The sequence below is a fragment of the Brachyhypopomus gauderio genome, chromosome 14, assembly GCF_052324685.1.
Source record: "Brachyhypopomus gauderio isolate BG-103 chromosome 14, BGAUD_0.2, whole genome shotgun sequence".
Classification (NCBI taxonomy): Eukaryota; Metazoa; Chordata; class Actinopteri; order Gymnotiformes; family Hypopomidae; genus Brachyhypopomus; species Brachyhypopomus gauderio.
Genome location: NC_135224.1, coordinates 11,628,707 through 11,766,108, shown reverse-complemented (window position 1 = coordinate 11,766,108; position 137,402 = coordinate 11,628,707). Strand labels below are relative to the sequence as shown.

At 40.7% G+C, this 137,402-nt stretch overlaps 9 protein-coding genes and 1 long non-coding RNA gene across 15 annotated transcripts in view; 6 read left to right on the top strand and 4 right to left on the bottom strand.

Annotated features, from left to right (window-relative positions):
- Positions 1 to 7,061: 7,061 nt before the first annotated feature.
- Positions 7,062 to 9,809, top strand: LOC143475360 (uncharacterized). The gene is made up of 6 exons (XM_076973201.1): positions 7,062 to 7,141; positions 7,226 to 7,576; positions 7,771 to 8,121; positions 8,562 to 8,684; positions 8,855 to 8,901; positions 8,995 to 9,809. The coding sequence occupies exons 1-6, from the start codon at positions 7,099 to 7,101 to the stop codon at positions 9,139 to 9,141; spliced, it is 1,062 nt and encodes a 353-aa protein (XP_076829316.1). The 5' UTR covers positions 7,062 to 7,098; the 3' UTR covers positions 9,142 to 9,809.
- A 9,261-nt stretch (positions 9,810 to 19,070) lies between these two features.
- Positions 19,071 to 25,025, top strand: LOC143475359 (uncharacterized). The gene is made up of 6 exons (XM_076973200.1): positions 19,071 to 20,532; positions 20,642 to 20,983; positions 21,124 to 21,474; positions 21,942 to 22,049; positions 24,531 to 24,598; positions 24,705 to 25,025. The coding sequence occupies exons 1-6, from the start codon at positions 20,457 to 20,459 to the stop codon at positions 24,828 to 24,830; spliced, it is 1,071 nt and encodes a 356-aa protein (XP_076829315.1). The 5' UTR covers positions 19,071 to 20,456; the 3' UTR covers positions 24,831 to 25,025.
- Positions 25,026 to 39,051: 14,026 nt separating this feature from the next.
- Positions 39,052 to 47,551, top strand: LOC143475602 (uncharacterized). The gene is made up of 6 exons (XR_013121058.1): positions 39,052 to 39,153; positions 40,679 to 40,818; positions 42,575 to 42,712; positions 42,924 to 43,052; positions 43,170 to 43,228; positions 46,552 to 47,551. It is a non-coding gene; the product is annotated as an uncharacterized LOC143475602 (long non-coding RNA).
- Positions 47,552 to 52,183: 4,632 nt separating this feature from the next.
- Positions 52,184 to 54,393, top strand: nitr8 (novel immune-type receptor 8). Its single transcript, XM_076972711.1, has 6 exons — positions 52,184 to 52,274; positions 52,387 to 52,737; positions 52,870 to 53,226; positions 53,740 to 53,856; positions 53,953 to 53,987; positions 54,213 to 54,393. Exons 1-6 carry the CDS (start codon positions 52,229 to 52,231, stop codon positions 54,366 to 54,368), a joined length of 1,062 nt encoding a protein of 353 aa, XP_076828826.1. The 5' UTR covers positions 52,184 to 52,228; the 3' UTR covers positions 54,369 to 54,393.
- An 8,719-nt stretch (positions 54,394 to 63,112) lies between these two features.
- On the bottom strand, positions 63,113 to 67,271 carry LOC143475392 (uncharacterized). Of its 3 annotated transcripts, none has more exons than XM_076973249.1 (5): positions 67,077 to 67,271; positions 65,183 to 65,226; positions 64,131 to 64,481; positions 63,504 to 63,851; positions 63,113 to 63,305 (listed from the first exon to the last, which is right to left on the bottom strand). In XM_076973249.1, the coding sequence occupies exons 1-5, from the start codon at positions 67,151 to 67,153 to the stop codon at positions 63,196 to 63,198; spliced, it is 930 nt and encodes a 309-aa protein (XP_076829364.1). In that variant the 5' UTR covers positions 67,154 to 67,271; the 3' UTR covers positions 63,113 to 63,195. The 3 variants fall into 3 exon arrangements, with proteins under 3 accessions (XP_076829364.1, XP_076829366.1, XP_076829365.1); XM_076973251.1 differs by lacking the exon at positions 67,077 to 67,271 and adding an exon at positions 65,864 to 66,529; XM_076973250.1 differs by lacking the exon at positions 67,077 to 67,271 and having other exon boundaries at positions 65,030 to 65,763.
- A 419-nt stretch (positions 67,272 to 67,690) lies between these two features.
- Positions 67,691 to 68,959, bottom strand: LOC143475393 (uncharacterized). The gene is made up of 4 exons (XM_076973252.1): positions 68,839 to 68,959; positions 68,390 to 68,746; positions 67,924 to 68,277; positions 67,691 to 67,830 (listed from the first exon to the last, which is right to left on the bottom strand). Exons 1-4 carry the CDS (start codon positions 68,876 to 68,878, stop codon positions 67,691 to 67,693), a joined length of 891 nt encoding a protein of 296 aa, XP_076829367.1. The 5' UTR covers positions 68,879 to 68,959.
- Positions 68,960 to 92,157: 23,198 nt separating this feature from the next.
- Positions 92,158 to 97,061, top strand: LOC143475081 (signal-regulatory protein beta-2-like). The gene is made up of 6 exons (XM_076972809.1): positions 92,158 to 92,344; positions 92,435 to 92,791; positions 92,898 to 93,248; positions 93,336 to 93,446; positions 93,557 to 93,585; positions 96,155 to 97,061. The coding sequence occupies exons 1-6, from the start codon at positions 92,305 to 92,307 to the stop codon at positions 96,281 to 96,283; spliced, it is 1,017 nt and encodes a 338-aa protein (XP_076828924.1). The 5' UTR covers positions 92,158 to 92,304; the 3' UTR covers positions 96,284 to 97,061.
- A 5,167-nt stretch (positions 97,062 to 102,228) lies between these two features.
- LOC143475567 (uncharacterized) lies at positions 102,229 to 121,410 on the bottom strand. Of its 3 annotated transcripts, none has more exons than XM_076973439.1 (7): positions 121,298 to 121,410; positions 120,802 to 121,152; positions 120,369 to 120,719; positions 119,930 to 120,037; positions 119,794 to 119,828; positions 119,592 to 119,699; positions 102,229 to 102,281 (listed from the first exon to the last, which is right to left on the bottom strand). In XM_076973439.1, the coding sequence occupies exons 1-7, from the start codon at positions 121,338 to 121,340 to the stop codon at positions 102,246 to 102,248; spliced, it is 1,032 nt and encodes a 343-aa protein (XP_076829554.1). In that variant the 5' UTR covers positions 121,341 to 121,410; the 3' UTR covers positions 102,229 to 102,245. The 3 variants fall into 3 exon arrangements, with proteins under 3 accessions (XP_076829554.1, XP_076829556.1, XP_076829555.1); XM_076973441.1 differs by having other exon boundaries at positions 120,369 to 120,659; XM_076973440.1 differs by lacking the exon at positions 102,229 to 102,281 and adding an exon at positions 114,727 to 114,795.
- Positions 121,411 to 128,691: 7,281 nt separating this feature from the next.
- LOC143475569 (uncharacterized) lies at positions 128,692 to 133,913 on the bottom strand. Of its 2 annotated transcripts, XM_076973442.1 has the most exons (4): positions 133,851 to 133,896; positions 129,683 to 129,752; positions 129,144 to 129,494; positions 128,692 to 129,061 (listed from the first exon to the last, which is right to left on the bottom strand). In XM_076973442.1, exons 1-4 carry the CDS (start codon positions 133,857 to 133,859, stop codon positions 128,697 to 128,699), a joined length of 795 nt encoding a protein of 264 aa, XP_076829557.1. In that variant the 5' UTR covers positions 133,860 to 133,896; the 3' UTR covers positions 128,692 to 128,696. The 2 variants fall into 2 exon arrangements, with proteins under 2 accessions (XP_076829557.1, XP_076829558.1); XM_076973443.1 differs by lacking the exon at positions 129,683 to 129,752 and having other exon boundaries at positions 133,851 to 133,913.
- A 2,166-nt stretch (positions 133,914 to 136,079) lies between these two features.
- The window catches only part of LOC143475252 (uncharacterized), a 1,738-nt gene continuing 415 nt past the window's right edge, over positions 136,080 to 137,402 (top strand). Inside the window, exons 1-4 of the mRNA XM_076973035.1 lie at positions 136,080 to 136,154; positions 136,285 to 136,632; positions 136,770 to 137,111; positions 137,244 to 137,345. Coding sequence (XP_076829150.1) covers positions 136,115 to 136,154; positions 136,285 to 136,632; positions 136,770 to 137,111; positions 137,244 to 137,345 — 832 coding nt within the window. The 5' untranslated portion in view covers positions 136,080 to 136,114. The remainder of the gene's footprint in view (positions 136,155 to 136,284; positions 136,633 to 136,769; positions 137,112 to 137,243; positions 137,346 to 137,402) is intronic.

Below are 137,402 nucleotides of genomic sequence, written 5' to 3'. Positions count from 1 at the left end.
GGTCCAAGGTGTAACTGAGAGGTGCGCACCAGTGGCAGGACGGCACCTCCTCTCCACTGGGCAGAGGTCCTCCTCTGCAGCCTCCCTCTCAAATCAAATCAAATCTTTATTGTCACATCACTTTGTACAATTACACGGGCAGTGTTGTGAATAACGCGTTAAAAATAACGGCGTTAGGTAACGGCGTCATTTTGTCAGTCACGGGATAATATAATTAATTACTTTTCCTGTCGTTACAATGCCGTTGACGTTACTGGTCATTAAAAGCGGTGCGTTATTATATATTCATATATTAACAGTAATCTGAGCAGACCGCTGCCCAGGATAGTGAGGAGTAACAGATCTCGATAGGTTCTCGGTGTAACACCTGTTTAACTTAACAAGTCAATAAGCAATTGGCTAAGGCAGAGTTATGGTAGCCAATCAGAGCCAGTGTTTTTACATGCGCGCCGAAGCACACCAGTGACACAAGACACAAACGGAGAAGAGGCAGAAATGGCGAGTCAAGAGCAAGCCGAAGAAAAATTATCATTTTCAAGGCGGCGATATAAACATTATTTAAGAAAATACTTGAAGTTCCTGAATGTCTACCAGACTGGGTATTTGATTTATTTAAGAATAGAGGTTTTATTGTTACGTTGTCTCAGGATGAGAGAATTTAATTTAATTTGATAGATGTAAATGCACTTTATATAGTGTAACTTTACTTTTGCTTTTTTTATACAGAGATTTATCCTGCACTGGTCTGTTGATGTGCAATAAATATCAAAAGTTAAACACCTTTCTGATCTACTCATTTCAACTGACTGTGAAAACTGCTTTTTCAAAAAATCCTTATTCATTGGCATATAACTTTTTTTTTACTGTAATGCAAATAGTTACTTTCCCTGGTAACGAGTTACTTTTATTATAGAGTAATTCAGTTACTAACTCAGTTACTTTTTTGAACAAGTAGTGAGTAACTATAATTACTTTTTTAAAGTAACGTTCCCAACACTGTACACAGGTGAGTGAAAAGCTTTTGTGCGTAGTTCCCTGTTTGTGCAAATTTGTTATCTGACAGATTTACAACAGGAAGACATATAAATAGAAGAAAACAAGTCCAAAAGTCCGGATAGAATAATATAAATAATATAAATGTGACACTGAGTGTGCGTCAATGAACGAGGCGGCACAAAATGAAAATAACACTTTTAGATATTTTATTGTGTGAAGCGCAAACAGCGCATGTGAAACATCAACACAACCTACGTGTGAGACTCAAACAAAGACAAGCACAAGACGATACACACACTCTTTATACATTTCAACTAACAAGCACTGCGTGAAACACATTAGACTAATGACACGGGTGAACACACACACACACACACACACACACAACCACACCCCCACATGTACATATACGAACGCAGACTATGTAAACACACCCCCAAGGGGAGGGGTCTGGGGCTGTAGCGTGACAGAGCCCCCCACCAAGGGCACTACCTGTCCCGGGGTGCCAGCGAGGCTATAACGCCTCGAACCCACATCAATGGACGGGTCCGGAGTCGCCGGTGACGCGTCTGGGAGGGATCCGCCCCTAGTGGAGGATCTGCCACAAACAGCCTAGAACACCCTCACTGGGAAGACAGGGGAAAACACGTTAGACAAACGCAGACGGGCACATTTATCAACATGGGAACAAAAGGGAAAAGGGGATTAGGAAGAAACACCGGGACAGACACAATCACAGGCACAGGCAAACACTGAAATGGTAACAGGCTTCGCGTCTGTAGGAGCAAACCCTCCCTGGGCTGCAGGCCCTGCAGTGGCCGGTCTTCCCCAAGCCCTTGCCGCTGATCCTCCGCCACTTGCGGCGCTACTGGGTGCGCTACTCGCTGCGCTACTCGCTGCTGCCCCAGCAGTCCCTTCGGTGGGCGCACGAGTAGTCTTTCTGGTCGCCTTCAGGGGGTGTGCCTCAGGGTATCCCTGCTGCCTTTCACTCTCCTCTCTCTGAGGTGTGAAGGCAACCTCAGTACCCCTTGGCGGTTGCCCGGAGGATCTCTCAACCTCCATCTCCTCCTCTTCTGAGGCCTCTGGAGTGTGGCAACCGGAGTAGTCCATACTGCTCTCCTCGGGGGAGCTAGGAGGATCCTCCTCCTCCTGGTACTCCTTCCTTGACTTCACCATCACCTCTGAGCACTCCGACGGGGGAGGGTTGACTTCCTCGGTAGGGACCGAGTACAGAGATGGAGGAGGGCTGGTCTCTTCTTCACCCTCGCTATAGTACTCGGCGGGGGCCAACCACACCCCCACATGTACATATATGGACGCGTACTACGTAAACACACTCCCAAGGGGAGGGGTCCGGGGCTGTAGCGTGACAATAAAATTTTTCTGGATTTAAAGAAGAAGTACATATTTACAGACAGCTGGCACCGTTTAATTGAAGTGTTTAGCCAGTTGGCAGATAAATTATATTGTTGTGTGGGAAAGAGTGAATGAATGAATGAATGGAGTTGTTTATTACTATGTCGTCCTTGATGCCAGTGTGTTATGGGGGGGGGGGGGAAGTTGTGGATTTTGCTGTTTAGCATTCTGATGGCCTGAGGGTAGAAGCTGTCTCGGAACTGGCTGGTCCTGGGCTTGATGCTCCTAAATCTTTTCCCACTTTGCAGCTGCATGAACAGGCAGTGGCTTGGGTGGGTGAGGTCTTTAATGATGTTGGTAGTCCTCCTCAGACAACGGCTGGTGTACAGATCTTGAAGGTTTGGCAACTGAACCCCGGTGATCTTCTATGCTGTCCGTGTCACTCTTTGCAGGGCTTTACGCTCAAGGGCAGTACAGTTCCCGTACCAGGCGGTGATGCAGCCAGTCAGAACACTCTCCACGGTGCAGGTGTAGAATGTCCTGAGGATGCGGCCAAACTTCTTCAGTCACCTGAGGAAAAAGAGGCGCTGTTGTACCTTCTTCATTGTCCTTGTAGTGTGTTCTTTCCATGTTAGCTCCTCCGTGATGTGGACACAGAGGAACTTGAAGCTGCTGACCCTCTCTACCATGGCTCCGTCAATGGTGATGGGGGAGTGAACCTGCTTCTGCTTCCTGAAGTCCACTATCAGCTCCTTGGTCTTGCCAATGTTGAGGGAGAGGTTGTTTTCCTGACACCTGTTTGACAGGGTGGTGACTTGCTCTCTGTAGGCCACCTTGTTGTTGTTGGAGATCAGGCCTATGATGGTTGTGTTATCGGCAAATTTGATGACATTGGAGCTGTCTCTAGCTGTGCAGTCAAAGGTGTACAAGCAGTAGAGGAGAGGACTCAGAACGCAGCCTTGGGGAACTCCTGTGCCGAGTGTCACTGAGGATGAGGTGATGTTGCCCATCTTCACCGCCTGGCGTCATCCTGACAGGAAGTTGAGGATCCAGCTGCACAGATCATTGTTCAGTCCCAGGTCCCGGAGCTTAGTGTCTAGCCTGGACGGAACAATGGTGTTGAATGCTGAGCTATAGTCAACAAACAACAATCTCACATATGTGTCCCTTTTCTCCAGGTGGGAGAGAACAATGTGCAGTGTCAGGGCAATAGCGTCATCTGTGGATCGGTTTTTCCTGTACGCAAACTGCAGTGGATTAAGTGTTGTAGGTATTGAGGAGCAGATGAAGTCCCTCAATAGCCTCTCAAAGCATTTACTTATAATGGGCGTCAGAGCTACTGGACGCCAGTCATTTAAGCAGGATGCACTGGGGGTCTTGGGAATTGAGACAATAGTGGCCTGTTTAAAACATTCTGGCACAACTGAGAGGGAGAGTTAAAAAATGTCTGTGAACACTCCCGCGAGCTGATCAGCACAGACTTTGAGGACCCATTCAGGGATGCAGTCAGGTCCGGCTGCTTTCCTGCTGTTAATGCGCTTAAAGTATCTGTGCACATCAGCCATGGAGAGAGTGAGAGAGGTGGGTGCTGCAGTGGAAGGGGTGGTTTGGGGCGTTTCCTAGAGGCGCAGCGTTGTTTACCTCAAAACAGGCGTAGAACACGTTCAGCTCGTCTGGAAGTGCAGCGGGGATGTTTGTTGCACCGCAAGGTTTTGTTTTAAAGTCTGTGATAGTGTTTAACCCCTGCCACAAACTCCTTACACTGTTACTTTTAAACTGTGTCTCCATTTTGGCTCTGTAGTCGTGTTTCTCTGCTTTAACGGACTGGCGAAGAGCATAGCTTGCTTGTTTGTATTCCGCCGCATTTCCGGATTTAAACGCAGATGTGCACGCGTGAATAGTGGAGCGGACTTCACAGTTGAGCCAGGGTTTTTGGTTGGGGTAAACACGAATTGTTTTTGTCGGCAAACATCCTCTATACATTTCCTGATGAATCCAGTGACTGAATCTGTATATTCATTAATGTTGTTATTGGACGCTTCCCTAAACATCTCCCAGTCAACGTCATCAAAACAGTCCTGGAGTATAGATTCTGATTGGTCCGATCACAGATGTACCTCTCTGAAAGTGGGCGGTTCCCGTTTCAGTGTTGGCCTATAGGTGGGTAGGAGAAGGATGGAGGAGTGATCAGATTTGCCTGATGGGGCAGGGTGGGGGCGGGTTTTGTAGGTGTTCCGGAGGGGTGTGTAGCAGTGATCCAGCGTGTGTGTTTTCCGTGTGCTGCATGTGATGTGCTGAAAGAACTTAGGAGTAGAGGTCTGCACTCCCGCGGTAATCCCGCGGGTCCCGCGGGACCCGACAGAATATCTTGCGGCGCGGGACAGAATTTAATTGTTATTGGCGGGAGCGGGAGTTGAATTAGTCCAGGCGATGCGGGAGCGGGACCACATATACATGTAGAAAAATCCCGCAAATTAATAGTCTAGAAAATTATAATAATAACAACGCAATGATTTCCATGCATAAGGAACAGGACGAAAACAACTAATCATTCAGTAAGTAAGCAATAAACTAATTCAAAATATTGGCTAAGCAACTGATCACGTGAACATGAAGTGTGCGTCATTTTGTCATTTTGATACAGAAATGGCAGAGACTGTAGACCAGGGGTCGGGAACCTTTGAGACATGGAGTGCCAACTTTAACATGTCCAGTCAATGAGTGTGCCACTATGGCGGCGAGTTTAAATTGTTGACCGAGGAGGGGGGGAGGTGTAAATCGACACAAAAAGTATTATATCGCGATCGATCGCCAAGTTTAAACGCCTCCGCCGTTCGCGCGAGGTGTGCGTGCGGATTCGCGCGCTACGGTCACTCGCGAAAGTATAATCCATTAATATAATAATTTATATTAAAATATATATTTTTGCTGATGCTGGTCCAGCATGTCGTGTGCCAGTGACTATGCCTCGGTGTGCCAATGGTGGCACGCGTGCCTTAGGTTGCCGACCCCTGCTGTAGACGGTCAACCAGTTTCAGCTGTGGAAAATTCTATTAAAACAGGCGAATACACCACAATTAAGCCAACTACAGGAAAGTCTGATGTATGGAAGTCATATTCTATTGTAATTAATGGAGATGGAAATCAGCTTGTTGTGATACATGTCAGAAAGTGTTGGTGTACGTCACCTAACGGGATGTGTTTGGACTGTGATAAGAAATGGGACAGCGCGATCAATCGCTATATTGCTGTTTTAATAAATACATAAGAAAATTTCAAGTACTGAATCTAATTAATTCAATTCATATTAGGATTGCGGGCGGGGGGCGACAGAAATGTGTATGTGGTAGGCGGGTGCGGGATTAAAACAAGCGATTTTTTGGCCGGTGCGGGCGGGAGCGGGATTAAAACAAGCAGGTGCGGGCGGGAGCGGGATTAAAACAATCGATTTTTTGGCGGGAGCGGGCGGGAGCGGGTCTAAAACAAGCGGGAGTGGGCGGGAGCGGGATTAAAAATGCAGTCCCGCGCAGACCTCTACTTAGGAGCAACTTTACAAAGGTTTGCTTTGACAATAAACGCAGCCTCGGGGCGCATGGTCTCCTGCTTATTAACGGCTTCATGTAGTTTACCCAATGCCAGGTCCATGTCCGCTTGTGGGGGGATATAAACAGCGGTGAGAGTGACCCCCGAAAAATCTCTCTGCAGCCACACCAGTCTACATGAGATGATCAGGTATACCAGGACCGGGGAGCAGTAGGACTCAATAAAGTGTACATTTTTCTGATCACATCAAGCATTGTTGATAAAAAAAACATACAGCACCGCCTTTGCTTTTCCCAGAGAGGTCTTTCGTTGTGTCCGTACGGTGCATCGAGAACCCCGCAGGCTCGACGTCTCGGCCCAGAGTTTCAGGTGTTAGCCAGGTTTCTGTGAGGCAGATTACACTGCAGTCCCTTATTTCTCGCTGGAATGAAATCCGTGCGTGGGTGGACCGTGACAAGTGGTGCATTTGATTCCTCAACAGCGTAAAAATAAACCATAGACCATGATACTCAATCGTACAAGGCTTGTTTTTGTAACTACTCCACTGTAAGTACCCAGTCCCAACCCAGAGAGGGCACTTCTCAGCAACTCTTCAAACACATCACTTCTTCATTCCCAATCACCCACATTTTAAGAGAGCACACCTGTTACTAATTATTCACTGCCCTTTAAAACCTTGCAGGTTATGTCATCCAGTGCTGCACACTTGTCAGTCCTCGAGAAGAGCACTGTCTGAGTATACTGTTCATTTCAAAGGACTAAGTGACTGCTTTTTGTAGTGCGTACTACACTAACTTTGTACACTAACTTTCAGCGCCTTTGCGCTTTATTTCTTCATGCTTAGTGCTGCTCAATTTTGATTTGTACAATATAGCGAATAGACACCTGGCAGCTCTAACCCTGCCCCCTGATTGCTCTGTCACATCACATTTCCAAGTTTCATTAAATATGAACAAATTTTCAGGAGAATAAGCAAATAAAATAAAATAAAATCACAAACTAGTTCTAGTTTTAAAATAGTGGTAAAATATGTTGTAGTAAAATACATTGAAACAGAACTACACCATGAAAAAGAAATCACAGTGTTGACATGATTTCCTGTCTAGCCAACCAATAAGACACATACAGTATTGTCATCCACCCTTTAATTTCTTTGGCTGAGGGGGTCTTGCAGTCACAGCACTAAACCAGCTGGGAATTAAAATGACTGAATTCAGTGTAACATTCTTGGTTTATATCACATTATGTAAGTACAGTATATATAGTCCCTTTTAGATTTTTACTACATTGGTACTGTATAGTGTAATGATGATGTTCATATTTTCTTCAGATGCAGCTCTTGCTGAAAATGTTTTCCAAATGGAACGTTTGCTGATGGCTGAGATTGGCAGTGACATCAACCTCACATGTTTCTGTCCAAAAGACCAAATTACAAGTGTGATGTGGTTGAAACAAACAATAGGAGAGAAGCCCGTTGTCATAGCTACTGCATTTCATTATACTCAACCACCTGAGTTTTATAAGGATTTTTACAAGAGCCGCTTCAGACTGAGCAGAGATGCTAAAAGTTTTAATCTGAGCATTTCAGAAACACAGCTGTCAGACTCCGCAACATACTATTGTGTGGTGGTATTTCTAAATATGGTCACATTTGGAGAAGGCACTATATTAATAGTGAAAGGTGACATTTTAATTTCATTCTGATTTCACTACAAAATCTTTTGTCCTCACTGAGTTTTTATTTCATTCATGATTTCATTGATCGAGATGGTTTGAAACCCATTAATGATGCTGATATATTGCTGGCTACTATGAAAATTACTATGTAAATTGTTTTGTAAAATGTATGCATGCATGAATTGTCTCTGTTTGAAGGCAAGGACCTCCAGATTCATACTATTCAGCAGCAACATTCACTCATATTACATCGAACAGCGGAGAACATTACCCTGGAATGTAAAATCCTTAGCAATGTTTCCATGGGAGACCACAGTGTCTACTGGTTCAGACATGGCTCAGGAGAATCTCAGCCAGGAATCATTTACACTTATGGAAACAGCAGTGGTCAGTGTAAGAAGAGCTCTGAGACTGGCTCTCCTACACAGAGCTGTGTGTATGAACTCCCCAAGAAGATCCTCAGCTCCTCTGATTCTGGAACTTACTACTGTGCTGTGGCCGCATGTGGGCAGATTCTCTTTGGAAATGGGATAAAACTGGAAATTAGTGGTAAGTTTCTGGAATGAAATCTAATTTGTATAAAAAAATAAGGCATTTTTAACTGTATTTTGATTTACAACATAAATGAATCAATGGCAAATTTAAGCAAAAGAAATAGGAAAAAGAAAAATACAGTTATTCCTGTGTAAAATAAGTGATATTGCTGCTCTAGAGCCCAGGAACAGCCATGCTGAAGGGCCTTGCAAATGTGACTGCGTTACTGCTAAGCTCATTATTCCAACAAATGCAAAAATGTCCAGCCAGTACTGACCATGCAATCAGAAACTGACCATTGAGAACATTGAGAACATTAACTGTCAAAGCAAAAAAACAAAACAAAACAAAACAAAAAGTGCCATTGTAAAATGAAATCCAAATACCAAACCGTTCTTAAAATGCAGACTGTGCTTGTACATGATATTTTTACTGTTTCACTTCTACACCGCTAGATTATTCATCTGATCAAAGGACATGGATCCTTATCATCAGCATTTCAGTGTTTTTACTACTTAGCCTCATTTTCAACATCACTCTGTGGAGAAGAATACAAAGAGGGCAATGGAACTATGAAGGTAATATAGATACCTTCTATATAATAAAGATACATTTACCTACTCAATTAGGTATCGAGTATATTTACTAAAAAAGTATATTTCAAAATATAGGTATGCAATACATGAAAAAGCATTGCTGTAGTTCACTATTTATGACACACTTCACTGTATAGGTTTTTCTTTTCTAGGTAACAAACAAGAACCAATCAAGATCAGAAATAAAATATCAGAACAGGTTAGTTCTGACATTAAGGGCCATATACTATAATCTTAACAATATCAATTTGATTGAGAATTATCTGTAAACCTATGATCATCTTCTTTACAGGCCCATGGTGATAACAATCTGAATTATGCAACTGTAAAGTTCATGGACAAAAGAATGAAACCCAGGAGAAAATTTAACATAAAAACTGAAGATGAGACTTTAAGATCTGTAGTTTATTATGATGGTCTGCAGTCTGCTCAAATATAATATCCGCAAGTTTCACATTGAGTTATGATCTCATTGTACATGGAAGTAAATAAATTAAGACATGGTTAAGATCACCTGTATGCTATATTTTAGAATGTATAATTTTTCATTCTCATAGATGAAGACATATAACTAATGCGTATAGAAAATATCCAGACGATCCACCTGCATAATTTATAGAACCGCTCATTTATGTGAGAAGTCATGGAAACAAGACACAAAACAAGTCAAATAGTCAGTTTACTACCATACTGCAAAAAAGAGTAAAACAGCACATTATAAATTGCAAATTGGCTCGTCATGATATAAAATATTAAAATAGTCACACAGAGTGTAGATATCAGTACTGAGTTGGTCAGAATGGAGGAAGAATGGCAGTGTGTGAAGGTAAAATGTGCCCACTAGTGGTGGACAATGACAGTAACGTCATCTGTTCAAATGTATCATTTCTACTTTTGTTTTTGACCTATTTTGTATGCTTGTATAATTTATTCATTGTTTTAATTAAAATACTATATTATAATATAATAATAATAATATATTAAATACATGAGGAGTAAATGTTTTAGGGAGTTTTTCCTTGCCACTGTTGCCCTTGGCTTGCTCACTGGGGGCTTGGACTCGAACACTTGTAAAGCTGCTTTATGATAACAACTGTTGTAAAAAGTGTATAAAAATACATAAAAATACATTATCTTTTCATGTTTTTATTCAAAATCCATGAAAATTAGAATGTCTGTTTTATTTCTATTCTTAAACTCTAGTCGAGAGTATTATGCATGTCAGAGTGTAATGTATGTCGGTGTACATGTATATTAGAATGCACGTGTAGTGTACAGTATGTGTGAAACTCCTGTGCTGATTTTTACTTTAATGTCAAGGCTCCTGCAGCTCATAAGTGTATAGGCCTAATAATAAATGTGCTGGACATCTTTAGCTTTCGTTAAGCACCTATAATATAATTAAAGCTTTAGTTAAGCACCTATAAATTCAAAGTGGAATATCTCTCAAGTGATTTATCTTGGGAATATTAGCTTTAGGTCTTATGTTGTCTGACCCGGGAAGCCCTGCTTCAGCTGTCAAGACACAAAGGATAGCAAACCTAAAGTATGTACTCATATATAACTATAATTATATAAATACTTACATGATAGTACATCATGTACTTCTGCTTTCTGTATGACAGATGTGGGATCATACTGGTCATTCTGAAAAAGCATTAATATATGATGTGAATAGGTTGTTATGTAACAATGTTGAAAAATTGATACATTTTGATAAATATATTACATAAATAAAACTGGATTGTATATATAATCTGTATTATTGGATCAGAAATGAAAATATTCACACACCTATGTCCTGAATAAAAATAAAAGCTCTACATAAATACAGGTACAATGCAGTATCTATTTTTATACATGTACATTTTTAAAGAACTTTCCTGGCTGAGTGGCACTCTTACTGAAAGTGTGAAACTACCTTTGTCTTTGTTGATTTGTCAGTGTTGCTCAATGCATTATGCATGCTAGCCCAAGAAAACCACACTTCTTTCCACTCTGTCACACCATGTGGTTTGAGCACAGGATGTTTCTCAATCTGAAAGGCTAACCTGTTTTTTGTTTTGCGTGTATGGGGAAATTATATGACCATTTGCAAGAACTGAACCATACATTCTATTTGGGATCAACAGAGCAAAATAATCTCAAGACAAAATATGACATTTTTATTTCATATATAACGTTTTACAAATACCATAAGCACCCAACTGTAAAGCCACCACTCTGGAAAACCGCAAACTAGTACTATCTGGAATTGTACACACATATTTTAACGATTTATAAAATAGGTGCCTCTTTTGAAGTTGACAGTGACTTTAGTTGTAACTGTTTTGGACAAATTCATGAAAAAGCTAACTCAAAGAAATTCTTTAGTCAAAGATAGGATAGTACAGCCCCTATTTCTACCTCAGGCCCCAGATCTACTGCAATGTCTGAAGGTGCAGAGGGATGGAGTATCTGCTTCAGTTAGACTTCATGGGCCATCAGTATGAAAGTCTGAGAAGCAGCCTGACTTAACATCTGACTGAATTTGGCCAAGTACAAACAACACAGTCATTCTTGACCCCCTGGGTTCAGGATGCTTAAAGGGAACCTATTTGAGGCAATATCAGACCAACTCTTGCGGACAAGTGTGATTGAATCCAAAAATGTTGTCAGACAACAGGCCAAAGTCAAAACCAGAGCAGTGGGATTTCCAACCCAAAAAGGAACGGAAAGCAAAAAAAAAAAAAAAAAAAAAAAAAAAAAAACAGTCCAAATAGCAAACAAATCCATGTATGCGAGAGTCCAAAAAACAGATTCAAGGAATACAACATTAATACACATAAGGCAAAAATACACAAAGGAAATGCTTGGTATTGTAATGTTTGGGCACAGCCAAGGACGAGACAGGAATCCTCGGGTTATAGCACACGTCACGTTTATTATGTGAAACATATATTGCGCAATAGCGCACGAGAAAACACAAAGCACACAGAAATGTGTAAACTTTAGACAACGACGAGCACAGGACACTGCACGAGCGCACATTAAATAGACAAACCACATTAGCCCCACGTGATTACGAGACGAGACACAGGTGAGACGGATTATCACAAGACGCAACCACAACCATGAAGATCCACAGACGTAGACGATTACACGTGGACAACGTAAACACACGCCCAAAAGGGAGGGGCCGGGGTCCTCAACGTGACAGGTATGTTCTAGAAAACAAGGGTAATACTTCACAAAGACAGGGACGAATAATTCTAATGACTCCCTTAGTGAAATGCATAAGAGAGCCAAATCTTAATAACTTATTTTAGTCCAGCGTAATCTGACAGTCTTTCCATCTAAGACTTCTAGTGAGTTCCTGTAAACTGATGTTATGTGGCAGCTTGCCCATACGCAGACTGATCAGGATTAGTGATGCTATAAGGAACATGCTGACATTATAGTGATGTCCAACATTGCCATGGTTGCTCATTACTTATAAGCCTAGTTATTGGTGGTTATTATAATATCTTGCCTGTTTCTTTCTACTGTTCCTTCTTCCAGACCTTGAGGCTTTATAGGTCAGTAGATTATGGTGTCGTCAATTTTAGTTTATTTGTCCTCTATGAAAGAACATAAAACCATGTCAGTATTGTCTTATTTATGCCCAATGTTATAACAGTCTTTCCATCTAAGACTTCATGTGAGTTCCTGCAAGCTGATTCTACTTGGGAGCTTGCAGATACAGAGACTGATTAGGCCTAGTGATATCGTATACCTTATTAAGGATTAAACCTTGAAAATTGCATTGGAATTTTGAACCTGAGAGAGCCATTTCTGATCTCAAAGAGATTCACTACAGCCCCTCTCATCAAACATCAACAAGAAGTTTGTGGTGGAGGTTGATGCATCTAGAGATAGGGTTGCCTTTGTTTGCCTGGGACTACTCCTCCTGAAACTTTCTCCAACAGAAAGAAAGTATCAAAAATGGGAAGCTTCTGGATATCAAATTGGTTTTACAGGTTGGACTCTGAACTCTTGTGAAGCCAGATGGTTCAAACTTTCTTAGTGTTACAGTTCTTTGTCTTTTACTGTCCACGATCAAAGAATACTAACGCTGATGCCCTTTCTAGGATCAGGCAATGTCCAGAGGAACAGAGTTGACAGAGGAAACAATTCTACCTCTCATGTTGTTTGCTGCTTCTATAGTTTAGAACACAGATTAAACATCTCTGAAATGTCTCAAAGGCCAGCTGAATGCCCCACTGACCGGTCTTATTTTCCTAAACAAGATAATGGTTTTTCCATCAGCTTTCCAATATTTTCCACATACTCTCCAAAAATTACTATCCAGATTTAAGGATAGAAACCCAGGAATTGTTCAACTTCTGCATAGTGTGCCATGTTGGCTGCATAGTGTGCTGTAGCCATCTTGATGACCCAGATACCAAGCAGGTACAATTGTTCCTATGATTACTCCGCATAGACTCTGGTCACACTTTGTCATAAACTCCTCACATATCTACCTGAATCAGTAAGTTACACCATCTTGCTGGAGATACAGCTATGCGGGTTATGATGTTAGAAGGTTCTGAACTGACATCACAGCTATACCACAACATATCAGCCCAGTTTCCAAGTGTGGATTTGTATTCATGGTCTCCACCTTGATTTTCCCTGCTGGAATCTACCACCAGATTCACTAATCCTTTTAATATCAGTAACAAATCAGACTACTACTGATCCACAGGTAAAGTAGGTTCGGATGTAGGACTTGATGGCAAGTGAGAATGTATTACTCTCACCTGCTGTTATTCATAAGCACAAACTTTTAAAAAAGTATTTCGTTATACATCATTGGCACAACACAGCATTGTAACAAGTTACTGATTGCGATGGCCTGCCACCACCAGAGGTGAATCAGTGTTCATTAGTGTGGTCACCCACAAGTGTCCACTCTCTTATTTGAGAGCTTTACAAAGCCTGCAACATATGCAACCAGTTTGTCTGAAAAATGATTTCTGAGTGTTTACCATAAGGCGTGATTATTATATACTTTCATTTCCACTTGTCCCTTCCCACAGTATCTGGTTTTTACATTTTCCTTACATTTTTCTTACATTTTCTTTCTTACATGTTCTATCTAGCCGCGGTGTGACTGGCTCTGCTTGGAAATGGTTCCAGTCATATCTAGAAGACCGTTCCTATCAGGTTACATGGACAGGATCTACATCCAATCCATGTAAACTCTCCACTGGAGTCCCCCAAGGCTCAATCCTAGGCCTTCTCTTCTCTTTATATACTTTTTTCCTTGGTGAAATTATTTTGTCTCATGATTTCTCTTATTATTGCTATGCTGATGACACCCAGCTAATTCTTTCCTTCCCACATTCTGACAGCCAGGTTTCTGGGCATATCTCTGCATGCTTGGCAGATATTGCTTCATGGATGACTGCTCACCACTTGAAGCTCAATCCTAGCAAAACTGAGTTTCTGTACATTCCAGGAGCCCCAAACCCACACAACGACCTCACTGTTTCCTTTGAGAACACCTTGTTAACACCATCAGAAACTGCTCAAAGCCTGGGTATAACGTTGGACAACCAGTTGTCCTTCTCAACACGTGTTTCAAAGCTGACCACATCCTGCAGATTTTTCCTCTGCAACATACAGAGTATACGACCCTTCCTTTCACAGGAAGCTGCTCAAGTGCTTGTGCAGTCTCTAGTCATCTCAAAACTGGACTTTTGCAATTGCCTACTTGCAGGTCTTCCTCTACGGGTCATCAGACCTCTACAACTAATTCAGAATGCTGCAGCACGACTGAATTTCCATCTCCCCAAGTTCTCACATGTGACTTCTCTGCTACGCTCCCTTCACTGGCTTCCAGTAGCATCACACACCAGATATAAAACCTTGATGCTTGCTTACAAAGCCAAAAATGGACTAAATGAGCCTGTTTTAATCAGAACACTAGGTAATGACATTGATTCCTGTAGTTTAGTAGTAGTCTGACTAAAGGGTATCTTGAATTCTGGCCTATTTGTACTATTATCTAGGATGAATTCTGTGATCAGATGTAAAGCACTTTTCAAGCTTTCCAGAATGCTCCTTCTGGGGTGAGGCAGTCTGGATTGCACGTAATAAGGCCTAGATGCGCTCAGTAGAGGTGTGCCAAAAAATCGATTCACATATCAAAAATCGATTCTCATTTACTACGATTCAGAATCGATTTTAAGTGTCCCAAAATCGATTCTAAGTCGTGGTGAAGTCTCGCATTACGTAATTACAAAATTATGCGAGACTTTACGCAGCAGATTCTGGGACGGAAAAGTGCGGAAAAGTTTCAAAACAAATGGAGGAAAGAGATATTCAACCTGTCCCGTCTTAATTTAAGGCAAAAATATGGGTTCATTTTGGTTTTTACCGAATGCCAGGGAAGACCGAACTTGACACAATGTAGCTCGTGTGCAAGGCTTGTGTAACACGGTGAGCACGGGAATGTACACACCGCGTGAAATAATATAGAGAAGGGTGGACCCAAGTGAAATAAAATAGATAAGGGTGGACCCAAGTGAAATAATATAGAGAAGGGTGGACCCAAGTGCCGGCTCACAAGAGCAAGCCATTGTATTATGTATTAGCGAAAGGGAAATGCGCACAGCGACCCAGAATGAACAAACAAAACAACGCGGAAGACTCAACGCGCAAAAGAATAGAAACAAAAACCATGAGGGCACGGAGTAAATAGAAAATACAACGCATGGAAAATAACACTCAACCGCAGAGAGACGGGAGAAAGAAGCAAAATAACAACTAAAAAACAGTGCGGATAAATGCAACGCCAAGGACGCCAGCAGAAGTAACTGGCAAAAAATGCCACAGCAAAATAAAACCCTTCCCAAAAATAAAGGCAAAATGGATAGGAAGAAATACAGGACTGGGAAAACTTGAGATAAGTCAGGAAGCGACGCAGGAGGTAGACACTCGCATAAGTAAAGAGAAAGCATAACAGAGAGAGGTGGCGAGACACCATTAAACAAGAAGCAACCACAGAGAAAGCAGGGACCTGGCTGTATACGGTTACGCCGGTTTAGTCTGGGACTGACTCTGGTGCCCCTAGCAACGGTTGGGGGAACTGCATCCAAGCCAGCCCTGAGAGCTTGCAAAAGGAAGCTAAAGAACACAACAAAAAGCATTTTATTTTAACAAAGCACATTATTTTTGTTAATTAAAAGTGAAAGACACTTTCTGTATTTGTCATTCTGTCTTGCAAAGCAGATTGTAGTAGATCATGCAGATTTTATAGACTGAAGCAGAAATTTTTCTAAATCAAATTGTTATTTTAATTGAAAATCGTTTTGAATTGAAAATCAATTTTGAATCGAATCGTGGCCCCCAAAATGGGAGTTGAATCGAATCGTGAGATAGTAAACGATTCCCACCCCTAACGCTCAGTTCCATCAGCCATTGATTTGTGCTAGACAATCTTCTGGTGCTAGACAATGCTTGAACATGTGTGCGAACCAGAGACAGCAAATCCCCTAGCACTGTGGGTACATGGGATTCTCTATGGGATAGGCAGATTATCAATAATGTTTTTTATTTGGCTGCCTATTGCCAAAAGAACCCTGAAGAGTGGCAAAAGTATACCTGCCTTGATTGGCGAAGCAGGAATGAACAACCTGCAGTACTGGGAGAGGAGAGATTTCACAGGATGAACAGGCAGATTACCCAGAGCTTATCTCTCAGTGTGATCCCATGCACCAGAGCGAGCTCTCCATGCCCCATGCCAAAGAATTCAATAGTGGTAGGCGACACCAAGAGGGGAAAGTTTCTCTCTGTTCTACCAGGGTTCCCAAGATGCCTGTTGAGGTGACCATCCCACTGGCCACCCTGTCTACTCTGGTTCCTGTTCCTGTAGGGTGCACCTTCACCAGGCCCTGAATTCTCATGAGACCTTCCCTGGTGAAGTCAATGGGAGATCTAACATCCTCGAGGGGCCTGGCGAGTTATGGTTAAGTTATGGTTATTCAGTTTGTTTCAGAGACTCTCCAGTGTGTTTCAGCAACTGTGGTGCCTCCAGATGCAATTCCAGCGGCTTATTCCTGAGGCCCACCAGAGGCCTGTTCCAGAGGTCCACCTGGGGTCTGCTCCTAAGGCCTTTCATGTTCCAGAGGCAGCTGGATGGCAATTGATGAAGATGAAGGCAATTGGCACTTATATCTCACAATCCTTTCATTTATCCTTTCCCAGGCAAGTGATTCCTGCCTTGCTAGCTAATATGTACATGTAACTAGATGTAACCGTGCACATTGTCACATTTAAGCTCTGCCCCCACCTTTCAGTCGTTCCTTTTTGTTTCCTTGTTCCATGTTGTGTTTGTAACCACACCCCTTGTTATCATTGTCACCTGTTTCTACTTTAGTTTACTTGTTATCTCTTGTATTTAAGCCGTGTGAGGTGTTTTGTTGCAACTGGGGATGGCATTTTAAGGGACAAATATTCAGCACCATGGAGAGGGCTCAATTCTTGCATGAAAAGTTTCTAGAGAATGTGAACTCTGTCAGTCATGGAAACTTGGAGTACATTCTAAAATATTTAAATGCATCCCAGCTCAAACTCAAACGCTGTCTCTTTAAACGGCAAAGAGAGCCTATAAGTTTCAAGTGCATAATGACAGAGGTTCAGACTTCCCTAGGTTCAGCATGCAGCTCACAATGTTCAGTGCCGATGACTGGTACTTGTGGCATAAATACAGGAATTAAACAATAAAAGACAGGTGTTCTGTGTGATTTAATAAACTGGGGTGCGTTTCCCGATAACGAACAATCTTAGAAACATACAAACAACTTTAAGAACTACGTAACTTTAAGAACACCAAATTTACAAGTGTTTCCCAAAAGCCTTCTTAGTCTCCAAATTTACGAAGGAATTCTAAGTAGTTCTTTGTTGACTCCGCCTCTTCATCTGCACTGGAAAAGCTCCGCTAGTTGAAAACCAAACCACCGATTTACATAAATTTTTTTTCATTATTACGGTGCAAAAGTATCATTGGCAAAATGACAATCATAAAAACTAAAAAGTGTTGAAATTTCAAGTATAAGAAAAAAATGAGTAGTACTCATTATTACCTTTGCAATTTTGACCGATTGTATGCAATAAGGCGATCGTAAGGCAATAAATAGGGCACACAATTAACCTTTCACACGTTTTTCAAAACCATGACAAGCAAGCTGTGACGCTAGGGTCGTGGTGAAGGATGAGACACAGACTCCTTCGTAACAGACGGTCACTTTAAATTTTATGAGACGATTGCGCAATAGTGCACGATAAACACCCACACATATACACCGAAACGTGTAGACTTAGACAACGACGAGCACAGGACACTGCGCGAGCGCACATTAAATAGACAAACCACATTAGCCCCACGTGATCACGAGACGATTCACAGGTGAGACTTATTAATCACACGACATAACCCTAATTACGGATATCCACTGACGCAGACAAAGCATGTGGACAACGTTGACACACGCCCAAAAGGGAGGGGCCGGGGTCCTCAACATGACACAAGCAGAGAAAATTTAACTTTCTGTCAAGTGAACTGAGCCAAAAACAAAAGTATACTGTTTTCAAAAGCTCAAGGAAGTTACAAAAAAAAAACTAAATAAAAATGGGATGATATTTAAGTATATTAATGATGATATATAAGTAATTAAGAGATCAGGCATGGCATGTGGCATGACTTCTGTAGTCAAGCCAAAAATAAGAGGAGAGAACTCAGAAGAGAAAAGGGTTAAGACTGGTGGAGATCAAATGTCCTTGTGTGTGTCCACAAATGTCCACTTACTGTTGAGGAGGATAAAGAACTGGGGATACAGGAGTATATAGCTTCAGAGTGGATACCCACTGTCAGCTAGTACATGTCCACCCTCAAATGTACTGTCACTAGCCATTTGACACACTCCAGAATTGGCCCAGATGAAGGGGCTAAGGGCAAAATTCTGAGTTCAGGTGAACTACATGGCTTTGTGGATGATGTCATCTTCTTAAATTATGTCTTCTATTCAAAGCCAATACTCTTTGAAGAACTGCCATATTCATCACACAAGCACAATTGCTAGCCTTAATCCAAGTTACTTATATGTGGTATTGATTAATCAACCAATTTTATTGGTTAAGTTAAAAAAAGCTTAATAGGCCAACTTGTAGTAATTTCTTTGCAAAGAATACATTCATTGTCAAAGTCTGAAATGCTATTAACTGCACGATGATGAACGGAAAAGTTTTAATTAAATATTGGGAACATATTAGCTAATGCTAAATAATTCAAAGTAGTACATTAAATTTTGTTTGTTGACACTTAATGTGGTATATGTGATGTAATTACTTCAAAATAAATACTAGGCTAATTATACACATAAACGCAAATGTTGTAATGCCATGCTTAAAACCAGTGCGAGTGAAATTAGCAGCCTTTTTGAGGTGGAACTGCACGTGAGCTTCGAGTTAAAAAGTACTTAGTGAGTTACAAATGGGTCCGGAGTTACGAACGATTATAAGTACAACGTAAGTTACGAAGAGTTTCGGGAAACGCTTGTAAATTTAAGAATATTTGTAAGTATGAGGTTACGAAGTTAGAGTTACAAACATTAACTTAGAATTACAAATGTTTTGGGAAACACACCCCTGTTGATTGGGATGATGAGAGTGGTTTGAACTGTGTGGGTGTGTCTGAGGAGGGGCATGAGGAATGAGGAGTGCAAGCAGATAGAGTTCTGAGCTGCTGTGACCGGCTCAACGTGACTTATGACTTTATCAGTATTTCTGACAGCTTTGTGTGAGAGTATGTCCCTACCTCACTCTATTTCTCCAGTGTCCTCAAATGTATTTCATATAAAATGCAATCTGGACATATGATTTGACATTATCATCAATTATACCACAGTTAGTTCCGACCCTACAATGTGATTGGCTGAGAGGCGATCTAGGAGTGCCAATATTACACGTTATAGCACTGTAACCGAAGCTCTCCATGTATTACTCCGCCACATACAGGTAACCTAGCAACGAAGCAGCGTTTACAAGCCAAACAGCGCAACTACAAACAAGCAGCAACATTATCAAAATGAATTACAGGGAGTTCGTTAAATCTATTGGCTTCGAAAGCATTTGTTTAGATCTGAAACTGGAGGATGAAGCTATAAATGACCAGCCTGATTCCTCCAATGAGCCAAGGTTTGTCACGCTTACAAACATGAGCTGTAATGAGCTGAGCAATAATACACTCGAGGTTCGTGCTATAACGTGTAATATTGGCACTGCTGTGCTGATCTACGGCACTCGGCCATCCCTCTCTTGTATTATTGCGTAAGTATATAAATACATCTAAATTGTTCTTTGTCCAACTGCCTTTGAATTTGTTAATACACCGACTATGTGTGTCATTACCAATACTGCTATAACTCAAGCATAAACAATCACAAAAACATATATTAAACAAATCTATGTAATTTACTTACATTCACATTGTGTTAGAAATGAGGAATCTAACAATGGAAACTTGGAACCTATAGGAAAAATGTTATTCAAAGAACACTAAGAAAAGACTGTGTTACAGGATGACCATGGGCGTGCAATGGTTTCCTTTCAGGAAGCCAGTAGAATCAGGCAGTGTTGCTGAACCCTTAGAGGAGGCAGGAGTACAATACAGTATATAAACAAGTGTCAAGAGTGACACCAGGGCCATCAAGCAAAAGACATGCTGAACATATGCAGACACAAAAAGGGATCTGCCCCAAGATGTTGATTGTGCTTTATATGATATCTTTGGGCTTCTCTGAAGTATGTAAGTTCAGGTTCCTTTTGCACAATTTTCAGAAATTTAAATACTTATGCCTGGCTTCTGTCAGATGATGCACTTACATCTTTACTGTCTTGGCTATAATCTGTTTCAGCAGGAAAGATTTTGCAGCTGGATTCTGTTGTGACTGTTCAAGAAGGCGAAGATGTGAAACTGACTTGCTTTCATCCAAAAGAACAAATACACAAGGTTTTGTGGTACAAACAAGAAGTGGGACAGAAACCTTTATTGGTTACCTCTTCATATCACTTTAGCCTACCCTTTGATTTCCATAATGATTTTGACCAGTTGAAACGTTTTAATTTATCAAGGTCCGCTGGCAGCTCAAATTTAACAATAACAAAAGCTGTTCAATCTGATTCAGGAGTGTACTACTGTGCAGGGTCTTTCTCAAATATTGTCACCTTTGGTGCTGGCACAGTTTTGTTGCTCAAAGGTAAGCAGAGGATTATTTTGTGCAATTTTATTTAACATCTGATAATACATTAAAGTGTTTATATAAACCATTTATAGTTTATTGTCTACATAAACCTGTAAAATAGAATTCAGTTATTCAACTGTTAAATATTTTTATAGGTAAAGATTTGAATAAATATACTGTTGTACAAAACACCATACCACAGCTACTTCAGACTGGAGACTCTGTGACTCTACAATGCACAGTCCTCACTAAACACTGTGCAGGAGACCACAGTGTCTACTGGTTCAGACAAGGCTCAGGAGAATCTCATCCAGGAATCATTTACACTCATGGAGACAGCAGTGATCAGTGTAAGAACAGATCTGAGCATGGATTTCCTACACAGAGCTGTGTGTATGAACTCTCCAAGAGGAACCTTAGCTCCTCAGATTCTGGAACTTACCACTGTGCTGTGACTGCATGTGGAGAGATACTATTTGGAAATGGAACTAAACTGAACTTTGAAGGTAAGAATTAATTAAACATTACTTACAATACTGAATCAGTTTTTTTTACTTGGAAATAAAGTCCAAAAAGGATTCCAGGTGAGCAAATCTATACAGCTTCTGAATTTTGCTCCAGACCTCACCAATTATAACTCTACTATAAACGATACAATTCACTGTTGTTAAATTTAATTGTAGCTACTATTTGCAGTAGATAATTGTAATTAACTGAGTTGAGCAGTCAAATTTAGCCCTTGTTAAAACCTTTTCAATAGGTGGTAAACTGTACATCTGAAAATGTGTAATTGGTGGTAAATTGAACAAATCAACATATCCATGTCACTTAAAAAAACAATAACATGATAAGACACATTTAGATGTTTTTCAATATTTCTGAGATGTTTACCCTTTTCTCTGAGACAATTAATGTCTTTAAAATCCATTAAAATATGTACATAAAATATTATATTTTGCTTTTCATGTTTCAGGTGATAATGGCGAGAGCACATACATCTTCATAATAATTGGCCTGGCAGTGATATTATTTACAAACGTGACCATCAATGTTCTTTTATGTATAACATGCAAAAGAAAAGGTAGGCAATTTTTAAAAATGAACTTATATAGATAACAGGGGTGGGTTTCCCAAAATGTTCATAACTCTAAGTACTTTGTAACCTTGTACTTACGAATATTCTTAAATTTACGAGTGCTTCCCGAAACTCTTCGTAACTTACGTCGTACTTATAGTTATTCGTAAGTAAAGAATATCCAGACCCATTCGTAACTCACTAAGTACTTCTTAACTCGAAGCTCATGTGCAGTTCTACCTGAAAAAGGATAGAGGCGCTAATTTCACTCACGTTGGTTTTAAGCACGGCATTACAACATTTGCGTTTATGTATATAATTAGCCTAGTAGCCTATTTTCTTTTGAAGTAATTATATCGCATATACCACATTGTGTCAACAAAAATCAAGTGTACTACTTAATTTAATTAAATCTCTCCGTTTATCATTATGCAGTTGATAGCATTTCAGACTTTCACAATTAATGTATTCTTTGCAAAGAAATGGATACAAGTTGGCCTATTAAGCTTATTTTAACTTAACCAATAAAATTGATTGATTAATCGGTAGCAACTTGTAACTTGTAACTTGGATTAAGTCTAGCAAAGGTGTGATGATCATGGCAGCTCTTCAGAGTATTGGCTTTAAACAGAAGACATAATTTAAGAAGATGATGTAATCCACGAAGCCATGTAGTTCGCCTGAATGCAGAATTTTGCCCTTAGCTCCACGATACAGTTACTGACTGCCCTCCGATTTTATGCCACAGGTGGATTTCTGCAGACTGTTGGTGATGCCCACAGACTAAGCAAAACTGATGTATCTAAATGTGTACATACTGTTACTAAAGCATTGCTTCACCATGCAGTAATATATATATATATATATATATATATATATATATATATATATATATATATATATATATATATATATATATGGATAGCGTGATTGAAAAAAAATATATCATAAAAAATAAATAAATAAAAATTTTCAAAACAGCTCGCGGGCCAGAAATATTTCTGCCGCTATTTGAGTATGGGGGCTATATACTCTTGTTTCAAATCCCCTGGTATCATTTCAGTAGCTGTGGGCCCCAGTATCCCCAGTGCCTTCTCCTCCTCAACAGTAAGGGAACTTGTGGACATTTGACCTCCACCAGCCTTAACCCTTTTCCTTTCTGAGTTCTGTCCCCTTATTTTTTAATTGACTACAGTTTTTTGTTTACTTTTTTTCTGAATTTGAGGAATTTCCTCGAGCTATTGAAAACTGTAGGCTATACTTTGTTTTTGGCTCAGTTCACTCGACAGAAAATTTCATTTTCTCTGCTTGTTTGCCATGGCTTTGAATAACGTGTGAAAGGTTAATTGTGTGCCCTATTTATAGCCTTGATTAAAGCCTACAATTGGTCAGAATTGCAAAGGCAATAATTTATGTTCTACAAATTTTTTTCTTATACTTGAAATTTCAACACTTATTAGTTGTTAGTTTTTATGATTGTCATTTTGCCAATGATACTTTTACCCCGTAATAATGAAAAAATGTATGTAAATCGGTGGTTTGGTTTTCGACTAGCGGAGCTTTTCCAGTGCAGATGCAGAGGCAGAGTCAACTAAGAACTACTTAGAACTCATTCATAAATTTGGAGACTACGAAGGATTTTGGGAAACACTCGTAAATTTGGCGTTCTTAAAGTAACGTCGTTCTTAAAGTTGTTCGTAACTTTCTAAGATCGTTGGTTATTGAGAAACCCACCCCAGACCTGCTTGTGGTAATGTAAATGTAGCTTATGGACATTTTTATTGGGGGTATGCACATATATCTTATATATAATTAAAAGGTTCTCTATCTTATAAATATTTAAAACATTTTAATTTTCTTTAAAGATTTTTGGAGTTTACTCCAGACAGCTTTCTTTTCAAAGATTATGCTTCATAAACTTTTTGGGACATTGTTTTATGCAATTTTGTGAGAAGTATAATAATTATGTTGAAAGCTAAAATGCCTTGCTTTATTTCCAGAAGTGTCCTATTGGACATAGACAGTTAATATCAACAAAATTGCTAAATTATAGCTAAATTACTTCAATATTTATAACATTTTTTTTTTAGAATAATTTGTCAGTATATATTTGTCAGTGGGCCCCCATGATCATACACACTTTGTATCAACATTATATCAGCAAAATAAATGAATATTTATAAATGAACCTGAGAATAATCTTACCATGATGACACAAGGTTACATATTCAAACTCAAAATTTCTCCAAACAAATAAAGTAGACTCCATTAGGCAAAACAGATTTCTTTTTGAAGAAAAAATCTGCATGACCTGTTGGATTAGACTTTGTTTCAGATCTCTTTTTTTGTTTATCAAATCACTCAAAATATACAATAATTAATCAAATAAAATACTTCATTTTGTAAGGCTTATTATTCAGATTTACATTCACTCTGATGAAATTTATGTTCAATTATTGCTGGGGTTTTTTTTCTTCCATATTCCAGGCAGACAGCCCATCACAGACCACACATCACAGCCATTGAATTCTAATGACACAATGTCAGCAGTACAGGTTTGACATTTTAAAGTATCATACACTGTGTATACATTTATACATGTTTTTTATACATTTTATACATGTGTATTTTCATACTTTTAATGTTGAGTGTCTTTTACAGTACCATACAACTCATGAATTGAATTACGCTGCCTTAAAATTTACTACACAACGCACAAGAATGAAGAAAGAGAGACACCTTGAGGAGGTGCTGTACTCTGGGATGACATGTCAAAACCAGATATGATGCCCCTGACTGTTTTTGTTTCCTGCTTTTATTTGGCCACTGTTATAAATGTGATTATACCATATCTTGGTGCAACACCTGCATGAGAACAAAACTGTGAAACTAGTATAACTGTTCATATAATTTTAGATCCCAAATCCGCAAAATCACACTCTAATAATGAAATGATCATGCATGTAGATAAAATATTGCATTTTCCCAATATGTTGTAGTTTGGTGTTTTTAATAAGCTTTTTCTATACACTTTGACATTTTTTTTTAACAAAGTAGGTTAAGTTTCAAGACTTAATTTTCAAATTCACAGAGTCACTGTGATATCCAAGGCATATCCAGAAATGGAAAGACACTTACAGATGTAATAAAAGGGGCTTTAGTCAAACTCGTACAGTAGAACCCCAGGACTCGACGCTAATTCGTTCCGGAAGGAGCGTCGAGAAGCAATGCATTGGAATTCCCAATCAATTTCAATTTCAGAAATAACTGAAAATGGATTAATCCGTTCTCAGCCATCAAGCTGAATTCCAACGCTAAGTCCATCACATGAATGCCCTTTTCATACTTCTCTGTGATAAATTTTTTCAACTCTATTGTTGTTCTTATCTTTTTCCTCTTCTCCTTTTCTGCTATGACTCATGTTTTTTGTCTACAACAGTATAAAAACCACAAAAAACAACAAAAACTTGGAGCACAGCCTCAAAATGGTTTAAAACCCATTGAACAACAATACCAACTAAAGGCTATAACCTCGAGTTATACTTTCGCGAGTGACCATAGCACTAATAATGTGATAAAAAAGCTATATGTATAAATATGTAACCTAATTAAGTTTAAGGTGGAAAATATTGAAAATGGACATTGAATGTGAGGTGCATGACCGGAGCCACTGCGATTGCGTCATTTTTGCTGCGCAGACCCTCACGCCGGTCGCCACATGTTAAGTATAAACCTAGCTTAAACGCCAACTAGCAGCATGTGACCAAAGCACGAACTGCATTTTTTTATACAAAAGTCACACGAGTCAGGTCGGCTTTTTCTCTAAATTTTGCGTTGAAAAATGTTGAATACTAAGGCGGTCGAGTTCCGGGGTTCTACTGTAGTTGGAAATCGAACCATGCAAAGCTGTCAAAAATAGAGGGCAAAAACGTAGTCAAAAACAATCCTGTAATAACAAAAATGTAGGCAGCCAAAGCAGTAGGGTAATCTAAAAGCCAAAAAAGATAGACAAAAATAGGTCGAACCAGAGTCACTAATACAGAGATCAAAGGAGAAATGAGGACGGTTGCAACACCCCTGGGGGTCTCCTCCTGCAAACACCTCCACAGAGGGCGACACCCAGGACAAGGGGCAGGATGATCTGGCCGATGACGATGAAAGCGTGTTAGTTTATCTAGGAGTTGCAGAGTCATGTGTCATCCAAAAGGTCCTAAAATGACAGGCTTCAATAGAGAAACATGAAATGACTGTGAGGCCGAACAGGTAGAAATTACTTTATATTTCATCTAATTGTTGATGGATGGTACATCTGTCTGTGCTGCTGTCCAGTGTAGGGGTTTCACCTACTAGTCCTTTAAAGTAGATATAATTTGTTTTACCTTAATTATTAATCAGTCTCATTAATTTAGAATCAGTCTCATATTCTAATTATACCAGAACCTCAACATTTAGTTATCAACTAAAGGTAATTAATGGTTTGGTATCTGAAGGATTTAACTATGAATTCTTTGGAGGTGTTGGCAACAAACACTTTTGTATGACATCAACACAGACAATTTGGTGAAAATAAATGATACATTTATTTAAAACCAACTATTCTAAAACACAAACAGCATCAACAAGTATCAGTATATTTACAGTGAAGACTCAGCATCTAGTGTGTGTGTGTGTGTGTGTGTGTGTGTGTGTGTGTAGAAAGGGAAGGAGAGTAAAAGTGTGTTTGCGCAGTTGTGCAGGTGTGTGTGTCTGAGGAGGCAGGAGTTGTAGTCTCAATTCTCCTATGGAGAACGAAGCAACTAAAATGGCGCTGACTAAATAATAAATAATAATAACTAAAAAATTATGTGGTGTATCTGAGAATGGGGAAGACTCAGATAAAGAAGAGATGGTTGCACGCACAGCAAATATAACTATGCATGTACAAATCTTGAAGATTATCTAAACAAAGTTGAACACAAGAAGGTTTTACAGTTCAAATAACTATGCTCTTTATAAACTATGCCCAGCGCTTAGACTCTCACGTGTTGAAGATTTTTGAGTGGCTTCGTTGTACTCTCTGAATTCTCCTGGAATTAGGAGGGGATTTCCACCACAGGTTCCTCGTTGATAAAAAGTGACGTCGTCCAGGTGTGCTGGGAATCGTACTTCTGGATAAGGAGTACTGGAATGTCAGTCTTATGTACGGTTTAACAGGGAATTGATCGCCTTTGTTTCAGTCCGTGTGGCCACGTTAGCAAGTTTGATTGAAGTAATTCGGTGAATTCGGTTGTTAGAACACACCGTAACTCGGGCTCATTAATTAAGAAATACGACTTTCAGCTGTTTGCTATTAGTTGTACCAAAGTTCGCGTGCTCTTAAAAAAAACCGGAGAGAGAGAGAGAGAGAGAAAGATGGCGGAGTCTCTCTTTAATAGGTCTAACCTCAGTGTTGGTCAAACCAGAGAGAGATAGGTGGAGGACCGATCAGGGTATTTAAACACCTGGATGCCACATACTTTAGATACACCCTATCTTTCGTCCAAGCAAGCTTGTTCAACACTGGGGTGGCCCAACCTTTGCCAAAAGGTTTTTGCCTTTGGGCAACACGGTGGCTTGGTGGTTAGCACGTTTGCCTCTCAGCACTGGGGTCTTGGGTTCAAGTCCCTATCTGAGTGGAGTTTCCATGTTCTCCCTGTGTTTGCGTGGGTTTCCGCCGGGATCTCCGGTTTCCTCCCACAATCCAAAAACATGGAGGTTAGGTAAATTGGCAGTCCCTGACAAATTCTCCCTGAGTGTGTGTCTGTGTCTCTCTGTTCAATAAAAAGTGTCTGAGTGTGTGTGTGTGTGTGTGTGTGTGTGTTAGGGGTGGGTATCACCACTGATTTCCCATTTCGATTCGATTTCATTTCACAAGGTTCCAATTCGATTCGATTCAATATCGATCCTTGTAGGGACATTTCAGTTACAAAAAAAGTGTAGTTTGAATGTGAAATGTTGTAATGATACAAGGAACACTCAAACTTTATTAAAATGTATTAAGATATTGGTGTTTATACTGTGAACAACAGTTACATTCTTTTTTTAATATCAATTAATGCACACTTCCTCATAGTTCCTTTACCAGAAAAGGCATTGAAAGCGGTTTGAACAGCCTTTTAAAGTGCAAATTAATTTTTTTTACATGTAACAAAAACATTTATGAACATACTAGTTCTGAATATTGTAAACATAAAGGTCCAAAAACTAAAATTTAATCATGACTGCTTTTTGACATCTTGGAGATTGTCAAATTTGTCTGCAAGAAAAGGAGCTGATCAACATGTTGAGGAGTGAGACAGCTCCTTTGTGCAGTAACAATATTGCCAACTGTTGAGAAAACTTCACAGCTATATACTTGACGCGTCGCAACTGGCGTGAGGGTCCGCGTGCCAAAAGTGACGTAATCGCGGTGGCTCCGCTCGTGCGCTGTCACTTCACGAGCTCGTGCACCTCTCGATTTTTGTAACTTTTGTAACAAAGTCATGTTTGCAGGGTTCATACACCTTTATAAGGTGGAATTCAAGCACTTCGGTTATTTTTTTGGCACGGGGAGAACTTGTAGATTGTTTAATCACAAATGCTTTCTCTAGTGGAGTTTGTTTGGGTTCTGGCGTTTTTTGAATATCAGGATGGTGTCACGTTAAATGATTTCTCAGATTTGTGATATTCCCACAATATTTCACCACCATGTTGCACAGTTTACACATGGCTGTGCTTTTATCCAACTCTTCCCTACCATCATAGTTTCTGAATCCAAAATGTAACCATACATCTGCAGGGTTGCCAACTTTTCAAGATCGCTTGGAGTGAGATTTGAACCTGGAGGGGGTGGCGGTGTAAAATGGACACAAATTAATAGTATTATATAGTAATACTATTATATCGCGTAGTATTATATCGCGACCGATCGCTCGCCAGTGGTTGGCGCCAGAGCGAACTAGTAACTCATTGAATCATAGATGTGGATCAGAGGACCATTTTTTACTCTTGCTGCAGCCATGCTTAACTGATCACCCTACCCAAGTGGCGGTGCTCGATTAACAAAAAGGATGATATTGCGAGATAAAACGCGAGACGTTAAAACGTTACGCATATGCGGGGAAAATTGGCTAATTCTAAAGATCGATCTCAGGTTTCATAAATCGATATCGAATCATTCAAATGAAGATCGATTTGAATCGAAAGATCGATTTTTTAAACACACCCCTAGTGTGTGTGTGTGTGTGTGTGCTTGTATGCCCAGTGGTGGATGGTGCTCTGCCACTAGGGTCTGTCCTCTCTCCCCTTCCTCCACCCCATTCAGTCCCCCAGGGGGCTGTGGCTTCCGGTAGAGAGTACGCTGTGCGCAATTGGCTGCCGCTTCTCGCCGGTGTGTGTGTGATTGGTTGTCTGTGACTTGTACCTGTGTTAAATTGTAAAGCGCCTTGGGTATTCTGAAAGGCGCTATATAAATCGAACATTCATGCCCTCAATGTCTAAAATACAGTAAAAACTGAGGGGCAGACAGTGGTGAGGAGACGGGTGAGGCCATGACAGCAGGCCCACCTCGTCAACCTCTGGGTAACATGCCTGCGTGTGTGTGTTTGTATGTGTGGGGGGTGGAGGTGGGGTGGGAATAGGCAGGTCCAGAAGAAATGGTCCTCTGGAAGAGGTGCCTTACACAATCACCGACTACAACAGCCTAAAATGTGGTGTCCACCCACACACACGTATACACCCTCACACACATATACACCCACACACATTCCTCCCATATATTCACCCTCAAACACATACACCCACACACCATCATCCCATATGTGCAACACACTCATATATGTACCCACACATACACCTACACACATATATATACCCACATACAATCTCCCTCAATCTCCCCAAGGGGAGGCCAGGGTTTTTTCTACTCCATCTGAGTCAATGAATCCACATATTTCACACCATCACCCACTCCCCGTCTACCTATAAGTAGTTTTTTTACTTTCTCTGCGTAGTCATTCACATGTTCTTTTTAGTTTACATACCCATTTATCTGTTTATTTCCCTGTGTTTAGTCCGTTGTCTTCTTTATTTTATAAATTATTCTAAACCCTGCATATGTGTTAGACCCGGCCCCTTGAAACGTTACATGAGTGAATTTTGTGCTATCTCTGCCAAGTGCAAGTACCGTTCCCAATCAAGGGGGTTGTAGCAATATAGTAGTAAGAATTTACCCAATTCTTGGTTTTCCACTTCGCACCGCCCATTGGTCTGTAGACTTCTTGAGAGCTTCCCAAAATTATGGAACACATGATTGAACAGCATCTCTGCAGTTTGAAAGGCTGTTGGGAGACTCAGAAATGAGATAGATTGAACACCTTTTGAAAAGCAATTAATTATAGCGAGGAATGCAGTATTGCCCAACGATTTAGGAAGGTCTGAGACAAAACCTAAGGCTAGATGTGTCCAAGGAGGTTCTGGTATATGGAGTCAGTGGGGTTTAGACTCTTAAATAATAATAATAATACATTGGATTTATAACACACTTTCCATTATAGCAAATCCCGAAGTGCTAACAGAGTAAAACATACATTAAAAGATAATAGTCAGAGAAAACAACAAAAAAATAATAATACTAATAAAATATTATACTTATTGACCATAGGTCCTCCTAAAAAGATATGTCTTTAGTCCCTTTTTAAAAGAATCAGTTGTCTGAGGCTTCCTCAGTGTCACGGAACAGCTCCGGACCCCTCCCTGTGGGCGTGTGTCTACGTCGTCTGCGTCTTGCCGTCTGCGTCTGTGGCTCCTCGTGGGTGTGGTTGTGTCTGCGTGTGTTCATTCGTCCCACCTGTGGCCCGTCTCGTAATCACTCGGGGCTCATGTAGTTTGTCTATTTAATGTGCGTTCGCGCAGTGTCGTGTGCTTGTCGTTGTCTTTAGTTTGCACGTTACATGTGTGTGAGTTTTCAGTGTTTTCTGTGCGCGTATTGCGCAACCCCAAACGTTAATAAAGCAGTGACGTTGGCTGCGTATGCAAGGATCCGTGTCTCGTCCTTCACACTGCACCCCAGCGTTACAGAACGACAAGCCTCGTTGAGACACCAGGACAATGCCCGGCTATAAGCCCAAGTCCAAGAAGGGGAAGAAGAAACCCAGCAAGCGGCATCACCGCACTTCGCCCTCGTCTTCACGAGGAAGCTCGCCCATACGGGTCGGCGTCCTCGAGTGGCACGAGACGGGTACGCCACCAGAGGGTGACCGTGGAGTGGAGGAACACCAGCCCCCGCGGGACAAGAGCACGCCTACGCTGGCGCAGCTGGAGGGGGACCCGGTATGTGCGTCCCTGCTGCGTCATGCTCGGAAGCACCTGAACCCCGAGGCGGCGGAGGGGCTCCGCCAGGAGGCGGTGCGAATATGGAGGGTGTATCACCCCTCGTCCTCCAGGGAGCCCTCACCCCTGCGGGTCCACGCCGTTGAGCTCTGCGGGTTGATGAGGGACCCCGAGAGCGAGCTGGAGGAGGGGGACTCCTCGGGCGGGGAGTCGGAGCCGGACTACGGTGGAGGGGACTACCCTCCGTCGTTGGACGGTGTCTCCACCGTGGACTACGGTGGAGGGGACTACCCTCCGTCATTGGACGACGTCTCCACCGTGGACTACGGTGGAGAGGACTACCCTCCGTCATTAGACGACGTCTCCACCGTGGACTACGGTGGAGAGGACTATCCTCCGTCATTGGACGACGCCTCCACCGTGGACTACGATGGAGACTGCCCTCCGTCCGAGGGCTCCGGTAGCGGAGAGGACGAGGAGAGCCTCCCCCCCTCTGAACTTTCGGTCGAGACCACGAAGGGGAAGTGGACCCCCTCTTCCGACCGCTCCAGTTACAGCGAGATGGACTGTGCCCGGGGTGACAGCCCGGAGCGACCCATGGACTGGAGCCAAGGAGAAGAGGGGGAGGATATGGAGACCGAGGGGGACCGTCCGCACAGCCCGTTCGGCACGACCGCCAGCAGCGCTGCGTCCGACGCGTCCTTCAGCCGCGCAGCACCCGGCACGTCAGCCGGCCGCGCAGCACCCGGCACGTCAGCCGGCCGCGCAGCACCCGGCACGTCAGCCGGCCGCGCAGCACCCGGCACGTCAGCCGGCCGCGCAGCACCCGGCACGTCAGCCGGCCGCGCAGCACCCGGCACGTCAGCCGGCCGCGCAGCACCCGGCACGTCAGCCGGCCGCGCAGCACCCAGTGGAGGAGCTGCAGCTACGGCTGGAGGTGGAAAGGTGCCCGCAGCTCCCGATCTCTCGCTCCTCTGGGCTCTCGTCTTGGCGCGTAGTTGGGAGCCTGTTTCATGTTTGTGTGTGCCTGTGTTCGTAAGTCTTCCCGTATGTGTGCCCAATCCGTTATTCCCTTTCGTGCCTCTGTGTGTCAGTGTTCCAGTCTGTGTGTTGGTGAACGTCCCGTTGAGTGTGTCTAACGTGTTTTCCCCCGTCTTCCCAGGGAGGGTGTTTTAGGGGGTTCGTGGCGGTCCTGCCGTCGGGGGTGACGGCTCTCGGAGGCTCGTAGACCAGCGGCTCCGGACCTGCCCGTCGGTGTAGGTTCGGGGCATTCCTGCTGCGCCGGACGCTCCGGGAGTAGCGAGCCCCTGGTGGCGGGTTCTGTCACGTAACAGCTCCGGACCCCTCCCTGTGGGCGTGTGTCTACGTCGTCTGCGTCTTGCCGTCTGCGTCTGTGGCTCCTCGTGGGTGTGGTTGTGTCTGCGTGTGTTCATTCGTCCCACCTGTGGCCCGTCTCGTAATCACTCGGGGCTCATGTAGTTTGTCTATTTAATGTGCGTTCGCGCAGTGTCGTGTGCTTGTCGTTGTCTTTAGTTTGCACGTTACATGTGTGTGAGTTTTCAGTGTTTTCTGTGCGCGTATTGCGCAACCCCAAACGTTAATAAAGCAGTGACGTTGGCTGCGTATGCAAGGATCCGTGTCTCGTCCTTCACACTGCACCCCAGCGTTACACTCAGATGGTCAGGCAGGGCATTCCCAAGGCGTGGAGCTGCAGAACAAAAGGCACGGTCACCCATGGTACAAAGTTTTGTTCTGGTTGAAAGAAGACGGTGGAGATGCATAGAATGAAGGGCTCATAAATGTGTCTGTGGTACTAGCAGTTCTTTTAAATAAGAGGGAGCCTGGCCATGAACACTTTTGTGTGTGAGGAGAACCTTGTATTCAATCCTCTTAGTCACAGGGAGCCAGTGAAGAGACTGGAGAACAGGTGTGATGTGCTCATTTTTGCGTACCTTCATCAAGACCCTGGCTGCACTATTTTGAACATACTGTAATCTCTGAATACTCTTACTAGGAAGCCCCAAGAGAAGAGCATTACAGTAGTCCAGTCTTGAGGACACAAAAGCATGGACCAGTCTTTCAGCATCAGACAGACTGAGGATAGGACGCACCTTGGCAATATTTCTGAGATGGTAATAGGCAGTCTTACAAATATGTTTAATATGACTATCAAAAGTGAGCTGTGAATCCAGTTTAACACCCAGGTTGTTGACTGTAGAGGATAAGGAAATGTCTTGTCCAAAGAGTGTAATTCTGGAAACATGGGATAGCCGGATCTGTTGTTGAGTTCCAACCATAATTACCTCAGTTTTTTCACTGTTTAAAAAATTATGAGCCAAACCACACTTTTATTTCCTCCAAGCAGCCATGAAGTTTAGTGAGAGGGGTCGCTGACTGAGAAGTTGATGGCAGTAATGATGGTGAAGAGCCAACTTTCAGGTAAAGTTGTAGGTCATCAGCATAACAATGAAAAGATATTCCATAGCGTCTGATAACATTGTCCAGTGGTAATAAAAACAGAATAAAAAGGATAGGGCCAAGGACCGATCCCTGAGGAACTCCACAGGTCACTAAGTGAGTCTGAGATCTGGCTTTCCCAAGCTCAACAAATTCTGTTCTGTCCATTAGATATGATTTAAACCAGTCCAATGCAGTGTCTTTGATGCCAATGATGCAACAAAGCCTATTCAGAAGTATGCAATGGTCAACAGTGTCAAATGCTGCAGACAGATCCAGGAGGACAAGTAGTGAAGGGGAGCCAGTATCTGCTGCCATTAATAGGTCATTTGTAACTCTGATCAGGGCAGTTTCAGTGCTGTGGGCAGAGCGGAAACCTGATTGGAACTTCTCAAAAATATCATTTTGCCTGAGATAATCCAGAAGACAAGCTGCAACTGTTTTCTCCAAGACCTTTGAGAGGAAAGGAGATTTGAGATTGGCCTGTAATTTCCAATGACTTCAGTGCTGAGGGAGATTTTTTTTAGCTGTGGTTTAATTATAGCAGTTTTTAGAGCAATAGGAACTTGACCAGTTTGGAGAGAGTGATTTATTATGGTCATAATCAAAGGACTAATAATGGTGATTAGCTTTCACCATGGCTGTGGGAAAGGGATCCAGATTACAGGTGGAAGAGTTTGTGCCTCTGATTATGTCTTCAATCTCTCTCTGTGAGAGTACAGGGAAACAGCTCAGAGGCTCAGAGACCTCAGACTGTAGTGAAGCAACCTGCACAGGTATGGTGGAAGAGGTTAATAATGCACCGTGAATTTTATCAATTTTCTTTGAGAAAAAAGTCAGAAATTCATCACACTGCTCTTGTGTGGTTTTAAATGGCAAGAGAGCTTGGGGTTTGAGGAGGAGGTTTATTGTTGAAAACAGCTGTTTGGAGTTTCCCATTCCATTTGCAATAATTTTGGAGTAATACTGCGAGTGAGACACTTTGAGAGACCTTGAATAGGACTTCTGATGCTCACGATAGGCAATCCTGTGAACAGTAAGCACGGAAGCTTTATAACCTCATTAGGGGTATAACATTGGGAACATGTGGAACATGAAGCCATATACCTCTGAATATTTGCCATAGTCTCCCACTGGTACCTTCCACTTAGTAGTTGTAGGGTGCATGGGTCTCCTGGGTGTTCAGTGGTTAGGGACATACGTGACCATGTAGTAACCGATCTATGGGGAACATAATTCTTGACCTGTGGGCATTGGGCTGAGACCGCTGTCTCCTGCAGTATGGACTTTATTTCCACATCAATCTCCCATTTCACAGAGGCAATGATCGGGTTCTCAGTTCCCTTCCTCATGCTCCTCATGGTACATCCTGGACAACGCATCTGCCTTAGTGTTCCTGGTGTCTGGTTGATAAGTAATCCTGAAATTGAATCTCTCAAAAAAAAATGGGGACCATTGTGCTTAGCTGGCAGACAGATATTCTAAGTTCTTATGGTCTATTATGACGACAAAAGAATGACTGCCTTCTAAACAAAACTGCAATTCTTCTTGTGCAGTTTATAGCCTACAGGGCACATTCCATTGTTTCTTTCTGCTGGTGTATTTGTGGGAATGATACGCAACTGGATGCATACGTGAGTTAGCTGTTCTCTGTGAGAAGTGTTTACCTCTAAAGGAAATGAGGAGTCAGGGAGTCTTAGCACAGGGGTTGTGGTTAAAGTATTGAAGAGTTACACAACATTGCACATTAAATGTCCCAAGGAATGTCCATAGTACCACACCCTTGTTCAAATGTGGCACACCCTGATCCAAGACACTGGGCCATCATCAAGAGCATGCAACATTTTTTTTCTTTTTTTTCTAAAAAAAAACAACAACTTTGGACATCTTACAGAAAGACCAGGAAATTCCAAATGAAGTTATATTATCACATAAAATGAATATGTTATGTTAATAATAGGACAAGACATGTCTAAGAGTCCAAGCTGCTAAGACCCTAAACGATGTTGAGGATGTACTACAGTACATTAGGATTAGGACATCGTATACAGAACACAACAGGAACTTGATCCGGTGGCCTTCCATGCTCCAGATGTCTTGCCAGGTCAGAGCTCTTTCTCTTGCGCTTTCCCATCTAGTCCAACTGCCTTGTTTGTTCATGGCTACAGCCTTGACGTGCCAAAATTCCTCCTCCGCCTTTCGGACCTCTTTCTGCTGTAATGGAAATTTCTGTTATTTCATTATAGCTGATGAGTTGTGATGATCAATCAATGTTGTTCTAGTAACGGATATGTAATCAATCGATTAAACCTTTGAATTAGATGTTAGACACACAAATGTGCACATTCATTGTGGTCTGCATGTGTGGCCCATGGAAAATTCTGTATGAGTAAGAGCACTGAAAGAGCACAGCATGTCTTTGAATCATATATTCTGACCACTAAATGTACGGAAGAACACTCTGCATGAACCCTATTGTGCAAGATTGCGAGCAGCTTGAACGAAGGAGACAGTTCATATTTATGTGTTTAATTAGAACCACTGTGAGATGAGCATCCTTGAAACTGTATCTACACACCGGTGCTGAGACATTACCTCACTCTGCTAGGGAGGGGGGTTAACTTGGCAGCCACAAGTTCTTTGTGTGCTAAACCATGATTCAGCAGTTTTACACTATAAAACTCCATGGCTAGAGAGACCAAGCAGCTCTCCCTTGTCGACACTCAGGAGTGTGGGCAACGGGGATCTCTGGGTCGACTCATATGTTTGTCTGTTATGTTGAAATTCTGTTCTTTGATATTACTGTTTGTACTTAAATAAATATACTATTTTACTTTGATTACCTTACCCAGTTTGTATTGATTAATATTTCTTGCTCACCACCAAGGTTTGTCCGCAAATTTCCACGACACTGCACTAAACCTCACCTCTCCTTTGGGTCTGCTTTGTTCCAGCTTGCTTTGGTGCAGCAACCCACGCCAAGCCTTCCCTGGGCTACTGAACCTACAATGTCTGCATGATGCAGTCTGTCCTCTGCTTTGCTGGCTGACCACTTTCAGCCTGTCCTGATGACAATGTCTGCCTGGCATACTTTCTCATCTCTGCTGTCCCGCAGCATCATGGCCTGGTGTGTTTTTGTCACCTTAAACTCTTCCACCACTGATGTTATTGGCAGCTGTAGCTTGCTGCCTGTGCTGTAAAGGCCAATGGAGCAAATGCTTCTTGCGATGCCCAGCCATCTTGTTAGATGGGTGTTCAACTTCCTTTCCAGACCCTCAACTGTGGACACAGGTACCTCGTAGACCAGGAGAGGCCAGAGCTATCTGGGGAGAACCCCATGTTGTTTTATTTATACTCACAAACGAGTCCTTCATAGATCTTTGTAGCTGTTGTTCATGCTAACTTCTGGTTCAATGCTGTACCCAAACAATTGGACATAAAAACCAGCCAAAGTAAGCCTTTTCTTTTCTTTTGTCCAAAAGTATCCACAATCAAAATATGATCTAACAAAATAATCCACGACTGCATCAGTTTTGCCAGAGTAAATCATGTGTTCTGGAGAGCTTAGCTTATCCTACCTTAGGTTAGCATGTTTACAACTCAGATGGCTTGTTGTTTTGTGCATGTCCTTGTCAAAAACAAACATTCACGAATCATGGCAAATGAGCTACAGGGTTCATACACTTTTTTGACAATTAATTTCCATGACTTTTCCATGACTTTCAGGCAAATTTCAATGACTATACATTCTCTAAACATATGTGTAGACATGAAAAATAAGAAAAAATCCAGGCCAAAATTCCACAGTATATCATAAATTAATGAAAAGCCACGTGGTTTAATTGAAAAAATAAACATTTACCGTATTTTCAATATCAATATACGTCGCACCTACAAAGTTTTTTAATGGAAAATGTTGTAGCTATAAGCCGTATCCGGGCTAAAAGTGAGTCCCCGCTTACCGACGGGTCTGGTTAACGACGGACTGGAGTTACGACCGACTTTTCGTAATTTTGCGCGGTGCGCGAAGGTGCAGTGGCAGCACAGTGGAGTGTAGTGGAGTGGTGTATAGTGTATGATAAGCTGAAGCAGCGCAGCCTCCACCGTAGCCCATCTTGACAACGCGATCGCTCTTTCTCGCGTTGTACGCACGCAGTTTTTTTCTATACTGTATTTATGATTAAAGCGTATCTAAATCTAGGGTCACGCTTAACGACGAAAACTGCTTTACGACAGACTTTTCAGTCTCTAACCCCATCGTTAACCGATTGGTTAACCACACAGTGCACATTTTGCACGCGTCCTTGTCTTTCTCAAACCACAGCTTGTATTTGTCCAACTGAAGCAGCCATTGTTGAATCGGCATTTACCAGCATTACGCTGATTTACATGTCAAAGTACAATCTACAGCTCCGTTTGGAGTCCGTCGCTAACGCAGCGAACTAACGTGTGAAGTTACGTTAGCGGTCCGCACAATGAAAAAAAAGGCTATATATATATTTCTTCCGGTTATCAGAACGACAAACATTTATTGTGTCAAGCAAATTTCCATGACTTTTCCAAAACATTTGAGTATTTTTATTTTTTCCAAAACTGGAAAGGCCTGGAAATTGCTATTTTCAAATTCCATAACTTTTCCAGGTTTTTCATGACCGTACGAACCCTGGAGCTATTAATTTTTTTAGCCTTGAGCAGGGCTCTCAAGTTTTGGATTCATTCCAGAGTCTGAGAGTTGTTGACGGGGGGGGGGGGGGGGGGGGGGTGGTGAACGTTAATTGTTGAGCGGGGGGGGGGGGGGGGGGGTATTGGCCGGGGGGGTGGGTGGGGGTGGTTGTATACGTTGTATATCGCGATCGATCGCCAGTGGAGGGCGACATAGATATGGATCGGAGGTAAATAAACTAGATTTTTTTTCTCGCCGTGTGAAATCGGAGGTGTGGCATGTGAGCGTGTGAAGACGGTCAAATGCGTGTGTCACACGCTCAATGCGTGAGACTTGAGAGCCCTGGCCTTGAGTGAACTATTGGTTAGAACAGCTATCAATCACTTTGAAGGCGTCAGCTTGTCGTTGTCGAAGCTTCTTGGTTGGCCCACTACCCCTCCCCCTTTCACACCTCACCAGGCAAAGGTGAGAAAAGCTGTCATTAAGTCACCACCTCACTCCTGTCTAATAAAAGCGACAGATTTCAAGAGTAGACAAATGTAGCTTTGCAATTCGAGGACATATGATCCTGCGATGTTGCGGATAGGTCGAGAATTGTTTGTTGTTCTCAGCATAGGAGAGGGTTATGCAATTTTTTCCAATGAAGTGAACAAGCAAATAGAGGTATTTACCAACATTTTCTCTACTGTTTTAGAGTGTGATATTGAAGCTCAACAATATTTGTTAGTAAATTAATTATAGGTGACAACATCTTACGTCATCTTGCCATCTCCCAAGAACTCCAGCGTAACATTTCATGCATGTTTATATAATCTAGGCTAAGTGGAAACACGTTGAATGATTATTTTAGTAAGGCAATGAAATTGTCTGATTAATTTACTTTATTTTACACAATAAGCCCTTATTGTGTAAAATAAAGTAAATAAATCAGACAATTTGCTCTTACTGGTGCACTTTGCTCTTACTGGTGCAATGTGCAATTAATGAAGATTGGCCACCAGGCTGGTGCAATTTAGCCATGAAACCTCCCACACTAAAAGGAAAGGTGTTTCAGTTTAATTGTCCAACCCCTGTATATGCCATTCAGTGTGATACCAACAAACCCCTTAACCTCACTACTAAATAACTGGATCAGTTCATGGGTACAGAAGTGCTTTGTAAAAAAAACTTTAATTCAATCTGTACCCCACAGGAACAAACATTCAGAAACACAAACACACATTGCAGCTAATTTCAGCTAATAAACCAAAATCTGGTGGTAGGAGGGTGGGGGCAAATTTTATGATTTATATTAGTGGTGTCAATTCCAGGTTCAGAGATTAAAAGTCCTCACCAGGATTTTGCTCAAGCTTACTAGATTTTCTAATTAGCAATCCAGGTTAAATTAGTGGAATCAATACAATCCAGGAAGCCTGAGCAAAATCCTGGTGAGGACTTTTAATCTATGAACCTGGAATTGACACCTCTAATTTATATATTAGAAGGGACCTCTAATCCAGCAAATACTAGGATACATTTTTTTTTCCTCCTAAAATAAAAATTCATGCCATAGAGGGATAGGAAAACCTCTCGTATTGCCAAACTGTGGGAAACAGAGCCGGAGTGGCTAATCGGGAGATTCGGGAGGATTCCCGATGGGCCGGCTCATGTCAATCTCTAGTTTGGGCCGATTGGGAGGGAAAAATAATTTTTGGCCGGATTTGGGCACGAAACTCCCGGGCTGAAAAAAGGGCCCACTCCGGCCCTGGTGGGAAAGCATACTAAGTGTTATGTAATGCTGGTAAAAATACTACAGGTAAAGCTGATATGTATCAATCTATTATCCATGATAGTAAGCCAGAAGGCAGCCTTAGAAATGTACCAGTAAAGTTGGGATCAAGTAGCTCTGGCTTGATCCCATAGAAACCCAAATTCACATGTAGAAGTGTCGAGGGATTATGACTGAATCTCTTGTGATGTGACAGTAATTCAGAAGATAGATTGATTAGATAACAACTCTTTTCAAATCTGCAGAAACCAGTAAACAGGAAAGTAAATATGGTTCTTGTGACCAATGTCTATCATTCTTTTCTGGGCCCATATCATTACAAAATAGCTTTTTGTTGTTGTTCTAAAATCATTGTAACCATAACCTTTACAAAATAAAACCCAAAATGTGAATGCTTTAATACATATCTTTCCTTTGAAGATCATGGTGGGTTGAACTGCAAGTGATGGCCTATATATAGGCTACATTCAAAAGGCCTCAGATGTCTGGCTTGTCTGGCTTCTGAAAGAGCGAGTGCAACATGATTGTTTTATATGTAGCTCTGCTGTTCATACCTACGGGTAAGTTAATCTTTGCCTACTTTTGTGATTTGACATGATGAATAGTAGTTTTCAATCTTTTAAGTATTTAACATAGCACAGCTTATTCGTCTTTTAACTCCCTTTTAATGTTTTTACAACCCTGTTTTACTTTTATAAAAAAAAAAAATTTAATTAATGTAATCAATTTTAGACCTCTTCTCCATTTAGGAGTTTAAAAAGGAGAAAGAATACTTTTAATATGTATGTTAAGTTTTTTTTCCAGAAGCTTATGATGGGCAAATTAATTCAAATGTCAGTTATTTTTAGTCGCGGAAAATCATTTATTTATATTTAGTGCCAAAGTTCAGTGAAATTAACGTGGGTAGCACTTTAAATTTTGGACTGCATATCAATAATTCACTGTTATTTCTTAAGTTGATTTGGGACAGTGACTAAAAACAAATGTTACAGATTACTGATTGCTTGTTAAAAAATCTATAACTTTTTATATAATTAATATATAAAATATAATAATATAAAGTCTTATTTTGGTAAAGGTAACCTCATTCATTTCTGTTATTGTTATCTGTTATTATTACTTTTGAACTCACTAACTGCTGAACTTCATGTTCATGTTCAGTACATGATAAACACCAAGATTCCAATACAGAAAATTAAGTTTGTGTAGGAGACACCATCTAATAAAACCAACTCCCTGGCAGGTGACATGGGCTGTGCCATAAACTTTTGTATTTAAAACTCAGGACATATTTTGTCTAGTTTACTCATTACAACATTGCTGAGCTGGCCATTTCATGCAGAATACCCAGATCTTACACACTGGGCAGTGTGTACTCCACATGTGTTAATAGCCCAGACATGTACAATTAATATTTCCACTGGTAAGAACAAAGTTCCTCATACCAGAACAATTGTTCTTTCTTTGAATATACTCAATATTAGGTGTTTTTAATGTCATGGTTGACTGGTATATATCAGGCATTTGGCATTCCCTTTAGTGCAATAATATATTTTGCGCATATTTAGATTGTTGAGTATTGTTGGGTCAATTGCGAACTAATTTTGAAATGTGTTATTGTAGATTACATATTGTTAAAATTTTTAGTTGCCTTAATGAATGTACAGTTTTATGGAGTAAAGCACTTTATTGGACAACCAGTCACTCAATACACATCACTGAAAATGAGAAGTAGTTTGTCTGTTACCCACTGGAATAAAAATATTTTCATTCACATTTTCCCATCATTACTACATTCTTGAAATGTCTTGGTGCTATGAGGCAAGTTATTTTGTGTTTTACACAATCTTGCATTTTACGCAACTATTCCCATATCTACAGTTTTATATAAAATGTAGAACCTGCAAATGCAAGTTGGCTAAATAAACATAACTAGTAAAACTATACACAACTCTTAATGTACCACATTCCCTTGGTTTTTTTTTACCTCTTAATGGTATGTTTATCTGTGAAGTATGTTACAAAACTGTCCATACATGACATTCCAACTGTCCAGTTCCTATATTTAAAATATTTTGGAGAATTAAATGTGCATATACGCATGCACATTATTATGAAAGCGCCATAGAAACATGAATGTAGTGTTTCATAATGCAAAATATTTATGTAGAAAACATACTGTAATAAATTAGGTCCTCACAGAGCCAGAATTATAATAACAGTACATACAAAAAGTGATCTTCCTCTTAAGGGAAACTGTATCTTTGTTCAACATACGAGTACTTACAACAGCACATTATTGCAACTATGTTTCAGGGGGAACGGCTGAAGGGAACATCTCAGAAACTTTGAAAAACTTAGAAAGAGTAAAATGTGAAAATCTCCCTCCAAATAGGAACCATTCTGGAACTTTCTGTTGTGTCTTTGACACTGGACATACTCTTGCAGTTACAGGTAAATATTTCAAATGGGTGTCTGAAGTAATATATATTGGTTTTAATGTTGCAAGCAATTTATTTTATTAATTGATTGTATGAAAACATTTTGTCATGAACAGATTGTATTTATTGAGAGACTATAAATATCTAGTTGGCTAACTCCAAAACAAATAAAAACAATTAAATACTTCCAATGCAATAATCTTATTTCATTTTCATTTTTTGAGGGAGTGATAGCTGCCACAGTATTCCTTTCATTGTCTTTGTTGGAAACACCTTTATTTTGATGTTAAGTGCAACTATCAACATTGTCCTCTGTATAAAACTGAAGAGAAAAGATGATGAACTTTGTAGAGGTATGTTGTTTTTCACCCACCAAAGTATGTATGACAAAAATTTAAATAAATGTAAATAAATAAATGTTTATGATTTTTCTATAGATTTGTTAATTCATTATTTTCTTCTTTTTATAGCCAAAATAATTCTTAATGAGACCCTATCTGGTGAATCACAACTAAGCAAATTAGTTGAGGTCAGTGTCACGTAGGGCAACGCCCCCTCTCGTAGCTGTCACTCTGGGTTCCCTCATGTCCGTGTTCCCTGCCTGTTTGTCCCGCCCTGCTCGTTGGTTTTGATGTTTCCTTGTTTGTTGCCACGCCCCAGTGTCATTGTCATCACCTGTCCCTAGTTAGTTTCTATGTATAAAGTCCCGTCATTCCCCAGTCGTGTGATCCGTGATTTTGTCTACTTCGTGCCTTGTGCTTTGTATACCTGTTCTTCGTGAGTATTGTTTCCGCTACCAGAGTACCTGCCTGTTCCGTGTTTCCCCGTCGTGTTTGGTTTATCTGTCCGAGTATGTCTGTTGTCATTTCTTGTATGGACTGCCTTCCCGATATGACCTGCGCCCGGTATTACGACTCTGCTTTTGGTATTCCCCGTATTAAATCTCGCTCATCTCTGCAATTGTGTCCGTCTCCTCGCTCCGTGGCGCAAGCCACGTTACATAATCACGGATCTATCCAGGACACAGCGAGAGAGCGAGACTCCGGTGAGTTTAGTCGCTGTAACGAGTTGTTGGCTGCTTCCGTGCAGTTTAACTCTCATGTGTTACAGCGCGAACGAGCCGGAGACAGGAATACCCCTGGCGCTGTGGGAACACGGAAGTCTCGACGCGCACCAACGAAAGCCCAGTCACTTTCGGTTTCGACTGGCTTTCGCGTCGAGACTCCTATTGAGCGCTACGTGTCTGCCCGGCTTGGCGAACACCACAGGCATGAGCAACCTGTGGTGCAAGCAGCGGGCAGACGGAATGAGCGCACAGACGAGCGTTGGCTTAACCCTCGGTTTGCTCTCGGTGGCCACTGCGAGCTCCCGACGCCTCGGAGGAGGCGGAGCCGTCGCAGAGAGAGCAACCGAGAGGCTTCTGTGTCTGTGTGTTCTTCCAGGCTCAACCCGGACACTGAGGAGGAGGACTTAACATCGCTGATCCCGCCGGCTACTCCACAGTACACCCCCATGTATTTTTTGGGGGGGAGTACCAGCCACGTCGGCTTGGCGGACACGCCCCCCGATGACGTCAGTATAGTGGCTCCGCCCCCCGAGGACGTCGGCTTGGCGGTTCCGCCCCCCGAGGACGTCGGCTTGGCGGGTCCGCCCCCCGAGGACGTCGGCTTGGTGGCTCCGCCCCCCGAGTGCATCTCCTCACCTCGGATTCCTGTCCCCGCTGCCCGTAGGCAGTTCATACCTGTTCCTGTCCCCGCTGCCCGTCGGCAGTTCGTGCCTGTTCCTGTCCCCGCGACCCTGGAGGGGTCGTCCACGCCGGTTCCTGTCCCCGCGACCCTGGAGAGGTCGTCCACGCCGGTTCCTGCCCCCGCGACCCAGGAGTGGTCGTCCACGCCGGTTCCTGTCCCCGCGACCCAGGAGGGGTCGTCCACGCCGGTTCCTGTCCCCGCGACCCTGGAGAGGTCGTCCACGCCGGTTCCTGTCCCCGCGACCCAGGAGGGGTCGTCCACGCCGGTTCCTGTCCCCGCGACCCAGGAGTGGTCGTCCACGCCGGTTCCTGTCCCCGCGACCCAGGAGGGGTCGTCCACGCCGGTTCCTGTCCCCGCGACCCAGGAGGGGTCGTCCACGCCGGTTCCTGTTCCCGCTGCCCGCCAGCGGACCCTGCCTGTTCCCGCTGCCCGCCAGCGGACCCTGCCTGTTCCCGCTGCCCGCCAGCGGACCCTGCCTGTGCCCGCTGCCCGCCGCCCGGCTCCGCCTGTGCCCGCTGCCCGCCGCCCGGCTCCGCCTGTGCCCGCTGCCCGCCGCCCGGCCGCGCCTGTGCCCGCTGCCCGCCGCCCGGCCCCGCCTGTGCCCGCTGCCCGCCGCCCGGCCGCGCCTGTGCCCGCTGCCCGCCGCCCGGCCGCGCCTGTGCCCGCTGCCCGCCGCCCGGCCGCGCCTGTGCCCGCTGCCCGCCGCCCGGCCGCGCCTGTGCCCGCTGCCCGCCGCCCGGCCGCGCCTGTGCCCGCTGCCCGCCGCCCGGCCGCGCCTGTGCCCCAAGAGACTGTGCTGCCCCCTGTTGGGCATGGACTTTGTGTTCCCCCTGCTCCGCCATGTACCTCCTATGTTCCGTTGGCCGTGTTCCCCTTGCTCCCTGGTCCCGTCCCTGGTTTTGTTTTGGTCCCTGTCCCCGTGGTTGTGTCTGTTCGTGTCCGTGTTCCTGTTCCTGTGTCTGTTTCCTGTGGTGTCGTCTCTGTCCCCGTCCCCGTGTCTGTTCCCCAAGTTGTTACCCACCTTGTTCCTGTCCCCGTCACCATCGTCCAGGCCGTGTTTGCCTCAGTGTTTACCTCTGCCCTGTCCCCTGGCCCCGCTCCAGTGTCTGTCCCCAGTCCTGTCCTGTCCAGCCCTGCTCCTGTGCCTCGCCCTGGCCCTGTCCTGCCCCCCTGTGTCCCGTGTCATGCCGTGTCCCGGCCCAGCTCTTGGCCTGTCTCCCTGTCTCCGGTCCCTGCCGTGTCCCAGGTCCCCCGTCCTATTTTGTCTGGTCCTGTCCCTCCGGTCTGTCCTGTGTCCGCTGTCCCTGTCCTGTCTGCCCTTGCGTGCCCCGGAGTGGCACGCTTTGAGGGGGGGTTCTGTCACGTAGGGCAACGCCCCCTCTCGTAGCTGTCACTCTGGGTTCCCTCATGTCCGTGTTCCCTGCCTGTTTGTCCCGCCCTGCTCGTTGGTTTTGATGTTTCCTTGTTTGTTGCCACGCCCCAGTGTCATTGTCATCACCTGTCCCTAGTTAGTTTCTATGTATAAAGTCCCGTCATTCCCCAGTCGTGTGATCCGTGATTTTGTCTACTTCGTGCCTTGTGCTTTGTATACCTGTTCTTCGTGAGTATTGTTTCCGCTACCAGAGTACCTGCCTGTTCCGTGTTTCCCCGTCGTGTTTGGTTTATCTGTCCGAGTATGTCTGTTGTCATTTCTTGTATGGACTGCCTTCCCGATATGACCTGCGCCCGGTATTACGACTCTGCTTTTGGTATTCCCCGTATTAAATCTCGCTCATCTCTGCAATTGTGTCCGTCTCCTCGCTCCGTGGCGCAAGCCACGTTACAGTCAGTTACATAACTGTCAAATCTTGAAATACTATACTTGAACTGGCATTGCAATAATTCAATTCAGTACTTGCAGCTTTCATGCTTAAAATATATACACAGAAATATTCATGAATGTGCACCATTTAAGGTGAAAATGTTTTTCAATAAATTAAATACATTAAGTACTTAGTCTACAACTTAAGAATTCTTGACGGTTTTTCTGAAGTGTACAAAGTGTACAAATTTTAAGGATGAATCCACAAAAAGATCATTCAAACAATTATGAATTTTTTTGCAGCCGAGTGATGATGATGATCTAAACTATACTACCATGCAACTCCCTGAGCACAGTGGCAATAACCAGAGAGGACAAAGGAAAAATGATGAAGACAGAACATTATACTCCAGTCTGAAATGTCAACATCCAGACAGTGCATGAAGGTCTTCCTCCAACCATTTGATCTTCAGTTAGGGGTTTCCATCTTTGCCTTTTTCACAAAACAAAGAAAGGCAGACATTTCCAGACATGTAAGGCCAAATCAGTTTACAGTTGTGTATACTGTTGTGTATACTGTCAATAGGATTCATATTAAAACCAATACTATAATGGAAAAGGAAGCCTAACAACGTAACCAAGACATAAGAACAAAATGGATGATAAATCATTTGTTTTTAGGGTATCTAATGGCTAATTTGAGTTATGGGTCAAAACTGACACGTTAACATAAGACACAGTGACAGAAAGCTAACACAATGGTTAAAACCAACAGCCTCCACCCCAGAATGCTGGGTCATCCAGTTCATTGTCATGAGTAAGTCACCAACTGATCTTCTGTTTTTGAGACATAGCATGAATACATCTAAGCACTGTAGTGTCAAAGCCTATGTAGTACTTTATGTAGTGATTAAGGTTAAACTGTAAATGTCAAATTCATTCTTCTTCTCATGGTGAGTGAGCTTGACAAAGAGGTTTGAAACATGTGGGTTACATATGGTTCTGTTTTAGGTGAAAGGAGCCCTAGTCCAGGGGTCAAAGATCTGGTGGGCCCTTTTCCTATCTCGGTCTAGACTAAATACTGAGGCCCCCTTCTCTCCTACTCATCTTTCTTTATCAATATGTGTGACATATTGTGCAAATATGAGGGGCACTAGTCTTCATGAACAACTCGCATATATAGGTTTGAAGATACATGGTTCGAGAGGAAGATTCACATTGGCCCGAGACCTGTCTCAAGCAAGATCTAGGTGCTTGATTTGATGCTGACCTTTTTTGTAATAAACTTATTGTAATAAACAACTAAGATAGTGTTGGCAGAGACTTCTTCATTCATCATCACAGCATTGCTACAGAAGAAGTAAACCTCAGTACTTTAACCATTCTCTGAACATGTTGTTGAGACCTGGAATCAGAGATGCTCAAGTCTTTGATCTCAAGTCCAAGTCAAGTCTCAAGTCTTTGATCTCAAGTCCAAGTCAAGTCTCAAGTCTTTGTTCTCAAGTCCAAGTCAAGTCTCAAGTCTTTGTTCTCAAGTCCAAGTCAAGTCCCAAATATTTGAGTGACACTGTAGTCGCAAATCACTGTATAGTTGTAATGGTCTGTTATGACACTTCTGATGTATAATAGCTTAAACTGGTAAATGAAGAAATACAATTTTTAAAAGTGCGCACGCACACACAAATGTTTTCCAGATACATTTTGTATCCGTATTTTTCTCCAAAAAGTATTTTTCTTACAAAACTGACATTTTTCTGGATACAATATTTGCTTCTTTCAGTAGAACATCTGCTATATTTTGTTTTAAAAGATAAAGGAGGGCTGTGAAATAAAAAAATCACATTTTTAACTATATATATGAAAGGTCTGCATATAAAGAAAATAGCAACCAAATTAGTGATTATAAAATAAAAATTTAAAACAGAATTCAAATTTTACAATAATAATGATTCTGACATAAAAAGCCCTGCAGCAACAACTATTTGTCTCCTAATGAACTGGATCAAACACAATCTATGCACAACAATCTATGATCAAACACAATCTAATCTCTTTTGAATGCAAGTCTAAGTCGAGTCTGAAGTCACTGTATATCCGACTTAAGTGCGACTCGAGTCCAAGTCCCAAACTCGAGTCCCCATCTCTGCCTGGAATATAACTTGTCATATTTCATTTTGTTCCCCCACAGCTTTACAAACCTGTGGGAAAGCATACCAAGTGTTACCAATATCATGTAAAGCTACTAAAATAGTACATGAAAAGCTGGTGTGTACCTATTGTGTAATGTCCATGAAAGACTTCATAAGACAGGCTTAGAAATGCACCAGTAAAGTTGGGATCAAGTGGTCCTGGCTTTATCACATTGACCCCAAATTCACATGGTAGAATGTCGAGGGAGTATCTCATGTGCCAATAATTCAGAAGACAAATTAAGAAGATAACTCTTCAAATCTGCACAAACCAGTAAACAGGAATCTAATCATTGTTCTTGTGGCCAACGTTTGTCCTTCCACATGATACGTTTAGCAAATTACAATTCTACTGTTCTACTCATTTCATTTACAAAATTACTTAATTTCTTATAAAATCATTGTACCCATAACCTGTACAAAAAAAATGACATTCCTTGGAACATTCAATGCCTGGAAAACAGAAGGGACTATATGTTATTACTTTGTACTTTGTATCACTTTGTAGTAACTTCTGTCACGCTTCCTGTCATGGACTCCATTACCCAGAACCCATCTGCCAATAATCCACCCAATCATCTCATCCTACCAGATCTTCATCTCCTGATTATTGATCACTATCACCTGCCCATCTACCTATTTATACCTGCTGATCTTCACCTAGTTGTTGCAAAGAATTGCCATTGCATTTTCCTGAATACTGAATGTTATGTCTTGTCTCTCTGGTTATCGTTCTGCGTTGGTTTCTGGTTTATGACCGTTTATTTGTTTAGGTGGATAGACTCATAGCTTCTAAAACTATCTACACATTTACCCATGTGTTTCTAATCAAAATGGCTTAAGATCCACACATGTCTAACTCGTGAGGCCAAAATACAACCAGTGACACCCATGACCGTGTGGAGCCTACTCGTCAAGATACCACTGGGCACCATTACAAAATCGAGTCAGGCTTTTAAACCGGTTGCTAGACCTCAGCTGTAATCAGCCTTCATCGATTTCAGTCTCAAGGGTGAAATCACGTGACCCACAGTGTTCGTCTGTTGTTGCGCCATCTTCTGGACAACCTGTGAATAAATCCAGAGCAGCCAACCGTTGACCTCCACCAGTCTTAGCCCTCTCCTTTCTGAGTTCTGCCCCCCCTTTTTTGGCTTCACTAGAAAAGTCATGCCACTTTTGTTTGAACTCAATGCCAGATCTATGATTGTAAAGCTGCTTTGTGACATGTGTTGTAAAAAGAACTATGCAGTGGCGTGCACAGACATTTTGGGGGGCAAGTGCTCGGGGGGGGGGGGGGGGGGGGGGGGGGGGGGGGGCACTTTTTAGCGCACGTGGAACACTTCATTATAAAAAAATTTACAAGCACATGCTGAGTGAAATTTGACTTTTATTTGTCACATTCTCTAAACGTGAGTTTTCAATGGAGAAAAAGTCACGCATCCAACTGATATAATTCATCCAACTGATATAATTCATATCCAATATACAGTCATGTCCTTCAGGTAACTTCTGTTTACCCTCCACTGTCTGCAGGCCTTGTTGCATATATTTTGCAATTAGTAAATCAATATAGGCCTACAATTAAGACAGTAAAAGACCGTAAAGTAGGAGAAGGAGTTATAGGCTACTGAGTGTTGTCATTACATGAATGCAGATGGGCATTTTTCACAGGTAATGGGGAACTTCCCGTTTCTTCTTTCACAAATGAATGTAATTTATGTTGCCTAACAAAACCTATACAACTGAAGACGTTCAGCTTAACACATAGATTTGCAAACTGTACCTTAATTATTTGTATGTGGTCGTCCTCACGTTATCTATCATTGATTTGGGCTAGTGTGACTAGTTTATCAGGTGACCAGTCGGCTAAAAATGCTTAGTAGTTTAGTGCTGTATGAGACATTTTACAACACAAGAAAATTATTTCACGTTGGGCTTAGAGGGCAAACGGTACGATTTGACTTGATGTGTATGTGACCTGGCTGGTGGGGACGGGAGAAGAAGTCTATCTGTGACCGTGCGTGTTGTGCTGAAGACGCTTCCTTCCACTCGCTGAACTGAACTGCTGCTGCAGCGCATCTGGTGTTAAAGGAAGAGAGAGGTCAGGTGTGTGTGAGGTGGTGGCTCATTTCAGGGCATTGTTTTTAATCGCTCAGGTTTTCAAAAGATCATTTCAGACCGACCTCAGTAAAATGATAAAAAAAAAAAAAAAAAAAAAAACGAATTTTCAAAAGGGCACTTTCGTTGATAAAGGGCAGAGTTGGTGGTGCTTTAGCACCACCTGATGTCTATGTGTGCACGCCACTGGAACTATGTAAATAAATTTGACTTTGACTTTGATCTTTTAATGCTACTACAAGCACTGATATTCTTGGCAACATCATCCCATTTTTTAAAACGGGGTCTAGGAGTAAAGCAGAGATCAAAACACGGGTAGGCAGAACTATCAAAGAAACGCTTGGTAAGAAACTTAAGGGAGCAATAATTTGCAATAGCTAGGAGGGTGGATACAGTATAAGAAGGATAGGGAGAGGGCGTGGTAACAAGGAGCAGGTGAATGTAATTAATTTTCTGGGGATTGGGCATGCCTGTCATGGGTGGTAGAACCTCTGGATGGTGATGTGGTTTTGGAAGGTTGGGGGTTTTGTGCAGAGTATGTGACAGATCATTATTTTCCTAATGATACTTTTGTGGTGTAATAATGAGAAAATGTATGTTAATCAGTGGGTCAATTTTTGACTGCCGGAGCTATTCCAGTGAAGATGCAGAGGAGTCAACAAAGAACTACTTAAAACTCCAAAAAAAAATGGAGACTAAGATAGCTATTGAAAAACACTTGCAACATTGGTATTGTTAAAGTTGTTTGTTAATCCATAACATCATTCGTTACTGAAAACACCCTATTTTCTATCTCCAGGCTGAGTTTTACAACATAAGCATAGTCAAAATATGGAACTATATCCAAAACAGGTAGACAAACAGATAGGCAAATAAATCCAAAAGAGTAAGTACAAATACACAAAACTGGTGAACCAGAATGATAAGAGAAAACCACTTGGTATATATTAACTGAGGTTGAGGCAATACTTCACAAAGAAGTTGAGTCTGGAGAGTCAATAATAAAATATAATCATATATGTTGGTGTACAAATACTGGGATTTTGCATGTCTCAAAAGAGACATTCACCTTTGCTGTAACCTGTAAACAAAAGCAAAACAAACCTGAAGTTTGAAACACACACAGTAATTATACTGCCTAGACACATTTATACTTTACTGCACACAAAATGTTCACACAATCACCTCTGCTCACAGCAGTTCCTCCAGTAGGAGGAGTAGAACGCAGTAAGGAGATCAATCAACTCTCTCTTTTCATCCAGTAAATGCACTTTGGAAAGAGCTTTTGTTGGAGCCTTTGCCCTTTGTACAGATGGCTAGTCAAGCTAATATTTGATAGCCCTATAGCTATGCTATAGCCATGTTAGCATATAGCATGTGGTATCTACTGGCAATAATGTACATGCTTCCATGTATAAAAATTAAGCATCCAATAAAATATATTGAATTTTGTGTACTTAGTAGAACCGTCCTGGTTCTTTGTTTACTGGTACTCTCCTGGTTTAACTACCAAGTGCTACAAGTTTACTGGCATCTTGTGATGTCATTTCAATGAAAATGCATCTGATGTTGCTCCACCAATCAGGACCAACATGATATGTTTTCATGAGAGTTAGGTGATTCTTCAGCTCATCAGACTTCTTTTTCAAGCTGTCAGGAAAGATCTCAAAAACATGATCTACTCATCTACTTTTACACTCTCTTTTTTCTGTTTTGTTGGTAAGCTACATTTGTATGAAGTAGTGTATAAACTAACTTATTTTGTATAAAATTTTTATAAGTGAAATACAATAAAGTAATAATGTAATGTATATCTTTGTTTTTAAAATAGGTGGGATCAATTCTTCATTTATAACTCAACCCAATGCTTTTCAGACAGTCCAGCTGGGAGAAGATGTTACTATAGAATGTTACTTACCTAAGACAGACTTCAACACTATGGTGTGGTACAAGCAGGAGATTGGCAAGATGCCTGTACCCATAGCAAGGTGTTATAATTACCTCAGGGAAATTACATTTTTGGATGGATTTAAAAACAAACGCTTCAGTATTTTAGCAGACCACGGGATTTTTCATTTGACAATTTCTGCAACAAAAAATGAGGATACAGCTATGTATTTCTGTGGAGTGATAATTTTAAATGAGTTGCGATTTGGGACTGGAACATTTTTGATGATAAAAGGTAAATTTATTGCATTATTTGCTTCTATCTTAAGGTATCACAAAAATGTAAGTACTATTAATTAAAAGTAATTCAAAATCTTAAATAAAATGACATGGAGTAGTCAACCTTAACATGTTTTCCATATTTAAGGAGTACGTTTCCACATGCAAACAGTTCTACAGAAGCCTACTGTAGAGTTAGTTTACCCAGGAGATAATGTCACTCTGGAGTGTATTTTCGAGATTGGATTTTCAGAATGTGCAGAACCACATCGTGTCTACTGGTTCAGACATGGCTCAGGAGATTCTCATCCAGGAATTATTTACACTAATGGAAACAGCAGTGATCAGTGTAAGAAGAGCTCTGATTCAGGATCTCCTACACAGAGCTGTGTGTATGAACTCCCCAAGAAGAACCTCAGCTCCTCTGATGCTGGAGCTTACTACTGTGCCATTTCCACATGTGGTGTAATATTATTTGGGAATGGAACTAAACTAAATATTACAGGTAAAGTCTTTGTAGTTAATCATACTTATTGTCTTGTGTCTTTTTATTACATACCAAAATATTCACTTGTAAATTGCAACAAAATGCAAAAATGACCACAAACTTGTTAGAATTAATGACTAACCAGAAATCATATAATCTATCGTGACCATTCTTAGTAGATACATACATCATCAATGGTTTGTAGAGTTATATATTATTGGCCTTATATTCAAGGAACAAAGTTGAATTGTTCTAATTCAAATTTATATATATATAATGATTATATATATATAATGATTAATTAACTCTATTCACTTAACATGGTGTTTACATCATGTATATTCTGTGTGTAGTAAATTAGCATGTCTAAACAATCCAGAATATTATATCCGGGTTAGTTTTTCTGCTCTTGTTCAGATGTTATTTAACAACTCGGTTTAACTAACAGAGTTGTTAAATGTAAGCAAATTTTGAGTTTAATTTTTTTAACAGTACGCATTACTAATGTGTATGTAAAATATATATTTGCAGACAATAACTCTACTTTCAGTCTGATCATTCTTATACTGGTCACCACCAACATAATTTCAGTGTTGTTGATCATCATAGCCGTTGCTTGTCGATGTAAAGAGCAAAACCATTCACCTGGTGAGTGCTTTAATATAGTATTGATATTTTCTTAGCTTTTTATTTTAATCACATGTAATATTTTATTGAGTATTTTAATAATATATTGTTTTAAAGGCTCTCCAAACTGTAAGACGTCTTTGGACACTCATGTAAGTGAAACTATGTTACACTACTAAACTTTATAGAAAGACCAAGTGACTGAGAATCTTTGCATTCCCATTTGCAAAAATGTTCTGGGGTGACCTACATCTAAAGTTAATTTTCAGGTTTAATTGTGCTTGTTGATATCTTGGAGTTTGGTTACATGACCTCATTTTAATATGCACAGCAAACTGCATGCAGTGAAACCTACTAAATATAGTCTCATTCTGCAGGTTGCATGTGACGAAGCTTTGAACTATGCAGCACTGAGTTTAACCAAACCATTGTCCTCCAGAGGCAGCAGAAGACAACAAATGTTTAAAGACACCATGGTGTACTCTCAGATCAAATATGAAAACTCAGCTGGTGATACAATAAAGTTGAAATAAACCTCATTACCTTTGTGTTAATGTAAATTTTACTGACAATTATAGTACATTCTAATATGGCGTTTTGTATTACACAAATCATTACTGTTCTTTTTTAAAATAATTATTGCTTTTTTTATCATTATTTTAATTAGATAAAATAACAGTTTGCTGAAGTCTTTGACATCTCTGAGCATCTTATTTACATTTACGTGTGTGTTTTTATTATAGCTATATCCAGTAATGTTTTGACTCGTCAGATTATATTTCTGTCATAGATACATAAGATAAATTGCATCATTTCTATATAGATTTTATTTTTGTTAGTAAGAGGACTTAACAGCATAAAGTCACAAATATATGAAGTACCAATCAAAGGTTTGTAGACACCTGACTGATGAAAACACTGATGAAACAAATATAAATATAAATAGTGACATATATACATTTCCAAAACAAACAAATTAGAACAACATTCCAAAGGGATAAATAGGCTAAGCATGCATGTAGAAAAAGACAGACAGAATATATAGATCCTGGAGGAAATTGCTGTGTTACCTTAGCAGAACATGTGATTGTAGATAGACTTATAGGAAAGTGTTGTTTAGAATAAAAAGTGTCAATACAGTTCAGGATGAGTGAACTGTATTCCTCTCTATGGGTGCACAGGATTGTTACTGGGCGTAGGGTGGTGTATGATATAAGGCACAGAGTCAAGCTGATGGTGACCAAAGAGTTTACTGGTCCAGAGAGTGATGCTGTCACGGTCACAGCTCCGGACCCTTCCCTGTGGGCGTGTCGCTATGTCGTCTGCGTGCTGTTATGTCCATATTAGTAGTTCCGTGGGTGTGGGTTGTTTGTGAGCGTGTTCGTAGTCTCACCTGTGCCTTGTCTCGAGATCATGAGGGTCTGTGTTAATCACCTATTTAATGTGCGTTCGCGCAGTGTCTTGTGCTCGTCTTTGTCTAAAGTTCATGCCAGCAAGTTTGTGCTGGGCTTTACGTGTTTGTCATAAATAAACGTTGTATGTTGCACCTTGCAACGCTCGTCGTGCATCCTTCCTGCGAGCGTTACAGATGCCATAACACAGATAAACAGAACATTGATAAAGAGTCATAACCTATCAACAGGCTGGATGTTACTGCCCATAATGTTCCATATATACACATACCTGTCTACGGTGGGACACGGGCGGCATGAAATCAATAAAAGAAACCCTACCTAACACCCCTAAACCTAACAAACATACAAAAGTGACATCCGCCCCCTTTCCTAACAACTATACAACAGAAAATACTACAAATTAAGAGAAAGAAGCTAACCTACCCCACCGTAGCCTCCCACACAAACATATACCACACAGTGAACATATCACACACTCTGGGTTTTTAGGAGACCTGACAACCACCAACATGCACCACATGAAACGTATACCATACATTCATAGATAGACTAGTTTCCTATATGCACAATACGCATAACTCATCCCCTCCCAGTTTACACAGATTAACTCTGCCAAACATCGTTCAGGTGTGTTTCTCTCTCGTCCGTCCTTGTATCCATTATTAATGCAAGAACGTCTGCCTCCTAAAGCGTCCCATTGGTGAGCTGGTGAAGCCATTCTAAAACCAGATTGGTGGAACACACCGATGTCAATTGTCCACATCCAGGTGGCGATTTGCAGCAGCAACGAGTCCACCTATGGATGTCGGATGTATGGATGTCACATCACTTTGTACAAGTACACAGGCAGTGTTGCGAATAACGTGTTAAAAATAACGGGGTCATTTTGTCAGTAACGGGATAATATAATTAATTACTTTTCCTGTCGTTACAACACCGTTGACGTTACTGGTCATTAAAAGCGGTGCGTTACTATATATTGATATACTAACAGTAATCCAAGCGGACCCCTGCCCAGGCTAGTGAGGAGTAACAGATCTCGATAGGTCACAGTTCTTGGTGTAACACCTGTTTAACTTAACAAGTCAGTAAGCGATTGGCTAAGGCAGCGTTATAGTAGCCAATCAGAGCCAGTGTTTTTACACGTGTGCCGAAGCACACCAGTGACATACGACACAAACGGAGAAGAGGCAGAAATGGTGAGTCAGGAGCAAGCCGAAGAAAAATTTGCTTTTTCAAGGTGGCGATATAAACATTATTTAAGAAAATACTTGAAGTTCCTGAATGTCTACCAGACTGGGTGTCAGTCCTGCCTCCCTCCTGTCCATACCTGTCAAGTTTTGTATTTAAAAATACGGGACATTTCCCGTATATGACGTATATAATCGCCTAATTTGCATAATCAGTTATTTGCATATAGCTGCAATCGAGGCTGTAGGAGAAACGAAAACATCTTTGGAGTGGCAAAAAGTGAAGAACAAACACCCCAAATATGTTTTGAACTACAAATGAATAAAAAAATTAAAATTTTCTAGTGGTATTTCTAGCTACAAATGGGGACATCTCCTGGGCATATTTCTGTGCCTTTAGCCCGTGTTTGTGCTTGGCAGATTGTTCGTGCTGATGGACATTGTTCCTTCCCCCATGAGAGACACTAAAATCACAGCTACATATCTTACAGCATGAGTAGCTATGCCCCTTCATGCTCCTCTTTAGGAAAGTAAATTCCCTGTCCCTTTCGTCAAGATACTTACACGTACGCTTAGCTTTTTTGGCAGGACTGCCTTCTCTTGTTAAATCCATCTTTGATTTGTTGTTCCAGGTTTGCTCCCACTGTCGACACTAAACCCGCGAGTTTTTAATTAATTAATTTTTTTAAAGCATTCACGTGCCGCTCCAAACAGAATTCTGTCACTAGCCTCGCGAGAACTGCTACCTGCAGTAGTCTGGGGGGCAGTTCTCGCGAGGCTAGCGACAGAATTCTGTTTGGAGCGGCACATGAATGCTTTAAAAAAATAAAAATTGAAAACTGAAAATACCGGAAAATAAAAATACGGGACAACGCCGGGACAGAGCGGTAAAATACGGGACTGTCCCGGCCAAAACGGGACACTTGACAGGTATGCTCCTGTCAGTCATGTCTTCTGTTTGTGTACTCTTATTTTGAAATTCATTGAGTCTGGTTTCAGTGTGTTTCTGTTCACTCCTTGTTTGTAACCCTGCCCCCCATTAGTGTTCCCAGGTGTTTGTACTTGGATTTCCCCTGTATTTAATCCCTGGTTTCTGTGTAGTCTGTGCTGGTCATTATATTGGTAACATGTCTGTGGTTCATAGTTCTGTCCAGTGATTCCTGTATGTAAGTCTGTTCTCATTGGTTTTGATTAGCTGTATTAAATATGAATGACTCTCTCCTGGATTTGACCCTTGCCTGTTTATATGACCCTGATTTTGGATTGCCCTTCAAAACACCTTGCTCTGCTCAGCACATGCGTCCTCCTCATCACTTCCAGCTGCCACAAACGTTACAGAATGACCAGCCCTACCAGGACACAGCGAGAGAGCGAGGATCTGGTAAGCCAATTCACTGTGATCAGGCTCTGACTGGCTTTGTGCCGTTGGAATCTTCTGTGACACAGTGCTGGCAAACCAGTGAGAGGAAATCCCCTGGCGCTGTGGGTACACGGGCGGCTCGTCGAGCTAATAGAAAGGCATGGTCGCATTCAGGTATGGTTGACTGTGTGTACAAGAGCCCAGGTAAGCGCCAGGAGTCTGCCCGTCTTTGCCAACAGTACAGGGAAGAGCGACCTGTAGTGCAAGATGTGGTCAGGTGGAGTGAATGTGCAGATGATCTGTATACCAACACTCGGCGTGCTTTTAAAGGTCGGTATGAGCTCCCGGTGCCTCGTGTGGGGCAGAGCAAACGCAGTAAGAGCCTCCGAGGGGATCTTGTATCTGTATGTTCCTCCAGGGTTTCCAAGGCACCAGTGGTGGTGGAGGATGCCACTGCCACCCCGTCAGCTCCAGTTTCCGGTGAAGGAGGGACCACGCCCATGTCTCCTGTGCTCCATGCTGCACCCATGGACGTCACCACTGACCTCCCTCCACTCATCCCACCAGCCTCACCCCTGGAGACCCCAAAAGGATTTTTTGGGGGAGAGTAGTGGACACACTCCCCAGGAGGGGCCTGAGCGCGACCCAGAGGCCCAGGAGAGGCCTGCACCCATTCCCGCACCCCGGAGGGGCTCACTGCCTCCAGTCCCAGAGGCCCAGGAAAGGCCTGCACCAGTCCCCGCCCCCCGGAGGGGCTCACTGCCTCCAGTCCCCGCGGCCCAGGAGAGGCCTGAGCGCAACCCAGAGGCGCTCTGTGCCAATGTTCCCTTTGGTCCCCTGTCCCATTCCTGGTTTTGTGTTGGTCCCGGTTCCTGTAGTTGTGTCTGTCCAAGTCAGTGTTGCTGTTCCTGTGTCCGTGTCCAGTGGTGTCATCTTTGTTCCTGTGTCCTGTGTCCTGTGTCCAGTCCCCAGAGGTCCCGTTTGCCTGCCCCCCTCAACCTGTTTCCGCTCCTGTTTGTGTCCCCTAGCCCTTGGTCCCCTGAGCCTTCTTTTCACGTTCCCCTCAATGCCTTCTCCCCAGCTCCCAGCTTGTCCTTCGTTTCCTGGTTTGATTCCTCCTATCTGTGCCTGATATTGTTTTTTTTTTTGAGTTTGGTTGCACGCCTCGGAGCGGCGCGCCTTGGAGGGGGGTTCCGTCAGTCGTGCCTCCCTCCTGTCAGTCATGTCTTCTGTTTGTGTACTCTTATTTTGAAATTCGTTGAGTCTGGTTTCAGTGTGTTTCTGTTCACTCCTTGTTTGTAACCCTGCCCCCCATTAGTGTTCCCAGGTGTTTGTACTTGGATTTCCCCTCTATTTAATCCCTGGTTTCTGTGTAGTCTGTGCTGGTCATTATATTGGTAACATGTCTGTGGTTCATAGTTCTGTCTAGTGATTTATTTAATTAAGAATAGAGGTTTAATTGTTAAGTTTACTTCTGTTGTGAACAAACCAGTTGTCTCAGGATGAGAGAATTTAACACTATACAGCAGTACTGAGCTTCTTAAGACAGAAAGAAGAGTTGTTCATGTGTTCAGAGCAACCCACACCTGACAATATTGCACGAATAAAAATTATATTTGTTATTTATAAGTACAAAGCAGTACATTTTTATAATATAAAATAATTTGCAATTTACCTTTAATACTTATCTTCACTTTAGTCCCAATTCCAAACGGTATCTCTCCACATATGCAGGCACAGCACAGTCGTAAGTTCCAGTATCAGAGGCTGAGGTTCCTCTTGTGAGTTAGTGTATATCAGGGCTAATCAACTATATTTTTCTGCGGGCCAAAATAGCAGATAACTGTGATCTGTGGTCTGGGACACACACACACACACACACACGACGTAACACTCGTGACGGAGTGTTTTTTCATTAGCCCTGAAATAAATGCTCCGGTTTAAAATTAATTCTCCCGTCAAAATTAAAAGATATTTTAAACAATTTATTCTGGGTCCAGATGGGATGGCATTTGGGTCCGTATCCAGGCCAAGGTCCGTTGGTTGTGGACCATGGAAATAGAAATTTGCAGAGTTAATCAGGAATGAGATTGTGTCCGGACAGGACAACGTTCCGGTCCGGATCCGGACCGCGGTCCACCTGTTAGTGACCTCTGGTGTATATCTTTGTGTAGGACATCTAGCCTCAGAGCTCTTCTTACAATTATTGCTGTGTAAGTGTACTAGTGGTGTTTGCTCTGCAGATATGTGGTAACTTGACCTTTATTTGTTCCAGCAAACTAAATACAGGTGTCACGTATGGCCGCGGCCCCTCCCCTAGCTGTCACTCCGGATTCCCTTATGTCTGTATTCCGTGCCTGTTTATCCTGCCCCGCTCGTTTGTCTCCGTGATTCCTCGTTTGTTACCACACCCCCGTGTCATTGCCCGCACCTGTTCCCTGTTTAAAGTCCTGCATATATAGTCCCTGAGTGTCCCTTGTCCCTCGTCGGTTGTTTTGGATGTTTGGTTGTTTCTTTCCCTCGTGCTTTTGTGATTCGTGTGCACTGTTCCTGGTGTTATACTCTCTGTTGGTTTATTCTCTGTTCAGTGTTATTTCAGCCTGGTTTTGTTTCGTGTCTGTCCTTATCATGCCCCTGTACCTGTCTAATCTGGATGGCTCTCCCGTTGTGACCCCTGCCCGTGACTTCGACTACGATTATGGAATGCCCTGTAATAAATCTCGCTCTTCTCAGCGTTTGTGTCCGCCTCCCTGTTCTGCCCAGCGCAGATCGTTACAACAGGAAAGGAAACTACCCTGAAAGTGTGAAATGTGTTCATATCTAAAGGTGCATCCTTTAAGCAATAGCTGTTTTTTGCAATAAGAAAAAACACTGAATACAAGTACATGTGTATTTTTGCAGCTATTAATAGCTTTTAAATTTCACTCAGATCCAATTAAAATATCTTTAGTTTGAGAGGCTTTTGCTAATATCTATTGTAGTCTGATTTTAAGCAAATTATGCAGATTACTCTATGTAGTTTTTTAGAGCATATTTAGAGCATATTCACTATGCGTAGTGATAAAATCCTGTACATACCATTATTCTATGTCAAGTTGTTGTTTTTATGTTATACGTCTTGGAAGTCATCTATCATTCACTTTATACTTGCAGCACAGGGATGTTTTCTGTTGTCATCTTAAATGAAAACTAAACCAAAGCCTTCACGATATGGGAAAAAGTTCAAAACTCAAAGAAAACATTTAGGAATGTGTCACGATACGGGGGCCCCCTGCCAGCCGCCTCCATCCACAGTGGCAGTAGTTCATGTACTGTTGTTGCGTTGTATTTGTCTCTCAGGTGGGTCAGGCTGACTAAATTCCCAGCACCTGAGGGCCGTGTTTGTCTATTTATATGTCTTGTCTTTGTACCCACTGGCCACTGGTTATTCTATCCTTAATTTAGATTGTGTCACGGGTTTTCAGTTAGTGCACGTTCTCCATTAAATCCGCCTTTTCCCCTGAGGCTGGCATGATTGCTTCCTTTTTGTTTTGCACTCCTCCCCCATCATATAATGCTTTCCAATAATAATGTGCTCCTAAAACAGTCATGACAAATTCATAAATGACAGAGAAACATTTTTCATATTAAATGTATTCAATAATGTAACAATAATGCAATGTAATACATAATTATAATATTGCATGTAATTATGAAAGTATGATCTATTTTATTTAATGAAATACATTTATTAAATAGATTGGTAACACTTTACATTGTGTTTACTTACTAACGTGAAGTAATGCATTAGTTAACATGAACAACACATGAAGTAACACATTAACAATAACTAACGTTAAGTAAACATGTAACAGTTGCAGCTCCTGTTTTGGCTCTTTGTTGCTTGCACCTTTTTTGGTGCAACCTTAAAGGAATATCTTACATTGTACTGATTTACCTACATAAGTAATGGGTAACTTGGAAATATCCAGAATCTATCAGCATAGGAACTGAAATGTGTCCATACTGTTTTAGCTCTTTAGTCCCTTTTACTCCAAACTAAAACACTAAAGGCCTAAAAAGGTGCAAGCAACAAAGAACCAAAACAAGAGCCGCAACTGTTACATGTTTACTTAACATTAGTTAATTATTGTTAATGTGTTACTTCATGTGTTGTTCATGTTAACTAATGCATTACTTCACGTTAGTAAGTAAACAAGTGTTACCAATAGATTTTTTCATTTATGTAATTTATATTGCAATTTCATTACACATTATTCTTTAAGTGAAATTATTTTAAATTTAACATTATATATTTAACATTAGCATATTAATTGACACATCATTCAAATTAATAATGTCACAGAAAATTGTATTTATTTACTCAGGTAACAAGAATGTGTTACAGTGTACAGTGTATAATCCTAGACAACACCAAGCTCAGAACTCAGCATGTGCTATTGGATCAGTCACTGATGGGTGTGAAGTGCAGTTAGCTAATGAAGTGGAGGAAAAGATTGTAGGCTACATATCATATTTGAAGGAGTAGGTGTCCATGAACTATTTTATTTCAGATCATATGAATTCAATTATATTTGGTGTCCTACAATGGGAATGTAAGGTTAAAATAAGGTCCCACGTTTCCTATGACAAGATAGAATATTGAATTAAAAACAATATTCTGCATCTTAATACATAATTTAAAAACTTAAATCCATTTGAAGTCAAATAACAATTTTTAAGGAAGACATTTCTGGGGTTTGCCATGTATGAAATGTCTTTAGTTAACAGAGTGACCAGTGTAGAACTGAAAAGTCTATTTAACGTTCATGATCTATGTGATTTGTGCATCACCAGGCTCACCTGTAGTGGATATACTCGAGCAGCTCATGAGGAGAGACACCACTAGCTGGCGAGAGCACTGGTTGGCAAGTAATAAAGTTTTGAAATTTCTGATTTGAAATTTGTTTTTGTCCAATTTTGTCCAAATTGCTTGGAAGTTATTCCCACCATTTGACTACTTTCAGAGAAGAACAGTTTTTTCATATTTCCAAAAAACTTGGATTTTGGACATGTTTTCTGTTAAGAAGTAAGTACTTTCAGTAAGGAGTGGCATATTCAGTAAGTACTTTGGCAATCATGTAATGTAATTATATTAAACATGGAGTACATCAAAAAAAAGCTGGTAACTTTTAGGTGTACTCAGTTATTGAAAATTCATTAGCTTACTTTACTGTAGCAGCTGATATTTGTTAATGACCAAAAACGAGCTAGAAATGTTATTACTAAATGCATGTTGCTCATGTTGTCCTTAATCATTGTCAAACTTGTGTTCTCCAAATACCTTTCAATATAGATATTAGAGGAAGTTCTTTCAGAAGGCACATCACAAATGAATGTGGCCATCAGTTAATGGTCAATGATGTCCAAGGTAACAGAGCAGGAAAAAAATGAAAGTAAGCAGAACAACAGTTGATCTTACAATGGAGAGAATGACCATCAGCTTCATTTGATTATAGCCATCATCTGTGAAAACAAAAACACAAATTTCCATAATGGATATTTTAGAATAATTTAAATACATTTATTAAATAATAAGAAAATGATTAACAATATGCATTGCATTGTGCTTCTATGCATGTAGTTTGCTTTAAATTACATACTGAATTGGTTTAATCAAAGTTGTAATACATTTGAGATTAATTACTTAAGGAATAGGTTTACCTTTGAAGTCTAATTTAGTTCCTTTCCCAAAGAACATCTCTCCACATGTTGCTACCGCACAGTAGTAAGCTCCATCATCAGAGCGGCTAAGATTCTTAGAGAGCTTATACACACAGCTCTGTGTAGGAGATCCAGCCTCAGAGCTCTTCTTACATTGATGACTGCTGTCTCCATGAGCATAAATGACTCCTGGATGAGAATCTCCTGAGCCTTGTCTGAACCAGTAGACACTGTGCTTTCCTGCACAGCTCCTAGAGAGGACTGTACACTGCAGAGTCACAGGGCCTCCTGGATGAACTGGGTTTAACACAAACTGCTGCTGAAGTGTGGAGTTACTTGATGTCCTGTCTTGAGAGAGAGGGAGAGAATAACTATATGCATAATTTCATAGCACAGTGTATATTCTCTTGTAAATATACAAAACACTACTCGCAATATCTTAAAGGGTTACAACTGTTCAAATATGTTTACATTCAAAATAACAACAACATAGTACTGATGTGTTTTTTACAGGATAGCAAATATACAAGCTTAAAACAGTAAACCTCTGATTGACAGTTCCTTTAATTTGCTGTTCAAATAGACTACCATTACTTTCTCATGCACATATACTAAAAATGGTCTTACCTCTTACTAAAAGAAGAGTGCCTTGCCCAAAGTTTATATCATAAAGAAATGTTACAGCACAGTAGTATATGGCTGAGTCTGAAAGATCTGTCTTTGATATACCAAGATTAAAACTGTTGTTTCCTACTATTAGACTAAAGCGGCCACTTGTGCCAAAGTCATTATGGAATTTTCCAGGCTGGTCCTGATATGATGTAGCAATTACAAGAGGTCTCTCTCCAAAACTATGTTTGATCCATACTATAGTGGTTCGGCTTTGTTTTGAACAATTGCAAGTTAGCATAACACTGCCTCCAACTTCAACTGTGTTCACTGGTTCCTGCACAATCACATCTTCACCATGTGTATGACCTGCAAATGCAAATAGTAACATTTATTTGAAAATAATAAAATGGTAACACTTTACATTAAGTGTTTACTTACTAATTGAAGTAATGCATTAGTTAACTGTTTTGGCTCTTTGTTGCTTGCACCTTTTTTGGTGCAACCTTAAAGGAATATATTACATTGTACTGATTTACCTACATAAGTAATGCGTAACTTGGAAATATCCAGAATCTATCAGCATAGGAACTGAAATGTGTCCATACTGTTTTAGCTCTTTAGTCCCTTTTACTCCAAACTAAAACACTAAAGCTCTAAAAAGGTCCAAGCAACAAAGAACCAAAACAGGAGCCGCAACTGTTACATGTTTACTTAACATTAGTTAATTATTGTTAGTGTTACTTCATGTGTTGTTCATGTTAACTAATGCATTACTTCACGTTAGTAAGTAAACATGTAATGTAAAGTGTTACCAACAACTATTTAATTTGCTGTCACACCATGTACATTTGTAAATATTCTGTAACAACCAAGGTTTGTAAAATCTTGTACAAAAAGACATTTAGTCTACTTACACATAGAAAGGCACAATGTGAGGAAAAAGTATGCAATCATGTTTTTTTCAAGTTTGACTTGTAGGCTCAGTAAAGTCCATCCAGAAGAGCAGGGTGGAAGGGCAGAAAACAGAAACGCTAATACCACAAGCGTCTCTTACTATGTGTACTTACAAGGAAAACCCACAGCCGTGAGTGAGGCAATGAACATCAGATGTCTTCATTCACATGGAAAAAAAGAAAAAAAAAACCACACTGCTAGTGTCATCTTAGATTAGCTGACAGATTCAAATAGGTTAAAATAGGTCAAAGCACCATTTGCTGCACCCCGTAACACGAACCCCTTATCCAACAGAGGGCAGGGCGCAATCTCCCGAATTCTGATTGCTCCCCACCTGTCTCTTATTTATCACACTTCCTTCTTATATTTAGGTCTTACCCACCCCTCCACTCCTTGAAAAGTATTGCCGACCATGGTGTATTCTGTGTTCTGACCGATGTTCTGTTTACTGACCCTCGCCACCCTTAATGACTTTGTTTCTTGCATGATCCCAAGAACTCTGAAGGTGCTCACCCTGATGAACTACCTACTGACCTGCTACGCAATGCCCTAGCTTAGTTTTCCTGTTCTGGCATCCACAGGCAATGCGGGAAGCAGTGGTGTGCACACATAGACATCAGGTGGTGTTAAAGCACCACCAACTCTGCCCTTTATCAACGAAAATGCCCTTTTGAAACTTCGGGGTTTTTTTGTTTTTTTTTTACTATTGTTATTATCATTTTACTGAGGTCGGTTTGAAATGATCTTTTGGAAACCTGCGTGATTAAAAACAATGCCCTGAAATGCGCCACCACCTCGCACACACCCGACCTCTCTCTTCCTTTAACACCAGATGCGCTGCAGCAGCAGTTCAGTTCAGCGAGTGGAAGGAAGCATCTTCAGCACAGCACGCACACTCACAGATAGGCTTCTTCTCCCGTGCCCCACCAGCCAGGTCACATACACATCAAGTCAAATCGTACCGTTTGCCCTCTAAGCCCAACGTGAAATCATTTTGTTGTACAGTAAAATGTCTCATACAGCACCAAACTACTAAGCATTTTAGCCGACTGGTCATCTGATAAACTAGTTGCTTTAGCCCAAATCAATGATGGATAATGTGAGGACGTCCACATACAAATAATTAAGGTAGAGACTGCAAATCTATGTGTTAAGCTGAACGTCTTCTGTTGTATAGGTTTTGTTAGGCAACATAAATTAACACATTCATTTGTGAAAGAAGAAACGGGAAGTTCCCCATTACCCGTGAAAAATGCCCATCTGCATTCATGTAATGACAACACTCAGTAGCCTATAACTCCTTCTCCTACTTTACAGTCTTTTTACTGTCTTTATTGTAGGCCTATATTGATTGACTAATTGCAAAATATATGCAACAAGGCCTGCAGACAGTGGAGGGTAAACAGAAGTTAACTGAAGGACATGACTGTATATAGTTAATATTGGATATGAATTTTGTCAGTCGGCTGCGTGACTTTTTTCCATTGAAAACTCACGTTTAGAGAATGTTACAAAAAAAAGTCAAATTTCATTCAACATGTGCTTGGAATTTTTTTTTATAATGAAGTGTTCCACGTGCGCTAAAAAGTGCCCTTCACACCCCCCCCCCCCCCCCCCCCCCCAGCACTTGCCCCCTAAAATGTCTGTGCACGCCACAGGCGGGAAGCACGCATGCTTCAGCCCTGTTTGTAGTCAAAGCATTCTGTATAATAAAATGTTCTTTTCTGCACTAGCATCTGCTTCTGTATCTTGTTCCTATACCTTGCATCTGCTCATGTACCTTGAACATACTTAAAAATGCTTAAAAACAATGTCACAGGGTTTGTAGTCACAGACTATTATTTTACTAAGACTATGGGTATCACTATGCAACACTACAACTAGCATCCTTTTTAGATTATGTCCTAACATGCTCCTGCTGAAATTTAGCAAAAAGAGACAGTTTAACTTGCTTCAAGCAATCTTCTTCCCCAGAACAGTACCCTTTTGGCCCGAACTGCCTCATACCTGTCCAATAATGCTGAGAGGTCTGCAGTAATGTAGGACAACCAGTGCTCCTCCCAGCTGGTAGTGTCTCGCCTCATAAGCTGGTACAGTGTGTCCACTAGATGGGAGCTTGCTCAGTATTGTCAGACAAGCTCATCCAAAACAGGGCTCTCTTAGCCAGCCCCTCTACCAAGACTCAATGTGTAGCATGTGGAATTAAAGGCACGAGTCCAAGTAGCCGCATAGTCTTTTATATGAAAACACAAGCAAATATAAACATAATGAACATGAACATACATCCATTTAAAAGTTACTACATTCAGAAGTAAATGAAACAAAGCTAACATGGAGCAGAATGCCTGCTGTCTACCATATCATGGTTTCCTCTGTGTTGAGACAGTCACTGTTTTAATCCATAAATTGTACAGTTGTAAAATAATTTAACTCTATTTACTTACATGGAATACATATATAAGTAGTTAATGGATTTCTAAAACTTAATCAGTGATATAATGTGGCCTAAATTAAAGCAATGTCTTTTGGTAAAAGGTTGATCTCTGCGGGTGATGAGATTCATCAGCAGCTATTCGTCTGTCCTATAGGGCATGTCTTTGCATGGTAGACCTTCCAGAAAGTTAACACAAATTAACTGCTTTCATATGTCTTTGGTTTGTACACCAGTATATGGCAGTAATGCCAGCAATAAGCAATAGGAACAAAGCTCTCATGATAGAAAGCAAAACCAGGTTGCGCATATGGTCAGAGCAACCCACACCTGAAACAATATTGAAGGAATGTATTATGTTATTAAATGTTTATATTAATAAATACAAAGTATATATATTTTTTTAAGTTTGATAGAACGTACCTGTAGTGTTCCTTTTCAGTGTGGTTCCAGTTCCAAAGAGCATCTCCCCACACATGGCCACAGCACAATAGTAAGTTCCAGCATCAGAGAGGCTGAGGTTCCTCTTAGGGAGCTCATACATGCAGCTCTGTGTAGCGGAGCCAGCATCAGATCTCTTCTTACACTGATCACTGTTTCCATGGGTGTAAATGACTCCTGGATGAGATTCACCTGAGCCGTGTCTGAACCAGTAGACTCTGTGTTCTCCTTCACAGGCCTCAGCGAGGACTGTACACTGCATAGTCACAGAGTCTCCCAGGTGAACTGGCATCAAAACAGGCTTCTGGAGAACAGATAGGCTATGGTACTGTGAAGCTAAAGGAGTGGCATGGTTAATTAGGGATTCTTAAGTAATATTACACTGAAAATGTTTTTAGCACAGAGGCATTTCTAAGGCAGACATTTAGCCTGTAGTAAAATCAGTTACCTTTTACAAGCAACTCTGTTCCTTCCCCAAACTCCACTATGTTGGAATGAGCACTTCCACAGTAATATGTTGCAGAATCAGAGAGCTCTAACTCTCTTATCTCCAGATGAGTCATATTCTTCTCATTCACCATGGTAAAACGAGCATTATTCTTGAATTCATGATAAAATGTGGCCTTTGCTTCATATTTGTATATAGTGGAGATGAGTTCAGGCTTTTGCCCGAGTTTGTGTTTGTACCATGAGTAGTGCATAGCCATACTACTCTGGTAAATGCAAGCAACTGTGACATTGTCACCTTCCTTGGCAATCACTACAGCATCATCCCGATGATGATCTTTTTGTGATTTTACAAATGCTAGAAAAAACACAAAGCAATCAAATGATTCACAATGTAAACAATGTCATCTGAGTATTCCACAATGCTTACATTCACAAAATATGACTTACTGATTGTGGAAAGGAATAAAATTAATCCAACAGACAGCATTTTTTTCAGCTTCTTCTTCACATACTTTTGTGTAACTGACCACACAAGAACAAAAGGAACACAGTGAAAAACATATGCTGAGTAAACAGAATATCTGAAAAGAGCTGACTGAAGGGTGAAGGAAAGGTGCAACCAGATCTGTCACTATAATATGATTTGCGTCACTAGTCACTTTGTAGAGCATATGGGGAAGCGTACAAAGGACTATAAACCCTGCAATAATACAGAGCATTGTAATAAAGAAGTATGCGTTTACGATATGCATTCTTCATGTGTATAAAAGGAACTTTGGTTTTTTATTTACACCAAATAAACCTGGATCATTTAGGTGTGTGAGTGCTAGTTGTGGGGTTTTTTGTCCCCCGGATATGGGGCGAGTCTGACCTTCTTCAGTTCCAACTAACTATCGCACATGTGAAAAAAGTACATTGAAGTAGTGCAGGGACTTGGCCATGTGACTGTGAATGTGTGAAAAAGGTTGGTGCTTGACCTCAAAACCTTATTAAGTAATCCTGTTTTGTTATCAGATTGCCAAACATTATTTTCGCTGTTCTTAATGTTACAGGAACATTATGGCCAAGTTTAGTTTGCTGTGTTATACATAATAATTATTTGCTTTAAAGCAGATAATTACACCACGTGGATGTGTGTATGTATGCATAAGAGAAGTAGTAAGTCACAAGTTGCACTTTAATTTTAGCTTTTTATTGCGCTGTAAAATTTTTGAGTCACTGTTATCTTATGTTATGTTATTCTTATCTTGAAAATGATCTACTGTTCACTGAATAACAGTAGTACAGGAAGCATGTATGTTCACACCTTGATGGGAAGTTAACCACAAACAGTCATAGTTGCATTTATTGGTTGGTTTATTGCTTTATCTAATGTGTATCTGATTTGAGATTTTAGATATGATGTAAATTACAGTATATCTGTTTGTATTAAATTATTTCTGCTGTCACCTAGACAGGCTGCATTCTTAGCTGAGCCCAAACACCACTGAGTAAGAAAAATGACACATGCAACTTTACACTTTACACATGCACACACACCCACCCCCCACACAAACTAGGACAGAATTTCGAAGGTTGAAATAAATTTTAAAAATTGACTTTTATTTCTCCAAGATAGAGACATGATATTTGTTGAATATGTGTTCACAGAAGTGCACGAATAAACCTCTACAACACAAACACAATTTGAGTCTAATGAAACAAAGGCAAAGGTGTTTGAATGTAGGGTGCAGGTGCTCGATTACATTTACTGTGTGGGTCATTCCTCCCCATCCCCATGTTACCAAGTCCACACAGTTTAACGCAACTCTTGAACACTCACATCCTCCTTCCCATTCATAAACATTACATATATGTATCACAGTCCCCCAAACAGCAACGTGTGTTTAATCATTGCATGTTTTAGCCCTGATTGGTGGATTTTGTGGCTGTTGCTGTCATTATTGTAGAGTTCACATCCCATGTTCCAAGAACCAGTTTCAGTAACAGAATCGAGATCGGAATGCCAAGGCCACCCACCTTCAGCCTATACCCGATCCACATCACATTAGAGTCCTATCACTGCCCTCCAACATGTGGTTTAACACATTCAGGGTACTCCTGGCTTGGCACCATGGGTAAAAATAACACTATACTTAGTCCTACCAAGGTTTCACAAAAGTTTTTCTACTCATTAGGGATCTGGACCCATGCATTTGTAAAACTGATTTCTGACAACATATGTTGACCCAGTCACCAGGCACTTAACAAAGAAGACCTCCCCAGGCGTGGCTCCAGAGTGAGGTCCCAGTAACCCTGATCCAGGTGAGGGAAATTGGGGTATATTTTTTTCTGGACCATCACATAAGTTTAAGCCCTCAGGTGCTGGGAATTATAGTAGGCCCCACCCACCTGAGGGATGAACACAACAAAAGAAACAACAGGACCACATACACTACTGCCACTATGGATGGATGCTATGGACAGTTTAAAACAAAGTCTTGGTTCAATATCGTGCAGCTAGGAGCAAACACACACGAGTCACACAACGTGCAGACTTAGACAACGACGAGCACAGGACACTGCGCGAGCGCACATTAAATAGACAAACCACATTAGCCCCACGTGATTACGAGACGATTCACAGGTGATACACATTATCACACGACATAGCCATCACCACGGAGTTCCACAGACGCAGACAAAGCACATGGACCACATATACACACGCCCAAAGGGGAGGGGCCAGGGTCCTCAACGTGACAGACGCCCCTTCCAAGGGCACTACCCGTCCCGGGGTGCCAACAGGACCGAGTGCCCCGAACCCACGACGATGGGCGGATCCGACGCGCTCAGTCCTGCGTCTGGGAGGTGACTGCCCTTGGCGAAGCGTCCGTCACAAATCGCCTAGCACACCCTCCCTGGGAAGACGGGGGAAAAGACGTTAGATACACTAAACAGAACATTCACAAACACACACAGGCACGCTTACACAAAGTGGCAGAAGAGGGAAGAGGGGGTTTGGTACACATACGGGCAGACTCACAATTACAGGCACACATACGACATAGGCGCCAAGCTACGCGCCAGGAGCAGGGCGATCAGGGGAGAGAGATCGGGAGCTGCAGGTACTGCAGTGAACGGTCCTCCTCCAGCCTTTGCTGCAAATCCTCCGCCCAGTGCAGCGCGGCTGGCGGACGCGCCGGGTGCAGCGCGACTGGCGGACGCGCCGGGTGCAGCGCGACTGGCGGACGCGCCGGGTGCAGCGCGACTTGTGTACTCTCCCCCCAGCTGGCTGTATGGCACTTCCACCTCGCTCCACGACCGTCCTCTGGAGTTGACAGTGGGCGCTTCCACTTCCATGTCAGTCGCCTCACTGTCCTGGCTAACATAGCCATCACCACGGAGTTCCACAGACGCAGACAAAGCACGTGGACCACGTATACACACGCCCAAAGGGGAGGGGCCGGGGTCCTCAACGTGACATCAACAAATCCCACATGTGCTGTTTAGAATAGTTGGCTCGGTTCTAAAGGACCCCCAGCCTGTTTGCTTGGAAGCATCCCCCGATATTTGTAACAATTTTCTACCATTTTTTACTGAGGAAATTGTCAATGCAAGAGCTTTTATCACAGCTCCTGTTTTTGACCCCTCTGTCTCTGCTCCTAGCCTGGCTGTGTTTGATAGGTTTAAGCCTGTAACCTTGACATACTTGTAGTGGGCCTTCTAGAGGATGTAGTGGGCCTTATAAAGCTTTCTGGTTCTCTAGCGATGCAGTGCCTCCCATTTTTTTAAATAGGTTTTCCCAACCAGCAGCAGGTTCTGGCCATCATAAACAGCAGTCGGTTGTCAGGAGTTGTCCCCGAGAGCTTTAAACATGCATAAAAATTTAGTAGTGCAACCCTACTAAAAAAACCTGGTCTTGATCACACTGTGCTAGTTCATTATAGAGCTATCTCCAAACGACCTTTATTGCAAAACTTTTGGAGAAAATTGACTTTGCACAGCTGAAAATCTTTTCTGGGCAAGTACAACATTCATGAGCCTATTCAGTCAGGTTTTAAATCATTCCACAGCACCAAAACTGCACTGCTCAAGGTCTAAATGATCTGTTAATGGCTGGGGATCGACTGTTCAGTGCTGGTTTTTTACTGGATCTATCATCTGCATTTGACAAAGTTGATCATGCTGTATTTATTGAATGGCTAGAACACTGTGCAGGTATAAAGGGTGCTGCTTTGAACTGGTTTTTGTCTTATCTTAGTAATAGAAATTTCTCTGTTAATATAGCCAACCAGTCCTCCTACACTTCATCTTTGAGCCTTTGAGCTATGGGGTTCCTCAGGGGTCAATTTTTTATACCCTTTATACCACTGGGACAGATTATCCGTCAGGCTTATCAGGCTTTTCATTGCTATGCAGATGATTTACAGCTGTACCTTCCCCTGGATTTTGGCAACCAGTGCTCAATGTTGAGATTGACGCAGTGTATCCTAGACAAAAAATTTTTTTATCATTCTAAAATTTAAGCCAGTTCACTATAGTCCGTTCACCACTCCCCCTGTGCCCACTAGCCCTCCGGATCCCCTGGAAATCGACGGTCGACCGGCATACATCGTCCGAGAGCTTCTGGAGTCTCGGCGCCGAAGGAACGGACTCCAGTACCTAGTGGACTGGGAAGGATATGGTCCCGAGGAGCGGGCCTGGATTCCGGCGAGGGATGTCCTCTGCCCTACCATGATAGCGGATTTCCACGCTACGCACCCCAACTTTCCCGCTCCCTGGCGCCGCGGTAGACCCCCGGCTCGTCATAGAGCGTCAGGAGCTGCTCCTTTGAGGGGGGGTACTGTAAGGAATGCCACCTGATCTCCACCTAACCAGCCTCACCTGACGCTCATCACCACACCCCCTGTATCTTTACTTAAACGCCCACATTCCACTTCCTAGTTGCGAAGTATTGCCGACTCATGCCGCGTACCAAGCCTTTCTATTACTTGTCTGCTTTCCTGTGTTCCGACCCTCGCTTACGTCCCTGACCTTGTCTCCTGCCTAGTCCCTCTGTACCTCCTGACTTCTGCTCCCCTGGTATGACCCTGGACTGTCCTGACCACGCCAAGAAACGCAGTTGCTACTAGTCATCAGTGATGTCAGTAACGCGTTACTTAGTTACTTCCCGAAACGTTCGTAGCGCTAAGTACTTCTTAACCTCGTACGTTTCATACGTTTCATTTCGTACGAGGGGGGGCGCCAGGGTTGCGTTATCAATAAAGTTTCCCTCCTCGGGATTTTTGGATTAAGCAGTTTCTGCCTCGGTTACCGAACCTGCTTCAATACATTGTTACTGTTAAAAATGCACTTCCAATAAAGTGAGTATTGGAAAATTTTATTTTGCTGCTGAATGTAACTACTAAAGTAACTTGTAATCTAACGTAGTTACTTTTAAAATCAAGTAATCAGTAACGTAACTAAGTTACTTTTAAAAGGAGTAATCAGTAATCAGTAATCGGATTACTTTCTCAAGGTAACTTAGCCATCACTGCTAGTCATAGTGCTCGTGATACACCTGCCTGTTTCTGTACCAGTGTCCCATTTCAATAAAAGCGGTGTTCTTCCGCATTTGGATCCCTCTCTGCCTGTTCAATACGTTACATTCAGTTTGGAGAAATTCCATCAGTACACCTATGGATGCAGAGTAACTGTACAGAGTGACCACAATCCTTTAGAAAACATAGTGAGGAAATATGTGTGTAATTATGTGTGTCATTATAGGGCTTGAAAAGCCCTATATTGTTTATTTTCCCTTGCCCTGTGCCTGTTTATGTGACTGAAATATTTTATTTTTGTCACGGTGAGGAGGCCGGGTCGCCACCAGAGGGCGCGTGCATCCACACACACACCCACACTGCGCACTCCCCTTAGCACTAAGCCACTCCCTAGATCACAATCACCGTACTACTGACACCTGTGCCTTATTATGTGTTCTGCCTTTGTAAGCCCACAGGTCGCGTTGTCCAGTGCTGCACATTCATCTGAGAGAGCTACGCATCACTGGACTCGCTATCAGTTCATTGTGTGTTAAAGAAGCCTATTTCTACTAGAGCCCTTTATTGGTTGTTTTGAGATGGACAATAAAGAACACAACGTGCAACCTCCGCCTCCGGCTGCGTCTATCCCCGCGTTACAATTTTGTAGTATAAAAAACAGTGGGGAACCGTCAGGGCCCTCTACGCCCTCTCAGAGGGCCTAAAATATTCTTAAAACATAAATATATATAATATAATTTATCCTATTTTTTTTTATCTACTTACAGTTTGACAATCGACATCAAACAATTACAGAAATATAAGCAAATAAATTATTCACCCTTGTCTATTCAATCTGTGTTGGAAGGCGAGGGGTTAAGTGGAAGCCTGTGAGTCTGTCTCTCCCCCTATCAGGACTGTGATGCCCACTGTTCGTTTACAGAGTGCCAGTAAAATTGACCAATCATATCTTCCCTCTTAGTGGGCGGGCTTAACTGTATGATAATTTCCGCCCACTGTGGCGACGCTAGCTGTCGTTAGCACCACCGCTAGCTAGTTTCGATTCAGTCCTTTGATGTCCTCGTGGGCGTTGTTTACATATTCCACTTCAAGGAACAAGGAGCTGTGAACCCTATTTTGTTTGGAAATTGATTTTGCTTAAGAAGTAATCTAGTACAGATATTATTGTTTATTGTGTTTTTAAAGCTGCACTGTCGTCTCAAGGTATAATGGTCACGGTTCGCTGCTGATAAAAAGATTAATCAAAATGAGGCCGTGCCCTTTGGCTTTAGGGATTTTACCATGGCAACGGCACAACAAATTCAAAAGAAATTGTTTACATATAAACGCGCCACTCACACGTTTTTGCAAATTTACAAATTGCTTGTGCCTTTTTATGAGTTTTGATGTCTACCAACTGTTTTTCACAGGTATAGTGAGACTTCATTTCACATTTTCTTTTTTTTATAGAATGACCAATGGTAAGTATTATCTTTTTTGAAGTATACGTGTCCTGAGGACTGTTGTAATGTGACTGGATATAATGTAATAAGCAATATAATTTGTGAACAGTATATGGACTACTCATGTGTCATGTATGGCTTTGTATGTAGATTTCGTGGTCTCTTTGGGTCAGGATCTTGTGAATGTTTGTACTAGTCCAAACAGCTTGGTTTATGTGATGGAATTGCATGAAATATGTTGGAGGCTGTGATCTTGCTGAAGAGAGTTCATGTCTCTCGTGTGCTGTGCCCTTGTGCTTTGGAGAGGTCTCGTCTGTCTTGTGAGACATGCCTGCTTAGAGACATGCCCACAATTTTCAACACAGGTGGCTTTAAAACTGTTTATGGTTATGTTGTACAGTTAGTAAATATGTGTGTATTTATGTGTTTCATTTAGTTTACCTTGCACTGTGTCTGTTTATGTGACTGTTTATGTGACTGAAATATTTTATTTTGTAGATTATAAAAACAATAATCAAAATGAGGCCGTGCCCTTAGGCTATAGGGATTTTACCATGGCAACGGCACAACAAATTCAAAAGAAATTGTTTCTACAAATAAACGCGCCACTCATGCGTTTTTGAAAATTTACAAATTGCTTGTGCCTTTTTTATAAGTTTTGATGTCTACCAACTGTTTTTCAAAGGTATAGTGAGACTACATTTCACATTTTCTTCTTTTTATAGAATGACCAATGGTAAGTATTATCTTTTTTGAAGTATACGTGTCCTGAGGACTGTTGTAAGGTGACTGGATATAATGTAATAAGCAATATAATTTGTGAACAGTATATGGACTACTCATGTGTCATGTATGGCTTTGTATGTAAATTTTGTGGTCTCTTTGGGTCAGGATCTTGTTAATGTTTGTACTAGTCCAAACAGCTTGGTTTATGTGATGGAATTGCATGAAATATGTTGGTGTGATCTTGCTGAAGAGAGTTCATGTCTCTCATGTGCTGTGCCCTTGTGCTTTGGAGAGGTCTCGTCTGTGTTGTGAGACATGCCTGCTTAGAGACATGCCCACGATTTTCAACACAGGTGGCTTTAAAACTGGTTATGGTTATGTTGTACAATTAGTAAATATGTGTGTATTTATGTGTGTCATTTAGTTTACCTTGCACTGTGTCTGTTTATGTGACTGTGTTTGTGACTGAAATATTTTATTTTGTACATTATAAAAACAATAATCAAAATGAGGCCGTGCCCTTAGGCTATAGGGATTTTACCATGGCAACGGCACAACAAATTCAAAAGAAATTGTTTCTACATATAAACGCGCCACTCACGCGTTTTTGCAAATTTACAAATTGCTTGTGCCTTTTTTATGAGTTTTGATGTCTACCAACTGTTTTTCACAGGTATAGTGAGACTACATTTCACATTTTCTTCTTTTTATAGAATGACCAATGGTAAGTATTATCTTTTTTGAAGTATACGTGTCCTGAGGACTGTTGTAAGGTGACTGGATATAATGTAATAAGCAATATAATTTGTGAACAGTATATGGACTACTAATGTGACATGTATGGCTTTGTATGTAGATTTTGTGGTCTGTTTGGGTCAGGATCTTGTGAATGTTTGTCCTAACCCAAACAGCTTGGTTTATGTGATGGAATTGCTTGAAATATGTTGGAGGCTGTGATCTTGCTGAAGAGAGTTCATGCCTCTCGTGTGCTGTGCCCTTGTGCTTTGGAGAGGTCTCGTCTGTGTTGTGAGACATGCCTGCTTAGAGACATGCCCACGATTTTCAACACAGGTGGCTTTAAAACTGGTTATGGTTATGTTGTACAATTAGTAAATATGTGTGTATTTATGTGTGTCATTTAGTTTACCTTGCCCTGTGTCTGTTTATGTGACTGAAATATTTTATTTTGTAGATTATAAAAACAATAATCAAAATGAGGCCGTGCCCTTAGGCTATAGGGATTTTACCATGGCAACTGCACAACAAATTCAAAAGAAATTGTTTACATATAAACGCGCCACTCACACGTTTTTGCAAATTTACAAATTGCTTGTGCCTTTTTATGAGTTTTGATGTCTACCAACTGTTTTTCACAGGTATAGTGAGACTACATTTCACATTTTCTTTTTTTTATAGAATGACCAATGGTAAGTATTATCTTTTTTGAAGTATACGTGTCCTAAGGACTGTTGTAAGGTGACTGGATATAATGTAATAAGCAATATAATCTGTGAACAGTATATGGACTACTCATGTGTCATGTATGGCTTTGTATGTAGATTTTGTGGTCTCTTTGGGTCAGGATCTTGTGAATGTTTGTACTAGTCCAAACAGCTTGGTTTATGTGATGGAATTGCATGAAATATGTTGGAGGCTGTGATCTTACTGAAGAGAGTTCATGTCTCTCATGTGCTGTGCCCTTGTGCTTTGGAGAGGTCTCGTCTGTGTTGTGAGACATGCCTGCTTAGAGACATGCCCATGATTTTCAACACAGGTGGCTTTAATCATGGTTATGGTTATGTTGTACAATTAGTAAATATGTGTGTATTTATGTGTTTCATTTAGTTTACCTTGCACTGTGTCTGTTTATGTGACTGTTTATGTGACTGAAATATTTTATTTTGTAGATTATAAAAACAATAATCAAAATGAGGCCGTGCCCTTAGGCTATAGGGATTTTACCATGGCAACGGCACAACAAATTCAAAAGAAATTGTTTCTACATATAAACGCGCCACTCACGCGTTTTTGCAAATTTACAAATTGCTTGTGCCTTTTTTATGAGTTTTGATGTCTACCAACTGTTTTTCACAGGTATAGTGAGACTACATTTCACATTTTCTTCTTTTTATAGAATGACCAATGGTAAGTATTATCTTTTTTGAAGTATACGTGTCCTGAGGACTGTTGTAAGGTGACTGGATATAATGTAATAAGCAATATAATTTGTGAACAGTATATGGACTACTCATGTGACATGTATGGCTTTGTATGTAGATTTTGTGGTCTCTTTGGGTCAGGATCTTGTGAATGTTTGTCCTAACCCAAACAGCTTGGTTTATGTGATGGAATTGCTTGAAATATGTTGGAGGCTGTGATCTTGCTGAAGAGAGTTCATGTCTCTCGTGTGCTGTGCCCTTGTGCTTTGGAGAGGTCTCGTCTGTGTTGTGAGACATGCCTGCTTAGAGACATGCCCACGATTTTCAACACAGGTGGCTTTAAAACTGGTTATGGTTATGTTGTACAATTAGTAAATATGTGTGTATTTATGTGTGGGTCATTTAGTTTACCTTGCCCTGTGTCTGTTTATGTGACTGAAATATTTTATTTTGTAGATTATAAAAACAATAATCAAAATGAGGCCGTGCCCTTAGGCTATAGGGATTTTACCATGGCAACTGCACAACAAATTCAAAAGAAATTGTTTACATATAAACGCGCCACTCACACGTTTTTGCAAATTTACAAATTGCTTGTGCCTTTTTATGAGTTTTGATGTCTACCAACTGTTTTTCACAGGTATAGTGAGACTTCATTTCACATTTTCTTTTTTTAATAGAATGACCAATGGTAAGTATTATCTTTTTTGAAGTATACGTGTCCTGAGGACTGTTGTAATGTGACTGGATATAATGTAATAAGCAATATAATTTGTGAACAGTATATGGACTACTCATGTGTCATGTATGGCTTTGTATGTAGATTTTGTGGTCTCTTTGGGTCAGGATCTTGTGAATGTTTGTACTAGTCCAAACAGCTTGGTTTATGTGATGGAATTGCATGAAATATGTTGGAGGCTGTGATCTTGCTGAAGAGAGTTCATGTCTCTCGTGTGCTGTGCCCTTGTGCTTTGGAGAGGTCTCGTCTGTCTTGTGAGACATGCCTGCTTAGAGACATGCCCACAATTTTCAACACAGGTGGCTTTAAAACTGTTTATGGTTATGTTGTACAGTTAGTAAATATGTGTGTATTTATGTGTTTCATTTAGTTTACCTTGCACTGTGTCTGTTTATGTGACTGTTTATGTGACTGAAATATTTTATTTTGTAGATTATAAAAACAATAATCAAAATGAGGCCGTGCCCTTAGGCTATAGGGATTTTACCATGGCAACGGCACAACAAATTCAAAAGAAATTGTTTCTACAAATAAACGCGCCACTCATGCGTTTTTGAAAATTTACAAATTGCTTGTGCCTTTTTTATAAGTTTTGATGTCTACCAACTGTTTTTCAAAGGTATAGTGAGACTACATTTCACATTTTCTTCTTTTTATAGAATGACCAATGGTAAGTATTATCTTTTTTGAAGTATACGTGTCCTGAGGACTGTTGTAAGGTGACTGGATATAATGTAATAAGCAATATAATTTGTGAACAGTATATGGACTACTCATGTGACATGTATGACTTTGTATGTAGATTTTGTGGTCTCTTTGGGTCAGGATCTTGTGAATGTTTGTCCTAACCCAAACAGCTTGGTTTATGTGATGGAATTGCTTGAAATATGTTGGAGGCTGTGATCTTGCTGAAGAGAGTTCATGTCTCTCGTGTGCTGTGCCCTTGTGCTTTGGAGAGGTCTCGTCTGTGTTGTGAGACATGCCTGCTTAGAGACATGCCCACGATTTTCAACACAGGTGGCTTTAAAACTGGTTATGGTTATGTTGTACAATTAGTAAATATGTGTGTATTTATGTGTGGGTCATTTAGTTTACCTTGCCCTGTGTCTGTTTATGTGACTGAAATATTTTATTTTGTAGATTATAAAAACAATAATCAAAATGAGGCCGTGCCCTTAGGCTATAGGGATTTTACCATGGCAACTGCACAACAAATTCAAAAGAAATTGTTTACATATAAACGCGCCACTCACACGTTTTTGCAAATTTACAAATTGCTTGTGCCTTTTTATGAGTTTTGATGTCTACCAACTGTTTTTCACAGGTATAGTGAGACTTCATTTCACATTTTCTTTTTTTAATAGAATGGCCAATGGTAAGTATTATCTTTTTTGAAGTATACGTGTCCTGAGGACTGTTGTAATGTGACTGGATATAATGTAATAAGCAATATAATTTGTGAACAGTATATGGACTACTCATGTGTCATGTATGGCTTTGTATGTAGATTTTGTGGTCTCTTTGGGTCAGGATCTTGTGAATGTTTGTACTAGTCCAAACAGCTTGGTTTATGTGATGGAATTGCTTGAAATATGTTGGTGTGATCTTGCTGAAGACAGTTCATGTCTCTCGTGTGCTGTGCCCTTGTGCTTTGGAGAGGTCTCGTCTGTGTTGTGAGACATGCCTGCTTAGAGACATGCCCACGATTTTCAACACAGGTGGCTTTAAAACTGGTTATGGTTATGTTGTACAATTAGTAAATATGTGTGTATTTATGTGTGTCATTTAGTTTACCTTGCCCTGTGTCTGTTTATGTGACTGAAATATTTTATTTTGTAGATTATAAAAACAATAATCAAAATGAGGCCGTGCCCTTAGGCTATAGGGATTTTACCATGGCAACGGCACAACAAATTCAAAAGAAATTGTTTCTACATATAAACGCGCCACTCACACGTTTTTGCAAATTTACAAATTGCTTGTGCCTTTTTATGAGTTTTGATGTCTACCAACTGTTTTTCACAGGTATAGTGAGACTACATTTCACATTTTCTTCTTTTTATAGAATGACCAATGGTAAGTATTATCTTTTTTGAAGTATACGTGTCCTAAGGACTGTTGTAAGGTGACTGGATATAATGTAATAAGCAATATAATCTGTGAACAGTATATGGACTACTCATGTGTCATGTATGGCTTTGTATGTAGATTTTGTGGTCTCTTTGGGTCAGGATCTTGTGAATGTTTGTACTAGTCCAAACAGCTTGGTTTATGTGATGGAATTGCATGAAATATGTTGGAGGCTGTGATCTTGCTGAAGAGAGTTCATGTCTCTCATGTGCTGTGCCCTTGTGCTTTGGAGAGGTCTCGTCTGTGTTGTGAGACATGCCTGCTTAGAGACATGCCCATGATTTTCAACACAGGTGGCTTTAATCATGGTTATGGTTATGTTGTACAATTAGTAAATATGTGTGTATTTATGTGTGTCATTTAGTTTACCTTGCCCTGTGTCTGTTTATGCGACTGTTTATGTGACTGAAATATTTTATTTTGTAGGTTATAAAAAGAATAATCAAAACAAGGCTGTGCCCTTGTGCTTTGGAGAGGTCTCATCTGTATTGTGAGACATGCCTGCTTAGAGACATGCCCACGATTTTCAACACAGGTGGCTTTAAAAAAGGTTATGGTTATGTTGTACAATTAGTAAATATGTGTGTATTTATGTGTGTCATTTAGTTTACCTTGCCCTGTGTCTGTTTATGTGACTGTTTATGTGACTGAAATATTTTATTTTGTAGATTATAAAAAGAATAATCAAAATGAGGCCGTGCCCTTGTGCTTTGGAGAGGTCTCATCTGTGTTGTGAGACATGCCTGCTTAGAGACATGCCCACGATTTTCAACACAGGTGGCTTTAAAAAAGGTTGGTTCTAGCACAGACCATAATTCTTTGTAGAATTCTACCAGAAATCCATCTGGTCCCGGAGCTTTATTATTTGGTAGCTGCTCTAGGTCTTCATGTAATTCAGGCAAAGCAAGTCGTGAATCCAGTGCAACAACTTGTTCATTTTCCAGCTTTGGGAGATTTATATTATTAATAAATTCTTCAATAGCTGAATCAGATGGATTAATCTGTGATGCATATAAAGCTTTATAAAACTCTTTAAAAGCTTTATTTGTTGTGGGTCGTGAATAATGTTACCTGTTCTTAATAGAGGAGATAGTTGTTTTTTCCTTATTAAGCTTTAACTGAATAGCAAGGAATTTTTCGGATTTATTGCCATGTTCAAAATTCTGCCAATGCAGCCTTTGCAGTAAAAATTGTGTCTTTTTATTGATTATTTCATCTAATTACAGTTTGAGTTTTCTCAGCTTGTTCAGTGTGTGTTCTTGAGGTGAAGCAGCATGGGCAGCTTCTAAAGATTAAATTTTTTCTTCCAATTCTAATACCTGTGTTTTTTCTGTCTTTTTCTTATGTGTGCAGTAGGATATTATTTTCCCCCGCATTACTGCCTTCCCTGCTTCCCAAAGAACATACGGTGTTCCTGGCAGATCGTTATATTCTAAATATGTTGCCCATTCTTTTTTGATGTAATTAATGAAATTTAAGTAATTATGTATTTAATCTCTAGTTCCTAGTGTGGTTCTTTTCTGTATCAAAGAAAGAGAGACCAGTGCATGATCACTGATAGTAATAGGATGAATACGAGTGTCTGTGACATCTGTCATAATGGAATTGCTAACTAAGAAGTTGTTTAAACGAGAATGTCAGTGGTGTACTGCTGAAAAGAAGGTGTAATCCCGGAGAGTAGGGTGGTGTGAACGCCACGCATCAGAGAGCTCAAAATCGTTCATATATTGCTTTAGGGTGTATACTGCCAGTTCCTTTGACTCACTGCTGTACTGAGCCTGTCGATATCTGGATGAAATACCAAGTTGAAGTCTCCTCCTATTATTAGTTTGGTGTCAGAGTGATCAGAGAGTGCAGTGAAAATATTATGAAAAAAGGAGGGGTCGTCAACATTTGGTCCATATATATTAGCAATGCATAAACACATATTTAGAATGGACAGATTAAGTATTATAAATCTACCATCTAGATCTGTTATATTGTTGCTACTAGAAAAGTTTATCCTTTTGTTAATTAATATGGCCACCCCCTTTGTTTTGAGTTGTAACTGAGTACGAATGTGGGAACTGAGGAGAGGTCAGTGTGTATGTAGGTGTCTTGGACATATGTGTTTCCTGTAGAAAGACAATATCTGCTTGTAAGTCGTTTAGCCGATTAAAAAAATTCAATCTCTTTTCCCTCCAACCAGTTCCACATACATTCCATATGACGAATTTCAGTGAATTCATGTTAAGACTACTTGTTTGAGTGTTGGATGGTTGCTAAAGGTGTGTGTTGCACATCTGTGTTGTATGCCTGTGTTGAATGTTTCGTGTATGTGTCTGCGCTATATGTCTGTGTGAGATTGTGCTGTATGTCTGTGTGTCTGTTTTGTATACCTGCCTGTGTGTGTGTGTGTGTGTGTGTGTGTGTGTGCGCATACAATACATTGTAGTCTTGAAAGTGGGTAAACAAATCGCTGGATGAGTGCAGAAAGAGAAAAGGAGAGGGAAAGGGAAGGGGAAAAGGTGACATGTAAATTGAAAGTGCATATACAACAAAAAGAAGAGTGAACAACTAAGACTTATGACGGAAAACATACGGTACGATGCTAATTAGACTGGCATTAGTTATTTAAACTTAGACATGTCTTATTGTTCTAGGCGAAAAGTAATGTGTCATAAAGAGTTGGCGTCTGTGTCGGTGTTGATACCGTTCACCTGTTTAAAACAGCCATGGTGTTGCGCTTGCGTCGTGGTAAAGTTGACCGTTCACGTAGAGTTTGTCCACTGAGATTACAGCCCGGGAGCCTGGATGAAACTCTTACGGATGGGGAACAAGACCTTGCGTTGCTCCAGGCTTTCTTTGGGGAACAGGTCGTTGATGCTAAAGTTTCAGCTCCCGGCCGTGGCTTTTTAGCAGCTCTTTATGCTTATATGTTCAAACTTAGCCACCATCAGTCTGGGTCTTTGTGCATCCGGCCGCTTCCCCGCCAGGCGGTGAAAACTGTTGTTTTTAACGGTGGCCTCTGAGATTTTCAGGTGAGTTTGTATAAATGATTTTACGGGGTCTTTGTCTGCCTTCTCCGGAATGCCTGCAAATATTAAATTGTCTCTCATGCTACGGGACTTGAGATCGATGACCGTTTCTTTGATTTTTTTGTTTTCTTCTGAGAGTCGGGTCATTCCCTCGCTGAGCAATTTCACCGACTCTCTAAGAACCGTGTTTTCTGCTGCGAGTGCCTCTACTTGCTGCTGGCTGAACTCCACTGACTCACGCAAAGCTTGAGACTCTTGGTGGAGAATTTCCACTAGAGCCAAGCGCGCGTCAAACCTGGACAGTTTGTTGTTTATAGACTCCAGAATATCCGCCGTGCTACAGGTGTGTGGGGAGGCCGCTCCTGGGGAAGCTTCGGCATGGCTCCTCATGGTCGATGGCGTCTTATCTGCTTTGCTCATGATGATTCTATCAAAGCAGTCATCTATATATGTGAATATATTGTCCAAATCTTCGCGGTGCTCCAGAGTGGTTGAGTTCGTTGAGCCTTATTAAGTTTAAAAAACACCTAGAGATGATTATTTATTTTTTAGGTTGTCTTAAATTAAGCTAGCAGGATATAAAGATATTAGCTGGTAAGTTTGTTAGCAGCGGCCTGCCGCCATGTTCAAACGCTTCCGCCTTCTGCCGGTTTGCAGTCTGCCGTGCTATTACCTGCCTCAATAGCAGGATCTGCTATCTGTTTATTGTTGCTGTGGAGGCAATACCCAGCCTCGTCTTGAGATCGCGGTGCGCAATTTCAAAGTAAGAGCGGATAGCGCGATCGAAAAAAATATTTTAAAAATGTATAAAATTTTCAAAACAGCTCGCGGGCCAGAAATAGATGGCGGGCCGCTATTTGAGTATGGGGGTCTATATGGTGTATTGTGTGTATGAGAACACCTCCTTAGGTATGTATACGTGTGTGTGTGTGTGTGTGTGAATGGAGTGTGTATGAGGTGTGTGTGTGTTTGTGTGTGTCTGTGTGGAGGGTGTGGAGTGGGTATGAGAGAGATGTAGGTGTGTGTCTGTGTGGTGTATATGTGTGTATGAGAGATGTGTGTGTGTGTGTGTGTGTGGAGTGTGTATGAGAGAGATGTATGTATGTATGTGTGTCTGTGTATTGTGTTTGTGTGAGATATGTATGTGTGTCTGTGTGGAGTGTGTGTCTATGGTATATATGTGTATGTCTGCTTGGTGTATATGTGTGTTTGTGTGTGGATTGTGTACGAGAGAGATATGTATGTGTATGTCTGTGTGGTGTATATGTGTGTGACTGTGTGGAGAGGGTATGTATGAGAGAGATGTATGTATGTGCACGTGCATGTGTGGGAAGATGGGGGGCAGACATTCAAAAATAACTGTCACTCTGTTTCTGCTTCTCTGAGAGGAGAAGCCTTGTTTAATGTGATTTGCACCCTCCGAACAAACGGTCGTAGTTCGGGACAAATGTAACTTATTGCTTCACCGAAGAGATTGTATGAGAGAGTGCTTGCTGATGATTTTGGTGTAATCGTGTGGGGTTTGACCCAATACTGTCTGATTTATGACAAGTTAAACACAGAGGCAAATTGTGAAAAAGCCAATTCTGATTTTGAGAAATTAACATGGGAGCTAATAGAGCAGTTTTCTGTGCCTAGGGCCAAACAAATGCTCATATCTCTAAAACTAATAGATCAAATGATTTTATATCCCGGTGTGCCAGAAAGGACAAGTTTCTTTCCTGAGAGTGAGTTTGAGGGGGAGGAGTTGGAGGAGGAAGCCGAAGAGGAGGAGAGCTCCCCTCCGTCCATGTACTCGGCCCCCACCGAGTACTACGGCAAGGGTGAGGAAGAAGAGGAAAGTCCTCCTCCTTCCGTGTACTCGGCCCCCACCGAGTACTACGGTGAGGGCGAGGAGGAAGAAGAAAGCCCTCCTCCTTCTGTGTTCTCGGGTGATCCTACCGAGTCAGAGGGAGAGGAAGCGACCCCTCCTCCATCCGAGGCGAGCCCTGCACGGAGGATGATGAATTGAGCCCACCCCCCTCTGAGTACTCTGGTGAGACCATGAGGGGGAAGAGAGGTCCGGTGTAGGATGTTTCTCCCTATCCCTCCTAGGGGAGCGTGATAGACTGTTCCCGGGCAGTGACCCCAGTAGAGCTGCACCCAGCGGAGGGTTTGCGGCAAGGGCGGGAGGTGTACCGCCTATGGCAGTGCCTGCTGCTCCGGGAGGGCTTCCTTTCCTGACAGCCCTCCTACAGGCGCAAAACCTGGCTCCGTTTGTGTGTGTGTGTCTGTGCCTGTGTTTGTGTCCATCCCTGTGTTTCTCCCGAATCCCTTGTTCCCTTTCGTACTGCTGTCTATCAGTGTTCCTGTTTGTGTTTTCGTGAATGTACCGGTGTGTATGTCTAACGCGTTTTCCCCAGGGAGGGTGTCTTCCCAGGGAGGGTGTTCTAGGCTGTTCGTGGCAGGCTCTCCACCGAGGGCGGTCATCTCCCAGATGCAGGACTGAGGGCTCTGGATCGGCTCATAGGTGTGGGTTCGGGGCATTCAGTCCTCTTGGCACCCCGGGACAGGTAGTGCCCTTGGTGGGGGGCTCTGTCACGTTACAGCCCCTGATCCCTTTGCTTGATGGTCCGACAGTAGTCATGTCATCAGACACATGAGGTTGTGGGTCAGTGCAGTCACTGTCACAAGATGTTGAAACCTGACCCTCACTAGGAATCTGCGTAATCCACTCTCTGGTCCTTGCTGCGGTGTCAGTCTGTGCAGGGACCGGTAACACATTCACAACTTCCATTCCATGACTATCGGGCACATCCCTCAAACGCAATGTCACATCAGGTGCATCAGTACAGCCATCGATCTCAACGCATCTGTCAAACTGAGGCAAATGAGATTCCTCCCCACTGAACGATGATTCATCAGTCGCAGCATCACTATTGTCGCTAGCAACAAAGCTCAGTAGACAAGCCCAGTAGACAAGGATGGTGCTGGACAAGGCACTTTCGGTCCATCTCCGATAGGCAGGAAGTTCACATCAGGAGATTCCAATAGACAACTCTCTCGAGGCCAGTAACAGTGTCACGAATCTTGTATGTGTGTGTTCCAGCATTTTTTTCAATAATTGTGTAGACCACGGACTCCCATCTGTCAGCAACTTTACGTTTTCCTCTCTCTCTTATGGGCTACGAGTACTCGGTCACCAACTTCAAGTGTAGCACCTTTGACTCTCTTGTCATACAGCCTAGCCTGTCTGTTCTGCTCTTTACTCACATGCTCCTGAGCAAGTGACATCGCTTTCTTGAATTCCTCAGTGAGTTCTGCTACATACTTGTCATAGTCTGATGTATCATAGTCAGTTAAGACATTCCGGAACATGACATCCACTGGAAGATGGGGAATTCTCCCATACATCAAATAAAATGAGTTTCATGAATTGTGCAATTATACATGAACGTCAGTGTCTGTAATCATCTGGGCCAGCCGATCTTCACCTCTGAAGGCAGAGCTCTTATCATATTGCCTAATGTCCTATTGAAGCATTCTACTGAATGTCTAGACAGACATTCGGAGATATCATGCGCTATCTGTGCTTTGATGACAAGAGCACAAGGGCTGCCCGCCTTGCAACTGATAAATTTGCTATGATCTCTACATTTATTTGTAGATTTGTTATGTTCACCATAGCCTGCAATTCACTAACATACACAACTTTTAGACATTAAAACTTGAAATGGTATAACATTGAGTATACAAATAAACTTGCTTTGGCTCAGTCTACGAGCTTCAATTTGGTACTTGGGTATTGAACAAGCTTTCTGTGGATGTAGGGGTGGAAGGCTCCAGCGCAGTCTGTTGCATTAGCAAGACAAAAGATGTTAACGCTTCACAGTGGGGGGTGCAGGCCAGTGGGTTAGTGGTGTGCCGTACGAACATGATAATATAGTGACTTATATGCCATCAGAATAACACACAGACAAATAAGCAGAGGTGGGGACTCGAGTCACATGACTTGGACTCGAGTCAGACTCGAGTCATTAATATTAAGACTTTTGACTTGACTTGAAAAAATATTCAGTGACTTAGACTTGACTTGGACTTTTACACCAATAACTTGGGACTTGAATTGGACTTGAACCTGTTTACTTGCAAAGACTTTTTTTTTTCAAAATTTTAAAACGCATATTAATATTTATAAAGTGCGCCCCATTAATTTAATTTCCGTCCTTCTGACGCAGACCGGCGTTACACCAGATTCTGTGACCGTCGAGTTTTGTGACCACAGGGGGTGCTATGTCACAGTTTCTGTTCAGAGGCACAAACGCTTTACGAATGCTACGTAAACTGATGCACTTTCTTTACTCGTTTTGTTGACATATGTTTATATTTACATTTATCGTCTCTTAATTACATAAATGTACTTAAACAAGATTTACCATTCCCTCACCATTGCAGCCAACAAAGAAATCATGAATGGGATGTACAGGTGAGCCTTTTTAACTGGGGTCACCAATTCTGACGGCAGCCATCAGAATGTGACCCCACTGAATCTCCAGGTAACAATAGTAGCCTACACCGTGACCCCACAATAACAGAAAACAATGAAAAAGTAACCCTAACCTTTTATTAGTCTATATTTAAACATTTTATCCAAATGTTTAGAATAACCATTCGTAATGACAGCATCTTGCTTTCGATGAAGCTTGCTATTTTCGTGTAAAATGATGTAACGAAACATTCTTGTTTAGGTACATTTATGTAATTAAGAGAAGATAAAATGTAAATGATCTGTCATCTTTTGGCTGGCGGACACCAACAAAACGAGTAAAGAAACGCATCAGCGTAGCATTCGTAAAGCTTTGGTGCCTGTAAAAAAAAAGACTCAAAAGGACTTGAAATTCCAAGTTTCAGACTTGGGACTTGACTTGACGGTTGCTTGTCTTGACTCGAGACTTGACTTGAGTTGACTGTCTTTGCTTGAGACTTGACTCGGGACTTGAGGATAAAGACTTGGACTTACTTGAGACTTGCAAAACACTGACTTGGTCCCACCTCTGCAAATAAGCAAACTATTACACTAACCAAGCAAACTATTACACTAACCAAGAAACAAAACTGAAACTATATTTTGCATTTACGTTTTCACACAATCCAGGAAATGCAATATGAAACTAAACAAAACTGACAATGGGGAAGCTACTGAGAACAAGGTCACAAGGCACTGATTCTAAAAGGTTATTTAGTCACATTAATTTGTTAACATATTGACTTTACGTGCAAATGTCACCATTATGAATATTTTGCAAAGCAGTAGGACAGGTGCTCAGGTGCTCAAAGTGATAATCAATGGTGTGTCGGTGGTGCTCCGTAGAAAAAAGAGTCAGCAATGAAAACAGTGGTAACAGGCAACACACCTAGGGTAAATAGGTAGAGTAAAAGGTCCTTTATTATAAAAATGGACCTACCGTATCAATGCCTACCAGTTTCGGTGACCAATTCACCTTCAACAGGGCAGTAAAGTAATGGCAAGTAACAAAATTCACAGAGCTTATAAAGCACAAACAAGATGATGATATCATCTGTGATGTCCAATCTGAGGGCACCTTCCTCCCAGGACCGTACCATCTGACTGAAAAAAAGGGGGGAGAGTGGAACCGGCCTAAATCTAAAAGAAACAAAGCATGCTGCAAGACAAAAAAGGGAGTGATTGACAGATTACAAGAAACACTTTAAATCTACCTCATCATTGAGGCCAGGATATTTGTCAGCTTGAAGCCTAATAATCCATCTGGTTTCTATTTGTGCCAATTTTCTAAGGTGGTCTCCCTCTCTAACCAGGGGGGCCACTTGTTCAATACCGATAATGCTGATGGCATGAGTGGTTCCTGCTGAGGCGAGAGAGAGGTGTTTAGCCATAGCGTAATCCGTATTCTTATTTCTTATGGCATACTTATGATCCCACAAACGATCACGTAGCCGTCTTTTAGTCTGCCCCACATAAAAAACACCGCAAGTGCATTTCAAAAGATAAATGATAAAACAAGAATTACAGTTAATAAACTGTCGAATCTGATACTCTCTCCCTGTGGTGTGTTTTAAAAGATTTCCACTGTTCTACCTCATTACAGTGATTACATTTGAAGCATTTAAAACAACCTGTCGGTTTTGAGAGCCAAGATATAGTATTGTTTGCATTGAAATGACTGTGAACAAGCTTGTCCTTCAAATTAGGAGCTCTTCGAAAAATGCATCTGGGGGTGGAGTGGTGTAAGGGAGGAATCTGCTTTATTGATTTCCCAATTGTTCATAATAATCCTTTTGAATTTGTAGGATAATGTGTTGTAGGTGGAGATAAAATTGATATTCATCCCATTTTCAACATTAGGTTTACGGTCTGTGGTTAAAAGGTCTCTCCTACACTGTAAAAAAATCCTAACGGTAAACGACTGGCAGCAGCGGCTGCCAAACAAAAACTAATTTTAAAGTGAAAAACCCTGATTTAAATTAAGTGGAAAAACAATAAATTTACAGAAAAATTCATTAAACATTCTGCAGAGAAATACCATTATTTTACAGATTATTCCTGGATTATTATGATTTAGCACTTTTAATAAAGTGACAGCACTAATATTTTTGCAGAGAAATATCGTTATTTTACAACTTTTCCCTGAATTATTACAATTAAGCACTTTCAATAAAGTGACAGCACTAATAGTTTTGTAGAGAAATACCTTTATTTTACAACTTTTCCCTGAATTAGTACAATTAAGCACTTTCAATAAAGTGACAGCAGAAAAAGTTCTGCAGAGAAATACCGTAATTTTACAGATTTTTCCTGTCCATATTCATCATGACTTCCAGGACAAACTCAAATGTGGAATGCAAACTGCAGTTATTTTATACAAATGAAAAAGTATATTATACCAATGTTGAGCACCTCAATGTCCTCTATCATCACTTTTAATCATTTAAATCCCCAGGATTGTACTCAGTGTCTTTCTCTATCACCAATATCAGTAGCCTGAACACAACTACAAACACATAACACTGATGTGACATGAAAGATACACTCCTTCTCATTTACATGTAGGGCATTTAGCAGACACTCTTATCCAGAGCGCCTTACGAAGTGTTTTGCCATCTGTTCACAGAATTCTAAATAGTACATAGATAGGTCAGAACTCAAGATACCCTCGAACCAGAATACTACTACACTACAGAAATCAATGCAAATACCTAGAAGTACACAAAAACATAGGCTAAATATTGCTAAACTACAGAAATTAAAATGGATACCTACAAGAAATGCAAATTCACATAGGTACTATATCATACAACAGAAACAACTATGACCAGTGCTTGAGATTTAGTCTGTTCTACAGATGACCCTTTTTTTCAGTCAGATGGTACGGTCCTGGGAGGAAGGTGCCCTCAGATTGGACATCACAGATGACATCATCATCTTGTTTGTGCTTTATAAGCTCTGTGAATTTTGTTACTTGCCATTACTTTACTGCCCTGTTGAAGGTGAATTGGTCACCGAAACCGGTAGGCATCGAAACGGCAGGTCCATTTTTATAATAAAGGACCTTTTACTCTACCTATTTACCCTGGGTGTGTTGCCTGTTACCACTGTTTTCATTACGAATATTTTGTTTGGGCGGCTCATTCTTCCTTTTGTGCAAAACGCCATCTAGCGTTAATTATGTGTCAGCGCTGTCAGTGTGTAAAGACTCAGCGGTCTTTTAACCACCCGAGGCGCTGTTTAACACTAGAAGCGCCGCGCCTCATTTACATACTTATACCTAGAAGCGCGGAGGGCCGGTCATCTGACCGCTTTCACCACCTCCTACTAGCACACAACTGACTTAGAGCGGGTCCAGTGATGAGTAGCTCTCTCTCAGATGAATGTACAGCAACTGGACTGTGGGCTTAAAAAGGTGAAACACGTGATAAGGCACAGGTGTTAGTAGTGCAGTGATTGGGACCTAGAGAGTGGTTTAGTGCTAGAGAGAGTGTGCAGAGTGGGTGTGTGTGTGGGTGCACGCGCCCTCTGGCCTCCTCACCGTGACACAAGAGTGTGACTCTTTAGGGCCAACCTCAGTTATATTTAGACATTCTTTTTCCACTCCACATTTTTGGTGTTACCTAGGCTCTCCTAATCTCTGCAATACACTTTTATGTGAAGAAGCTGAAGAAATGCTGACCATTCGATTCATTTTGCTCCTTTCCTCAGTTAGTAAGTAAATATTATGTATTCTAACTGTTTTGGAACATATATGTGACACCAATGACATTGACATCTAGTTTGTTTTATACTTATTTCCAGATCTCGGCAGTACCAAAAAAGGCTTTCATCAAAACAGCACTCTAGTGTATGTTAATGAGGGGGACAATATCACAATTACTTGCATTTATCAACGTGACACGTACATGCATTTCTCATGGTACAAGCATAATTTTAGTCACAAGCCTGAACTCATCGCAACTATCTACAAGTATGATGAGAAAGCCACATTCTATGACGGATTCAAGAATAATACTCGTTTTACCTTGGTGAATATAAATGATGGAAATCAGCTGGTGATAACAGATTTAGAAGTCTCCGACTCTGCTACATATTACTGTGGAAAAGCTATGTCTAACTTACTGAAATTTGGGGAAGGAACAAAACTCATTGTAAAAGGTAATTTCTGTTCATGTTAGCTATATTTAAATATTTTCAATTATTATTATTCAATTATTGTACTGTATTAACATTGTATGTATAAATTCTTATTGACTTTTTTTAGCTTCACAGTACCACAGTCTATATGTTCTCCAGAAGCCTGTGCTGGAAGCAGTTCAACCAGGAAACCCCGTAACTCTGCAGTGTACGGTCTTCGCTGAGAGCTGTGCAGGAGCTCATGGTGTCTACTGGTTTAGACATGGCTCAGGAGAATCTCATCCAGGAATTATTTACACTCATGGAAATAGCATTGGTCAGCGTGAGATGAGCTCTGATGCTGGCCTTCCTACACAGAGCTGTATGTACGAGCTCTCAATGCAGAACCTCAGCTTCTCTGATGCTGGAACTTACTACTGTGCTGTGTCTGTATGTGGAGAGATTATTTTTGGAAATGGAGCTAAACTGGATATTAAAGGTAAATTACTGAGTCCATCTCTACAAAATGCTTTTTAAATGTATTCTAGATTCCTGTGGATGGTATTTTGTATTTGTTTTTTTCCAGACCTTAATACATCTTGGAATTTAACTACACTTGCTTTGGGAACATCAAACATAATTTGTGTTTGTGTGATTGTTATACTTGGAATACTGTTACGCAAACACTGGCAAAAAAGTAAGTCTTAAACATCAAATTGTACATTTTTCGAGGACTTGTAAAACACATTTTATTGGCTTCCTAGACCACACTTTTAATAAAAAAAACATATTACTTGTCTTCACCAGGTGCTGCTTATACTACTCAGCCGAATCAGGTAAAATGGCTGGTCTATTTATTTAATATTAGCTCTGATATTTTGAAATTTATACAGTAAAATTACTAGGACTTTTAAATACTTTGCTTTTTAGACAGTATGTATTTTTCAAATGTTAATATTTGTACCTGTTCAGAAAGGTTCACTCTCTCACTTACTCCCATCAATTTACTGAAAACGATTAGCGAGCAGCTAGAAATACATCACTTACAAATTTACAAAATGTTACCATTTATAACCTAGGAATAAAAAATATTCATGTCACCTCAAACTAAATTTTATTAAATTTACCTATATACAAAAATAGCTGTCTTAAGCATCTCATCTTTGATGAGATACTTTCACTCGCGGCGGCGAGTTGGTCACTCACAAAAGTATAACTAGCTTTATAGGGGAGACACGTAAAGACATAGCTAAAAAGGAGAGCTCTTATGTGATTTAGGAATGTGGATCTTGTGTTTAAGTTGTGTATGATGAGGCTCAACTGATGGAGAAGCCTCTCGCTGCAGCCTGCAGGAAGGCGGAGTTGGACATCCAACCCCGCCCACATCCAACTCCACCCTCTTCTCAAGACCGAAGCCACGCCCATGTTACGTTCGAAACTCGGACTGTTTTTGCTCCCAGTAAACAGAACTGCAAGAACTATTTACGTGTGTTTTATAAGTGTTTTAAGTGCAGAAGTGCATTTTAAGTGCATTTTCAAGTACTTTAGCCTAAATTCCAGCACTTTTCAAATCTGAAACACAATACAGCATTAAAATTGGTCAGGTAAATGTTCCTTCCCCTGTGTTTGAGGGGTGTTTCTTTATACTACCACATATCGTTTCAGGAGGACACTGCAAAGATTGTGACGCGCGCGAGGTGTGCGGAGTCGCGCGGAGTTGCGCGCTACGGTCACTCACAAAAGTATAACTAGCTTTATAGGGGAGACACGGAAAGACATAGCTAAAAAGGAGAGCTCTTATGTGATTTAGGAATGTGGATCTTGTGTTTAAAAATGTCTTTTATAGAATTATTTGTTCAATTAATTGGTTCAACGCAGACAGATTTCTTCATAACTTATAATTAGTAGGCTTGAAAGTTACCGGATCGAGGCAGACAGTTCCCAGAACGCACCCTTCAAAATGAAAGAGTTCCCGGATCCTGTTCCGGCAGGATCCGGCTCAAAATAAGCCCTGATTACACCCCTTCTCCATTACCAACATTACCAACATACCCCTTCTCTATCACCAACATTATCAGTAAACATTACCATTTTAATTGTGTACTTATAGTAGCAGTGTTGCCAACTCTCACGCATTGAGCGTGAGACACACGTATTTGACCGTCTTCACACGCTCTCGCGCCACACATCCGATTTCTCACGCCGAAAAAAATCTAGTTTATTTACCTCTGATCTACATCTATTATTTGAGTTACTAGTTCGCTCTGGCGCCAACCACCGGCGATCGATCTATCGCGATATAATACTTAATTTGTGTCCATTTTACATCCCCCCGTCAACATTTTACGTTCGCCACCCAATAAATAAAAATAAGGAATAACATACGTGGAACGATACACAAAGTAAACGAGGTATGTGTAAATTAAGCGCAAAGACGTGTCTCTTGAACACTTGTGAGTTATTATGCATATTTTCAAGTACCACACAGTTATTCTCGAATGAAGAAGTAGTGGGTTGGCGCACGACAGAGCATTAGAGGGTGGAGTTGGATGTGGGCGGGGTTGGATGTCCAACTCTGCCTTCCTGCAGGCTGCAGCGAGACATACTTGGAGGCTCAGGGATTCCGTGTCATACAGCGCCGTGCTCAGGGTCCTAGTGCCTGTAGAATGAATGGCCCGATTAACGTAATTTAAAAACCAGGACATTTCCACAGTTTTAAAAAATATCCCGGGACGCCCGGGACAGGATGTGAAATACGGACATGTCCCGGGAAATACGGACGTTTGGTCACCCTACTATATAGTGCACTAGTTCTGAACATAGAGAAACATTTCATACAGGTAACATGTGACAGCACTTTTCTGTCTTCTTGCACAAAGAAAGACACTTACACAGCTATCTGTGTCTTTCCCCCTGTATCACAGAAAAGTCAGCGGCCTGTAAAACCCAAATAGGGCAATTGTGGTTTTAAATGTCTGACCAATTTCTGGTTTTGTAGACTGGATGACATGGTCTTGAATGACCATTTAAAGTTTGGCTGTACATCAACAGCAGTACATTAAGCAATGAGCAGACAGTAGGATAGGTCTGAAATGGTTATTCATCTTAACAGTTCCAATATTTTGTTCCTTTTTAGAATCAGAATATTTCAATGATAAAAAGTAATATAGCATGAGCAAAAATAATGTAAATAAACTGCTGGTTAAAGCTGGTTTATCTGTTTATTATAAATATATGTTGTACAAATTGAGATGTATGTCAGATATGCTCATTAGAAATAAAATCTGAATAATATTGATAAATAATGTAATAATTGATAAATAATCATTATTTATATTATAAAATTTACACACACACACACACACACACACTAATCTTCAAGTTTCTTCTTCATGTATTTTTCAGGCTGAAGATGCTGTGAATTATGCATCCTTAAGTTTTGCTCAGAGACCACATACCTCTAGAAGAACTGTAGAAACAACAAATCAACATCACTCATTGTATTCACAGGTTAAAATACACCAACAACACTGAAAAATTTGCCCAAAGGTTAGTTGGGCTGGGGCAGAATGGGGTTTGCTGAAAACATTTATAGATGTATTACAAAATAGATGTATTCAGTACAAACATGCACTGAAGCAAACTTTAGAAAGTACTTCACAATTATAAGTTTTATCAATTAATAGCCTTCTGAAGCACCATGGGGAAACCGGGACATATGTAATTTTCACTATGTACAAGTTTAGACAACTGTCAGTTGTTTCTTTTTCTCTTTCTGTTAGGGGAAAATGTTGTAAATATTTATAGTTTGTTTGCATATTCGTCGCCAGTTTTAATTGGCATCTTGCGCTCAGGTCATGTTGGCATATACCAGCCGCTTCTGGATCTGTCACGTGTAGCTCCACTCCACTCCACCCAAGTCTGTTGTGTCTTTGATTTGTTTCTCCATGTGTTCATGTTTGGTTTTTCCCTTGTGTTCCCTTACCACACCTCTTGTCATCATCAACCCATGCTTCTAGTTTAGTCCCCTTGTTAAGTCCTGTATTTAAACCCTGTGCTGTGGTTTCCTGGTTGTCTGTCATTGAAATGTTTGTAAGTACTGTGCGTTCATCATTGTGTTCACTTGTATATTCCCATTGCTTTTCTCGTACCTATGCTGTCTGCCCATTTTGTACATTGTGGTTTGAGTTTTGTTATTCCCTTGTGTTGTAGTTCCCTAGTACTTACCCGGTTAGCATGTTATTGTTTTCTGTCAGCTGTGTTCGTCGATGTTTGATGCTGTTTACTGTTACCGTGTTTGGTTTAATCATCACCCTCATCTCTCTGTCCACATTGTTAATTAAATGGATTAACTCCTGCACTTGCGTCCAGCCTGTCGTGCCTGATTGTTACAAAATGACCGACCAAGACATGAAGCCGCAGGAGAATCGCTCCATATGTAGCCTGCCTTCTCCCACAAATGACGTGGATGTTCTTGAGCAGCTGAGCTATTTACAGACTTTCTTAGCTCAGGATCAGATGGGGAAACCCACAGCACTGCCCTCATTAACCCGGTGGCAGGAGGAATATGATTGTGAGAGTAGCACTGCAGATAACTTTGTCCTGTAGTGTAATTTGTACTTTCAGTTTTTTAATGTGCCTGATACCACCCAAAAAATGTCTAGCTGTATTTAAGAAATCCTTGTTAAAAGGAAGGGCAATAAAATGGGCAGATATATGTAGGGCCGAACGCTGGGTCACTACAATAAATCAATGTAGCCAACTACGCCACCTAGGGTTTTAAGAGCCTAGGAACTCTAAATTAAGTTAAACCGTCAAGGTGTTCAAGTTTACCACTTGCAGGTTCTTTAAATCTGGGGGTGAGCAATTCCAGACAACAACATAAATTATGTAAGAAATAACAATTTATTTAAAACACACAATAAAGAAATGGAAACTCAAAAGTCAGAAATTGGAAATGCTGCAGCAACCCATTAAATTAAATCATAAAAAGTACAACTTTACCCAACATCAGGCTACACGGCAGACAGCTTAATGTACGACTGAGATGCAGTAGTTATGACTCAAACACAATAATAAAAACATCCCGAGGATGAGAACGGCCGTCGCCAGAACACAGTCACTCCGAGCAGACGGAAGGGTAACCGTAGTACAGGGCGATTCTTAGGTCAGCGCCATCTCAGCTTCGTCCGACCGAGGGTCCCACAAGACACAGCAACCGCCCACTGTGATGACAAACACCAAGAGCAGTACTCCGACCAACACAACTCGCCTTTAATTCAAAGCTTAGACGTCTAGCTTCCACCCCAAATAAATGAACAATACCCACGATTGACCCAGGAGCGGATACCACCAACTCCCAGGGTGAGCGATTCAAGCCTGGTTGGATTAGCAGCGTCCGCTTCGGCTCCTAGCAGCCTCGGCGTCTCGGCCCGCTTGACACTCTCGTGGCGGTGCTGGGACTGCCGTCGTACAGCCCCTCGATGCCTTTACCCAAGGCTGTCGGAATGACGGTAGCTTCCTGTTCGAGCCCAGTACCATCGTGCAGCCAGGTTATCCCCATCCGTATGCGTCTCACGCTGCTCTCGTATGCCGCTCGCCGGCCCCTTGTTTTGCCAATGTTTCACCCGCGTATTTTATCCAACAAACGAGTGCATGCTCCACCCTACGGCAATGCCATTGGTTGTCCGTTTTATCCAGGAGTCCTATGAATCGCTACCGAGTTGTCCATCAAGCCATTTAAATAGGAACCTTCTAATGGGGAAAAATTGTCCTATGAGCGCAGACAATAGTACACCAGGTGGAAACACACTGCAAATAAACACCAAAAAACATAATCCAAATAAATGCACAACAAAAATCCACACATCAAAATAACCCAAAAATACACCCAATTTCCTCATGTCTGACATATAGTTGTCACGGGCAAGGGTGAGGCAGGTTGCAGAGATGAGTATAATTCTGAATATGTGTTTATTTAGATGAAATAGCATCTAGCACTATATATACTCAACATGCAGACACATTAGAAGTCACAAAGATGAGCATGGCACAAGACTACCACACACAATATATACTCAATACATAACGAGCACTGCATGTAACACGTTAGACTACCAAGACAGCATAAGGGCTCCAAGCATCGAGCCCTTATAACCTACCAAGCTGACCTCATCAGCTGTGTGGGGAGGGTTGGAGGACTGAGGGAAGGAGCTGGAACACTGCAGTTGTCTCCCCCAGATGCTGTGACTGCACCACAAGCAGCTGTAGCGCTCCCCAGTGTCTCCACAGATGCAGCACCTCCACGGCTGCAGTGTCTCCAATCACCTTGCGATGGCACCTCTTCATCTGCAGCGCTCCCCGGCGATGCCCTGAGACAGCACATCATGTTTCTGCAACCTGGAACCTCCATTTCCCATGACCCGCCAATGTCTCGCCAAGTATCTCACGTTTGTAGCATGTCAATGGCAGTAGCATATGTCATATGGCATCGGTATCTTATGTTTGGGTGACATTGGCACAAATCAATGGCATCAACATTTATTTTAAACTTGCTCTAATTTGCTCTAAAGTTATCTTGCCTCCCGTGTTCATATGTAGAGTTTGGGTTAGTTCTGTCTTTGGAAGAGATTCATACAAATTCTACAGTAGCGCAAAAAGACTGGCGAGCGAGCACACCTGTCCAAGTTCAGGAAGGCCTTGATTAGTTCAAGCAGGCCCTTTGACAGTCTTGCAATGACGTAATCGCAGTGGCACCGCCCGTGAGCGAGGGCCTCACACGCTGTCGATTCGCGAGGTCGTGCACCTCTCGAATTTTGTAACTTCGCGCGCGCAATGAACAAAGTCATGTTTGCAGGGTCCATACACCTTTATAAGGTGGAATTAAAGCACTTGTACGTCACTTTCAAGGTCCATTTCAATATTTCTCAGCACGTTAAACTTAATTAGGTTAAATATTTATACATATACTCGAAATTATTCTAAATAATTTGCTTTTTATCAAGGGAAATACCACGGGAATTACACAGGGCTGGGTAGCAAGACTGTAGGGGTGGATGTGGACTATAAAGGTGGATGATATTCAAAAGTGTACTCCAGCATAACTGTGCACTGTGTTTTATTAACTCACTCTATACTTTTTAACGAATCAGACAAATTACCGTATTTTACGGACTATACGGCGCACCGTATTATAAGGCGCAGTCTGAATTACGGGCTCTATTTCTGTATTTGATACACGTATAAGGCGCACCATACTATAAGGCGCAGGCTCAATTACGGACTCTTTCTGTACGGCACCGTATTATTCTGTACGGCGCCGTATTATAAAGGCACATGCTATAACATACGGTCTACAAGAAAAGTAAAGGACGCGAAACGGTGATTTTTAATTGAAGTTTTTTTAATTGAACTTTACTATTTGACAAAACACATTATTTTTACTCACTCTTCTCCCACAAATCCATCAAAGTCCTCGTCCTCTGTGTCGGAATTAAAAAGCTGCGCAATTTCTCTAACGAGCAGTCCAGGTTCCCGCTCATCATTGTCTGAGTCGGTCTCATCGCCAAGCGGCTGTTTAGCAATGATGCCGGCTTTCGCGAAAGCTCGGACAACAGTTAAATCAGAAATCTTAGCCCAGGCATCCACAATCCATTCACAGACGGTGGCGTAACTCGCCCGCCGCTGCCTCCCAGTTTTAGTAAACGTGTGTTCGCCGTCTATCATCCATTGCTCCCACGCCGCTCGCAACTTTACTTTAAAAGCCCTGTTAACGCCAATGTCCAGCGGTTGGAGTTCTTTAGTTAAACCTCCCGGAATGACGGCAAGCTCCGAATGAATTTTTTTTACATGGCTTTTAATGTTGTCCGTGAGATGAGCGCGCATGGAGTCACAGATCAGCAGGGACGGTGATGTGTGGAAAAAACCACCCGGTCTCTTTGCATACACCTCTCTCAGCCACTCTCCCATTTTCTCCTCATCCATCCAGCCCTTTTGGTTTGCCTTAACTATTATTCCGGCAGGAAACTTTTCTTTCGGCAGCGTCTTCCTCTTGAAAATGACCATAGGCGGTAGTTTCTGTCCATTACCGTGACAGCCAAGAACAATGGTGAACGCTGACCTCTCATGCCCCGTGGTACGTATCGATACCGTGCTGGTCCCCTTTTTCTCCACAGTATGGTTCACGGGAATGTCGAAAGTGAGGGGGACCTCGTCCATGTTGGTGATGTGGCTGGGTTGGATCTTTTTCTCCGTAATCCTTTTATGACAGTATGCACGGAAAACGGCCAGCTGTTCTTCGTAATCTGCTGGCAGTCGCTGTGCCACAGTAGTCCTTGCGCGGATAGAAAGATGTCGCCGTTTCATAAAACGAAAACACCAAGAAGGCCCTCCTTGAAAATCGTCCAGCTTCATGTCTTGTGCTATCGTTGTTGCCTTTAGTCGAATCGTGACTGTCGAGACGCTTCTCCCAGCCGCTCTTTGTTCACATATCCATTGCTCAAGTTTGTCTTCTAACTGTGGCCACCTCGCGTTGTTACCACGAAAACTCTGTCTCGACTTCTTTACTTGACGCAGTTCGTTTTCTTGTTTTCTCCATTTTCGAACCATAGACTCATTTATGCCGAATTGTTTCGCAGCTGCTCTATTCCCGTTTACAACCGCAAAACTGATAGCCTGTAGCTTGAACTGTGCCTCGTATGCGTGTCTCTTCACTGGTGCCATATTCAAGGGTTGTTGAAAAACAAATGTTGTTTTGCAGCATACCTGTAAGCCTAAGTACCGGTACTGTGTATTACGTAGTAATCTCTAATTGGTTTACGTGAGAAACGCGCGTAAACCAATCCGAGAATACTGTCTTCTCTAATTGGTTTACGTGCGAAACGCACGTAAACCAATCCGAGAATACTACAGTACGTTAGTTTTAGCAGTCTCTGATTGGTTTACGTGCAGAACGCACGTAAACCAATCTGAGAATACTACGGTACGTTAGTGTTAGTGTTCTCTGATTGGTTTACGTGCGGTACTCAGTACAGGTATAAGGCGCACCGTATTAAAAGGCGCACGTCCGATTTCTGTGGAAATTTTTGGCTTTTAGGTGCGCCTTATAGTCCGGAAAATACGGTACACACCACATTGAGGGTCGTTAAGCTTTCACCAGAGCACACTTCCACCATATGATCTACTCAAAACATTAGTCTTTAGTAATACCAACGGTTACCAGCAGCTAACCGCAGTCCTCTTAGCAGGCACAGGTGGTTTGTCACTGCATTCACATCATGAGCGAGGAGGGATCCCCCTCCATACACCTGACTAGGCTTTTATACTTATAGCTCCGCCCCCAGCTAAACCAACTTCCCCCTCAAGGGACGACATCCTTTTAACTCACAACATAAAGACATTCCACAAATACATATACATACATGTTTAAATACATATATACATGTATCACAAACGTGTGTTTCACAAACATGTGACTCTCACCCTTAGTAAGGCGCCTTCATTCATCATGCCGCTTTGATGCCATTCTTGTTTGCTAAAATGTAGTGACACATACATTTTAGCCAGTTGTTTGCTTGCATTTCAGACCTAGCTTTCATCTAATTTTAGCATAGATGTAAGACATGCCAGTATCTTTCAGTTAATAGTTTAATCCTAATTTCCTCTATTTCCATTTACTTTAATCATCGTAGCTTTTGGGTTGGTTTAGTATTTGGTTTAAATAGTCTATGGAGTTTTCTGTTTCATAGTTTCTTTTAGTTTCTTTTTCTGTTTCTGTTTCATGTCCTTCCTCGGACGTGAAAATTCTTGAGTACATTTTGACCCAAGTAGTTTTACTTCACTACATTTGAACGGCCTCAAATTACTGAGTAAAAAAAATATTGATGGTGAAAAATTAAATGCGGGCAGAAATTTTAACATCGAGTCCCAGAACTGAAGGCCAATTGCGTGGCCTTGCCTTGCGTGCGCCCTTTCCATTGTCTCATAATCAGGTCGTAATCTGGTGCACTTTTTTTACAAAAGGATGAGATTGTTCTATCTTTAAATCTTCTATCTATCAGGTTCTGTGGGATCCTGTGGACATTTTATTGTGAAAAGTGGAATCCTGTGGGAGCTGTATTTGGAATAGTTGGATCCTGTGAGCGTTTTAAATAGTGGAATCCTGTGCGCATTTTGTTTTATTTTGAGATGTGGGATCCTGTGGTCATTTTAGTTTGATTTGTGGCATCTTGTGGGCACTTAATTTTGTGTGCATTTTGTTTTTTAAATAATTTGTAATTTAAATTTCTTTATTCTTATCATAGTGTTGTCCGTTGGACAATAGGACTGAAAATTGTTTGCACTTTATGGTACAGGTTGTGACTGTCCTTGTGCTGTGAGGAAGTATGTTCCTGAGCCCAGCTGATCTTTTTGAAAGCGTGGATGTGCACTTAAATACACTTTGAAATCGATTAAAACAACTTGTGTTGAATTTGGTTAATGATTCATCCATGCATTAAATAACTGAAAGTAACTAAGTAACTTTTACTCAAATTACATTTTAAATGACGTAATTTTGTACTTTTACTTGAGTAAATTTTGAGATGGGTAATTTTACTTTTACTCTGAGTAGATTTTAGGCAAAGTAATGATACTTTTACTCAATTACAATTTTTCAGTACTCTTTCCACCTCTGGCCTGGACACGGGGCTCAGCAGAGATGCCCACTTCCCCTCCACACCACTCTGTCAGTCTCAGTCACCAGAGTACTGATGCAGCACACCTGCTTCAAATTCCTTGCATTCCTCACATTCCTTTTCTCCCTATATAAGTCTACAGGTCCCATCATCCAATGCTGCATAGTCCTTGTCAGGGTGTGACCGGAGGCAAAGGAGCACAGCAAGGAGAGTCAATTTAAATGTTTATTACTCCTTACGGAGACACATACATTCTGGCCAGACAAGAAACAAACAGACCCACTGACACATGGCAACATGGCCACTTTTAACAGCATGGGTGAGACCATATACAATTCACCAGATACATTCCACCCAGGGTACCCGCGGGTCCTTAAAAAGTCTTAAAATGTCTTAAATTTAGTTTTCCATATTCAAGGCCTAAAAATGTCTTAAAATGTCTGGAATTTTATGAGGGGAGGCATTAAATTATTATAAGTGTGCGTTGCTCAGTTGTTCTGTTTTATTTTACCGACGATATGTATATTATAATTTTCGCAACGGCCGTATACTCCGCATGGTAGATGGCGCAATGTGAACTTTGCCGAATCTAGCGCTAGGACCATGCAGAAAATAACCGCTCCAGGGTCCTAGCGCTAGATTCTTAGCGCTGGAGTATACGGCGCTGGAGTATTACTAAATCGTGACCACGAGTTTAATTAAAACGTGCGCACAAATTGTTAATCAGAAAACGTGTGCTCGAATGGTAAAACGTTCCCTCGTTTAATTTTTATTTTTTACCCATGTCCCCTCCCGGGCTCGGTAGGCCTCCGCCCCCCGGTCAACAATTTTCGTTCGACGCTGACATCCCCCCCCCGGTCAACGATGTGGAACACACCTGCATCCCCAGTAATAGTATTATTTTTTCTAGTGAAAGGTATTAAAAAGGTCTTAAAAGTCATTGAATTTGAGATTTTAAAATGTGCAGATACCCTGATTCCACCTCAACAAAGACTAACAACACTTATAGCTCAATAAAGCCATTTCCGATCTCACATTCCATTCCAAACACCCAACATACTACTTCCCTATTAAGCATAAAGACAAGAAAGTTACATATATTTCACACAACTCGCTGAATACATCTGGTTTACCCCCTAGAAAGGTTCCAGATAGTCTAGCCCACATTTCCCAGAATTCCAAGCAGGTCTATAAGACATGCTCAGTAAACCCGCACTCCTTCTTAGGCACCCCCACTGACCCACGCTGCAGACATGGGTCCTGGGGAACAAACATAGAAGGCAGGAAAACAGATCTGAGTAAGCTCAATAAAATGTTACCACTGTCCCTACCTATGGTCTGACTCTTCTTGCTGGTGTGCCCTCCTAGCATAGAAAAGTGCATGTTTTTAAAATTGCTAAACCATTGGCACAAGGTATGAACAGTGTTACACATTATACAGAGAGCTACAAAAGAGCTACCTATATCTTACAAGTGTATGGTTTCATTTCACTGGTGTCTATGTTGTGTCTTTATACCTATAAGCTCATTGAGGTACATTTAAACATTTAAAACCCCATAAACTCCCCAACACTACCAACCCACACACCCAACCCATATGCAGTTACACGTGTGGGCCTTAGTGGGCCATCACAGGTTCCACTACCTCAGAACGCTGGCAAGGTAACCTTGACAGGAAGTCAGCAATCACATTATCCTTGCCCGGTCGTTGTCTGATAACAAAGTGAAATGGCTGCATAGCCAAGTACCAACGAGTCAAACTAGCATTTGTGTCCTTCATTCGGTCCATCCATTTAAGGGCTCTATGGTCCGTTTCTACAACAAAGTCTCTTCCAAGCAAATAATATCTGAAAGAATCCAAAGCCCATTTTAGTGCTAAACACTCTTTTTCCACAATGGAATACCGGGTTTCTCTGGGATACAGCTTTCGACTTAGATATACAATCGGGTGTGGTTCACCCAGATGTTCCTGTAATAAGACCGCTCCCAAACCCACATCTGAGGCATCAGTCTGCAAAACAAAAGACTGGTTAAAATCAGGACTATGCAAAACAGGTTCATGGGTTAGAGCATCTCGAAGGTCATAAAAAGCATTCTTGGCTGGTTCTGTCCAGGAGACCTGATTGGGACAAGTTTTCTTGGTCAAATCAGTCAACAATGCAGCCCGAGTGGCAAAATCAGGAATGAAATGCCTGTACCACCCAGCAAGGCCCAAAAATGACCTCACTTCCTTTTTAGTCACGGGAAGAGTGCAAGACTGAATGGCTTGGATCTTCTGGACTTGAGGCTTAATTAGACCATTTCCCAACACATAGTCTAAATACTCTGTTTCACGCTTTGCCAGGGAACACTTTGCAGGATTTATGGTTAGGCCAGCATCTTTTATATGTTGGATTACTGCTTGTAGATGTTGAAGATGTTCCTGCCAAGAATCACTAAAGATCACTATGTCGTCGAGGTAAGCCATTGCAAAGCTACCCAATCCTTGCAGAACAGTATCCATCAGTCTTTGGAACGTAGGGGGTGATCCGTGTAGTCCAAAGGGTAAAACCCGGAACTGCATGAGACTAGTAGGGGTACGGAAAGCAGTTAACTCCCGAGATTCAGCTGCAAGGAGAACCTGCCAATAACCCTTACACAAATCCTTTTGGACAAAGGAGAGCGAGCGTGCGTGCGTGGAGTCGGCGTTGCGAGAGCGTGCGTGCGTGGAGTCGGTGTTGCTAGAGCGTGCGTGCGTGCGTGGAGTGGGTGCAAACGAACGCTCGCAAACCTGATACCCAAACAAACCAACGCTGCCCTCATAAAACGGGTGTGTACCCACATTCCCCCCCCCCGGTCCCCGCTTTCGAATTATCGTTGGTGCGGACCGCTGACACAAGTCAGGCGTCCTGGGCAGCGTGGCTCGGAAGGTGAGCTACCTCTGTGCCGGCGGAGAGGAGGTAGAAGTTAAACGCCGAGAACTGAAGCTGTAGGTGGCAGGCCGCAACGTGCACCAGCGAGGAGCGGCGGTGGCAAAGAAACGAGGTTGGAAACAGGTGATTAAACCATGCCGGGGAGACGGGGAGAAAGAGAGCCAGCTGGAACGGAGAACATGGAGGAGATCAGAAAATCATTAAACTTCATGTCGGCCGAGCTAACCAAGTTGGCTTCGCAGCAAGAAAAATTAATGGGACTGATGGATGAGGTAAAGGCACTAAAACTGATGGTGCAGGAGAGAGACAGTAGAATATTGGAACTGGAGAAACGAGTGGACGATATGGAGCAATACTCAAGAAGAGAGGAGGTAATAATATCTGGACTGAAAACAAGACACAGGACATATGCTAGAGTTGCTTCAGCTGAAATAACAACAGAGGATGCACCACGAGGTGAGATACAAACACTGGAGCAACAAGTCGTGTCTTTTTTACAAAGTAAAGACATTAACATTAAAAAAGAAACTATATCAGTCTGTCACAGCCTGCCCAGCAGGACAGAGGAACCAATAATTGTAATCAGATTCATCAGCAGAAAGATGAAAGACGAATTCTTAATACAAGCAAGGAAATTAAAGGGAACAAAAGTATACATAAACGAACATTTAACAAAAAAGAATGCAAACATCGCACGAGAGGCAAGGTACTTAAAAAAACAAAAACAAATTTGGGCTACTTGGACGAGAAACGGAAATGTGTGGATTAAAGCAGGAGAACGAACACAAGCCAAAATAATAAAAGAGAAAAAAGAGTTAGATGAGTTCAGGAGGGGACAAACAACACAATGACAAAGCATTTAGGAACAAAGGAATAACACAAAGCTATTCAAATCAAATAAACTATCATAGACACAGATAACCAAAATATGGACTGTGATGATACAGAAATCAAAATATATAATTCAGATAATATTGTAGATGTAAATTTTTTTCCAGGAATTAAACAATGTGACTACTATAATGAGGAACAATTTAACAATGATAAACAACTAGATGGAGCGCTGTCAAAAATTCAATTTAATAGTAGAAGTTTGAATGCAAATTTATCTAAAATAAAAGACTACTTAAAACAATTACAGAAAAAGTTCAGTGTTATAGCCATTTCAGAAACATGGCTCAATGATGAAAATATACAAAGTATTGAAATAGAAGGATATGGACTGTACTACATGAATAGAGGTAATAAAAGAGGTGGTGGAGTCGCATTGTTTGTAAATACTGAAATAAAATGTAAAATTAAAGATAAAATGTCAAAAGCTGTTGACAATCTAATGGAAATAATCACCATTGAAATCATAAGTGAGATCTCAAAAAATATAATAATCAGTTGTGTTTATCGGCCACCCGACTCAAATATTGAAATATTCTCTAATAAAATCATGGAGCTCCTTGAAATGAGTTATAATAAAACAGTTTTTTTGTGCGGTGATTTCAACATTGACCTTGGGAATCAAATTGATACCAGTAATATGTTCATTAACGCAATGTATAGTTTGGGTCTCTATCCATTAATATTAAAACCAACAAGAATTACAACATTTACTGCTACAATAATTGATAATATATTTACTAATGTAAGAGATGGAGAAGTGTTGAGTGGACTTTTAACAACTGATGTAAGTGATCATCTACCAGTTTTTACTGTTTATAAAAATTATCAATGTAAAAGGTCTATAGCTACAACAAAAAAGAAAAGGTTTAATACATCAAAACATACTTTGGATAAATTGAAAGATGATTTAAATAAACAAGACTGGAAAGAAGTATATGTTAATGATGTTAACAAAGCATATGACGCATTTATGAATACTTTGGAAGTTTTGTATGAAAAACATTGTATGGAAAATGTTCCCAAGAAAGATGTTGTGGACAAGCCATGGATGACCAAAGGGTTGAGAAATGCCTGTAAAAAAAAGAATGTTTTATATTCATCCTTTTTGAAATTAAGAACAAAAGAAGCAGAAGACAGATACAAGAAATATAAAAATAAACTGGTATGGATTATAAGAAAACATAAGAAAGAATATTATAGTGACTTATTAAGCAAAAGTAATGGTGATACTAAAACAACATGGGGAATAATAAATAGTGTCTTAAAAAATCATAAAGCACGATCAGGTATTTCACGATACTTTGTAAAAGAAAATAAGGAACTTCATGACCAATATGAAATAGCAAATGAATTCAATCATTATTATGTTAATGTTGGTCCAAGTCTTGCGGCTCAAATATCAAAACCTGATAATGACGTGACTGAAACAATCAGAGGTTGCGCAAACAGCATCTTTCTTGGTGAAACAAATGAGGATGAAATATTGAGTTTGGTCAAAAATTTTGCTGACAAAAGATCAAAAGATTGGGTGGATATGGATATGATGTTTGTTAAGAAAATAATGAGATATGTTATTAAGCCATTTACATACATATGCAAGTTATCATTTTCAACAGGAATATTCCCAAACAATATGAAAATAGCTAAGGTAATTCCAATTTACAAAAATGGTGAGAAATGTGTATTCAGTAATTATAGGCCAATATCCTTATTACCACAGTTTTCAAAAATCTTGGAGAAATTGTTTGTGACCAGATTGGATCAATTTATCAATAAATATACCATTTTAAGTAATAGTCAGTATGGATTTAGAGCCAATAACTCAACTTCAATGGCCCTCATCGAACTGACAGAACAAATAACAAATGCTGTTGATAAAAAAAAATACTGCGCTAGTATCTATGTTGATTTAAAGAAAGCATTCGACACAATTGACCATAGCATTCTACTTGAAAAACTAAATAAATATGGGATTAGAGGACCAGCATTACAATGGATAACTAGTTATTTGGAAAATAGAAAACAGTTTGTACAAATATATGATGTAAGATCTGAACTCAGTGGAATAACATGTGGAGTTCCTCAGGGATCAGTACTTGGACCAAAATTGTTTATCCTATATGTGAATGACTTGGTCAATGTGTCTGGGCTCTTTAAATGCATATTATTTGCTGATGATACAACATTTTTTTGTTTGGGTAAAGACATTGAACGTATGTTAGAGAAAATGCAAACAGAATTTGTGAAAATACAAAACTGGTTTAAATTAAACAAATTATCATTAAACTTGGATAAAACTAATTATATGATATTTACAAAAAGACAAAGAACTGTTAATATTCCGTTTAGAGTTGGGGGTGTGGAGATAAACAGAGTCAGTGAAGTAAAGTTTTTGGGTGTTACTATAGATGAGAAATTGACATGGAAACCTCATATAAATCACCTAAGAATAAAACTAGCTAAATCTATTGCATTGCTTTATAGAATAATGGACTTGTTTAATGATAAAGTTTTGTATATGTTATACAACACATTAATTGTCCCACACTTGGTTTACTGTGTTGAGGTATGGGGTAAAGCATGCAAGACTATTACACATCCTGTTTTTGTTTTGCAAAAAAAAGCTGTAAGAGTTATTACTCGAAAAAATTACCATTATCCATCTAATATATTATTTTGTAAATTGAAATGATTGAAATTTTATGAGTTGGTTGATTATAATATATTGTTAGTTATGTACAAAGCTCACCAAAACATACTACCTTCAAACATTCAGATAAATTTTGTGAAGAGAGAGTCCTGTTATAATCTTAAGGGAATAGAGATGTTTATAAAACCTAAATGTAGAACATGTTTGAAATAACGGTGCACCGCAATCCAAGGAGTAAGATTATGGAATGATCTGAAAGATGATGTTAAAAGGGCCAAATCACTGTACATGTTTAAGATATTGATAAAGGCTCGACTTTTTAAAAAATATGAAATAATATGAACTGTATACATAAGATTTGTCATTCTAGAATGATCTGATGCTTTTTGTTTTGTTTTTGTTGACTGAAGATTATTGTGTTTGAGTTTATATTTGAGGAAAAAGGGGCAGACATTATAAGATTTTCTCTTCTTTCTGCCACCTTTCATTTCATTTTATTTGTGTTGTCTTTTATGTACATAGAATCATTTGTCTTTTAAGAAATGAATAAAGTTTGAAACTACAAATCAAAAGTACTGATAAACCTCGCTTTTCCCAATCGCTCAAGCAACTCCTCAATCCGGAGCATTGGATACAAGTCAAACTTGGAAACAGAATTAAGATAGTTGAAGTCAATACAAAACCGCAGACTACCGTCTTTCTTGGGCACAAGAACTACAGGGTTACACCACTCACTTTTTGATGGTTCCACAATGCCCATGGCCTTCATCAGTTCCACTTCCTCCATAAATGCAGACACTAACCGTTCAGGAATCTGGTAACTCAATTGTTTGGGTTGTGCGTCCTCCTTCAGCACGATTTCATGTTGTACCAGGGAAGTATATACGGGGTGATTCCTGAAAACAGTAGGGTCACAGAGTCTTTGGATCTGTTTTTGGTGCTCAGAAGTTAAATGGCTAAGGTCAATAACTGAAGGATGCTGTAGAGCAGGTAGGTACTGCTCCTCCACCTCTTCCTCATCATCTACTGCTCGTATGAACAGATGTACAGTTTCATGCTTCTTCCTTGGGAACCATTCTTTCAGAAGATTGATATGCAAAACCCTATGCGAGCGTGCCTGTCCAGGTGTGGCAATTTCATAGGTGGTGGGTCCTAGTCTTTTAGTGACTGTGAATGGCCCTTGCCACTTACCCAAGAGCTTATTCTCTTCCGTGGGAAGCATCACCAGCACCTGCTGTCCCGGAACAAAAGAATGTTGTTGTGCCTTTTTATCATACCAGACTTTTTGCTTACGCTGGGCTTCTTGCAGATGGTTAGCAGCCAACTTTGTCATTCGTTCCAGCTTCTCTCTCATACTCAGTACATAGGCAATAGTACTAACCTCCTCTGGTTTTGGACACGTTTCCCAGGTTTCCTTCATCAATGACAGCGGTCCCCGCACTTCATGAGCATACTTAAGTTGGAATGGTGAAAACCCAGTGGATGCCTGGGGAACTTCTCTGTAGGCAAATAAAAGATAAGGGAGCCACTGGTCCCAATCAGATCCACTATCATTCACGAATTTACGTAGCATCTGCACTAAGGTTTGATTAAACCGCTCAACTAAGCCATCTGTTTCAGGATGGTAGGGGGTTGTTCTCAGGCCTTTAATGCCAAGCAAAGTATAAACTTGTTTTATTAATGTGGACATGGAATTAGAGCCTCTGTCAGTTAGAATTTCTTTTGGGAATCCTACTCTGGAGAAAAACTGTACAAGACAGAATGCTACAGATTTAGCCTTAATGTTTCTCAAGGCAAAAACCTCTGGATAACGAGTTGCATAGTCACAGATGACCAACATATACTTATTACCTCCTCGACTTCTTTCCAGGGGACCCACAATATCCATGCCCAAACGCTCAAAGGGAACATCCACAACAGGCAATGGTATCAGAGGGACTTTAGGGGGACCCATAACAGAAGTGCTCTGACATTCCGGACAGATTCTACAGAATTCCGCAATGTCTTTTGACATTCCAGACCAAAAGAAATGTTTGCTTATCCGGGTATATGTCTTACGTCTTCCAAGGTGGCCCGCCCACGGTATGGAATGTGCTAGAGTCATCACTTTAAGGCGCACACAGTGAGGAAGCACCATTTGCAAGGTTCTCCCATTTTACCACTGTCCCTACCTATGGTCTGACTCTTCTTGCTGGTGTGCCCTCCTAGCATAGAAAAGTGCATGTTTTTAAAATTGCTAAACCATTGGCACAAGGTATGAACAGTGTTACACATTATACAGAGAGCTACAAAAGAGCTACCTATATCTTACAAGTGTATGGTTTCATTTCACTGGTGTCTATGTTGTGTCTTTATACCTATAAGCTCATTGAGCTACATTTAAACATTTAAAACCCCATAAACTCCCCAACACTACCAACCCACACACCCAACCCATATGCAGTTACACGTGTGGGCCTTAGTGGGCCATCACAGTCCTCAAGCCTCTATCTGTAAATACTGCCACCTGTGAGCTTGTCACCCTCGAGTGCATCACATGTGTTTATTGATTTTAGCTGTTCTGCGCCTTTATTTTGACTAGCGTGTTATGGACAATAAAGATCTGACAACGCCTTTAATGTCTCCTGCTGCTTCTGCTCCATCACACCAACTTTATGCATCGTACGCATTATAATGTTAAATTGATGATATCTATTAATCAATCAAATCTGCAGTTGTTTATTAAACCAATTACTGTGGCAAATATATGTCAACCAGTGGTATTGGGTCACTGCGCAGACTCTGAGCTTCACCTTCGGTAATGAGACTGATATATCATTTCATCTATTCCAGTTATAAAAATACACATTTCAGGGTGGTGCCCCTTATAATTATTCATAATTAATCAATATTGCTACACAGTTCAACTTAAAATGTTGATGGTTGTTTGATGTTTGTTTACAGTGGCTCAGTAATTGTGGCTACTATGCTAGCTGTAATGTCTAAACAAACCTATATGGGTGTGTTTTATATATTAACTGCAAAGATTAAGTGTTTGATGTAAACTAGGCAAACCTATTGTTACGGTTAGTTCCAGCCTTCCTGTCGGTTATGTCCTTTTTGATGTGTTTGTGTTTTGGTTTCCTGTTGGTGTGCTTTTATTTTTGAAATTTCCTGGTTGTGTCTTAGTTCACACCCCTCCCTTGTACTTGACTCTCTCATCATTGTTTTCAGGTGTGTCTCATTTGGTTCATTGTTTTAGTCAGTATATTCAGTCCTGTGTTCAGTCTCTTGTTTGGTGGGTTACTGTGAATATTCTTGGTGTATGTGCTGTTTCAAGTGTTTATTGCCAGTCTTTATGTCTTCCCTGTTCAATAGTTTGGTCGTCGCAAAATGCCAAGGTGACGATGGATCAATAAAGAAGCAGGAGTTTTACACTGTGCATTTCGGAGCATAAAAAGTTCACCAAAAGAGTACCTGTCGTCATGATAAAGCCCCAATGGAAGTTGCAGCCAAAACAGCCCAGTAGAAGCCAGAGAAATAATCCCGAAATAATCCACATTGCACAGGCAGCACAGGTACTCTTGCGGCAGATGTTAAGCACAGTCATGAACACTAAACTCTAGGAGAGCTCAGAGCTAAAGGAGAAGTAAAAGGCTCATATTATGATAAATCCAGTACAAAGTTTGATACAGTGTGTTGAGTTCCGCAGCACTTTTGCACACAGTGAGCAGAAAAACCGAATACAAACTTTAAAATTATAAAATTATTAAGAACTAATTAAAACTATTACAAACTTTGTCACCGGGGGAGAAGTGGCAACCAAAACGCGCCAGCGTATCTCTTGCAACCCGGAAGTGTCGGAAAAAGGTTGTCATCTGGTTCAGTGTATTGGTGTTTACTGTCTGTGTTAGTTGTGTAGTACAGATGGCCAAATGAAGCCTCATGAACCCTTGAAGCTTTCCATTGAGCTGGTTCAAAAACATTTTCATTTCTTGAAGTTTCATGTACACAAAAAGCCCCCTGCTGGTCAACACCTTTATTGTCATTTCAACTATTTATGTCACCTAGGCTGTCTTGCAACATTGTCACAGGAAGGAATGATTACTGCCAAGAACAGAAATACAAACACAGTAATTAGATTTTCTGTGGTTGTCATTTGTTCATCTAATCTGTATTTGATTAATGTGTGGGAAATGCTAATAGAGGTCTGTTAATGTCATAACCTGCCAGTAAGATTTTGGTCAATAAATAAATCTAATAAGACATGAGATTTTTGTGTTAAAACCGTTGCAATGCTTTCAAGAGATGAGACAGTGATTGTATAATAATTGACTGAGGAGGCAGGGGAGCACAAGTATCCCACTTGGATATATGCACCTCTCTGTCTCTCCCAGTATGGATGGGGATCCTCTGTTCTGTCAATGTTCTGTTCTGCCAGGTATCTCTGCACTTCAACTGTGGCATCTGAACTGACATTGTGAATTCTTCAGGACTCCATGATCATGGTATCTAAATGAAACCACAGTTTGTTTTCTGGTCACTGCCTTGTAAATATTAGATTACATTAGATTAAATTAAACTTTGTTATATAAAATATATAATATATAAATATGTATATACACATTTTACATGTGCATAAAGTTAACAGGGCAAGAATAAAATTATGATGTGGTTCAATTACAGTATTTGAATGTAATTAAAGTAAGTAATGTAAATTTGAATTAATTGATAAATGTATTAGCCAGGCAGACAAGGATCCAAATGCGGAAAATAGCCCCTTTTATTAATAGAGAGAATACACAGCACTTAGACTGATGGAAAACTCTGTTCAGAGTACAATGTACAGGGGTGCTGTTCACGATGTCAGGACGGTCCAGGGTCATGCCGGGAAGACAGAGGCCAGAAGGTACAGTAGGGCTAGGCAGGGAACGAGGTCTAGGAGGAGAACAGATGACAGAACACGGAGAGAAAATCGCTTGGGTATAGCAACAATACTTCGCAACCCGGAAGTGAGAGGTGGAAGCTTAAGTAGTATTGAAAGGAGTGGGGTAATGAGCAGCAGGTGAACCGAATCTTCCCAAGGAGGTCATGTGCTGTTTCTAACAAACGTGCACATGTGCAGTGTTTTAAATTAATTAATTACCTTCTTTCATTTTTCGTACACGTTACTTCACTCAGAGGGCTTATTTTTTGAGCGGGGACTGATGGGGCCATTTCGGGGGAACTTGTTGATGGGGGGGGGGGGGGGGGTGAACGCATTTGGGCATCTGCTATCTGTTTATTGTTGACCAGCCTCGTCTTGAGATCGCGGTGTGATTTCAAAATAAGAGTGGGTAGCACAATTGAAAAAAAAATCATTAAAAAAAAACTTTTCTAAACAGCTTGCGGGCCAGAAATAGGTGGCCCGCAGGCCGTTATTTGAGTATGGAGGGTCTACACCAGGGGTAATCAATTAAATCTTTCCGCGGTCCATTTTTGGCAGATAGCTCAGACCTTAGGTCCGGGTCCGCCATTTGGTGATACCTGGTCTACACTGTACTCTGGTGACTCTACTGCATGAATGATGCTAATGTGAGAAAATGAACAAAAGTATTTATTTACACCATATGTTGTTGTGACCACTAAGCCAGTGTTGTAACAACAAACCCCTGTAACCCACCGCACAAACCTTGCATAAATAAAACAAAAAACAACAATTTCACCCAACCAAATCGCACATCCCATCCTGACACATGCAATTTTGTAAATATCTATATACAAATTGACTTACAAGCTTTTACCCCACTTACAGTCTTTGAAGAATTGAACTCTCAAATCCTCTCCTCCATCTTCTCACAAAACAGTTTCAGGTTTTGTTTCTACATTGTGCTGACGTTCATGAAAATGCCTTTCAAGACACTCAAGGACACTACAAATAATGGAAGTAACCAAGTTTAAATAACAACAGCAACCAGAACAATAAGACATTAAAAATAAGAGAGAGGAAAAAAAGAACTACAAAGTTGAAAAAGCAATCCTAAAAATATACGTTTTTAGAAGCTTCTCAAAATTAGATACAGATGTGCATGTGCAGAGGTATTTCGGACCAAGAACACTAAATGCTCTTTCGCCATACATGCATAATATTGCAGGACAAACAGACAATAGAATGTGTTATGCAGTGAACGTTCACTGCAATATGTAGACAGCAAAGCAGAAAGATAGGGAGGAACCAAACCATGCAGAGATTAAAAAACCAGAAGCAGTTTTTATGGTACTTTATATGGTACTGCACTGGAACCCAATGTAATTATTTTATTGGTGTGATGTGCTCCTATGTCCTGGTTTGTGTAAGAACATACTGTACATACTGCAACTTATTTAGACTACTGACTGGAAGCCTACATAGAATAGAGTTACAGTTGTTTTGTCTTGATGTGACACAAAGTGTTTTAGTCCCTGAATCAGGGAGAGAGAGGCGTAATCAGGCAATGTTTTTGAGGTGGAAGAATACTATTTTAGCAATGTTGCTGATGTGGGCATCCGGAGAGTTGAGTCAAAAATAACACCAAGGTTGCAAACCTGGGCCACAGAGAATATAACGAAACCTGGTATGGATAGTGTTGGTTGGAATGTGGACATGGATGCAATTAAAATGGCTTCAGATTTGCTAATGTTCGGTTTGAGGAAGTTGTTCATCATCCATCTTTTTATATCAGCTAGGCAGTTGACCAGGACATCAGAAGTGTCACATGGCCCCGCCTCCCTCCTGTCAGTCATGTCTTCTGTTTTGTTCTCCACGTGTGTGTGCCTTTTATTTTGAAATTCCTAGTTGTCTCTGTCTTCACACCCCTGCCTTGTTCTCCACCCCTCGTTATTGCTTTCTGGTGTGTCTTGTTGGGTTCCTTGTTTGGTCAGTGTATTTAAGTCCTGTGTTTGGTCTCTTGTGTTGTTGGTTATTGTAAGTACTTGTTATGTTCATGCCTTTTGTAACCATGCTCTTTCCTTGTCTTTAATGTTCGCTTTCATGTCCCCTCTGTTCTTTGTGTTAGTTGTTTTATTATTAAATCACTTCATAGTCTGCATTTGTGTCCCAACTGCTTTGACCAAACGTTACAAGGAGGCAATGTATCAGAAGGCTTAGTGCTAATATAAATTTGAGCGTCATCCACATAACAATGGAACTGAAGACCATGATGTTGGATCACCAAGTGGAAGTATGTAAATGGTGAAAAGGATGGGGCCAAGTACTGAACCCTGGGGGGCACCATATGGGAGAGATAGTGTTCGATCAGTTGTCTGTCAGTGAGATATGATCAAAACCAAGTCATTGCTAAATTGGTCACCTCAGTCCAAGATTCCAGCCTATAAAGAAGTGTTTCATGACAGACTGTATCGAAAGCTGCAGTTATATCAAGGAAAATGAGAATGTTGACCAGGCCAGAGTCAGCTTCTAGCAATAAATTGTTCATGACCCTAACCAGGACTGTTTCAGTGCTATGGTTCATTCTAAAACCAGATTGAAATTGTTTAAAGAGGTTATTGAAGTTGAGGTGGTTCAAATACTTACTCAAATACTTTCATTGTGTTTGCAGTGCTTTGTATTAGCTTCATATTACTACAAAATGTATACATTACAAAGCAGAAAATATGCTAATAAAATGTTTCATGTCATGGAAGTAAAAAAAAACTGTAAAATTGATCTTCATATGAAACAAAACAATGATTATTTATATTCTATAAAAATACTAATACTACAATTGTGCTTTTTTAATGTTTAGTTATGTTCTGGACCATATTGTGTATGATTCATTATCATCATTTAAAACCATAATTTCCTGTAATTAAAAAAAAGATATATATATATATATATATATATATATACATATATATATATATATATATAGTTATAACCATCGTTGTTTTCAGGATGTGCTGCTCTAATTTAATTTGCAGATTGTCCAGAAGACGGTGCAATGATTTGATGAACAACTGGATTGGGGGTCACGTGACATCACCATCAATGCTGTGATTGATCAAGGCTGATTAAGGCTGAGGTTCAGCGATGGGTTTAGAATGGTTCTTTTCTTAGTAAAGTTAAAGTTAATTCTGTTTGGCCGGCAGACATTGAGTTTAGTTTAGCTTCGAGTAAACCTCTGCAAGTGAACAGCGCAACCAGTTCACTGCACCCCTCCAGGTGTGACTGTGACGTCACTGCTAAGTCTTCACCATTTGAGCAGCCTCAGAGAGGCCGGCTCCGCTAACTTAGCCACCGCACGAGTGCATGAATCTTGAACGCGCATCGGTTGATCCACCTGGGCTACATCACAGTAAGATGCTCAGAGTTCATGTGCTGCTTTGGGGTTGCGAGTTCAATTTGTTGTCTCCCAATTACTTCTATCTCTCTCAGAGTCTGGTTTAGCAATTGTTGTTACCATTAGCCTCTGCCAGAATCCTTCTTCTCTCCCTTTCTTATTTACTTCTAAGACTTTGTGTCCCCACCTGGGTCCTACACTAGTTAGAGACATCTTAGGTTAGCCATATAATCCATTAAAATCCCATGACCATCAATAGTTGTTTATTATTCTCTGTTGTTGTTTAATTTTCTATTCTTTGTTGTTTATTATTATATCTCTGGTTTAGATTAGTAGATTTACATATAGGTTTAGTTTCATTCTTGAGCCAAATCATTCCATATGCTATTCCTTACAATGCATCAATTGTAATAACAACCACTCAATAAATTTGGACATTTATTCATTAATCTAGTCACGGTGGTAAATACATATTTTTGGTCAATGGTATTGGGTCACTGCGCAGAATCAGAACTTGGTAATGAGACTGATTAAACAATATACCACCTATTTCTCACAATATCACAATATTGGTTCCTGAGCAATCGGGATGGTTCCCCGTTCATAATTCATAAATAACCAGTTTATTCTCTACAAATATTCAAAAACAATTAGGTAATAAAAACAAACTTCAAACTTGACACATATGACCTATAACTGAGAACATAAGAGAACATATTTCACCTGTATTAGCTTCTCTTGATTGGCTTCCTGTCCATTTTAGAATTGAGTTTAAGATCTTGCTTTTTGTGTATAAGTCATTGCATGATTTAGCTCCTATTTACCTCTCTGAGCTTTTGCAGTCGTATATTCCATCTAGGTCACTCAGATCTGCTGATCAGATTCTGGTGATCCCTAAATCTAGACTGAAGCACAGGGGTGATCGTGCCTTTGCAGTTTTAGCTCCCAAATTATGGAATCAATTGCCATTACACATTAGAAGTGCCCCTACATTGTTGGTTTTTAAATCTTATTTCTTTTCTTTGGCTTTTTAATGAAACAAAGTTATTTTGTTTGTATATTTGTATGTTTTATGTGTGTCTTGTCTTTTAATTGCATTAAAGACATTCTGTTGTCTGAAACGTGCTTTATAAATAAAATTGACATTGACATTGACAGCTTAAAAGTTGGGAGCTGTAACATATGTACTGTATAGCAGTTTTGGATATAACAAAATAATAGACACATTTCCATGCTGCTACTTCTGCTAACCACAGTAATACAACAATGACTGGTTTTAAACATATTATTTTTATTATTTTTTTTATTATTATAGTAATAATCTCAATAGAAATATAAATTTACAAAACTCCAATAAACTGTAAACTGTTGAACTATACATTCATTTTTTGAAAGAATACTGTAAAGTTGAGTTTGACCCTACTGAAGTGTCTTTACCTGTGCGTACACAGACTGATCACGCTTGAATTTTGCTGTGGTTCCTTTGGAGGAGGGAGGCTGAGCAAAACTCAGAGCTGCATAGTTCAAGGTGCCTGGGTCCTCAGTCTACAAAAAACACAACATGAAGCACTATTAAAGGAAGGTTTGAGCATTTTCAACTTATTTAATTATAATATATTTAAATGCTAAAGTTAATCACCTTCTTTACTTGAACTGTCTGACCTTCAGCAACATCTTAAACAAATAAGTTGATTAATTAATCAACATGAAACATGGAACATGCATTCACGCAAACTGAGAAATTAACAATTACATGTTTACAAGTAAAAACATACCTTCACGATGACTTTTGTGTAATCTTCTGCATAATAATAAAACTACGAGCAGGCATATAGTGGTTGATGCAGCTAAAATAAAAATTGCTGGGTCCATAGAACCTTTCTCTGCAACAAACAAATACAAAACTTCAAGAGGTAAATCAAAATGTTTGCTAAATATGATTCAGAGGAAGAAACATTTACTTAGCATCTTCTGTTTAAAATAAGTTAAAGCAAAGTAATCAATTTATTCCAGCACAAATTGCAATGAAAATGATATTTAATTTGAGACCTTAAAAACTGCTTTGAGTAAGCATGTTTTTAGGGATATTCTTTCTTTGCTCCTATGCAGGGTTTTTGTTACACAACACTGAATAATTTGACATTGTGCATCTAATTCACATTGTGAGATTTTTTTGGTCTGGAAAACTGAAAATTGTGCTTTATTTGATTTTACCTGCAAGGTTCAGTTTGGTTCTACTTCCAAAGAGAATCTGCCCACATGCGGCCACAGCACAGTAGTAAGTTCCAGAATCAGAGGAGCTGAGGTTCTTCTTGGGGAGTTCATACACACAGCTCTGTGTAGGAGAGCCAGTCTCAGAGCTCTTCTTACACTGACCACTGCTGTTTCCATAAGTGTAAATGATTCCTGGCTGAGATTCATCTAAATGATCTTTGATCCAGTAGACACTGTGTTCTCCTGCACACCTCTCTGTGAGTACTGTGCACTGCAAAGTTTCATTGCCTCCTGTTTTGACAGGTTTTAAAACGGGATGTTGGATAACATCATAGTGAATGGCAGGTTCATCTAAAGAGAAAGTTTTTTTTTATTATTATTGAAGGAAACAGTTTAGATTTAGGTTTTTACAATTTATGGAACAGACTCCTACCTTTGAGGACCAAAACTGTGCAGTCTTCCAATCCAATATGTTCATAGTATGAAACAGCACAGTAGTATGTTGCAGAGTCAGATGGTTCTGCTTTGGAGATACTCAAATTAAAGTTGTTTTCTTTTTTTACAGCATTATGACGTCCAGTCTCGTTAAAATGATTGTGATACACAACTGGTGAAGAGTGGTATGCAGAGGCAATCAGAAGAGGCTTTTCTCCTAGAGAGTGTTTGAACCATGCAGTTGTGAAAGCAAGATTGGATGAAAAAGAACAATTCAGAAGGATATCTTCACCAATCTTAACAAACTTCGGCCCATTCATTTGGATAATGTTAATCTCTGAGGTATTGCCTGAAAGAAAAAGTGAAACATTTAACTCCATTACGCAAATACTTGGAAAACAGTTTATGTATTAGTACAGCAAACACCATAGTGGTACAATTTACTATCTTTCAAGAAAGCAATATAAACTTCATTACTTCTGATTATACACTACCTAGAGTTATTAAAAAGAAGGAGATGACATAAAATCGAATCATCACCAAACTCTTCTAGTACTGAGTCCCCTGGGGATGAAAAAAAAACACTTCTGTTTCAACAACAGGAAATAATGTCTAAAAAAACTTCTAACATGCATGATTCTCTACATAAAACTCCTACTGAGGAGCTTTATAAGTCTGTGCTGGAAGCAGATTGGCTGCTATAATAAACAGTTGAATTAGGCCACGACCACTAACAGCAATGGGTTGATCAAAGGACAATGGAGTCACACCACATCAAGATAATTATTGTCTTTTAAAGCCTAATGTATGAAAAATAAAGTTAACATATGGAAAATGAATTGACAGTCTTGAAAATTAATAAATCAATCAAAAAATATTATGGTGTGTATGCTATGTTTACTATGTCCTCAAGATGTGCAAATAATAGCAGCACATGAAATAGAGCCACAAATGTCTTAGTAATACTTATCTCGCAGTGTGCATTATACACCAATCTTAACACAAAAGCAGTTTCCCAGCCTCCTGAAGGGTGGATTGCATTAACGTATCGTTACACAATTTTGTGGTGGCATGTGTGTTAATGGACATTGCTCCCATATCTTTGTTAAATAAAACGTTTTCATGGTTGCATGTGCCAAATCATATCTGACTGTATGCACAGACACAAATACATTACATTTACTGTAGAAGCCATTGTGAAGCCGCCTCTGTCACCAGCCACAGCACTGTCAATAAATGTATTGTCTATGTACCAGTTGACTGCTGATTATTGTTTCCTTAATTTGGATTAGTCATGGGTTTTGAGTTGGTGCACATTTCATTCATAAAATCTCCATTCAGTTCCTGAGATGATCCTGGCGTGATCACTTCCTTATTTTTTGCAATTCCCTCACAATAAATCCATGACTTTATTTGATATTTTCAAAATATAAATGTTATTAGATGTCTTTTGTAAATGTAAAGAAAATCATACTTAAATACTTTGTATCATGGACATTTATTTCAAATTATTGTACACCTGGTGAAATAAGAGCCTGTTGTCAAACACTTTGGTGGCTTGTGTGATTCAGATGTGTGAGCAAACGTTCATATAATCTAAGACAATCTAAGACACCGTCTAAGATCCAATATAGATAACGGTCAGCAGTTCACTCTCTCGCCACCAGAGGTCTACCTCTCCAGAGTACTGATGTCACCATGGTTACCATCTCACCTGCTGTTTTTTTCCTTTGTGTTTTGATCTCTGACTGTTGTTGACTGTTTTTGCCTAGCCTTTCTGTACCGCTGCCCTGTTAGGTTCCGCTTTTGACCCTGCTTTGTTTTTTGGATTGCCCATTGTACCTACATTGAACTACTTTTACCTGCACATGGCTCCATCTCATGTCCCTGATTCTGATTTGTTACATTGACAACGTAATTAGTTAATAGAATGAATCTATGGAGTGGCATGATACATGTCCTAGTGATGTATACTCTATATCAGTACACATGGAATGTCTCCAGTACTCTAGTACTAAAACCAGAAACGCAACAGCTTTGACTAATAGGATTTTGTCCTAGAGAGAAGAGAAGGGAAGGAGGACAGTGGATGGATTAAAGATGAAAAGTTTATGGACATTAATGATGGATGTAAGGATGGCAGTGACTGGCCTAAGGTGAATTCATCTGGTGCTGGATCTCCATGTGAAGGGCACTCATCTTGCATTACCTGCCAAGTCACCAAAACGTGTCTCAGATGTTTCTTATGAAGACAATGAAGACATGTGATAACAAGCAACATCTGTAGGGCCCAACAAAGACAGCCAGGAGGCATCTGCCCCTTTGAATACAGGGTTGAGTACAGAAGAGACTACTATATGTGTAACATCGGGTAGGTGGAGGCTGGACGCAAGAGTGAAACCTTAAGTGATTTATTATAGAGTCAAACTGCCAACATGAACACATGAAACTCATACATACTCAACAATACAGAAAGCAACATCACAGAACATGTAACAAAAACCCCTTTTATTGTCTGTCTATATATGTCTTGTCGTTGTACCAGTTGACTGCTGGTTATTCTATCCTTAACTTGGATCATGTCACTGTGACATGGAGACAGAGGCGGCTAAAGGCGAGGGTTGCAACAAAGGATGTTTAATCTCCATAAGAGAAAGAAATCAGTAAAACATAACACAACGAAAGGGTAACTGCAAAGCAGTCAGCTTTAGCAAAACTCCAGACACTAGGCACCAAACAGGCAGCAGCAGCGGAGAGAGGTCCAGCGTGAAACTCCCAGCAGGGCAATGTGCAGCACTGGACCGAATAAAAAGGGTGCACAAACTAATGGGGAACAGGTGCTAGTACTCAGGTGGACGGGACGGTAGGAGTGGTTTAGTGCTCGGGGGCGTGTTGAGAATCAGCCTGAATGGGGACACGCGCCCTCTGGCGGTGACCTGGACTCCCCACCGTGACAGTCACGGGTTTTTGGTTTGTGCACCTTATGTATTAAGTCCTCCTTTTTCTCTGAGACTTGGCGTGATCGCTTGCTCTTTTTTTGCACTCCCTGCCCATCACAGAATAACCAGCCACCTTTTGGAAGCCGCCAGTCTCCTTTACTTTTGTCTTGTCATGTCTTGTGGTAAATGTTTGTCTGCGTGATATATGTTTGTCGTGTGTTTCGTGAGAGAGTGAGCTGGGTCGGTCTGGGCTGGTCTGTCTTGTGCATGTCTATGTTACACGGCGGAGCCTGTGACCGCAGTAATGCTCCTCTCCAGTGAGACTGTGCATCCTTCGATTCATGCTTGGCCGTCGGCAGTGTTTGTTTGTATGTGTGTATGTCAATGTGACGACTAGAACTGGAGTTAGCGAGAGGGTTTGTCTGCGCATAAATGTGTAACTTGTGTACATGGGCGTGTGGACAGAGGTGCGCAGCTCACATGTGTTTAGTGTTGTGCGTGTGTGTGAAGCGAGTGCCTCTTCTTTGTCGCCTCGCTCTCCGTGACTGTGGTGAGTGACTGCAAGCCAGAGAGGCGCATTGTTGCGTGTGTATGTGTGATGCGAGTGCATCTCATTTCTGTCACCTAGCTCTGTTTTTTGTCATAAGTTGACTGTGGTGAGGGACTGCGAGCCAGATTGGCACGTCACCGTGCGTGGAGCTAGCACGTGTGGGTCTCATCTGTTTGTCGTTTGTACTGTGTGTTCGTTTTGTCCTAGCGTGCTGTGTGATTTTGTTTTGGGTAATTCCCCAGAGGGACCTCCCCCCTAAATATACAGTGTTTATATATATATATATATATATATATATATATATATATATATATATATATATATATATATATATATATATAATGTAATTAAGATAAAATAGGTCTAAAGCAATTTCAAAACCACAATGTTGTAATGTTGATGTGTATCTTGTATATATGGCTATCTTTTGAGAAATTTGTTCATTATGCTATGCAACAACATTTACACGTTTTTGTATTGTAATCTCTGGATGCTCAGAATGGTTTACTGAGAAATGTTCTTTCCTGTGAACTCTGTTTGATGTTTGCATGAAATCAGTAACCACCATGTCAGTGGAGTAGGAATGGTGCAGGAGGGGATGGGCTAGTGTGGATTTTAACCACATCATAGATTAACTTTAACAGCTAAAAATACTCTTGACAGGACCTTTAAATCTGTTAATGCCCAAATGTCCAACTTTCATCTCAACCTTACCTTTTGTACAACTGAGATTCCTTCACTGACACCTTGCTATGCAGCATACATTTTATTACAAATACATTCTAACACTCTAAAAGCTTAATTGTAATAACATTCCCTGATGTCACAGTACAGTAAAGGGAAATAAAATGGCAGGAAACATAATTACATAAAAAAATAATTTTTCAGACTTTTCTGCATTCTTCCTTCCTATAATTGCATTTATAAATAAACAAATAAATGAGTGTCAAGACTGTATTAAGAATGGGGATACAGTGTGTCATTGTGACGGGCAGGGTGAGCGACTAAAAAAGGAAGCGATCATGCCAAGTCTCAGGGAGAAAGGATGGTTTAATTGAAAGTGCGCAAACCAAAAACCCGTGCAATAGATCCAAATGAAGAATATAATGACCAGCGGTCAACTGGTCAAGACAAGACATATATAGGCAAACAAACGATCCTCAGGTGAGACGGATCACGGGCTCCGCCCACCTGAGGGACGCACACGACGTAACAAAACAACAACAACAACAGCCGCTGTGAACGGAGGCGACTGGTAGGGGGCCGCCTCACCGTGACAGTCATAAGCTTAGGTAATAAATATTTTGTGTTTACATATTTATGGTTTTGTCGTTATACAACCACTGATCAAGATACCAACTTCAACTTTTGCAGTGCTTCTTTTTGTCCATCAGGACTTCACTGAATGTTTTAGGTGATAATTCAACATTTGTCAATTTAATATCATGCAACTGTATGAAATACTGCTTTCAGAAATGTACCTGAAAGAGACACAGAGAACAGGGATGTACCGCTTGCTTTTACATTGAGGAATCCAGTGTTGGTCACAAATATATATTGCATATATATTGTAAAATATGATATATAAAATACATACAAAGAGCTCACTGAATCCACACAGTTTTCACTTTTGTAAGTCAGTCTGGATCATTTTTAAATTTCATACATGTAACACCAAAAGAATGCAAAATATTTACACCTGCAACACTGTCGGAGAAGTCAGGCTGTTCAAGGGTGAACCAAGGATGAAAAAAAAATGTACTTAACAATATACTTTTCTACTTTATATACCCGCTTGATGTGAATACATTCAATGTGAAGTATTGTCAACCATCTGAAAAAGCATACAGAGCGTTCTATTATCAGATGCAAATTTCTTTAATATCTTAATGAACATATTTCCAATTTTGTGCCAAAAGGATGGCTCATGATAAGCACATTAATTAATATTAAAACAGATTATGTAGCAGAAGGAAGTGTTGCAGTATATTGATTAACTATGAATTATGATATGGGGCACCACCCTGAACTCCCGAGGAAATATGTTTTGATAACAGGAACAGGTGAAATAGTGTTATTACGGTGTGATGTTCTGGACCTGCACAGTGACCTAATACCATGGATCAAAATACACATTTACTACCACAACCAATTTAATGAATACATTTCCAAATTTATTGAATGGTTAATATCAAAATCATAAATGTTACAAGGGATAAAAGTTGAGATGATTTGGCTCAAGAGAGTAGCTTATTCTAATTGTCAAACTAACTAGCATAAATCCAAAAACAAAAAACAATTGATTATTACATGACTAAGAATAGATTATATAGTTAAAGAAAACTATTTGCTAAACAAGGTATTACCAAGAAGGGATTGAGGGCTTCAGGTGGAAATGTCAGAAAGAGCAGATCCCAGACAGGCTAGACATATTCTACTAAATTTACATTTATGGTATTTGGCAGACAATCTTATCCAGAGCAACTTACATTTTTACCTCATTTTTATACAAGTGAGCAATTGAGGGTTAAGGGCCTTGCTCAGGGGCACCTCAGGTCTAGGAATCGAACCCACGACCCTCCGGTCACAAGACCAGTTCCCTAACCATGAGGCCATGACTGCCCATTGTCAGGCCCGTTGCCTGGTAAATGAGACTTTATGGTGAAAGAATTCTACAGAAACAGACGATTCAGGACTGACACTCCGAAGCAAACATATGAATGCAGGCTTACTTTGAATAAAAGGAGATGCTGAGCTGGCCATGTTTAGAGTGGTCCAGCCTTCTTTGGTTATTGAAGGCTTTGCAGGAGGCCACAGAGGTAGCTCGCAAGTGCTCAGTCGGAATTTCATCTGCGTTTGTTATCTTGACATTGATTACACTGAAGATTAAACTAAAATCAATAGCTGCTGGCCGAACAGAATTAACTTTAAATTAACGTAGTGAAATAAAATAAAATCATTTATCCTGGGGGTGAACTTTGCGTCACCAGCAGAAGTGTGCGAGGTAGAAAACTTTTTTGCAGTCTTCAAAAGAGGTGGAAGAATTTCGCTTTCCCCACTACAGAAGCGATTTACATTTAATGTACTGCAACTATAACAAAAATCCAAGATCTCATCATTATATTATATTATGTTTGTTATGTACCTAGAGAGTGGTTTGCCGTGGAATTCATTGCCTTAATGCGGTCCCGGCTGCAGTGCTGCAGCTTTGGTTACTGTCGTTTAGGAAATAAGTAGATCATGGAAATAAAGAACGTGAACAGAAGAATGGCTGTTCTCATGATGGAGAGTAAGACGAACCACTTCATCTGTTCATGGCAACTATGATCTGAAAAAGAGCACATGGAATACTATAATAGCAATTGTGTAGTGCTGATGTCTTCCTAAAGGTCTAAACTTGAATAATGGATTTTAGAACATTACTCGGACACACAGATTAAATTAAATGATCTAACGATCTAGTGACCTAAGAAAAAATTGTGTTCAATCACCAACTTCCTCTTTATTATTAAAATTAAACTCACTCAAACCCAATAAACTTCTCTCCCAAATCTATAAACTCTTTTCACATCATGACAACACACCATTTCACTACCAATAGACAAATGTACTTCAGACCTTCAGACTCAAACCGAAAATAACTGGCAAGTAATTTGCAGTAACACATTTAAAATATCATCAAATTCTAACATACAGCTAATTCAATATAAAATATTACACAGAACACACATCACTATCGAGAAAATGCATCGGATGGGCTTCACTGACTCCAACTCCTGTACACACTGCCCCACGGTAACAGACAATCATCTTCACGCATTCTGCCCCCCTGTCAGACAGTTTTGGTTGGAGGTCTTGAGAGAGCTGTCCAAGATCCTCAGCCTCAGCATCCCAATTTCTCCCACCTTAGCTCTGCTTGGTGACCTTTCCTCTCTACCAATGCCTAAACATCTGCAAACATTCATCCTCATTTCTATAACAGTGGCTAAAAAGATTATTTTACTTAACTGGAAAGACAGAACAAAATTATCAATAAAATCACTGGTACAATCTATTAACGGAATACTCAATTTTGGAAAAATTTATATTTACCATAAAAGATAACATTAATTATTACAACAATATCTGGTCCCCATTTTTGCAATTCATCCAGAGCTGATCCCTCCTTTCATTACTTACTTATCTATCCATTTCATTATTTATTTATTTATTTTTCTTTTCTTTCTTGCTCAATTCCAATTATTATGACCCCCCCTGTTTGTAGTTCTGTTTTGTTATATGTGTGTTTATTTGTTTATTCTGCAACAACCCTTTTCCCCAGCACTATTCTGTATTTGTGACCCAGTTTTTGTGCAAATAATAATAAAAAAAAAAAAAAAAAAAAAACTAAGAAAAAATTGTGCTTTATTTGATTTTACCTGCAAGGTTCATTTTGGTTCTACTTCCAAAGAGAATCTGCCCACATGCGGCCACAGCACAGTAGTAAGTTCCAGAATCAGAGGAGCTGAGGTTCTTCTTGGGGAGTTCATACACACAGCTCTGTGTAGGAGAGCCAGTCTCAGAGCTCTTCTTACACTGACCACTGCTGTTTCCATAAGTGTAAATGATTCCTGGCTGAGATTCATCTGACTGATCTTTGATCCAGTAGACACTGTGTTCTCCTGCACACCTCTCTGTGAGTACTGTGCACTGCAAAGTTGCATTGCCTCCTGTTTTGACAGGTTTTAAAACGGGATGTTGGATAACATCAAAGTGAATGGCAGGTTCATCTAAAGAGAAAGTTTTTTTTTATTATTATTGAAGGAAACAGTTTAGATTTAGGTTTTTACAATTTATGGAACAGACTCCTACCTTTGAGGACCAAAACTGTGCAGTCCTCCAATCCAATATGTTCATAGTATGAAACAGCACAGTAGTATGTTGCAGAGTCAGATGGGTCTGCTTTGGAGATACTCAAATTAAAGTTGTTTTCTTTTTTTACAGCATTATGACGTCCAGTCATGTTAAAATGATTGTGATACACAACTGGTGAAGAGTGGTATGCAGAGGCAATCAGAAGAGGCTTTTCTCCTAGAGAGTGTTTGAACCATGCAGTTGTGAAAGCAAGATTGGATGAAAAAGAACAATTCAGAAGGATATCTTCACCAATCTTAACAAACTTCGGCCCATTCATCTGGATAATGTTAATCTTTGAGGTATTGCCTGAAAGAAAAAATGAAACATTTAACTCCATTACGCAAGTACTTGGAAAGCAGTTTACATATTAGTACCGCAATTAACATAGTGGTGCAATTTACTTGATGTATTTCATGAGGACAACATAACCTTAAGTTCTGTAACACAAGTTAACAGCATAAGTAACATTATCATTAGTTCTGATTATACACTACCTAGAGCTGTTAAAAAGAAGGAGAAGGCATAAAATCGAATCATCATGAAATTCCTCTTGTATTGAATTGCCTGGGGTTGAAAAAACAACAAAACACTTATATTTTATACTAACATCAGCAAGTAATGTCTAAAAACATTCACTTGCATTCAGAAGTAAAGTCTGAAAACGTTCTACAAAAATCTATGCAATGCACCTTTATTCTACAGTGGTGAGAGCAGATTGGCTGCTTTATATTATGCTCTGACCAGTAAAATCACCAGGTGGCTCCATAAATTAATATGCAAATGAGTAATTCTAGGTTACCACAAGCTTGTGTGGATCACAAAAATCTGCTTTTGAAAGCCAAATATCTAAATAGCTGATGTAATTACCATTGAATAACAATTGAATGGAAATACAATTATGTTTTATATTTATTTCTTACTGAATCACAAGGTATGTGAGACTAATATATTTCACTGACATGACTGAGGGGGAAGAGCAGTGATGTTTTGTGTTAGCCTCCTCTAGAAAGATATAGTCTACATATGACTTCAGCCAAACTGGGGACAATCTCAGATTGACAATAATTTATCACTGAATGACAATTGTGCAATGTTAAATTCTGTGGTGCTTATTAGTAACACCATACTTAAAAAGGCAAAAAGTTGCATGCACACGATGGGCTGAGGCAATCTATCTATCTGTCTGTCAGTCTGTCTCTATGGTGGGTGCGCAGACTGCGCAAATGGCGGGGTGAAGGGTGGAGAACCTTTATTCGCCATAATCCAAATGTAATGAAATTAAGAGAAAGCCATTTGACAAAGCAAATCAAAGTAACCACTTTAATGGTCTGTTGAGCAGTAATGCAGAAAGCAGTGCATCGTGGTGAGCGAGGCTGAAGCAATTCAGCATGACTGACAGAACCTATGTGCTTAGGTAGGGGACAGAACAAAAGATAACAGCTGCATGGAGTGATTCACTGACTAGATCGATCGATCGATCTATCTATCTATCTATCTATCTATCTATCTATCTATCTATCTATCTATCTATCTATCTATCTATCTATCTATCTATCTATCTATCTATCTATCTATCTATCTATCTATCTATCCATCCATCCATCCATCCATCCATCCATCCATCCATCCATCCATCCATCTATCTATCTATCAAACCACGGCTGCCCAAATCATGCCAGAATCAGGAGAAATGTGTACCTCAACTCTCCACAGGGTCAATATACATGGCCAGGCTGCTATAGCCAAATGTCGGTTTCAATGGTGCAAGAAGTGCAAATTTTGGGCTGTGGACAATGTGAAACATGTATTGTTCTCTGATGAGTCCACCTTTACTGTTTTCTCCACATCCGGGAGAGTTACGGTGTGGAGAAGACCCAAAGAAGCGAACCACCCAGAAGCATGGGGGTGGATCAGTGATGGTTTGGGCTGCCATATCATGGCATTCCCTTGGCCCAATACTTGTGCTAGATGGGTGCGTCACTGCCAATGCCAACCTGATATGATGTAAGTTTAACAATATATGAATATGTTTTAGGAATAACAGGGCCCACATGTGTGCATGTGCGTGCACAAACACACACACATTTCGACACATATAAATCCTCCTAGACCCCGCCCCTGTTCCCAGTAAGCCATTACCAGCCCTCTCTCATGTCGGTACTGTCTCCTGCCTCTTGTTTTCCCCACACTACTTTATCCCCACAGTTGCTGTCCTCCAATGCTTCATATTACTTGAGTCCAGCTTGGCTCCTTCCTTCAAAGACCACTGCAGGATGGTCATGACAATGCCTGTATTTCTGTTTATTTCTACGCCATAATCATTTTTTCCCCAACACCATGCTATTTTGTTGTAAGTGCAGAAGGTTAGTATGACTCTGGAAACAAAAACATTATGGTCAAGCTAACCACCTCCTCTGCTCTATTTGCTGTCTTTATGAAGGTGCTGCATTAACTTTGACACCCCTTCATTAGACTAAGAGAGCAAAAACCACTGTTGAGGCCACTAACGTCTTTCCTACATCAAAGAGGATCAAACTACAGGGTTCATCAGATTGCACACACACACACAGCACATTATAGCTAAATGAAAAATGAATATTAATCTCTTATAATTCTTGGTCATAAACATCCTGCTTATTGCGATGCCGAGGGCTCAACATGTCATTCTGTTACAGATATTGGCCCAGATGTGAAGTTGAATGCATAAATGTGGGAGTCCAATGATGCTCAGTCTTCCCACTAAAAATTTACATATGCACATTAAATGTAAAGTTATAATTCATTGTCATTTGAGAAAGAGGGAGGGAGAGAGAGAGAGAGAGAGAGAGAGAGAGAGAGAGAGAGAGAGAGGCAGTGAGAGAGAGACCACAAGCCATAACAGGGAGGAAGAGGCCACAGCTTGGGACCCTCACATGGTGCTCAGAGGTGGAGTCCAAATGCAGCTCAGAGGACACATTCAGCTTCTGTAATATATACATATATATATATGTGTGTGTGTGTGTGTGTGTGTGTGTGTGTGTGTGTGCGTGTGTGTAAAACCCTCAAAAACTTCACAAGTCGTAAACATTAGGCTATGCCAAGTGGCAGTTTATCATGTGGAAAAAGGTATTAATCAAGCTGCTACACACTGTGGAATGGCAAAGTGTCCGTTTCCATGAATGCAATTGAGACTAATGTGGCTTAAAAGGAATAAATCATGTATAAATGTTTTATTATTTATGTAGGAATGCCACACATGGGTAGACGTATAATGGTACAGCTATACTTGCCACACCAATATTCCTCCAATGAACTGCCAAACACACACACACACACACACACACACACAGATAAAAAGTAACTAGGAGTTCTGTGCAGCTATTTTTTGCACTGCAGAAAACCATGGAGGAAATGGGGGGGGGGGGGGGGGGGCAGATGGAGGATGGCAGTAGAGGATGTAGAAGAGCAGTGGTAAGACTCATCTCAGGAGACAACCAGCCTCATAAGTCACGACATGTCACCAACCACGGTTTGAGAGGGAGCTCAAAGGAACCCCTCTTACCATTTCAAGGGCTGCTTAGACTATTTCAATCCATACATCAAGTAAATCATTACATCAATAACGCATCATTAATATACTATCACCTTGTATTTATTACCTTGATTTTATGTATGCAGCAAAGATAATAGCATATGCAGTGTGACAACTCTGTTATTGATTGCTTACTCACTGTTATTAAACATGACATCATCCTCAGATCCTTAAGATGTCAGTAGTAGAAAACTAAATACATTTTACTAGACTTGAGAAATTCTTTAGAAATTTGCAAAACATGGCACAAAATAATAAAAAAGGCTCTAAATCTCAATCTTCATGACATTAGTCTCTTTAACCACCAAAGAGACTTTCTCTACAATTTTGTACCACTGCTAGGTGATTATACATACGTTATTTTCCATAAAAAAATATTATGCAAAGTGGCAGAGATTGCAGAGACCGCTTCTAAGCAGACAGACATGTATGCACAGAAATAACCATCAACTTACAGTAACAGGAAGCAAAAGTATGAAAGTGGGTCATAAAGGACTCTGTTCAAAGTAGCACCAGCTGTATGTTAACAAGCACATGTGTGTACATAAGAACTGCTGTAGGCTACATATACCACAATGACCAGTATGTATGTGAACCCCTCTGACAACATGTTTAGCCATTAATTATAGGTACTGTAATGAATTCAAATTCGCAAGACATTTATAAATAACCCATTAAAAGTATTACATCCTTTATGTTCAAATTCACAAGTGTGTCTGACTGATGCACCAGTTCCACACACTTCTCACTCCGGCCAGTGGGAGGGAGCATTCACTGGAATTCTATTTGCACTTGTGTTTGTGAGATTTGCCGACTGTAAAGCAGCGTGCACTGCGGAGCTAGGAGGCGGACACAAATGCTGAGGAGAGCGAGATTTAAAAAAGGAAATTCCAAAATGAGAGTCAAAGAGAAAAAAGCATAGGTCAAATCCGATAAGCAGTCCCAGACAGAATCTACATTCAAAGACTTGACGGGAACACGGGGAAGAGAAACAGACACACGAACGGAATACTAATAAAACAAATGCAGAACAAAAACCAGAATACAAGGAGACGGGAATATGAATCGGCAGAGAAACGAGGAGTACTTACAAACAACATGAAGCACAGAAATGACAATACGAAAATGTGATGCACACTAGATGAGCAGGAATACAATAACCAACATCAGACTAGGGAGACACGGGGACTATAAAGCACAATGCTAACAAGGACTAACAGGACACAGGTGGGGACACTGATGACAGGGGTGTGACAGACAGAGGGAACTATGAAAACGGATAACGAGGCGGGGTAAACAGGCAAGGGATAACACAAGCACGTGGAACAGGGAACCAGAGTGACAGCTAGGAGAGGGGGGCGTAGCTCTACGTGAAACCCATGCCTACAAAAAGTTTCTCAGTGTTTTTTGTCAAGAGATACCAAGTTTTATCTGTAATTCTGTTATTTTGCAAGCCTTTGCTTTTTACTCCATTTTGGATTTCCTTATCTCTTATGTTTGCTTAGTTCGGCCTGTGATTGTGTTTTCAGATATTGCATCTCCTATAAAGACAAAAATTTGTTGACTCTGCAGAGACTTCAAAATAATCTGTGCCAGGAAATTAGTTCAACAGAACTTCTGACACTTTCTTATGGGAAACTATAGAATGCAGAATCCAGTGGTACTCCAAGAGCTCAGAACTGACTTAGCTAACCAAGGTGTTCTCCTGGGCAGTCACACTCAGCAGCATGTCATGGCCACCTTACACTTACCACTACCTTTAAGCAGGCATCTCCAGTCTCCAACGCAGTCGTTGACCAAACAGCTCATATCTGACCCCAGCAACATTCCCTACAGGTACCTGCAACTAGCAACTGTGTCACTACCCCAGAGAAGGTTGATGGCTACATGGGAAAATTCAGGGGGAGAATACATTTCACTGCATGCCCCCAGCAGTACATCCAAGATCTTGGCTTTATATCTGCTCCCCAGGCAAGCCTAAGATTGGGCTGTGTCTCTATACCACCAGTCTTACTCCCTTCAGCAAACCTGAAAAGATCAGACCACCAGGGATGCATCAAATCTACCTTCTTCACTACTGTAGTCTTCTTCTTCTTCTTCTGCTTCAAAGGAGGCAGGCAGGCCCTCAGTGGTACATGACACAACACTAGATCCCCCCATGGTGAGGAATGCTCATGTGTGGGAGCAGGGTGTGGTGACGATGCTCTTGTTTGAATTGGGTGGGGAGGGGCTTTACCCTCAGTGCTGGAGGCTGGAGACATCAACAAAAGCAAACAGAGGAACTTAAAGGGACATTCTGAAGCCAACGGTCTCTGATATGCAGTGGCTGAGGTGGACTGGCTGACCAATGCATATTTATTTTTTGAAATTGCATATGTTTATAAGACAAGGGTCTTATTTCAACTAGCAAAAGATTGTTATTTTAGAATATGGATATTTTGGAATTAATCATTTAGTGGTTATTTTTCTATTTAGTTTTTTTGTTTTATTGATACATATTTGAGTATCCTACATAGTTACAGTGGGGTCTTATTGTTTTTTGTACATTCAGTGCAAAGTATATCACTGTGTCTCATTGTTACTCTAAACATTTTCACTGTGGCAAATAAGCTTTGTGTAACGCAGCATACGTTGCGGAGCTAGGAGGCAAACACAAACGCTGAGGAGAGTGAGATGTATTGAAGGGAATTCCATATGCACGTTTTTTAAACCCATAGGCACAGGTTTAAAAACACAGAACTAAACTAGACACAGGTGGAGACACTGATGACACGTGCATGGAATACGGAGGGAAACCATGGGAACAGACAAGCAGGGAACAACACAGACACAAGGAGCAGGAAACCGGAGTGACAGTTAGAGAGGTGGGGGCGTAGCCCTACATGACACTTTGGATTATGTTATTTTGTTGTATCAGTGTAATTTGAATTCCCATGACCTTTTTCCCCTGTTTAGGTCTCCTCAGCTTGGCAAAGTAATAATGGTGGTTATTTGATGTAGTTTTGTTATTCACCCTGATGTTTAAAATATTGTGAAGGCTAAATATTGAATGGGGGTTGTGTTAAAATGTTTTGTATTCTTTTCTGAGGACTGAAAAATGTATCAAAATTATTTTCTATAGAATATCAAACATACAAATGTAATAGAAATAATATTTTAAAATGATGCAATATATTTTTTCTTGAGTAAAACGGCTTGTGGATTAGTTCTAAATAAACACTGTATTTCCTTAAAACTACTGAACCAATGAAATCATTCCCCAACTTTAAATTGTCCAATCACATATGGTCTGTTTTTTCTACTGAACTGACAGGAGATCAGTCTTTTAAACCTCACTGTGTCTTCAGCAGGAACAATGGCTGTATTTGTTGTCACTTTTTGTCTTTTTATAACTGGTGAGTGCTATTCTGCTTTAATACTTTTATGTCTTATATGTTTCTAAGTTGATAGAGTTTATTACACATTTTAACCTTTAACCTTTAAACACTTCAAAGCCTGTAACCTTTAACACTTTTTTGTTTACAGTAAAATCATCTGACATCCCCGAGCTTCAGGTGAAAAGAGTAAAGCACGGAGATAATATTACCATAAAGTGTAACCACAACATGACAGAGGACAACAAAACATTTAACTTATTCTGGTACAAGCAGAAATTTGGCAAGCTGCCAGAGCATATTGTGAGATCATTTGAGCGCAATGAAATGATCAGATTTGATCCAGCATTTAACAGAGGCCGCTTTAGTATTACTATGGATGGTAGATTTGGTCTCAGCATTAATGAAATTAAAGAAGATGATATAGGAACATATATTTGTGGACAAGTGAAAAAAAATTATCTCGAGTTTCTGTCTGGAACTCTCTTGATGCTTCAAGGTAAAGTTTTGTGTTGTGTCAACATGCATAATTCACTCCAATATTATACACTGTTTACACTTTTCATTTTAAGTTTGACACCACTTTAGTTTTATAATTCCTCTTTGTTTGTTGTTTTCACTCATTCATTTTTAAAGCTGGGAAGAATGTCTACAGTCCTCTGACTAATATAGTTACAAAGAGGGAAGAATCTACCACGCTGCAGTGTTCCGTAGAAGCCAGTACTTCAAACTGTATAGGAAAATACAGTGTCTACTGGTTCAGACATGGATCTGGAGAATCGCATCCAGGAATCATATATACTCATGAAGACCATGGTGATCAGTGTAAGAACAGATCTGAGCATAGATCTACACAGAGCTGTGTGTATGAACTCCCCAAGAAGATCCTCAGCTCCTCTGATTCTGGAACTTACTACTGTGCTGTAGCTGCATGTGGAAAGATAATCTTTGGGAATGGAACAGCAGTTGAATGTACAGGTGTGACTGGGTAATATTAGAGGCATATTGGGAATAATGGAACTTTACTGCATGATATAGTTTTAGAGAGGCCAATTTCTGCTTAGAAATACACTTTGTGGTATTAATTCAAAGTATTTGTCATCATTTCAGAAAATAATTACTGGATTGTTATCACCTTGGCAACGTCCAACGTAATAGTTATTCTGATAATGGTAGCTTTGTTTGGAGTTCTCTTTAAAAAACAAATGCAAGGTAAGCTTTTAATTTCACTTCTATATGCCAATCTGACAAATGTAAAAACTTGCTACA

Bases quoted from the DNA above. Each gene is read 5' to 3' on its own strand.
- LOC143475360 (XM_076973201.1), top strand. From the start codon at position 7,099: ATGACTGAATTCAGTGTAACATTCTTGGTTTATATCACATTAT. The intron at 8,685-8,854 runs GTAATATAGATA...TTTCTTTTCTAG, and splicing joins AGGGCAATGGAACTATGAAG to GTAACAAACAAGAACCAATC. The intron at 8,902-8,994 runs GTTAGTTCTGAC...TCTTCTTTACAG, and splicing joins GAAATAAAATATCAGAACAG to GCCCATGGTGATAACAATCT.
- LOC143475359 (XM_076973200.1), top strand. From the start codon at position 20,457: ATGCAGACACAAAAAGGGATCTGCCCCAAGATGTTGATTGTGCTTTAT. The intron at 20,984-21,123 runs GTAAGCAGAGGA...ATATTTTTATAG, and splicing joins CACAGTTTTGTTGCTCAAAG to GTAAAGATTTGAATAAATAT. The intron at 21,475-21,941 runs GTAAGAATTAAT...TTCATGTTTCAG, and splicing joins AACTAAACTGAACTTTGAAG to GTGATAATGGCGAGAGCACA.
- nitr8 (XM_076972711.1), top strand. From the start codon at position 52,229: ATGATCTACTCATCTACTTTTACACTCTCTTTTTTCTGTTTTGTTG. The intron at 53,857-53,952 runs GTGAGTGCTTTA...ATTGTTTTAAAG, and splicing joins AGAGCAAAACCATTCACCTG to GCTCTCCAAACTGTAAGACG. The intron at 53,988-54,212 runs GTAAGTGAAACT...CTCATTCTGCAG, and splicing joins AGACGTCTTTGGACACTCAT to GTTGCATGTGACGAAGCTTT.
- LOC143475392 (XM_076973249.1), bottom strand. From the start codon at position 67,153: ATGAGGCGAGACACTACCAGCTGGGAGGAGCACTGGTTGTCCTACATT. The intron at 65,227-67,076 runs GTATGAGGCAGT...ATGTGAATGAAG, and splicing joins CTCTCAGCATTATTGGACAG to ACATCTGATGTTCATTGCCT. The intron at 64,482-65,182 runs GTAAGTACACAT...TTGCATTTGCAG, and splicing joins CACGGCTGTGGGTTTTCCTT to GTCATACACATGGTGAAGAT.
- LOC143475393 (XM_076973252.1), bottom strand. From the start codon at position 68,878: ATGCTGTCTGTTGGATTAATTTTATTCCTTTCCACAATCA. The intron at 68,278-68,389 runs GTAACTGATTTT...CCACTCCTTTAG, and splicing joins AACAGAGTTGCTTGTAAAAG to CTTCACAGTACCATAGCCTA. The intron at 67,831-67,923 runs GTACGTTCTATC...ATATTGTTTCAG, and splicing joins ACTGAAAAGGAACACTACAG to GTGTGGGTTGCTCTGACCAT.
- LOC143475081 (XM_076972809.1), top strand. From the start codon at position 92,305: ATGCTGACCATTCGATTCATTTTGCTCCTTTCCTCAGTTA. The intron at 93,249-93,335 runs GTAAATTACTGA...GTTTTTTTCCAG, and splicing joins AGCTAAACTGGATATTAAAG to ACCTTAATACATCTTGGAAT. The intron at 93,586-96,154 runs GTAAAATGGCTG...TGTATTTTTCAG, and splicing joins ATACTACTCAGCCGAATCAG to GCTGAAGATGCTGTGAATTA.
- LOC143475567 (XM_076973439.1), bottom strand. From the start codon at position 121,340: ATGATTCGATTTTATGTCATCTCCTTCTTTTTAATAACTCTAG. The intron at 120,038-120,368 runs GTAAAATCAAAT...TGTTTGTTGCAG, and splicing joins AACCAAACTGAACCTTGCAG to AGAAAGGTTCTATGGACCCA. The intron at 119,700-119,793 runs GTGATTAACTTT...TGTTTTTTGTAG, and splicing joins AGACAGTTCAAGTAAAGAAG to ACTGAGGACCCAGGCACCTT.
- LOC143475569 (XM_076973442.1), bottom strand. The intron at 129,495-129,682 runs GTAGTGTATAAT...TTTTTCTTTCAG, and splicing joins CTTCTTTTTAACAGCTCTAG to GCAATACCTCAAAGATTAAC. The intron at 129,062-129,143 runs GTAGGAGTCTGT...CTTTCTCTTTAG, and splicing joins CACAGTTTTGGTCCTCAAAG to ATGAACCTGCCATTCACTTT.